The 144,179-nt window shown below is 45.4% G+C and overlaps 1 protein-coding gene across 1 annotated transcript; it reads left to right on the forward strand.

The window, feature by feature from the left end:
• The first annotated feature begins 35,253 nt into the window (after nt 1–35,253).
• Nucleotides 35,254–107,808, forward strand: LOC147125122 (putative E3 ubiquitin-protein ligase MID2). The gene is made up of 8 exons (XM_085997685.1): nt 35,254–35,475; nt 48,333–48,440; nt 53,436–53,584; nt 55,802–55,929; nt 75,557–75,700; nt 90,731–90,892; nt 101,301–101,508; nt 106,638–107,808. The coding sequence occupies exons 1-8, from the start codon at nt 35,269–35,271 to the stop codon at nt 107,041–107,043; spliced, it is 1,512 nt and encodes a 503-aa protein (XP_085853811.1). The 5' UTR covers nt 35,254–35,268; the 3' UTR covers nt 107,044–107,808.
• The last annotated feature ends 36,371 nt before the right edge of the window (nt 107,809–144,179 follow it).

The raw sequence follows: 144,179 nt of genomic DNA on the forward strand, positions 1-144,179 counted from the left end.
CCCAGCTATCCTGTCACAACACTTATATACTGGTGTGGTCACTGTCGGTATTACAGTATACAGAAGCCAAACAAGTAGTGCCACACTTAAAGTAGTTCCCTTAAAGGTGAACGGTTACATACAATAATTTCCTTAAAGATAGACGGGTACATACACTACAGTAGGTGCCTAAAGTGCTGATGCAAACCAGCTCCCTGTGTTATAGTGCAGAGGCCTGAGGCTTGCAATGTACCCGATGTGCATAGCATGCCATAATGAGATCCTGAGTGCTTGGAGCCAGTGCACTGACAGTGCTCAAGGATCACGGCAATCTACAATTTTGGATCAATGAGCAGTCCTCCCCCTCATGTGATTGGGCAGCATGAATAGGCCCAATAAGCTGAACGTCTGTATTAAAAAGGAGCTGCTGAGGAAGCTTGTTCCCTTCCGTTGGGTCCTTGATATTAAAGATACATTGCTATAGGCATAGATCCATAATTACAGATTCTGGAGGAGAAAGATCAGAGGAAGCATAACAGAATCAGTCATGCTTTCTCTGATCCTGGAAACCACATAATTTGTGTAGGTTACTTTTTTAATGGTTATAGTCTGTTATGATTTTTATTTCTAGTAGACGAAAATAAACCTTTTTGACAGGTTCAAAAGAACAACCTAGGCTAGGAATTGCTGTTGGCTATAACAACGGACAAATGGATTTGGCATTTCACTATCTGTTGTTTTAATGCATGTTGTTAACCCATTTGTTTTGACTTATTGAAGTCTGGACAATTTTTTAATATTTAAAATATCTCTAACATTTTTCGGAGAAATTAGTTTTGGCTTGAAAAGCAGAATTACAGTAAACTCAGATGCCGAAGAGCAGCTTCCAGATACCCCTAGAAAATAAATCTTCAGCACTCATGTCAATCTAAAGGAGACTTAGGGGGAAAAATTCAATATCGCCCCGTTTGGGGCGCCATTATCGGCCATGTGCAAAATTTAGCGCCTGGCGCTAATTATCGCCTCCGACAGCAAACTTGGCTTTTATCGCCCCTGGCGGTGATTGGAGCGCTAAATCAGGCGCTTCACACCTGTCTTAAGGCGCAAAGGCCGAGGAGTGAGGCGCTACCTCAGAGCGCTGGTGGAGCAAGGAAGGGCAAATCAAAATAAACCTGCAAAGTGCTGCTCAGTACTCAAAACTCCTTCACACAGCGTTGAATCTCTCCAGAAGTCTCTCTCTCTCTCCGAATGCGTGGTGCAAAAATGTCACCGACAAAAAAAGGCAGGAAGCGGTCGCCTTTAAATAGGGCTCCCCTAGTCCCTTTCTGACAGCATAACGCTCCCCTGAACCTGTCGTTGCTAACGGCAGGCGGTAAGGGAGGGGGCGCCACTCAATATCCGGTCCGGGGCGCTAACGGGGTGATGTGCGCTCGACTGATGTCACGATCTGCCGGCGCAGGAGATCGTGGCGGTAGTGTTTAGTGCCGGCGCAAAATGTCTAGTTAATTTCGCGAGCAGTGCAAACATCGCCGCGCCCGGGCGCTAGTTGCTTTGCGCCCCAATTGGCGCCCTCTTAAGGCGCTAACAACTGAATTTTTCCCCTTTAGTGCTGTAAGTTGGAGATTTATGTTTCCAGTCAGAGCATTTGGGAAAGAAGCTAAGCCTGACTTTGGTCAATGAATGCTCCACAGCAGAGTGCTGTGGCGTGGCCATATTCTCACTACAGCTTGGTGGTATGGTCATGCAGCAGCACTACAGGAAACTTTCGATTTACCGGCACCTAAATAACCGGAAATCTCGGTTAACCGGCAAAATTCAGGAGTAGGTTCAGGTAAGTTTTACTTCATATTGTACTTGCCTTCCTCGATCTGTTGCTGTGCAAGGGTGTGGCTGCAGCTGTTGCTAAACTACAGAGATGCTTGGAACTTGTGGCCATTGTTCTGAACCTGTTGCTAAGCAACAGGGTTTGTTGCTTTATACAGAGCTCTCATCTCTCCGTATCTTTTACTATAGCTTTCGGTTATCCAGAATTTTTGATGAACTGGCACCACGTCGGTCCCGTCGGTGCCGGATAAAAGAAAGTTTCCTGTACACAGATGTGGGTCGTGTACATCTCCATGAATGCCCCCAAACTGTACAGGCCACATGGCACAGACTTCAATGACTCCATGAAATGCTGATGTCGAACTACTAAATAACATTTGTACAGAGGTCCTGTGAAATCCAAGCCTGTGAGCACAGCACCTCGTGGACCCTACAGCAGGTTGCACCTCCTGCAATTCCACTTGCACTTTCTCATCCTTATTTGTGCTCAATGCTTCAACATGTGCTCCCTCCTGCAACCCGCTAACAAAAGTCCCCCTCCCTTGCCTCCCCGTGTAGATAGGTCTGTGATGGTGCTTGCCACTATAGCACTGGGTGATTCTAGGTCCTATGAATTGTTAGGTTGAGGCTGTCCAGTTGGCTCAGCCACCTCTTCATGGGCATCTGGAGGAGCAGACAACAAACAAACAAAGCTTGCAGTAAAAAAAACCTTGAAACATTGCCTTTGTGGCAACAAGTTGCAAGGTATTGGACTATAATGCTTCAGTATGCGCCTGTGTGAGGGAATAAATGATTCTTTGTCTACTTATTTACTCAATGAAAATCAAAGAAGTCTAGACATGAACTTCCAAATTCACCCACCCCCCACTTCATCTTTGTTATGTACTGCCTTCTTCTGCAAGTAGATATGAAAGAAGCACATGAAAGAAAGAGGATTGTGAGAGAAAATGTGTTCTAACAAAGTGCCCAGGACAATAGCTGCTTTTTTGTAATTGTGTGAACATGCAAGAACTGTAAGAAACTTTGTGCTGTCACAGTACTTGGCACTTGATAGTAAACCCATTCAATGGCCCACAAGGGCAGCACTGTGATAGGGTAACATGAGCACAGTAAAATAGAAGAAAATGAGTATGCCTGGAAATTTGCAAAGATCAGTACTTAGCAAAGCTCCGTGCATTCTGGCTCTGTGATGGTTTACCAAGTTTACAGGGAGGAGCGATAAGGACGCTTGTCAAGTTCACCGATTAAAATTATGCCACTTGTTTGCAACTCTGCATAGGCCAAATTATTTCTTCCTAGTCTGCCCCCAGATTCGGACCAGAGGTGAAACTGCAATGACATGGTCTCTCCCCTCCATTCATGCTGCTCTGGCTTTATTGCTTTTTGCTGGGTGACCCCCTCATCTAAGTGGAGCCATCTTCAGTGCAGGATTTCTAAAGCCTAGACCCTGAATGGGGCCATTCTGTCCCTAACCTTTAAGGGCCACCAGGAGTTCTTTATAAGCTGCTGGCACAGGAAACCTGCTCCCTAACCCCTGTACGCTCCCAGCACACAATTTGCTGCACACTGGATTATGATTATGTTAATATACTAGATTATGTTAATAAGTTTATCCTGTACATTATTAGACTATGTTAATAAGTTTATCCTGTATTAGGGACAAAGTCAGGTTCTTGGGGCACAGGCGTAGCTAACATCCTATGCTTTTCTATTCAGAAATAAAAGAAAGACTTGCATTTATATAGCGCCTTTCACGACCACTGGATGTCCCAAAGCACTTTACAGTCAATAAGGTACTTTTGAAGTGTAGTCACTGTTGTACTGTAGGAAATGTGGCATCCAATTTGCGCACAGCAACGTTCCACAAACAGCAATGTGATAATGACCAGATAATCTGTTTTAGTGATGTTGATTGAGGTACAGGTTGAGCGTCCCAAATCCGGAGTTCCGGAATATAGAATGTTCCAGAATCCGGACTCCGGGACGATTGGTGGCAGGGGTCCGGAATCCGTATAATGTTCCAGAATCCAGACACCCTGAGGGAGGCTTACCAAAAACGCAACCTGGGCCCAGGCATTTCCGGTCTCGGCACGTGTTTCTGATGTCCGAAGTCCGGAAATATCGCAACCTGGGCTCGGGCGTTTCCGGACTTCGGACATCAGAAACACGTTCTGAAGTCCGGAAAAACCCGAAAACTGGCTCAGCCTCGGTCCCGAGGTTGCCGGATTCGGGGCGTTCTACCTGTATAAATATTGGCCAGGACAGTGGGGATAACTCCCCTGCTCTTCTTTGAAATAGTGCCATAGGATCTTTTACATCCACCTGAGAGAACAGATGGCGCCTCGGTTTAACGTCACATCCGAAAGACGGCATCTCCAACAGTGCAGCACTCCCTCAGTACTGCACTGGAGTGTCAGCCTAGATTTTTGTGGTCAAGTCTCGAGTGGGACTTGAAGCTACAACCTTCTGACTCAATTAACCTACTTATTGATCTCAGGATGTGCCTAAGGAAAATTGGCCACCAATTAATCTCAGGCTGCCCTTATATTTACATAAATTAGATCTTTTAGTCTTTATACTACAGGCCATGGTTGCATCTTAGCAACAGAATAATACATGGCATTACATGGTATCATGCTTCTGTCCATATATTAAAACAAAAGCAGTTTTATTTACTTGCTCTGTCCCCAACACTATAAATATAGGCTGCTTTTTTTTATTCTGCAATCGCCGGAGGGAGGAGACAAGGATACTTTTGTAACCAAGTGGCAAATGTTTACTTGCCATCTGCTTACTGTAAATGCCAAGGGATGGTAATTAGCAGTGCCCCATTTATGACTGAAATGGAGCAGATATGTAGGAATGCAGGATTGATGTAGGCCAACTCTCAGTGAAGAATGAAAATCGTAGACTGTCTATTCTACATAATGGGAACAGACAAAATACTGCAAGATCACCAGATAGATACGGGTGAGGAATGCTAATCAGCCCATCCTGGCTCATCCATGCATTACGAACTTCCAGATGCCCTATTAAAGCATCTGTTTTTTAAATTATTCCAGAGTTTTTGCCTCCATTATCCTTCCAGAGGTTCATTCCCCATATTGATCACTCTTGTGTGAAGAACAAGGTCCTGGCATCAATCTAACATTTTTCTTTCACCAATTTGAACCCTTGTTTAACTTGGTTATGTTCCATATTTAGCTTTTTTATCCTTCTGTATATTGTAACAACACTTTACTTTGATAGAGTGCTTTTAAAATAGTAAAACATCCAAAAGCACTTTGCAGAGACAAAAATGAATGCTGAACAATAACAGGAGAGTTAGAGAAGATGAGCTAAGGCATGGTGAAAGAGGTAAGTATTGAGGAGGCTTTTGAAGGTTGAGAGAGAGGCAGCAAGACAGAAGGGTTTCGGAGGAGATTTCTGAAGTATAGGGACAAGGTTGGGCATAGGGAGGGGGATGCAGAGGAAGTCGGAAAAGCATAAGGTGTGTGCTGGCAGGTACAGCTGCAGATAGGAAGGGGCAAGGCCATGGAAGGATTTGTAGATAAGGATGCAGATTTTGAATTCAATGCTTTGGGGTACGGGGTGCCAATCGAGGTTGGTGAGAATAGACTGTTAACCAGCCTGCGAATCATTCCACTACTTCACACTGTTCTCCATATTATTCTCCAAGGGAAGAGTGTGAAGATACTAAAACAACTCTTCAGTGTAAAAAAGCTATTCTGAGTTTCTTCAATCTCAATTATAGTGTCCACAACAGTGCTCCTTCTCACTACAGCTGTACACAAGCTGATCGCCCTCAAATTTAGATATTTACTGTCTTAAAAGGCACAAATTAGTATTTTTGCTGATTACAACTGATCTTCAAAATAAATCCATTAGCATCATATTGGCACAGGAGCACTTTTCAACAATAATCAGTGATTGCCGATGCCAGCAAAAAACTAGCCTAAGCTGCTTTTACTTTGCAGCCTGAGTCTCGGGAAAGCAAGCTAACTGAGCCACTCTGCATTTAGTTTTGTGATGTGCAGCCAGTTTTCCTGTAAAGTAGCTGTGCCGTGGGCACCAGCAATCCATGTATCCATTGGCTGGCTGTGATATTTTGGCCCATGCACACGCACGTGGCGTTCTGATGGCACGAACATACTCTAGGTGGAGGACTTCAATGTCCGTCACCGAGTGGCTTGATAGCACCACTACCGACTGAGCTGGCCGAGTCTGGAAGGACATATCTGCCAGACTGGGCCTGCGACAGGTGGTGAGAGAACCAACACAAAGGAAAAACCTACTTGACCTCGTCCTCGCCAATCTACCTGTCACAGATGCATCTGTCCATGACAGTATTGGTAGGAGTGATCACCGCACAGTCCTTGTGGAGACTAAGTCCCGTCTTCATACTGAGGACACCCTCCATCGTGTTGTGTGGTACTACCACCGTGCTAAATGGGATAGATTCAGAACAGATACAGCAGCTCAAAACTGGCATCCATGAAGTGCTGTGGGCCATCAGCAGCAACAGATTTGCATTCCACCACAATCTGTAACCTCATGGCATGGCATATCCCTCACTCTACCATTACCATCAAGCCAGGAGACCAATCCTGGTTCAATCAAGTGTGCAGAAGAGCTAGCCAGAAGCAGCACCAGGCAATGTTCCCTTAAAGCTGCATAGCCCTGCAGCGCTCCAGGGGTCCTGCGCTGCTGGTGAGCCAGCTTTTAAATTGAAAAAAACATGCATGCGTGGACTTTTGAATGGGCCACCCAGCCTAAAAAAAATTACAGGGAACATTGGCACCAGGCATAACTAAAAATGAGGTGCCAACTTGGTGAAGCAACACAGGACTACATACATGCTAAACAGCAGAAGCAGCATGCTATAGACAGAGCTAAGCGATCCCACAATCAACGGATCAGATCAAAGTTCTGCTGTCCTGCCACATCCAGTCGTGAATTTTGGTGGACAATTAAACAACTAACAGGAGGAGGAGGCTCCATGAATATCCCCATCCTCAATGATGGCAGACCCCAGCATGTGAGCGCAAAAGACAAGGCTGAAGTGTTTGCAACCATCTTCAACCAGAAGTGCCGAGTGGATGATGCATCTCGGCCTCCTCCTAAGGTCCTCACTATCACAGAAACCAGTCTTCAGCCAATTTGATTTACTCCACGTGATATCAAGAAACGACCGAGCACACTGGATACAGCAAAGGCTATGGGCCCCGACAACATCCCGGCTATCGTGCTGAAGACTTGTGCTCCAGAACTAGCCGCGCCTCTAGCCAAGCTGTTCCAGTACAGCTACAACATGGGCATCTACCTGACAAAGTGGAAAATTGCCCAGGTATGGCCTGTCCACAAAAAGCAGGACAAATCCAATCTGGCCAATTACCGCCCCATCAGTCTACTCTCAATCATCAGCAAAGTGATGGAAGGTGTTGTCGACAGTGCTATCAAGCGGCACTTACTCACTAATAACCTGCTCACCGATGCTCAGTTTGGGTTCCGCCAAGACCACTCGGCTCCAGACCTCATTACAGCCTTGGTCCAAACATGGACAAAAGAACTGAATTCCAGAGGGGAGGTGAGAGTGACTGCCCTTGACACTGAGTGTGTCATCAAGGAGCCCTAATAAAATTGAAGTCAATGGGAATCAGGAGGAAACCTCTCCACTGGCTGGAGTTATATCTAGTACAAAGGAAGATGGTTGTGGTTGTGGGAGGCCAATCATCTCTGCCCCAGGACATCGCTGCAGAAGTTCCTCAGGGAAGTGTCCTAGGCACAATCAATATCAGCTGCTTCAGCAATGACCTTCCCTCCATCATAAGGTCAGAAGTGGGGGTGTTCGCTGATGATTGCACAGTGTTCAGTTCCATTCGTAACCCCTCCGATAATGAAGATAATGAAGCAGTCTGTCCCTGGATGCAGCAAGACCTGGACAACCTTCAGGCTTGAGCTGATAAGTGGCAAGTAACATTCACACCACACAAGTGCCAGACAATGACTATCTCCAACAAGTGAGAATCTAATTACCTCCCCTTGACATTCAACGGCATTACCATTGCTGAGTCCCCCACCATCAACATCCTGGGGGTCACCATTGACCAGAAACTTAACTGGGCCAGCCACATAAATACTGTGGCTAAAAGAGTAGGTCAAATGCTGGGTATTTTGCAGCAAGTGTCTCACCTCCTGACTCCCCAAAGCCTTTCCACCATCTACAAGGCACAAGTCAAGAGTGTGATGGAATACTCTCCACTTGCCTGGATGAGTGCACTCAAGAAGCTCGACACCATTCAGGACAAAGCAGCCAGCTTGATTGGCACACCATCCACCACCTTAAACATTCACTCCCTCCACCACCGACACACCGTAGCTGCGGTGTGTACCATCTACAAGATATACTGCAGCAACTCGCCAAGGCTTCTATGACAGCACCTCCCAAACTCGTGATCTCTACTGCCTAGAAGGACAAGGGCAGTAAGTGCATGGGAACACCATCACATGCAAGTTTCCCTCCAAGTCAAACACTATCATGACTTGGAAGTATATCGCCGATCCTTCATCGTCGCTGGGTCAAAATCCTGGAACTCCCTCCCTAACAGCACTGTGGGAGTTCTTTCACCACACGGACTGCAGCGCTTCAAGAAGGCGGATCACCACCGCCTTCTCAAGGGCAATTAGGGATGGGAAATAAATGCTGGCCTTGCCCACATCCCATGAATGAATTAACAAAAATGTTGCATCAGGCTGTCACTATGCAGGTAAATATTTTGCGCAAATTGGATTACTTTGAAGAGCAATCACTGTTATATAGGCACCTACCACTGCCACCAATAATTGGTGCATTTGGCACATCAGGCCTAGTGGAATAATGAGTTAATCTCCAGCCTCAACATCTATTCAATGCACTGATGACTCAAAATGTGCCTCGCACTCAAAGTCTAGTCAGTTGCTTAGCTTAATACATGTGTGCAATGAGCATCAGGCTGTTTGCCTGAAGCTGTGTTGTAGATCTGATTGAGTGTTAGGGAGTAGCCTAGAAATTCTGGTGGCATTGTTGCGCTGCTAGAAGTGTGGCAAGGCAGAATTCCTGCCTGCTACTATGCTTTCCATGTGACTCCATCCCAAATAAGGTCATTTAATTAATATGGGTGGGTGCCCATACTGATAGCAGCACAACAGGGGCACCAATGCTCCAGTGGCAGTGTAATTTTGAATGGCACCCGACTGCTTCGGCTTGAAAATCAAAAGATGCACTATTGTTTAATTTCTTTTCCTCTGCAATGTTAGCCCTTTGAGGAGGTCACCAACCTTGTGGATAGAGGCGGATGTTGTCTATATGGACTTTCCAGAAGGCATTTGATAAGGTTCCACACAAGGCAGTATTAGCAAAAAATAAAAGTGCATGGAATTGAAAGTAACTTTGTGACATGGGTTGTCAATTGGTAGGGAGGTAGGAGACAGAGAAAAGGGATAAAGGGAATGTACTCTGATTGGCGGATATGACAAGTGGTATTTTCCAGGCCTTCGCTTTTCACCATATATGACTTGGATGAATGAGTAGAGAGTTGTTTTCCAAGTTTGCAGATGACACCAAATTATGAGGCTCAGTAAGTTATGTCGATGGGAGCAGGAAGTTTATAAGGGGCATAGACAGATTAAGTGAGTTGGCAAAACTGTGGCAGATGGAGTTCAATGTGGAGAAGTGTGAGGTCATCCACTTTGGAACTGAGAAGGACAAATCAGAATAAGTTTCTAGATGGCGAGGGGCTGTCCATGTACACAAATCACTAAAAGCTGTGCATAGATACGAAAAGTAATCAAAAAGGCAAAACGAATGGTGGCCTTTATCTCAAGGGATTTGTAATACAAATGTTATGCTTAAGTTGTACAGACCCTTGGTCAGACCCCATCTGGAATATTGTGTTCAGGTTTGGGTACCTCACCTCAGGAAGATATACTGGCCTTGAAGGGTGTACAACACCAATTCACCAGAATGATACCAGGGCTGAAAGGGTTGCATTATGAGGACAGGTTGCATAAACCTGGCTTGAATTCCCTTGAGCTTAGAAAGTTGAGGGGTGATCAAATTGAGGTGTTTAAAATGATTAAGTGATTCAATACGGTACACACAGAGAAATTCTCTCCTCTGGTGGGAGGATCCAGAACAAGGAGGTACAATCTTAAAATTCAAGCTAGGCCACTTAGAAGTAAAATCAGGAAGCACTTTTTCACACAAAGGAATTTTCAAGACTGAGATCGATAGATTTTTCTTAGGTAAGGGTATCAAGGCCTCATCGAGCCAGCTTTGCTCAGGTTTCCCAGGCATGGATGGGGCCTAGCAAGCAGTTGCCATCGAAAAGTTAGTTTTTAAAAAAAAAAGTTAATTCATGCAGAGCCAGAGGAGCAGGAACATTCCTGACTACCCTAATTGGCCCCCCACCTGCTGTTCTCCCCTCCCTGGGCACTTACAAGAGGGCCGCTGCCAGTGAGGCAAGTAACCCGAAATTCATTTTCTGAAATCGACAAGCTCCCTGTCATGGCAGCTCACTAGACTTATTGAAATGTGGTCCGAGGCCCAGACGAATTTCTACCAAATTCTTCCTCCTCCTTCCCACGCACTGAGATATGGAGGCATTATTCTTCTCTCAGTTCATCACTCACTGCTGCTCCCGACTCCTTCCTGCTGATTTGCCTGGGGATCAAACTCTGCTGCACACTTTGGTCTCATTAAACTATTGCAAGATTAGGGACTTGCAGCCATCTTGTGTATCAGAGTTGAAAAATGGATCCCCAAGAAAAGCAGCAGGAAGAGTCCTGAGTGAGAAAGAGGATGATGGCAGTTTTTGCAGAAGATTTTACTCTCCCTCACACAATACACTGGATATAGGAACATAGGAACAGGTGTAGGCCGTTGAGTCCTCGAGGCTGTTCCGCCATTCAATAAGATCATGGCTGATCTGCAACCTAACTCCATATACCTGCCTTTGGCCATATCCCTTAATACCGTTAATTAACAAAATGCTATCCATCTCCAATTTAAAATTAACAATTGATCTAGCGTCAATTGCCATTTGCGGAAGAGAGTTCTAAACTTCTACCACCCTTTGTGTGTAGAAGTGTTTCCTAATTTCACTCCTGATAGGTCTGGCTCTAATTTTTAGACTATGCCCCTTAGTCCTAGACTCCCCAAACAGCGGAAATAGTTTCTCTCTTATCTACCCTATCTGTTCCCCTTAATATCTTGAAAACTTCGATCAAATCACCCCTTAGCCTTCTAAATTCTAGGGAATACAACCCTAATTTGTGTAATCTCTCCTCGTAACTTAACACTTCAAGTCCAGGTATCATTCTGGTAAACCTATGCTGCACTCCCTCCAAGGCCAATATATTCTTTCTAAGGTGTGGTGCCCAGAACTACTCACAGTACTCCAGGTGTGGTCTAACTAGGGTTTTGTACAGCTGCAGCATAACTTCTACCCCCTGTACTCTAGTCCTCTAGATATAAAGGCCAGCATTCCATTAGCTTTTTTGATTATTTTCTGTATCTGTTCATGACATTTTAATGTCTCTTTGGACCTCCACTGTTTTTAGCTTTTCACTATTTAGAAAGTACCCTGTTCTATCCTTTTTAGTTTCAAAGTGGATGACCTCACAATTGCCTACATTGAAACCCATTTGCCACAGTTTTGCCTATTCACTTAATCTATCGATATCCCTTTGTAATTTTATGCTTTCATCTACACTGCCTACAATGCCACCTAGCTTTCTGTCATCGGCAAATTTGGATATATGACTTTCTATGCCATCAACTAAGTCGTTAATAAATACTGTGAATAGTTGAGGCCCCAACACAGATCCCTGCGGGACACCACTAGTCACCTCCTGCCAATTTGAGTACCTACCCATTATCCCTACTGCCTGTCTCCTGCCGCTCAGCCAATTTCCTAACCAGGTCAATAATTTGCCCTCAATTCCGTGGGCTTCTACCTTAGTTAACGGTCTCTTATGTGGGACTTTATCCAATGCCTTCTGGAAGTCCATATAAACAACATCCATAGACATTCCCCTGTCCACTACTTTAGTCACCTCAAAAAATTCAATTAGGTTTGTCAGGCATGACCTACCTTTCACAAATCCATGCTGGCTCTCTGATCAACTGAAAATGTTCGAGGTGTTCAGTCATCGTATCCTTAATTATAGACTCTAGCAATTTTCTGACAACAGATGTTAGGCTAACTGGTCTATAATTCCCTGTTTTCCCTCTCTCGCCATTCTTAAATACCGGAGTGAAATATGCAATTTTCCAATCTAAAGGAATGGTTCCTGAATCAAGAGAACTTTGGAAGATTATAGTTAGGGCATCTGCAATGTGCTCACCTACTTCCTTTAAAACCCTGGGATGGAAACCATCTGGTCCTGGGGATTTCTCACTCTTTAGTACAATTATTTTCTTCATTACTGTTACTTTACTTATGTTAATTTTGTTGAGTCCCTGTCCTTGATTTAATATTAGTTTCCTTGGGATTTCTGACATGCTATCCTCTTCCTCTACTGTAAATACTGACGCAAAGTAATTATTCAAGATGTCCACCATTTCCTTATTATCATTGACAATATCACCTCTTTCAGTTTTTAAGGGGCCAACATTGCTCCTAACTACCCTCTTTTTCCTAATATTGTACAAATTCTCTGTTGATTTTGATATCCCTTGCAAGTTTCTTTTCATACTCCCTTTTTGTAGCTCTTACTATCTGTTTTGTGACTCTTTGCTGTTCTTTGTATATATCCCATTCGCCAGGGTCTGTGCTATTCTTTGCATTTCTGTATGCTTTTTCTTTTAGTTTTATGCTGTCTTTCATCTCTTTAGTCGTCCATGGCTGCTTTTTTTTGGCATTTAAAGCTCTTGCCCCTCAGGGGTATAAACTGGTTCTGTATCACCTTAAATTATTTTTTGAACATCTTCCACTGTCGTTTTATCCATTAACAGATTTTCCCAGTTTACTGTGGACAGTCCTTGTCTCATTCCATTGAAGTCAGCCTTACCCAAATCTAGAATCTCAGCAGCTGATTTGTGTTTCTCCCCTTCAAACACTAGGGGGGGGGAAATTCAGTTGGTTGTGCCTCCCGTTAGCGTCTTAAGAGGGCGCTAATGGGACGCAACGCAACTAGCGCCCGGGCGCGGCACTGCCCACACCTCCCGCAAAATTCAGTGGGAGGTTAGTGGTGGTGCTAACCGGTAACGCCCTGCGCCGCTGGCGATGACGTCGTTGGCATGTGCAGCGCCCCGCTCACGATCTTCGGGAGCGCCCCCTCACTTACCGCCGGACGCTATGTCCGACGGGGTCAGGGGAACGTACCTGCAGCCGGGGAGGCGCAATTTAAAGGCGAGGTGCGGGGCGGCCATTTTTGTTGCTGGCCGCCTGCCAGCACCTGCCTGCGCTCCCGTCCCAGACCTCCAGAAACGCCCCCCCCCCCCCCCCCCCCGCGGAGTGCTGGCTGCGCTCCAAGAGCCCGGCACTTCACTTGAGTGCCGGGCTCTTTTGCCTGCACTCCCGATCCCCGGGGGCCCAGCTGGGCCCCAGGTCATGCTGCACAAGGCCCCTCCCCTTTAAGAAGGGGAGGAAGGCCTGCAATACCACGGCGCGACGTGCCGCAGCGTGTGGCGCTGCGGCACATAACGCCGCAATATTGACTCACCGCCCCAAGAGGGATGCGGGGCGCTTCCAGTAGCGCCCCGCTTCCCTCTTGGGGCGCAACCACTCAATTTCCGGCGTGGGGACGCTAATTTTTCCAGGGCGCTACTTTTAGCACCCCGGCGAAGTTAGCACCCCAATTGGGGCGCTACTCAATTTTTAGCCCTAGGTTTTTTTTTATTCGCTCATGTAATGTGGGCGCCAGTGGCAAGGCCAGCATTTATTGCCCATCCCTAGTTGCCCTTGAGAAGGTGGTGGTGAGCCGCCTTCTTGAACTGCTGCAGTCCATGTGGTGAAGGTACTCCCACAGTGCTGTTAGGTAGGGAGTTCCAGGATTTTGACCCAGCGACGATGAAGGAACGGTGATATACTTCCAAGTCAGGATGGTGTGTGACTTGGAGGAGAATTTGGAGATGGTGGTGATCCCATGTGCCTGCTGCCCTTGTCCTTCTAGGTGGCAGAGGTCACAGGATTGGGAGGTGCTGTCGAAGAAACCTTAGCGAGTTGCTGCAGTGCATCTTGTAGATGGTACACACTGCAGCCATGGTACACCGGTGGTGGAGGGAGTGAATGTTTAAGGTGCTGGATGGGGTGTCAATCAAGCAGGCTGCTTTGACTTGGATAGTGTCGAGCTTCTTGAGTGTTGTTGCAGCTGCATTCATCAAGGCAAGTGGAGAGTATTCCATCACACTTCTGACTTGTGCCTTGTAGATGGTGGAAAGGCTTTGGGGAGTCAGGAGGTGAGACACGCGCCGCAGAATACCCAGCCTCTGACCTGCTCTTGTTGCCACAGTATTTATGTGGCTGGTCCAGTTAAGTTTCTGGTCAATGGTGACCCCCAGGATATTGATGGTGGGGGATTCGGTGCTGGTAATGCCGTTGAATGTCAAGAGGTGGTGGTTAGACTCTCTTTTGTTGGAGATAGTCATTGCCTGGCACTTGTGTGGTGCAAATGTTACCTGCTACTGCTGCATGCGGGCATGGACTGCTTCATTATCTGAAGAGTTGTGAATGGCGCTGAACACTGCAGTCCTCAACGAACATCCCCACTCCTGACCTTATGATGGAGGGAAGATCATTGATGAAGCAGCTGAAGATGGTTGGGCCTAGGACACTGCCCTGAGGAACTCCTGCCGTGATGTCCTTGGCTGTGATGATTGACCTCCTACTACCACAACCATCTTCCTTTGTGCTAGGTATGATTCCAGCCAGTGGAGAGTTTTCCTCCCCGATTCCCATTGACTTCAATTTTCCTAGGGCTCCTTGATGCCACACTCGGTCAAATGCTGCCTTGATGTCAAGGGCAGTCACTCTCGCCTCAACTCTGGAGTTCAGCTCTTTTGTCCATGTTTGGACCAAGGCTGTAATGAGGTCAGGAGCCGAGTGGTCCTGACGGAACCCAAACTGGGCATCAGTGAGCAGGTTATTGGTGAGTAAGTGCTGCTTGATAGCAATGTCGACGACACCTTCTATCACTTTGCTGATGATTGAGAGTAGACTGTAGGGGCGGTAATTGGCCAGATTGGATTTGTCCTGCTTTTTGTGGACAGGACATACCCAGGCAGTTTTCCACATTACATAGATACATAGAAGATAGGAGCAGGAGTAGGCCATTCGGCCCTTCGTGCCTGCTCCGCCATTTAATGAGATCATGGCTGATCCTTTAATTCAGTATCCCGTCCCCGCCTTCTCTCCGTAACCCTTAACCCCTTTTGCCCGTAGAAATATATCTAATTCCCTCTTAAATATATTTAAGAGGGAATTAGATATATTGTCGGGTAGATGCCAGTGTTATGGCTGTACTGGAACAGCTTGGCTAGAGGCGCGGCTAGTTCTGGAGCACAAGCCTTCAGCACGATAGCCGGGATGTTGTCGGGGCCCATAGCCTTTGCTGTATACAGTGCGCTCAGTCGTTTCTTGATATCACGTGGAATGAATCGAATTGGCTGAAGACTGGCTTCAGTGGTGGTGGGGACCTCAGGAGGAGGCTGATATGGATCTTCCACTCGGCACTTCTGGCTGAAAATGGTTGCAAACACTTCAACTTTTTCTTTTGCACTCACATGCTGGGCTCCACCATCATTGAGGATGGGGATATTCATGGAACATCCTCCTCCCGTTAGTTGTTTAATGGTCCACCACCATTCACGACTGGATGTGGCAGGACTGCAAAGCTTTGATCAGATCCGTTGATTGTGGGATCGCCCTGTCTATAGCATGCTGCTTATAAAATGGAATTTAACCCTGAAAAGTGTGAGGTGATGCATTTTGGGAGGACTAACAAGGCAAGAGAATACACAATGAATGATAGGACCCTAGGAAGGACAGAGGATCAGAGGGACCTTGGTGTGCATGTACATAGATCCCTGAAGGCAGCAGGACAGGTAGATAAGGTGGTTAAAAAGGCATATGGGATACTTGCCATCATTAGCCGAGGCATAGAATATAAGAGCAGGGAGGTTATGATGGAGATGTACAAAACGCTAGTTAGGCCACAGCTGGAATACTGTGTGCAGTTCTGGTCGCCACACTATGGGAAAGATGTGATTGCATTGGCGAGGGTGCAGAGGAGATTCACCAGGATGTTACCTGGGCTGGAGCACTTCAGCTATGAAGAGAGACTGGACAGGCTGGGGTTGTTTTCCTTAGAGCAGAGAAGGCTGAGGGGAGACCTGATTGAGGTGTACAAAATTATGAGGGGCATAGATAGGGTAGATAGAAAGGAACTTTTCCCCTTAGTAGAGGGGTCAATAACCAGGGGGCATAGTTTCAAGGTAAGGGGCAGGAGGTTTAGAGGGGATTTGGGGAAAAACTTTTTCACCCAGAGGGTGGTTGGAATCTGGAACTCACTGCCTGAAAGGGTGGTAGAGGCAGGAACCCTCACAACATTCAAGAAGCATTTAGATGAGCACTTGAAATGCCATAGCATACAAGGCTACGGACCACGTGCTGGAAAATGGGATTAGAATAGATAGGGCTTGATGGCTGGCGCAGACACAATGGACCGAAGGGCCTCTTTCTGTGCTGTATAACTCTACGGCCTAGAAATTCAGTTAGGGGCGCCCAGCTCGCCTGGGCGCTGGAATTACCGCTGCGCGCGGAGCCACTTGCGCCAGCGGGAAATTCACTTTCAGCGCCGCAAGTGGAAGCCGGCCGCTATACAAGGGTTTCTGAAACTGAATATCGGCGTGCAAAGTGCCGCAGCGCCACCCGCTGCGGCACGGCAGCCTGCGGTACTGCAGGCCTTCCTCTCAGTCTTAAGGGGGAGGTGTCTGCAGCAGCGCGATCCCCGCTCGCGAGTGCCGGCAAATGAGCCCGGCACCAAGGAGAAGTGCCGGGCTCTCTGGAAACAGCCGGCAATGCCGCGGGGGGGGGGGTGTAGGAGGCCGGGGAAGGAGGTGCGGGCAGGCGGCCGCTGAAAAAGCGGCCGGCCGCACCTCCACCTTGACTCGCCCCAGTACCGGCACAGGTAGGCCCCGTGTACCGGTCGCTGTTTGTGGCCGGCGCGGGCGAGGCGGCAGCAACCAAATATGGCCAGCGGGGCGATAGCGGGGCGCTGCGCACACCGATGACGTCATCGGTGGCGGCGCAGCGCTAATGGCTAACGCCGCCATTAGCGCCCCGCTAAATATCGCGGTAGGTTTGCACAGTGGCGCAAAAGCCCTCTTTGGGCGCAAACTGGTGGCGCAGGCCACTGAATTTCTAGGCCTATGACTCTATGCTTCTGCTTTTTAGCATGTATGTAGTCCTGTGTTGCAGCTTCCCCAAGTTGGCACCTCATTTTTAGGTATGGCTGGTGCTGCTCCTGGCATGTTCTTCTACACTATTCATTGAACCAGGGTTGGCCCCCTGGCTTGATGGTAATGGTAAAGTGAGGGATATGCCGGGCCATGAGATTACAGATGGATGCCCAATTTTGAGCTGCTAGATCTGTTCTGAATCTATCCCATTTAACACGGTGATAGTCTCACACCATATGATGGAAGGTGTCCTCAGTGTGAAGACGGGATTTCGTCTCCACAATGACTGTGCAGTGGTCACTGCTACCAATGCTGTCATGGACAGATGCATCTGTGACAGGTAGATTGGTGAGGATGAGGTCCCTCACCACCTGTCCCAGGCCCAGACTGGCAGCTATTTCCATCAGGACTCAGCCAGCTCGGTCAGTTGTGGTGCTACCGAGCCACTCTTGATGATGGACATTGAAGTCCCCCACCCAGAGTACATTCTGTGCCCTTGCTACTCTCAGTGCTTCTTCCAAGTGATGTTCAACATGGAGGAGTACTGATTCATCAGCTGAGGGAGGGCGGTAGGTGGTAATCAGCAGGTTTCCTTGCCCATGCTTGACCTGAAGCCATGAAACTTCATGGGGTCCGGAGTCAATGTTGAGGACTCCCAGGACTACTCCTTCCTGACTGTATACCACTGTGCCGCCACCTCTGGTGGGTCTGTCCTGCCGGTGGGACAGGACATACCCAGGAATGGTGATGGAGGAGTTTGTGACAGTGGCTGAAAGGTATGATTCTGTGAGTATGACTATGTCAGGCTATTGCTTGACTAGTCTGTGGGACAGCTCTCCCAATTTGTGTTGGTGAGGAGGACTTTGCAGGGTCGACTGGGCTGGATGTGCCATTGTCATCTCCATAGCCGGTGCCGAGATTGATGGCTGGTGGTCCGTCCGGTTTTATTCTCATTGTTTTTTTCGTAGCAGTTTTTTTTATAACTGAGTGGCCATTTCAGAGGGCAGTTGAGAGTCAACCACATTGCTGTGGGTCTGGAGTCACATATAGGCCAGACCAGGTAAGGACAGCAGATTTCCTTCCCTAAAGGACATCAGTGAACCAGATGGGTTTTTATGACAATCCAATAGTTTCACTGTCACCATTACTGATATTAGCTTTTTATTCCAGATTTATTTAATTAACAATTTTAAATTCTCCAGCTGCTATGGTAGGATTTGAACCCAAGTCTCCAGATCATTAGTCCAGGCCTCTAGATTACTATTGGGTAAATGTTCATGCACAGTTAGGCTGTTAACTAAATCTGGCTCATTACTCATTACTAAATCTAATATGGCGTGCCCCCTTGTTGCCTCTAGAACATGTTGTTGTAGAAAACTATCTCAGACACACTCAAAAAAATCACGAACTTTCTGACAGGTGCTAGTCTGCTTTTCCCAATCTATATGAAAGTTAAAATCCCCCATTAAAACCACACTGCCTTTACTACACGCTTGTCTAATCTTTGCATTTATACAATCTAGCACTTCACAGCTGCTACCAGTGGTCCTATACACAACTCCCACTACAGTCTTAAATCCTTTCCTATTTTTAACCCTACCCATAAAATCTCCACTGCCTGCTTACCTCTCGTTATATCCCCTCTCATCATTGAAGTGATTTCATCCTTAATCACTAAGGCTACTCCTCCCCCTCTGCCACTTTCCATATCTTTCCTGTAGATCTTATAACCTGCTATATTTAGTTCCCAGTCCTGACCGTCTTGCAGCCATGTTTCAGTAATGGCTACCACGTCATACCCTCCAATCTGTTGCTCTACTCTCTTCCCTTTTGTTTGTTTTTGAACAACTATTTGTGCTACAATTTCCACCTGGGAGTGAAATTGGTCTATGTCAGAAGCACGAAATGCACTCATGTTGAATTGGCACCCTGTTTTACACCACGCCCGATCAACTTTTCCACTGAAGTCAATAAAAAAGAAAATCGGGTCCGGTGTAAAAACGGGCTGCCGATTCACTACGAGCCCGTTTCGTGCTACTAACTTCGACCAATTCCACCTGCAATAGCTCCAGTGGTTTTACAGTCGATATGGCTGAGGCAGAGAAGGAAATAATTGGCTGTTTACCATCACTGGCGGTATATCTACACAATAAACAGTGTTAAGAACACAAGATGGTATTCCAATGGACTTCTTTGAAGTGCAGCTAATCAAATTATTGAACAAGCTGTAGGGATTTTATTAGGTTTCAACGAAAAAAATGTACTTTCAAGTTATTTATGCACTACAAACTCTTACAAATTGTAAGCCTATTTTAAGAAAAAAATATGTATATTGTAATTTGCAGTTATTCTTTCATTAATTTACTTATAATTCAACATGACCAGAGTAAATGCATAAGCAGCCAAGTGCTGAGGAAGATCATTTCTGCTTTCCTTTATTTCCTGATTTTACAACTCGGAACTCATATTGGAATGTCACTTGATGATAAGCACAGGAGAATTTCCCATAATCCATCCACAGGAGATTGCTGGTTACTATGGTTAGTGTTGCAGTTTGGGTTTTCTCTCGCATCTCTTCTCGTGCAAAAAAGCTTGATGGTACTTTCTGTAAGTAGACAGTGTCTCTTACAAACTGAAACCTGCGTCTTTTAATCTCTACTGTAATAAATTAGTGTAACACAGGCCTATTTATTAACCCCGATCATATAAATTGCTTACTGGAGAACACCTCAGGAGATGGAAAATATCACAAGACTAGGCCAGTTTGTACAGGCTAAACTATTGTCCAAAGTTATTTACAAATAAAATGATTTACCGAAGCAAAAATATAGGCAAGGTACTATATGGTACATACTACTGTATACGGTACAGTCAGTAATGTTCAATCAGTAATTTACGCTATCTTGACAGTTTATAATGAATTGGTTATTCACCCAGTCCCTTCTGGCAAACTCTTGGAAAAACTGCGTATAGAGCTCAGTGCACTTTCTGTTTGTATAATGGTGGCAACGAACAGAAACTCATAAACACTAGATGATTTCTAGTTTGCGAGGTTATGTTCCCCTTTGGTGTTCTAGCAATTTCTTTGAAAATGTTATCGCCCATCAAGCTTGATTACATGGACCACATCAAAGCAACAATGGGGACTCAAAGATACAAATGGAAATTAGCCAAAAGAAAATTTAGAACCAAGGTAATAGGGGCAAAAAATTAGCATTATTTAAAATACAATCAGATGCCATAATGGGAGAGTTAATGTACTAGAGGGACAAGCTTTGAGAAGCTGACTAGATTTTTCTCAGCCCCATAAGTTTTTATGATCACATCGATTGTCGATTGTGTCTGCTACCACTAATTATTGGTGCTCCTCAGTTCCACTGCAGCACATACACAGCCAATGTGGTGGTGTGCCAATGACCTTTGTGGAGCAAATAGTTCACGAATCTGTTCAAGAACTCTGTAATGAGGTGTCACTGGCCCAGTAATTGAAGTGCTGAAATATTGAGCAATTGTGTACTTTCTTTTAATTTTAATGTACCTTCAGATCCCAAGCACCCAGTCTCCCCATAAACCACGTTCAAAAGAGATTTTGTCACTGGTTTGGGACTATTTACTGTAGTTGTTAGTTATGCAAATCCATCCTGTGTTTTGCGATGGGAGTAATTGGTTCTTTACAATGGACCCAGTAACAGAATCTTCAGTGTTTCTTAAAGTGATAGGTGATTTTCCTACACCATTGTACATAGAGGAGAATGCAATGAGATGATTGACACTGTTGTTGATCATATTTACTCATCTGTGCCAACTCTTTGCTAGAGAAATCGAAATTTAATCCCACTGCTCTGCTCTCTTCCCCATATCCATGCATCATTCTCTGCTTCAAATATTTATCTATTCTTCCCTTAAAAATGCAATGGTCTCTGCTTCAATGATTCCCTGTGGCAAAGCAATCTATGCTGAAAATGGTGGACTTTCCTTCCATCTGACCCACTTATTATTGCTTCCTGGGCCACTATGTGGAAAGTGGTGGTAGGCCCCAGGAAGCAGCAGTAATGGCCCTGGGGACCTATAGAGAGAGGTCCTTGTACTTGCCTCCTTTTATTCCATATAGGCTCCCGCCTACTCTTTGTGGGGTATGGTCTCTGCTGAGGCCTGCAAGGTAGTGGACTTGCTGATCTTCGGGGTGCTTCTGCCCCTTTTACATGCCTGGCTGTAGAATCCTGCAACACTGCTGGGATTTTGTGGCTGGGCCTTGGCAGGCTCTTGGTGGTGGGAATCCCACTGGGAGACCATTGTGCACCCAAGGTGACCTCAACCCAGGGAAATGGGTCAGGGAAGAGGAGAATCCAGACAAGGCAGTCAAGACCAATTCTAGTCTTCAGGTGAAGTGGCGTTCGAGGGCAGGGCATAATTGGACCATTTTAAAGTCATACATTCTTTTCTTATTTTTGTATTCCCATTATAAATTCCTATGTCCGCATTTATAATGAAAACTACCTATGAAAATGTTTCGTGCTGTATTGTCACTGTCATACTGGTGGCATTGCAGTTAATAGGAAGTGCACACGGTCATAGGATTTTTAATACCTTATACATATACCATTCCCCAGACTTTATTTTTTTGATGAGTCTGATACAGTTTCACTGAATAAGTGGAGAAGATTTATATGGCTTTTTTGTCTTGTGTTGTGAACAGTCATCAAACACAGACACAATACCCTCTGCTTAGTTTGCTGATTCTACCACTGACTTATTGGAAACCAACAAAGATTTTGAGTCATTGACATAAGCCCCTTGCCTCAATTATATTCAGCAAATTTAACATCAGCTCTTTCCAGTTCAGCTCTGCCTAGTTGTGTCATGAATTTAGAATAGTACAGGATGTCAGGAGGAAATTGAGGCTGTACTTCGCATCCTCTGGGGCTGTCCAATTTCCTTACAGCCCGAAGACAGCAGTGATGTTTTTCTCAAGCTGATCTCTTTGAAGTTGATACCATTCTCATTCCTGAAACAGACCAAGCTTTTACTTCCTCTGTATAAACTAAGTATATTTCAGCTATTATTTCAAAAAGTCTTCTAGAATCTTGATATTGTATTCCCCTCTGGCTTCAAATTAATTTTCCTGCCTGTGTTTAGCACCCACTCTGGGTCAGTATACCTAGGTCAGGGGTCATTACCCAAGCATGCTGGGCACAGCCCTCCATCACTAGTGCACTGTGGCTCCAGTATGTACAATTTATAAGATGCAATGCAGTAACTCGCCAAGGTTACTTTAATAGTAGTTTGCTTCTCTGCAATCTCTACCACCAAGAAGAACAAGAGCAGTAAAATTGTGGGAACACCATCACCCCTAATACAATAGCAAAATACTGCAGATGCTGGAAATCTGAAATAACAACAGAAAACGCAGGAAAAACTCAGCAGGCCAGGCAACATCTGTGGAGAGAGAAAGAGTTACGTTTCAGGTCGAAGACCCTTCGCCAGAACGGAAAAAAAGCAGGAAATTAAACATATTAAAAAGCAGGTTTTAGGGGCTGGGAAATGGGGGAGGGGATGAAAGAACAAAAGGGAAGATCTGTGATAGGATGGAAGACAGGAGAAGTAAAGAGAGATTAAGAGATATTCGAGACGAGGTGGTAATGGGGCAGCTTAAGAAACAAAAGATGGCTCTAGATGAGGTGTGAATGCGCTGGTAGAATGAAAGACAGCTGCCAAGTGGGAGAGAAAAAGAAGAAAAAGGCACAAATCAAAAGTATGGATAAAAAATATATATAAATATGATTGGGGCCAAAGTTATGATCTGAAATTGTTGAACTCGATATTGAGTCCGGAAGGCTGTAAAGTGCCTAATCGGAAGATGAGGTGCTGTTCCTCGAGCTTACGCTGAGCTTCCGTGGAACAATGCAAGAGCCCGAGGACGGTGAGGCCTGAGTGGGAATGGAGCGGTGAATTGAAATGACAGGCGACCGGAAGCTCGGGGTCCCCCTTACAGACTGAACAGAGGTGTTCCATCGCCTCTAAGTTCCTCTCCAAGTCATACGCCATCCCAACTTGAACATATATTGCCTTTCTTTTATCGCTGCTGGGTTAGAATCCTGGAATCGATACCTAACACCATTGTAGGTGCACTATCGCCACAGGCAGTGCAGCGATTCATGGAGAATGCCCATCAGCACTATCTCAGTGCAATTAGGGATGGGGAATAAATGTGGTCTTGCCCGTGTCGCCTACATCCTAATGTCAAATTAAAAAAAGAGGGAGCCTGTCGGTGTCATTGAGCAACATCAGCCAGTGCTCTGGAGGACCTGCTGCCACAGCACCTGAAGAGGTGGCAAGCGACCTTAGATGGGCAGAGGAGCCTAAAGATGGCAGGAGTTGAGTGGGTAGGTCCAGGGGGGGAAGACTGCAAGGAGAGGAGGCCTCTACTAAGGCTTCTTCCTCCATTTGCAGACATTGGGGCCCCCTATCCTGGGCATACTGCCACATTTTTCTGGGTGGTTCTATGGATTGGCGGTAATGGGCAGAGAGGAAGGAACTGGGATGGGAAGCCAAGATGTGTCCACCCCCAACCCCAGTGGCATTTGCACATAGTGGGCGGGGAAGGGGCAGTCAGTGACAGACCCAGCGGGGTTCGAGGAGCAAGCTTAGAATTGTAATCAAGATGGCATTAATTTAATTGCATAATTAGGACTCATCTTTGCCACCTAGAAATTATACAGTAATTAATTTAATTAGCTGAGGAACAAGTGTAGCAGGTCAGATGTAAAAACATTGCCCTACCAAAGTTCCTTATTTCCACCTCAAAAAATCACTTATTTATATCAGTGAGCCATTTCTAACATCAGCTATTCCTGTGGCTTCAAGCAGTGAAGTTGCCAACTTTGTACCAATTAGTTCTCAGTTTTGGGTAGTTATGTGCTGTGGGTAGAAACTGCCCTAACACATTTCACATAGGATCAGCACGGCAAGGGGTCTTTCATTTCATCAGTGTGAGCTGGAATTGAATCCCAAGACCAAGGGGTAAAAAACAAAGGTTGTAGCTAATTGACTTATCCAGTCCCCCTACAGAGCAGCTCCTTCAAATACTAACCTTCTAAAAATTAGAGATGATAGTTGGCTGGGAAGAGAAGAACATTAGTGTACTGCCTCTACAGCAAAAAAACTAGGTTCTTTTCCTTTCTGTATCCGTCATTCTCTCTACATCTTTTTGTCTCCAGCGCTCACTCACTCACTCTCACTCCCAGAGGTACGTGTATTGCAGATTTAGTCATGTCAATGATGAGAGACCTGTCGATGAATCATTTATAATCATTTGAATTGGCAGAAGATCAAGTACATTCAGTGGAGTTTCATGGAGCAAGCATATAATTTGGTTCAGCTCTTGCTCACACGAACCTAGTGACATTATCACAACTAGAAAAGAAAATGGTAATAGGTAATTGAGGTCACTGTTAACTCAGTAATATATTGATTGGAACAATCTAGCCTTCATTCAGAAAGATGCTAACTTCATCGCTGTACAAGAGAGTGTGGCCTAGAAATTGGGTTGTGGCGCCAAAGTGGCGCAAAAGTCGCCTGAGCGCAGGATTTAGCGCAGCGTTCGAGGCTTTAGCGATCGTCAGATATTCAGTTCCATTGCCCCTAGAGGGAGACGGGGCGAGGCTCGAGGCGCTCCGCGTCCCTCTTAGGGCGCTGAAACTGAATATCGCAGCGCAACGTGCCGCAGCACCACACGCTGCGGTACTGCAGGCCTTCCTCCCATTGTTAAGGGGGAGGGGCCTGCAACAGCGCGATCCCCACTCGCGAGTGCCGGCAAACGAGCCCGGCACCAAGGAGAAGTGACGGGCTCTCTGGAAACAGCCGGCAATGCTGCGGGGGGGGGGGGGGGGGGTCAGGAGGCCAGGGACGGAGGTGCTGGCAGGCGGCCGCCGAAAAAGGCGGCCGCCCCGCACCTCTACCTTAACTTGCGCCGCTGCCGGCACAGTAAGGCCCCGTGAACCGGGCGCGGGTCTACCAAATATTCCGAACGGGGCGCGAATGGGGCGCTGCGCACACCGATGACATCATCGGTGGCAGCGCAGCGCAAATGGCTAACGCCACCATTAGCGCCCCTGCTGAATATTGCGGGAGGCACAGCCAGTGGCGCTACAGCCGCTGACTGCCTCTTTAGGCGCTAACAGGTGGCGTTACTCACCCAATTTTTCTCCCTGTATGTTTAACCAGACCATTGTGGTGTAGCATTAACGAGAGTTTGTGTACCCAGAGAAATGTATAATCTTCAACACCTCAAGGTTTCAGTAATAGTCATTTCTCCAGGCCAATCCCCTGCCCCCTGCCCCTTCCCCCAACCCCCACGGACATCATCGGATCTGTTTAAATAAAATTGTTAATCAAAAGGATGCTAAAGTTATTTATAATTCATTGTAACTGTTTAATTTATGAAAAGGGCCTTATTACCAAGACACTCTCCATAAAAGACAAAACACTTCAAATAATAAGACTAATGTGCAACCAATATTTGACCCGGGATGAATGGAAACATTTTATTTTAAAAGCCTAGTGCTGACATTGCTAAAAAGGCTTCAGAAGCAGTTATATTCTCTCTATGTATGCAGAGTTACAATAAAATGATTAAAAAATTGCACTAGCTACAGCGATGTTATCCTAACTTTTGAGATTTGGAGTTAGTATCAAGCTAACAGTTTACACAGGACTAGGAAAGGAACAGAACTATGCATTCCAACACCTCTGGGCAATTCCTGTCACTTCTAATGTTCTGTTCCTCAACTCTGCCCCACTCTTTGACACCAGGTAGATCCACAATAAGTATTCCTCATTACAGATGTGACATTGAACACAAAGTTGAATGTAATTTTGTGAACAAAACAAAGTACCCAGATTATAAACATGGCATAGAACCCAGGTGTTTTTCCTTTTAAGGTGTGCTCTGCTGAATTGTCATGCGTATCTGTTACACCAACATTATCCATCATACAAAAAATCATTGTCTCAAATTTCCCAGGTAGCATTACTTTCCAAATCGTTTCAGTGGTAATTTTATTTCTCACCTATTCCTTGACTCTGAAATTCCTGGGGCTGGAGAAGCTGTAAATTGAATCTCGTCTGACGGCAAGGGGAGAGGACCAGATCTCAGCTCTTCAGGGTTCTATCCTTTTAAAGGGACCTTAAAATTCTGATTGGGGGTGGGGGCGCGGGGGCTGTGGGCAGATCTTCCGCTCCTCATGTCAAGGGATGTTTCGGGAGGAGTCTTTAGGCTTTCCCAGGAAATTCCTCCCTTTACACCCATGAAAGGCCACAGCAGAGATCATGACAGTTGAGACCCAGTGGGAGTCCCTTCGAGACCACCCAAATGCCCCAAACAGTCAATAGAATAGGGTAATTGATCCCTCTGGGATGTGAGTGCAAAATTAACTGCAGTAATTATATTTTGGATGCTTTCAGGCACATGTGGAGGGTGGGTGGGGGGGCGTGGAAGAAGAGGAAATCTAGGTACGGTAGTGTAGAGACTGTGTTACTGGCATAATAATCCAGAGACCTAGACTAATAAACAACAGCTTGCATTTATATAGCGCCATTAACGTAGTAAAACATCCCAAGGCGCTTCACAGGAGCGGTGTCAAACAAAATTTGACACCGAGCCAGATAAGGAGATATTAGCCTGCTAGTCGTATGTTAATGAGGCCCAGCCCTCAAAACGTACCGGCCTCCTGCTGAGAGTTTGTAGATGGCCTAAATTGAATATTTAGTGTATCTGATCAGCATAACTCTTTACCTTGGTATCACATGAAGTACTAGCTCGAACTGTTTTTGTTGTTTCCCCTGCTTCTTTGCACATTCAGATTCGCTGAGCTTGCAGGTTCAGCCAGGCTGAGGAATAACAACTTGAAATCTTAAGGGTTTAATTAAAATCCAGCTTGGACAGAAAAGTTTGCGCAGGTTATGGGACAAATTCTAAACTCTTGCTAGTCCAAATGGCACCGTCCAATATACATGTGTAAAACGAAGGGGCGATTTTAACCCTACCTGCCTGGTGGTGGGCAGTTAATATCGTCCATGTTGCTTACCTGTCCTCGAACCAGCTCAATCCCGCCGACTGCTATTTTTACGCAGGCCTCTGGACAGGCAGCTAAGCTGCCCACAAAAGCCAATAGGGTCCTTCTTTAAATATGCACATTAGGGTCCAATGATATCATCAGGCCCTGACTGCAATATTAACAGGGCTGAGCAAGAAAGCCACAGTGGCTTTCCCACTAGACAAGAGTCAGGACCTGCCGGGAAGATGAAGAGGCTCAAGCAGGTACGTTCCTTTGTGGGGCTAGGAATGCCCTTCCTTCTCACGAGACCGTCCCAGAACCCCCCCCCCTTTCCCACACTTACTCGAGTGTCGGTTGTCACCCAATTTTTCAGTGGCTGGCAGTCGGTTTCCACCCATTTCTTGCCCGGAATGGGTGGGAAGAGGACCGCTGGTTAACTGTTTCCAAATTGCCTCACCACCCATCTGCTCAGAGTTAAAATCGGGGCCTAAGTTTTCTCACACTGCAGAGTGCATGTATTGCAGGTAGAGTCTTTACTGTGCTTCTCCACTGTGCAAAATGGGGCCCTCCCTATGAATGAGATCCCAGAACTGGTCTACGAATAGGTGCTTTTCAGCAGGGATGATAAAATGGTTATCACGAACAAATATCTTGTAGTTTTTTGCCTTATTTAACCCAGCGATAATCCAATTGTAGCTACACCACCACTACCGCTAAGGTGGGCTATACAGCATAGAACATGAGTATGGCTAAGTTCCACTCCACACATTTACTAATTGAACCCTTGGGAGGACATTTCAGTTAGCTTGTCTTCATTTTAAGGAGCACTAACTGTCCTGGCCACCTCATGTTGCTTTGGAGGCTGGAGGGTGAGATTGTACAGAAAATGTCAAAAAGGGTTGTTCTTTTCCTATTTCTAGTTTTTCACAATTTGTGTTGACTGGTAAATCCTCCCCTCTCTTCCTTCCACCCAACCCCCGCTCCCCTCCAAAAAGCAAAACATAGCATCTATGTAACCATCTCCACAGAAAAGTAAATTTTAATCCTTTCAGGATTCAATAATACCCATATCTTCCTTTGATTTCAGAATCTGACTCCATCCCTCTCCTAATTCACAGCAGCTTTTATGCTGCCATGGGAGGTTGTTGGCATTCGTGGCATTATTTGATGTATCTAGCAGAGAAGCGACTGACAGCAAGATCGTGACAGTTCACTAACTAAGTTGCATTAGCCCATTGGAGGTATAAACTGTGGAGCATAATGCACCATTCTAAATGCCTCATGTTTGATTTATATCATAGGGGAATGGCAATAACACTGGGAAGGAAAAATGCAATGGCTAATTAGATTTTACTTTACACTGTCTCCCCTAGTGTGTTGGCTTCTTGAGTCTCAGAGCCATACATGTTCATGATCAGACTGGCAGATATTGCTACATTGATTGCCCATGTGGAATAAAATCCAGCAGGCACGTAGATACTGCTTGAGGCCCAGCCATGGATAAATCAGCCAGTCCATGAATTTAAAGTGATTTTTAAATATAAATTTATTTTTTAAATTGTTGGGCAGTATTTGTTAAACTTATACATGTCTTGTGGAAATGAGGATCTTTGCACTGGTTTGAGAGGATATAAAGCAGCTTCTACCACTTTAACGGCAGTGAGAACCACTACTGTCAGAGAGGCTGTCTTCAGATGAGACATTAAACCGAGGCACTTTCTACCCTCTCAGTGTACCTAAAAGACCCCATGGCACTATTCAAAGAAGAGCAGGGGAGTTTTCTCACTGTCCTGGACAACATTTCTCTCTCAATCACCATCACTAAAACAGGTTATCTGGTCACTTATCTCATTGCTGCTTGTGAGACAAATTGGTGGCTGTGTTTTTCTACATTACAACAGTGACTGCAATTCAAAAGTACTTCATTGGCTGTGAAGTACATTGGGACGTCCTGAAGTCATGAAAAGCACTATATAAATGATAGTTCTTTCTTTATTAAAATATTCACTTTCTTTCAATTGAGCCATCCAATTATTATTACAGAATGTGTTATGAAGAAGCCAAGATTTACACAGTTTCCATTATAAATATGGACAGACGCATTTATAATAGTAAAACTGACACCCATGTGATGATAAAGGGACAACAGGAAGTAAGATTTTGTTTGCAGGAAGTGTACATAGACGTAGGGTTTTTAATAAGATAAGAGCTAGCTAGATATACTTCCATAAGACTCCTCAGTTTCATCTTTTCAAGGCCAAAGATTCCCAGTGTGTCTAGTCTTTCCTCACGGCTTCTGCCGCCCAACCTTTGGTGGAAATCCTGTTTACACGCATAAACGGGCGTTCCACCAAAGTTATGATGATAGAGAGGTAGAAGGCCCAAAGAAATGCCGGCGTTTGTAGCTGAAACCTTTGACACCCAGGATTCACTTCATGGGTCTTGTCTACAACATTTGTATGGCTTGAATGTTTCCCTTATATCTTGGAATGTAGATATACTGATTTATGAAGCCCCATTTTGAAACATAGGGGTAAATTTGAATCTTCACCACATGGACAGTAATCTGGCGGAGCAGTTCACCTGCCCGTTATTGAACTCATGCGATTTTCATTCCATTGTGATCAGACTGAGTATGCAAGTCTCCTTTCTTTGCTGGTTCTGAGAGTCCTGTGTGAGTTGAGATTGGGGTAGTCTCAACCCAGCTAATAATGGGCACCAGGCCATTCCATGTTACAAGACTGGCTACAATTCACCACTGACTGGACAATTAAGAGTCTTTGAAGTGGCCTGTTTGTGTGGGACTGGAGTTACATAGAAATTAAACTGGGCAAGGCCGGCAGGTTTCTTTCCCTAATGGACATTAGTGAACCAGTTGGGTTTTTATGACAATCTGATAGCTTCATGGTCACTTTTTCACTGATACCAGCTTTTAAAAAAATGTCCTTTTTTGTTTTTAACAGAATTCAAGTTTTTCAAACTGCCATGGAGGGATTTGAACTCATGTTCTCTGGGTTATTAGTACAGGTCTCTACTAGTCCAATAGCATAACTACTACACCACCATACTTCCTCTTTGTCATACACATTTCCTGTTGTCACAATTAGTCACACTTTTTTGCCATTAGGACACTTATCATGCTCCAGTGTAACACTTCTTTCCATTCATTGTAATAGGACTGTCCACTACAATAGTTTTGAGGTGATTTTCAATTCCTGAGGCAGCCTATTGAATCAATTATTTTCGGTCTTTAAGAAAACATCAAAACTATCCCATTAGCATCCTTACTATCTACCATCTTAGATTCGCCCCAACCTTGTTTTTGTAACTTGCATGAATACACTGGCCTAGAAATTCACTTGGGCGCGGGCAGCTCGCTCGCGCCCAAAAGTTAGCGCTGGGCGGGGAGGCATTAGCGCACGCCGTATATTCGTCTTCTGCGCCCCAATTCGGAAGCGGGCGCTATACCAGGGTGTGCCCGCCTCCGTTTGGGGCGCTGCAACTGAATATCGGCGCGCTAGTTGCCGCAGCGCCACCCGATGCGGTGCGGCAGGCTGCGGTACTGCAGGCCTCCTCCTCTTAAGGGGGAGGTGCCTGCAACGGCCGGAGCCCCGATCGCGAGTGCCGGCAAAAGAGCCCGGCACAACGGAGAAGTGCCGGGCTCCACGGAAACCAGCCGGCAATGCCGCGGGGGGGGTGGAGGAGGCCGGGGAAGGAGGTGCGGGCAGGCGGCCGCCGAAAAAGCGTCCGGCCGCACCTTCCGCTTTAAAGCGCCCCACTATGGCAGCAGGACGGCCCCGTTTTCTGTTCGCTGTTTGCGCCCGCTTCGGAGGAGGCGGACGCAAATAAATATGGGGATCGGCGCGGTTTCGGGGCGTTACGGGCCACCGCGCACACCGATAACGTCATCGGTCCCGGCGCAGCGCTAACGCCAACCGCCGCCAATACCGCTGCACTCAATTTCCGCGCTACCACCCCGCCGGCGCAAAAGACCTCTTTAGGCGCTAAGTGGGCGCAAGGCCCACTGAATTTCTAGGCCACTAAGTTTTAAAACACAACTATTAAAGTAACTTTTTTCCAAATCCTTTCTGTGGAAAAATGGTCAAAAGTTTCTGAAAAATATAAAGTATACTGTTAACTAAAATTAAAGATTTAAATAATTTTTCAGTCACTCTAATTCAAGTGCTAATCTCGGGCTCATGTTAAACATATCCTCATAGCTTCAGGTTACAAATGAGATTTCATCGTATTATTCCAACCAACATGCATGAGGAATTTTGACTGCTGTAAGATGAATCTCAACAGGAGTCTCTGCCCTATGGAGCATTCACTGTGCTACTTAGGGATTTATGGGTATTACTTATTTTAAGTAGCTTGTTTTTCAAAAAATTTCCTGGCATAGTTCAGAAATAATCTCACACTCCCAGTGTTGAGCCAGGCTCAAAAGAAGCACATACTGATGAATCAGTGCTATCTCTGACCTGCAGTCCCGTCAAGCACAACTCAATGCAGGGAATGCTGAATTTACTTGATCGTGTGCTGAAGTATTGGCAGGATATATCTTGTATGGTTAACACAGACGACAACAAATATAGCATAGAACACAATCTTTAGTGGGTTACTGACTTGAAGCATATCTATGGACTGAGATGAATCATAAGCATTTCATTTAACTATCCTGTTTAAATGAGGACATCCCAACATCAAAGCAGTGGCATGCAAGACTTCCAAGCTGGCAAAATTAGCTGATTTGCTTGTTCTACAAAAAAAAATGGATGTGTACCTGAAGCACCAACCCAAATTTAACTCTTTCAACACAGTATGGGTTCAGGTACAGCCATGAAAATGGACAGGATCATCTCAACCAAGAGATATGTTGGCCCCAAAAATCTCTGGGCTGCAATCTCAAAGTTTGTGGGGTCAACAGACAGCTGTGTTTAAGGGACTTATCTCCACCTCCCTATACAGCACCTGCCTGCCACCTGGGGTGGGGGGTGTGGGGGCAAGAGTTGCCCAGGTCCCCCTCAAGACTCCACTGTGGTCCCTCTCAGGCTACTGTGCAAGGGAACTGATCCATTTTTTTGTAAAAAGAAACCCTTACCCTTCTGGAAGCCAGTAAGCTTTATTTTTCGCGGTGTGCTGGCCTCTAATGTTACGCCAGTTCCCATCCGAACTGGGGAAGCAGGGACGCCCAGAGTAGAGAGTCTCTGCCCCCCAAGGGCCACACCTGATGACAATGGTCTTGTAAGAGTTCCTGCCACTTATCTGACTGACTAGGAGAACCTGATATTAGTGGGGACCCAGCATAACAGGCTCCCTGCTGTTTTCCAATGGGTTCCACTAGATTCTCACTGGAAGTCCAGCAGAATCTCTGACGTAATTCAGGTATGTTATCCCAACACCACACTGAAGCATGCCACCTATGCTGCAGTTAGTAAACCCCCATAGCATTGTCATTAGAACTTCAGTAAATTTTCATGGGTAGATTTTCCAATTCCTCATTCAAGGCATGCGAGGTACTTCATTGAGTGCGAGGACTTGGAAAATCTACTCTACAATATCTTCTCGAACTTTGGCTGTGTCTGGAGAAAACGTTTTGTGCTATATAACTCTATAGTGGTGGTTGCAGGTCTATCACTGATGGTAGAAGTACTTGTACTAATGAATTAAGAGTATTTTATAAGTGTAACATTTGGCACAGCATTAAAATTGCAAATGCAATTTTCTCTTTAGCGAGCTAGTACTAATCCAGTGACATGACTGGCCTATATAATAATGGCTAAATAGATTTAAAGAAATAGATAGAATAATATTGACTATATATTAGGAACAATGCCAAATGTTATTGAGTTTGAAAGATGAAAACAAACCAGGCATGGGTTGCATCTCAAACTAGTGCTTATTGATTCTTACTAAATCACATTCAATCCAATCATATTCAGTCATATTTTTGCTGAAATGAAGACTGCAGGACACTATATTGCCAGGTCAGCATTCCAGAGGGGCTCTTATGTCAGCTGTTTTATAACTCAATAACTCAAATTGAACAGACTGTCCCTTCACTGTTTCCGACATTCCCGAAACGTGCAAAGTGATGTGATCAATTTGCAGCCACTGTTATTACAGCCTGTAATGTGTGGTCAGCGGCAATACGACAGCAACCACCACTGATATTGAAGAAAGCTGCCCACAGAGATCTTGCGCTCTCTGTGGTGAAAACTTTAGGTTTCTCAACATGTGTAGCACTGTCAATAGGGGATTCCTAGCACAATGCAGCCGTGATGTCATCAAGCTGTCTACGCAGCCAATCACAATGAAGAATTCTCACAGACAGCAAACCAGGCAGTGAAGAGCACTGATTAGCTGCACTTTTTAAAAATGTTAGAGAGAGAAATAAAGATTGAGACACACACATGGAGTTAAGGTAGAAGCTGAAATACCATGAATAAACTTTAAAACAATTTTTTTAAATCTAGTAATTTTTACCATAATGGAGAAATTTGGCATTCCACAAATATAAAAATTAGTTTTTCAGGGCTAGAACGGTTGTTTAGCAGTCTGTTAAATACACTGTTAAAACCCCAGTTACACCTATCCCAACAAGGCTTAACATTTAATGGGGTGTTTGACAGAGATATTAGCATGGAAAAGCTCAAGTTTTCGTCAGTTCCACTGATTGCCGGCTATGGGGGGGGGGTTTCCACAGCACAGCCAGTGTCAGAGCAGTGAATGACTAACCGCAACTTCAGGATTTCAGCATTTAGATGCGCACGCGCTAAATCCTGAAGTTACGGTCAGTTTCAGAGGGGTAATGACGGCGAACGCTGACAGTTTCGCCGTCATTACCCACTGCAGAATCTGGGCCAATGTGTTCTAAATTATGTACATAATGTGTGATTCTGAATTAAAACTTATAATATACACAAAACAAACTGCATTTCTCTCTCCATCTATGCCTTTACTGGTGTGTGGAAATTCATCTCGGTATTGAAGATAGGTAGGAGGTGGAAGTCAGTCTGCATACAATCCTCAGTGTATGAAGAAACTGTATAGATCCTATAAACCAGAAAACCAGCATATAATCTAGGCTGACACTTCAGTGCAATAATCAATGAAGGGGTTCTGCATTGTTGGAGTGAATGAGGGGAGTTTGGCCTAATGAAACTGTGTAGCATGGGAATGCAGTTGACTATATATTGAGCGCTCAGTAGTTGCTCAAAATGTCTTTGTAATTTCTGCATTTGGTTGATATTTCACACCTATGATGCAGATTCCATTGTTCATTAGAATCTCATCACCTGTGTACAGTTGTCAGCTTCCCCTAGACAGCTAGCAAGTAAAATAGTACTCAGACTAGAGGGTAGATGGATGTGCCGCTCACTCATATGGGGACTAAACCAACATGGGATTTCACATACCCCTGTAACTGCCCTCCACTATCCATTATTCTCCGTAAACTATTTGAATAAAAGTGAGATGATGGTCACTAATGCTGTGTAAAAGGTACATTTTCTAAAAGGTCCCTCTACATGGCTAAAAAAATAATAATGGCAGAGCACATTAAGGATTCAACATGCTGCATCCACCTTCTTTGGATTTGATGTTTAAATTAAATCTAAGTCAAAGATGGATTGGGTGGCATAATGGGTTAGGCACTATCCTTTCCACTCTGAAACTTTTGTTGAATCTTGCCCAGATTGATGGGATGAAGGTTTCCTCTCTGTTGTTAGAAGGTCCCTATGTCAAATGGGTTTGGGCCATCTCAACCCAATTGCTGGTGAACATGAGTCCACTGCACACCATGACCCTAATTAACAATACACCATATGGATGTGGAAGCATCCGATTGGTGCAGATAGAGGGATATTCTTCTGAGTTTGGGCTAAGGTACATTAATTGGGGGCAAAGTAGAATTACTTTGCAGATGACTATTTTATTTGATCTGGGATTGCTTAATTGTGATTCAACATGCTTGAAATTGAGACTGTGCTAACACCCTTCACCTTGAGCATAAAAAAGCTAATATGGAAGGACATATCAACACCTGAAAACTCATGGCTAATTCTTGTCTCACCACAGCAAGCGTTGGAGGCTAACCTTACGAATCTCGTGAAGCGGAACACTGAGCTGGAGTCACAGATGGGCAGACTCATTCAGATCTGCCAACAGGTGGAGGTGAGTGAGTTCTTATGCTAGCGAGCTACTCAGCTAATCTCGCTGTGGCACAAACTACGGCAAACAAGTGAGTTGTGGAATTTTACTGCAGTGAGCTAGGCAGCACATAGACCCAACGGCAGTGTTGTAGATTGAAATACTAATCAGCTGGCCACTAATGGATTATTGACTCATGGTTTGTTTCCTCATTAGCTTATAGTTTGTCTGCACTTCTGGTGGGAAATGAAGACTTAACTGGAGGTCCCAGATCTTCCTCAAGAAAGGAGATTTATTGCTAACAAGTTGATAAGGTTTCTAGGAGATTGAATGAACCACTCATGCTTTCATAACAAATGATGATTTGCTGTGTGAATTTATAAAGGGGCCTATGATTGCCAAGTTCAGAGACTGCTTCTTCTTTCAGCTAATGATTGGCGGTTGTTGCTCTGTTTGTGGCAAGTCGGTGATTATTGTGTGGGAAAAAAAAATCTTTAAAATAATTAAGTACCTTAATTAGCAAGTTGTAGAGAAGCATGAATTCTCCAGAAAAGCAATTTTGAAAGGTTTGACCTGCACAATGTACTAAAGTCCAATAACAGGTGACTCACTAAACTGCTCCAAATACACCTACTGTTTGATATAAAATGCCTTGTTTACAACTACCTCGCAGAGAAAGCATAAAAATCCTCCATGTAACACACCCATCACTATAACACACATTGCTTATAGCTCCCTCACCAGTAGAATTCCATATCAACCCCTCTTTCTACAGCATTACCTAATGAATACTAAATGGCTTATATGATGTTCCCTCCTACTCTTTTCAACTTTGTTGGTGTACTGCACTGTGGGTTGTCACCTAAGTTTTTCATTTAAAATACTAACACTGAGGTATTACAACCTCCTAGTACAAAATATATGGCTTGAAATTTCTCTGTGTGGTACTCTTAGGCATGCATGCATTAACCAGTTTGTTAATTCCTGAATGCACCATTTAAAGAAGATGTTAACCTATTACTTGGCACTAAACATAGCACACAGAGGAATTTCATCTCCAACTCTCCTCTGCATAGGTATATTTTAGAGTTTGGAGTTTGTCAGCTTGGCTCAGTTGGTAGCACAGTGACCTCTGAGTTCTAAATCCCACTCCAGGATTTGAGCTCATAATCTAGACAACGGTGCTATACTGATGGTTGCTGAATGAGGTGCTATCCTTTGGATGAGGTGTTATCTGCCTTATCTGCCTGTTCCAGTAGTTCAAGCAAATGCTAAAGATCCCATGGCACTCTTTGGAGATGAACAAGGATTTCTCCTCTTGCACTGGCCAATATCGCTCCCACACCCAAAAACAGATTAACTGTTCATCATTTCATTGTTGTTTGTGGGATCTTGCTGTATGCAAAATGGCAGCCACACTTGCTTATATAGCAGTTCAGTGCACTTCAAAGTAATTTACTGTGTATAAATTGCTTTAGAAATTTGCGATGTGAAGCAGCACTGTATAAATGCAAATTTTTTTCCTTTTCTTTCATTACTTCAGCTGGTCTATGACTCATCAATAAAGAACTCATTATGTTAATTGTAACTCCTTCCTGCTATTCTAGCAGTCTTTGGTATACTATCACTTACAGCATAATTCTCACTTCAAGTGACTTAATCTAACAAAATGGAGGTGAATGCACTTGCTAGTTGTAGGCGTCATTTCCAACTTCTCACTTTAACAGTAACAGTATAATGTGCATTGCTTTTCAGCGGTGAAAGGTCAGTGCCGAATTCATTGTGCCACTTAATCACCCATCCAGAAGACTCAGAGAACACTTGTTCCTGGATCTCTCACCAGCAAACCTGACAACACCCTCTCAAATTTCAAATATAATGGGCATTACTCACTTTTATTTTAAAATACATAAACACTGGGCACAGCACCTTCCATGCCTTCTCTACAAGATACACGCCTCCTCTCGACAAAACACTTGTCCGCTGGTACCCATCAGTCGTCTAATTGCAGAGAGGCTCTGCTGCCTTTCTGAGCTGAATACAAAGCAGTTTCTGATCTAAAGAAAGTAATCCCAATTGGTAATTTGGTGTCTCCAAAAGCATATAGAACACGTACCAACTCAATCCCAAGCTGTAGTGCAGGCTCAGCAAGGCCTAGAATCAATAGTCATGCAATTGCTGACAGCAACTTGGCAGTGGGGGACACAGACTGTAGGATGTATTTGGAGCCGAGGAAGGATGTAGTATAAGTAGTACCTTAGGCACCATTCCATGTAAAATCATCAAGCCATATAGAAATACTTGAGGTGTAACCCTTGATCTCTTTACTTCTGAATGATTGTCCAGGAAATTGTGATACATGCATGTCTGGGATCTTGGATTGAATCCAGTCACAGTAAGGGATGAAAGTGCACTCTTCTTCTGCTGGCTGAGAGTGCTTGATGAACAGTGCAAAGGCTGCTTTACTTTGTAATTAATCCAGGCTACATGGGATCGGAAAATGCTTAAGAATGTCGAGGAAGCTTTACTCTTTATCTGACCCATGCTATGTGTGACCTCAGAATTTTTTTTGTTTAAAAGCACATCATTTAATGATGTAGAAACATAGTAATATACCAGATCAAAATAGAAAATTACAGTCCATCTGGTCAGTCCCAAAGATCATAAATGTCATACCCTGTTCTGTGACTCATACCTCTGAATCATCTCTTGTACTTCTCAATCAATTTCTCCGCCAAAAATCTATCAAATTCCCTCTTCAATTAGCACCATTATATAGAAAATAACAGTGACATTCATCCATGTCACAGGTGTGTAATGACATTGTGAATAAAATGAAGTCTGATGCTTCTCACTCCCAGAACAAAAATAATGCCAAACATTTATTTTTGTGAAGAAAGTGTCCCTTTGGGAAAAAAAACAGAAAGCATTTGACAGACAAACCGAATCTCGGAAAGAATTAGAAAGGCGAGCAGCTCATTGGAGCTTACAGAATGGATAAATGAGACTACTTTTATTTTTCTATATCTGCCATAAATATTTCTGACAGAGCCACTGCATCTGGAAAGAGTTCACAAGATAAATTGGACTGTTGAGGCTCACTCTATAGAAGACTAATAAGTCGTACATTTGTTTTGATCATCACTGAGAACAGCCTGTGCTTTTTTTAATGCTCTTCTATAAGTGTGACTCATCTCCTCAACCAAGTCCTCACCAGTTCCATGATCATCAGTCTTGATAAAGGAGAACATTTGCTTCTCCAGTTTCATTTGTGTGCATACATAGAATTATTTAGCTAGACATTTGAAACATTAAAGTTGTTTTCTGCCAGACCACCCCCAAGGCGCATGACCCCTTACTTGTAGGTTATATTTCTGTTACCTTGCTCCTAAGTGCCTAGGGAGCTGTATCCATCCCCTCCCCCTCTCAAAGATGGCACATCTGGGGTCCAGCTGAGGCCTGTCCATTTGTGTCAGCCTCCTTCAATATTTCTTCTGTCTAACCTCAGCAGGGGCATATGTAGCTGCAACTGAGGCAGTCTTTTAAAAGGGCACAGTCTAAAGAAGAAGGTGGATGACATTTTGTTTTTATCTCTCTACAAACACAAGAAATCATGATGTAATTTCCATGGAAAAACATAATTGTGTCACCTGCATGTGCCATCATTATAACAAAAGGTGCACAAGGGCAGATAGAGAGAAACTTTTTCTGCTTGTGGGGAGGCTTAGGTAAAGGGGACATAAGCTTAATATCACAGCCAGGCCATTCAGGAGAGAAGTTAGGAAACACTTCTTCACACAAAGGGTGGTAGAAGTGTGGAAATCTCTCCCACAAAAAGCAGTAGATGCTAGCTCACTTCATGATTGTAAATCTGAGATTTAATAGATTTTTGCTGGCCAAGCATATTAAGGGATTTGGAGCCAAGGCAGGTGGATGGAGTTAGGATACAGATCAACCATGATCTCATTGAATGGCAGAAAAGGGAATTGGATAAATACTTGAAGGAGAAAAGAATTGCAGGGATATGGGGAAAAAGCGGGGGCGTGGGGTTAACTGGATTGCTCTTCGAAAGAGCCGGCGCAGACTCGATGGGCCAAATGGTCTCCTTCTGTGCTGTACTATTCTATGATACTATAACACTCCCTCGCCAAACAAAAGGATTTTATCAATGACAATAGTGTGCTTTTAAAGACCTTGGCCCGAATTTTGCAGTCAGCAGCAAAGGAATGGCGCTCACTGCTGACCTGAAAAATCTACTCACAAAATCTGAGCAGGCTCTAGAGCATCGATTTCCCCTATTCCGACATGATTTTCAATTTGGCGCCACCTGTAGGGGATCTGTGGCATCCAGCAACAGTGAAGTCATCAAGCAGGCTGATCAGCCAATCAAATTAAAGAATTCTCACAGACAGCAAACCAGGAAGTAAAAAACACCGATTATAATTCATTTTTAATCATTTTACAGAAAGTGAAATAAAGATTGGGACATATACATGAGATTAAGGTAGAAGCTGAAATATCATAAACATTCAAAAAAATTATTATTTTAAAAATCTTATTGTGAGGAAATGACACGCCACACTTTCAGGGCCAGAGAAGTTGTTCAGCAGTAATTATGACTTACTATGCCATTAAAAACTCAGTTATACCTCATTCAACAAGGCTTAACATTTTCAATAGTTCTTACAATGAGAATAGAGTGAAAAATTTTGAAGTTCACGTCAAATCACTGATTCTGTGTTGATTGCATCTGCAAAGACTGCAACAGCGCACCCTGTGGAGGAGCAGGGTATCACTGACAGCAACTTCCGTGTTTAACTGCGCATGTGTGGACGCCAGAAGTTGCTGTCATTTTTACACAGTAATGATGGCAAATGCTGACAGTTTCACTGTCATTACAACTACAAATTCCGGGCCATTTTTTTCAGTTGACTAATAAGGAACATGAGATGCTCTAATCATGGGTTTTGGTTTGAGGAAATGCCACCAAAGTGTGAGAGATGAGACGTCCCAAAACTTCCATAAATACTAACCTTCCTTTTCTCCCCTTATCTCTCTTCTCCTCAAAAGACAAAAACTCAAGCTAGATTAATTTTCCACAGCAGTAATAGTTTCTGCTAACCTAACCCAAGTGATCATTCTTCATGTATTGTACTGAGCAGTGAGTTTTGATGGGACGTTCAGTATGTGGTAGGCATCACAACTGAGTCCAATTCTGACCCAATGGTCACTCAATGCACTTCCAGCAGGGGCCATAAGACAGTTACCAGGACAGAAACTCTGATTTTTTTATCCCTCATCCTTGACCTAATCCAGAGTTGCTGATTACGGCCATGGGTTAGGAGAAAATCTTAAAAATTCAAAAATTTTGCTCCCCACACAGTCTTTAGGGGTCCAGACCCAGACTCCCATCCTAGGCTGGACCCCGAGGTGACCCACTTCTCTGCTTCAGTCATGAATTCCGGTAATGCATTCCACAGCCTCACAACGGTGGCATAGTGGTTAGCACTGTTGCCTCACAGCGCCAGGGACCCGGGTTCAATTCCGGCCTCGGGTGACTGTCTGTGTGGAGTTTGCACATTCTCCCGTGTTTGCGTGGGTTTCCTCCGGGTGCTCTGGTTTCCTCCCACAGTCCAAAGATGTGCGGGTTAGGTTGATTGGCCATGATAAAAAAAAAAAAAAATTTTAAATAAAAAATTGGCCCTTAGTGTTAGGGGGGGATTAAATACGTGGGGTTACAGGGTTACGGGGATAGGGCTTGGGTGGGATGGCTGTTGGTGTAGGGACCGGGTGCTAGGGTTTGGATGATCAGCCATGATCTCGTTGAATGGCGGAGCAGGCTCGAAGGGCTGAATGGCCTACTCCTGCTCCTAGTTTCTATGTTTCTATGTTAACCCTCTGTATAAAACAAAAAGTTTCTTCTGCTCTCTACCCTAAATCTCTTACATCGCTGTCCCCTTGTTCTATACACCTCAACAACTGGAAACAGTTTTTTTTCGATCTACCCTGTCTGATCCTTTCATAATTTTAAACATCTTTATCAAATCATTCCATAATCATCTGTTCTAACGAAAGCATCCCCACTTTTTCAGGTTTTTCTTTGTATTTGTATTTCCTCATAGAAACAGCATCCTAGTAAATCTGCATTGTACCTTCTCTATCATGCAGGTACAGCAAGCAATTATGAAGGCAAATGGTATGTTAGCCTTTATTGCAAGGAGTTTGAAGTATAAGAGTAAGAAAGTCTTGCTGCAATTATATAGGGCGTGGGTGAGACAACAGCTGGAGTACTGTGTACAGTTTTGGTCTCCTTACCTAAGGAAGGATATACTTGCCTTAGAGGGGGTGCAATGAAGGTTCACAAGATTGATTCCTAGGACGAGAAGACTGTCCTATGAGGAGAGATTGCATAGAATGGGCCTATATTTGCTGGAGCTGAGAAGAATGAGAGATGATCTCATTGAAATGTATAAAATTCTTAGAGGGCTTGATAGGGTAGATGCTGAACAGCTGTTTCTCTTGGCTGGAGAGTCTAGAACTAGGAGTCATAGTTTCAGGATAAGAGGTCAGCCATTTAGGACTGAGATGAGGAGAAATGTCTTTATTCAGAGGGTTGTGAATCTTTGGAATTCTCTACCCCAGAGGGCTGTGGATGCTCAGTCGATGAGTATGTTCGAGACTGAGAGGGATAGATTTTTGGGCACTCGGAATCAAGGGATATGGAGATTGGGCGGGAAAGTGGAGTTGATGTAGAAGTTCAGCCATGAACTTATTGAATGGCGGGGCAGGCTCGAGTGGCCGTATGGCCTACTCCTACTCCTAGTTCTTATGTAGGAGCTTCCTTCACCTTGTTTGACCTGAAGGAATAGTTCAATGTTGAGGGCTCACAAGGCCATACCCATCCGACTGACCTCTCATGGGTCTATCCTGCCTTAGGAAAGGGCATATCCAGAGATGGTTAGACTGAGTAGTGATGGCAGGTTCCCTTCCCTGAAGAATGCTGGTGAAGTAGTTGGGTTTTAAGACAATCTAGCCGTCATGGTCATTTATCTAGCGCAAGCCTACAAAAAAAATCAAATTCACTTTCACCATGGTGGAATTTGAACTGATGGCCTTGTGATGAAATATTCCATTCATCACTGCCTGTGACTGTGGTCGGTTTCAGTGTCATTTCCCTTCCCCCAGTCCTCATTGTATTGTTTATTGGAATGTGCTGGAATGTGCTGTGTGTGTAGGGCTCCGCCCATACCTGGCCCCTTTTGTAAGCTAGCTCAGTCTGGCCTCAGTCTCCAGAAGGAATATACCTCTCTCTCTTACGTGTTACTTTCTAAGTTAATAAAAGCCTTGTTTTGTTTCGCTAACATCGAGTCTCGGAATTATTGAGGCACATCAATTTTATTAACTTATTTTTCAACACTATGGATCAACTCCTGAAACCCGAACGTTTGGATTTGGATCAACATGCTCCGGACGCATCACGCTTCGGACACTGGTTTGAGTGTATGGAATTCTTCCTGGACAATTCCGCAGCCGTCAAAGACGCTACGGACGCTGCGAGGATGAGACTCGGAATTCTGCGGAATTGGGTAAGCCACCGGGTTTACCCCCTCATCCAAGACGCCGATACGTACCTGGCCGCCTGCGACATCTTAAAGGCGCATTACCAGCAGCCTACGAATGAGGTGTATGCTAGGCATCTGCTCGCTACTCGCGCACAGCGACCTGGGGAATCGGTGGAGGAGTTCCTAAGCACCCTGAAAATGCTTGGCAAAGACTGCAAGTGCCGAGATGTAAAAGCCGCAGTGTACACTGACGAGCTTGTTCGCGATGCCTTTATCACAGGCCTCAGCTCCACTTACATCCGGCAAAGACTGCTGGAAAAAACGGGGTTGGACCTGAAACAGGCTGCGGACAACGCGCGATCCCTGGATGTGGCCCAGAGAAACTCGGACGCCTACTCTTCAGCCCGCGCCGTCCACGCCGCCACGTGTGCACCGAGGGCGCCGCCATCTTGGAAGGCATCTTCCCCGCCCGGCAGCCCGACACCGGCGAGGCCCCGCTCTCCCCCCAGAAGCCCTACGACAGCCGCGACGCGTCAGGGACCCAACTGCTACTTCTGCGGGCAGCCAAAACACACCAGAAACCTGTGCCCGGCGAAAGGCACCACCTGCTTTAAGTGCGGTAAGAAGGGGCACTTCGGGAAGGTGTGCAGAGGGAACCCCGCCGGAAAACCAACCGCCGGAAAACCCGCCACCGCCGCGTGTGCGCCGTGGGAGCGGCCATCTTGGACGCCATCTTGCCCGACCTCGTGGGGTCCGCCATCTTATGAGCAGACAGCGTGGACGCCATCTTGTATCGATCAGGGCCCTACAGTGGCATCGGTCACAGTGGACCAGACCAGGCCGCACCCGCTATCCAAATCAATGGTGGACATCGAGGTAAACGGGTGCCGGGTTAAATGTTTAATTGACAGTGGAAGCACGGAGAGTTTTATCCACCCTGAACTGGCACAGCAACTCTCCCTAAAGGTGGTCCCTGCTCAGGGTACCATCTCTATGGCTGATAAAACCCAGACATCGACCATTCTGGGTTACTGCACGGTACAATTGGGCGTTAACGGAACTGTATACGATAATTTTAAAGTATTAATCATGAAGAACCTATGTGCGAGCGTGATCTTGGGCCTGGATTTCCAGTGCAACCACCAAAGCATCACGCTCAAGTACGGTGGGTCCCAGCCGCCCCTCACAGTGTGCGGTCTGGCTACCCTGAAGGTAAAGCCGCCTTCGCTATTCGCGAACCTTACCCCTAACTGCCGGCCAATAGCGACCAAAAGCAGGAGGTACAGCTGGGAGGACAGGCGGTTTATCGCGACCGAGGTAGACAGGCTCCTGAAAGAGCGCATTATTGAACGCAGCAACAGCCCGTGGCGCGCCCAAGTGGCAGTGGTAAGGGGTAGCGAGAAGAAACGGATGGTGATCGACTATAGTCAAACGATCAACAGGTACACCCAACTAGACGCCTACCCGCTACCCCGCATATCAGAAATGGTGAACCAAATCGCCCAATACCGGGTGTTCTCCACCATCGACCTCAAGTCAGCGTACCACCAGCTCCCTATCAGACCAGAGGACCGCCCGTACACCGCCTTCGAGGCGAACGGACGCCTCTACCAATTCCTCAGAGTCCCCTTTGGGGTGACGAATGGGGTCTCGGTTTTTCAGAGGGAGATGGACCGCATGGTCGATGACCACCACTTGCAGGCAACCTTCCCCTACCTCGACAACGTCACCATCTGCGGCCACAATCAGCAGGATCATGACTCGAACCTCGAGAGGTTCCTGGAAACCGCACAAAAACTCAACCTCACCTACAACGAGGACAAGTGCATTTTCAACACCACGCGCCTCTGCATACTAGGCAGCGTGGTGGAGAATGGGGAAATCAGACCAGACCCCGACCGATTGCGCCCCCTACGGGAGCTGCCCCTGCCCAACACACCCAAAGCCCTGAAAAGGTGCCTGGGGTTATTTTCTTATTATTCCCAATGGGTCCCCAACTACTCCGACAAAGCCCGCCCCCTCTTGAAAGCATCCTCTTTTCCGCTCTCTGCTGAGGCCCACGCCGCCTTCAAAAGCATTAAGCAGGATATTGAGCGGGCCACGCTACAGGCAGTGGGCGAGAACACTCCATTTCAAGTGGAAAGTGATGCGTCTGACTTTGCCTTGGCGGCCACCCTCAACCAGGCGGGGCGGCCCGTAGCTTTCTTCTCGAGGACCCTCCAAGGGCCCGAGATCAGACACTCCTCCGTGGAAAAGGAGGCCCAAGCCATCGTGGAGGCAGTGCGCCACTGGCGCCACTACCTAGCCGGCAAACGCTTCACCCTACTTACCGACCAGCGGTCGGTAGCGTTTATGTTCAATAATAAACAGAGGGGGAAGATTAAAAATGATAAGATTCTTAGGTGGCGGATCGAGCTCTCCACCTTCGAGTACGACATCATTTACCGGCCAGGGGCCCTTAACGAATCCCCTGACGCCCTCTCACGAGGGATGTGTGCCAGCGCCACCGGGGATCGGCTACAGACCCTCCACAACGACCTCTGCCACCCAGGGGTCACGCGGCTGTTCCACTTCATAAAGTCCCGTAACTTACCCTACTCGATTGAGGAAGTTCGGTCTCTGACCAGGAACTGCCGCACTTGCGCTGAGTGCAAGCCTCGGTTCTACCGCCCAGATAGAGCCCACTTAATCAAAGCTACACGGCCCTTTGAGCGGCTCAGCTTAGATTTCAAGGGCCCCCTCCCGTCCGTCGACCGCAATGTTTACTTCCTGAACATTGTGGACGAATACTCCCGGTTCCCATTCGCCTTCCCCTGCCCAGACATGACCAGCGCCACGGTCATTAAATGCCTCAACAGCCTGTTCTGCCTGTTCGGTATGCCGAGCTACATCCATACGGATAGGGGGGCGTCCTTCATGAGTGAAGAGCTACGCCAGTACATGCTGTCCAAGAGGATCGCCACGAGCCGTACCACCAGCTACAACCCCCGGGGTAACGGCCAAGTGGAGCGAGAGAACGGGACAGTATGGAAAGCAGTCACTCTAGCTCTAAGGACCAAGGGCCTCCCTATCTCCCGCTGGCAGGAAGTCCTCTCGGATGTGCTCCATTCGATACGGTCGCTATTGTGTACGGCCACTAATGCCACGCCTCATGAACGAATGTTTGTCTTTCCCCGGAAATCCACCTCAGGCGTATCCATGCCGTCATGGCTCTCCACCCCAGGTCCGGTACTCGTGCGAAGGCATGTGAGGGGCCACAAGACGGACCCTCTCGTGGAGCCAGTACACCTACTCCACGCCAACCCCCAATACGCATATGTCCGGCACGCCGACGGAAGGGAGGACACCGTGTCCATAAAAGACGTCGCCCCAGCCAGCATCGACAACAACCACGGCAATAGCAGCAACAACGATCACAGCAACTCTTACCCACCCACTACTCTTTCATCACCCCCGGAAGAACATCGACCAACGGCACCCCCACCAACTACCCCTTCAACAACCCTGGCGGCACCCCCGGCAGAGACCCAGGAGACTACCGGGGACACCCAGCCGACACCCGCGGCAGCACAACAGCCACGTCGGTCGCAGAGGACTATCAAACCCCCGAACAGACTAAATCTATAGAAGGGGTGAATGTGATGAAATATTCCATTCATCACTGCCTGTGACTGTGGTCGGTTTCAGTGTCATTTCCCTTCCCCCAGTCCTCATTGTATTGTTTATTGGAATGTGCTGGAATGTGCTGTGTGTAGGGCTCCGCCCATACCTGGCCCCTTTTGTAAGCTAGCTCAGTCTGGCCTCAGTCTCCAGAAGGAATATACCTCTCTCTCTTATGTGTTACTTTCTAAGTTAACAAAAGCCTTGTTTTGTTTCGCTAACATCGAGTCTCGGAATTATTGAGGCACATCAGGCCTTTGGGTAACTAATCTAGTACCTTAGCTAATCGACCTTATAACTGTTGCTGTGTCATGTTGCTAAGATTCACCATGACCCACACAATACATGGTTGCTCAGGATTGCTCTCATTGTAACAGTTTCTTTGTAATGTCAGCAATTACTTAACTGTTCAACTTGACATTTTAAAAAAACACAGGCAGAAGTCAGAAGCTATTGCAGGATTGCTGCAGGTAATGGAATTTGGCAATTTAGCAATCTGACCATTTGCTCCATGCAAAACAATAACAAGTCAATTAAAAGTTAGCTTGTGGGATTGTTGCACATGCGTTTCACCTCCACAACTTTGATTTAAATTTATCCTATATTGATGGATAAAAGTCTCCTCTGTCTTCTGCCTGTAAGGATTCTACTTGCAATGGATTTGGGCAGTCCCAATCCTGACCCCAGTACACAACTGGCCCTACTTTTGGTACTAAATTGGCAATCTCACTCGAGAGGTGTGGGAAATTAAAAAGTGTCACACTGATATAAGAGGAGGCGCTTTTCTGAAGATGGGGGTATAGTAGAGTGAGTTTTATACTGCATCTGTGCCATACCTGAACTAACAGTGCTTTGTATTGTACAGTATTCACCAAAGTAAAGCATAGCTTTCAGTGATTTTTCAAGTCAAGGAATTTTCCAACCTGTGCTAAGAGGTGCTTAGTAGGAATGCTACCTAGTCCTAGCTCTCTTAAAAAAAAAAATCATTCTTGAGATCTGGGCGTCACTGGCATTTATTGCTCATCCCTAGTTGCCCTTGAGAAAGTGGTGATGAGCTTTCTTCTTGAATTGTTGAAGTCCATGTGTGAAGGTGCTCCCACAATGCTGTTAGGTAGGGAATGCCAGGATTTCGATGTTGATGGAACGGCGATGTATATCCAAGTCAGGATGGTGTGTGACTTGGAGGATTACTTGAAGGTGATGGTGTTCCCATGCACCTGTTGCCCTTGTCCTTCTAGGTGGTGGAGATCACGAGTTTGGGACATGGTGTCAAAGAAGCCATGGTAAGTTGCTGCAATGCATCCTGTATGTACATAGTACACATTGCAACCACGGCATGCCGATGGTGGAGGGAGTGGATGTTTAAGTCAGCGGATAGGGTGCCGATCAAGTGGACTGATTTGTCTTGGATAGTGTTGAGCTCCTTAAATGTTATTGGAGCAGAATCTCATCCAGGGAAGTGGGGAGTATTCCATCACACTCAAGAAGAGATAACACATCCAACTCTATGCAAAGAATAACATCAATAGTGAGTAATAGCCAAAACAAAGAGGTTATCGATCTACTTCTATGCTTGTACCAAGACTGAGAATACTAGAGTGAGAGTCAATGATTTCTGGAAGAATGGGAGATAACAGTTTTATTGATATTTGCTGACAGGTAAACACTGCAATACAAGAGAGCAAACTGAAAGAGGAATGTGACGAGCTGATGGACATCATCAGGCAAAGGAAGCAGATCATTGCTGTGAAAATCAAAGAGGGAAAGGTAGGTGCTTCTCTGTGTAAATTGTTCATTTAAATGCAGTCAAACAAAGACCAGGCTTTTAGTAGTCAACCTCCTTCCTTCTATGATTCATAACAACATGCTTTGAGTAAGCACAAGACACTTTGTAGTGTAGTATATGGAACAGACTTTATTAATGACTAGTTTGAATGATCAGTTCAACCAGACAAAAGAGAATGGCTTTCAGCTTCAAGTTCTATCTATTAAGCCCTCCGAAGAACTGTTGAAAACCATGCTCCTTTACACCATATTTTGCCTACATCAAAAGGTACGCGTCATAAATAAGACCTCATGACGTATCTATTCCCAAATCCTTTGAAGACCGGCTATTCATGTTTCCTACATTACAAAAGTGACTGCACTTCAAAAGTACTTCATTGGCTGTAAAGCACTTTGGAACATCCTGAGGTCATGAAAGGCGCTATATAAATGTAAGTGTTTCTTTAGACAGTTGCAGTTGTTTAAAGCTACTTCCCTTAAACAAGACTTCATGACCTAACTGTTCCCAATCTCTTTGAAGAACCGGCTTTCACAACCATTATCTTTCTCTACTATAGCTAATTAATCATCTTCCTATGTTTATTACACAAGCCCCTAAAGTTAGACCTTAATCACTCAAGGCTGACGTCATTACTGTCATGCCTTTCTGTGATAATGTGGTCTTGGCAAAATCACATCTTTGCTGCCGGTTGATTTTTCTTTGAATTTTAGTTTTAAAGTGATGAGAATTTGTTGTTATGCTTTGATTTCTGAGAAGGGATGGTGAAACTCTCTCTTTAAAAGGTGTACTGATGGTAAGAGTCTTATTTTGGAAGAGCTCCCGATGGCAAGGCTCCTCATTTAAATGGTATCTTGATGATGAGGTTTCATTTTTAATCAGTGATGGTGAAGCTTTTGCTTTAAAAAGGATCCCATTATTGAGCTTGCTCTTCAAAAAGGATCCTGATGCAGAAGCTCTCCCATCTTTTTTTCTTGTTTTCTATCTTAAAAGACTGCCTTTTAAGCATATCAGTTTTGCCCAATCCCCTTTCCCAACAGTTCATTACAGGCCGTATTTATATTCAAGAATGCCAATTGTGGCTACAGTGATGTTACAAAGGAAAGGCTGGTTGCAATCTATCCAAACATTAATGCATGTTTGCAACTAATCATAATTTAAAATTAAAAGAGTCTTCCCCCCGCCACACTTTCCCCCTGCTGTTCAATGTAATGAGCTTCGGATATGTTTCAGATGGAGTGTGTGGAGGTTGCTCTGATAGATGGGCATAATCAGAGATGAGCTGGGCAGAACAAATGTGATTATGTAAGCAGTGCTTATAGCCTGCTTCGGTACACACCCATATAAAGATACTTAGAGATGAAAGCTGAAAAGTAGTAATTAGAAATTCCTGTCACATTGGAGAATATTGCGCCAACTGTTTCAGTCTTTGAAAGAAAATAAGGCCTTTGATCCTGAACTTTTCTATTAGGGTTACCCTGAGATTTACTCGGCAGGACGCGTATAAAGAAATGTAAAATGCTGAGAAATGTGACACGGTTTTCGTGAGTTGAACGGAAACAGATCACAGGTCGTGCGGCATTTGCGTTCAATACATATAAGGGGGCTTTAGAATTTATGCAATTTTTGTACTTCACCCTAACAGCTGAATTGTGATCATAGAAATTCTGGGCCCACCAGTGAAAATATGACAGGTTCCTAATTGTGACTTGTAGTTAGCACAGGATATTTAGGAAAACTGCTTAAATCCTATAATAACTCTGTGGGGTAGATTTTGACTGCGGTCGGGTTTTGGTTGGCTAGCTGGTGGAGCAAGTTGGCCAATAGTCCAAAACAGGAGGTCCGGTCCATTTTGAGGGCTGGGCTTCATTAGCTTAGGGCTGGTGGGCTGCAGGTGGAAAATGAGCGGCCCGGGGCAACCCACCGCCGCAGTATCAGGCGGCCTACAGGCCGGAAGAAGGTAGCTGGGAGTGCTCCTGCTCCTGCTCCTCCTGGCCACACTTACCTACTGGGCTCCTCTTTGGCTACACTGCCAGCGGATACTGGACGGAGTGTGCGCAGTGCATGCTTTGCCCAGTACCATCCTAAAATGGCAATCCGGGTCATAGGGGCTTGATTTGTATATTAAAAAGGCCTAGCACCTGACGGAGGTGGGCGCTCCGAACCTCCAGTGATTGGCCCTTCTGAAGTTGGCGTCAGCCGGATCAGGACCAGGAACGTGGTGGTAAGCTTTATGCCACCATTTTAGGGGCACTTAGCAACACCGGTAAAAAATCTACCCTGTGTCTTTCTCTGCAGATTTCTGAAAATATTAGTAATATTTTCAATGCCTATTTACCCAGTGAGCTAATTGTCAGGGTTATCCCAGTTTTTAATATCAATTTATTATGTATATGAGCCTGTCCTGGAATCTAAGAGGATCAAATCCGTGTTATCTCACTTTCAGCAGGCTTGACGATTATGCAAAATTTTTCCACAGTTTTCAATGAAATTGAATTGGCAAAGTCAGAGCTATTCCCCGGGTATGATGTTGTCACTGGAGGTTTGTGCCATAATCCTGAGGTTGTTTAGGACAGAGTTAACCATACAATGTCTTTGATCTCATAATTTAATCTACAATAAATTACTGTAAAATGAGTTAATTCTGTAGTAAATACATTTGTTATATTTACATCTCACTTGAGTCCCGCAAAATATTTATCGTTAACATTATTTGCCGATTAGGCCGACATAAAGTACTCCAAAAATAAAATGCAAGACAAGCAACTAAAATCAAATTTCTAGAAATAAACAGGAGCTAGGTTAGTGTCCGGAAAGAGAAGCGATGGGTAAACATTTTGGGTATAGATCCATTGGCCTAGAAATTCACTATGGCCCCGCCAGCTGGCTAGTGCCCAAAAGTTAGTGCTGGGCGCGGAGCCATTTGCAACCGTCAGATATTCACTTTTTGCGCCCCAAGTCAGAACCGGGCGCTATTCCAGGGTGTGCCCGCCCCCGCTTGGGGCGCTGAAACTGAATTTCAGTGCTCTAGGCGCCACTGCGCCACCCGCTGCGGAGCGGCAGGCTGCGGTACTGCAGGCCTCCTCCTTCTCTTAAGGTGGAGGTGCCTGCAACGGGGAGATCGCCGCTGGATAGTGCCGGCAAATGAGCCCGGCACCACGGAGAAGTGCCGGGTTCGCGGAAAGCAGCTGGCAATGCCGCGGGGGGGGGGGGGGGTGGAGGAGGCCGGGGAAGGAGGTGCGGGCAGGCAGCCGCCAAAAAAGCGGCCGGCCGCACCTCCACCTTAAAGCGCCCCACTAAGGCTACAGTACGGCCCCGTTTTCTGGTCGCTGTTTGCGGCCGCTGCGGAAGAGGCGGCCGCAACTAAATATGGGGATCGGGCCGGTATCGGGGCGGAACCGGGGCACTGCGCACACCGATGACGTCATCGGTGCCGGCGCAGCGCTAACGGCTACCGCCGCCATTACCGCTGCGCTGAATATCAGCGCAAACTCCTGTATTGGCGCAGAAGCCCTCTTTAGGCGGTAACTGGGCACAAAGCTGGCAGCGCCTTGCTGAATTTCTAGGCCTTTATCTTTTCCCATGTCGGGTGAGATCTGTTAACTCAGCACAGGTCAAGGATCAAATTGGTCACCTTGGCATATTACCACACTTGAGGGGTGAATTTTCCACCTTCCCATCTGGTAGAAATGGGGTGGTATCACCCCAAAAATAGCGGGCAATGACCGAACATCGCCACCGTCGTGGCCATGGCAATGTTTCCTCGGGCCTACTGCTGGGCAGCCGGAGTGGCCTCAAGTCAGGCAGTAGGTCCATTTAAAATGCTCCTCGTCGTACATAGGACCCCAATTGGTATTTTTGGACTGAACCAGTTTGAGTGTACTTTCCTAGAACTCCCAACAGGATTTTGACATTCTGCAAGGGAATTTAAAAAAAATGATAATCCATATTAAAATAAGTATCCTGTAGGACCAGTTGTAAAAAGGTTGTTCAATGCAATAATGAAACTGTTACTTCAATATTACTGTAAAAATTATCTTTGACTTGCTGAAGCATCCCCCAGAGAGAAAGGATCAATTACTGGAGCACATTAAACAATGCTTATGTAGCCCTTAAGGGCAGTAATTTTTTTGAAAGAACTACTGCATTTGAAGACAGTCACTGAAGTGAACACAGACAATTAAGCAGAATGTATTTTCTTGAGTTATGTCTATTCGTGTTGCTTTCTCTGCAGCTGGGGTGTGCAGATTAATTGGTTTTTTTTATGGCAATTCCGTACAATCAAACCCTCCAAATTTTTAACCTCTTCTCCTAAAAAGGTGCTCACTGATGCTGGCACTAGCAAAGCTCCTTTGTTTTCATGCCGAGTCTAGAGAGAATGTCAACAGACTGTTCGACTGAAGTTGGGGGCGGGAATCAGAGTTGAGCCTGGACTTTCAGTCACCTGACATCCACACATTAACTTAATCAGGAATGTCAATTCTGACCAATTTCTTTTTCTCCTGTTCCAAGTCTAGGGACATTGAGGCTAATTGTAGTGACCTTTAAATAACACCTTTTTTGAGAAGTTAATTCAGCACAGACCTCTTCCAGGTCTAAATTTCTCAATTCCACGTTGGGAATTGCATTTATTATCTAAGCCATCGAGGGATTGGTGATTTTTTTTTCAAGTTCCCAGTCAAAACCATGGAGGTAGAAATTTCAAATTCTGCACTTGCTGGCCCATGATTTCCCACCCATTCATTTTAATGGATGGAAACCATGCATGCACTGAATTGGAATTTCTGCCCCTATGATTTTATACCAAACCCTCTTTCTTCTTTGAGTTTTTTTAATAAACACTTCAACAATCAAAATATGTATAAGGTAAGGTACTGTTTCTTCAAAAGCAGGTTCAACATCTTGATTAATGAGCCTGCCTCCTCAAATTCTAAGCCTCGTTTATTTATTTTCTTTCTTTCTATCTGTTCCTCTTCAAGGTTATGAAGTTGAGAAAACTAGCACAGCAGATAGCAAACTGCCGGCAGTGCTTGGAGCGGTCAGGGTCTCTCATCAGTCAAGCGGAACACAGCCTGAAGGAGAATGATCATGCACGTTTTCTGCAAACAGCCAAAAATGTAACAGAAAGGTGGGCCAGACTTTGCTGGGAATGTTAGTTATTCTCTGTATCAACAGGCCAACTGTATCTAAGTATTAAGCAATAAAGCACATGAATCTGTGAGGATGTCGCATCTTCACCAGCCTTGATCTTATTGAATGGCGGAGCAGGCTCGAGGGGCCGTACATCCTACTCCTGCTCCTATTTCTTATGTTATGTTGATAACCTTTTATGGGCTTTAAGTGATCAATTGGTGGAATTTTTCATAAGGGACCAATGGTTGATGGAGATTATATAATTTTAAAAAATGCATTTCACAAACAAGAGTTCATTAATAAACACAAAGCAAAGTTTAATTCTTCTATGACAAAAGAAGCAAACAGGCAATATTGTGTTGCTGATTGAGTCTACCCCTACAAGTTTATTACTTGTACCTTGATTTTCCTCTCCATTTTGGTTCCTTCTCACCAAAGCTACTGAATCAAGTTGGAATACTGTTCCACAAGTTCCAGCTGCCTTCAGTACCATACTCAAGTGATCATTCTCATTTGTAATCTGAGATGGTGAGTGTTGACGTGCTATTCTACCATACAAGTCAATATTTCTGAGCTTGGTACTGCCGTCTCCGCAATTTTTATCAGGAGTCATGAGATAGATTTCAGGAGCTGTAGTGCCCCTAACATTGTCCTAGGTGAGATAAACTAACTCAGCTCAGACTTTAAGGCCCAGTTCTACAATGGTGGCATATTTCCCCATTGAGCCACCAAGAGCACTCATCTTAAATTGAAATAAAAATTGTGATGGAAATTTAGCACATTACAAAGACACACTCTGCAGCAGATCTACTGCAGTATCAATATGCTACATTGTCCAATATGGCTGCAACAAAGGACTTTTTGGAGTGGACTGTTTCAGGAATTGAACATGTCTTTAAATAAAACTCCACATTGAGATGCCCCTTTTAAGAATTTGAATCTTTGGTTTCGTGACTACTTCCTGTGAAACTTCTGTGGCTCCTAGTTCTGCTGGCAGTGGTCTGTGACTGCAAAGTTAATGCAGGAGGACAGCAGCTCAATAACTCAGGGACTGTGCTGCGGCAATAGTAATGCCTTACAGCACCAAGTATCACAGAACAGAAAGCAATCCAGACTTTGCGACTGTTTATGTGTCTCTAAGCAGCCCCACGAGATCAACCTCAAAGATCTCTGAACACTCCTGTGTTTCTCAGTACGCAGCAGTGCTAATTAAATTTATCATTAAAGGGAATTATAGCCATAGTCTGTGATTATACGTCATATGAAATTTAAAAAACTAAGAACATAAAAGTCAAGTGTGAGAAAAGGCCCTTAGGCCCGTCAGCCAATTGAAGTTCATCTCTCCACTACCCCAAATGCTCCCATTTCGGCATCCATTTGAACATTATTAATTTTTTTTTGTCTCTCTGCCTGTGAGCTTATTGCAAACGTTTCACACTTGAGTAAAGAAGCTTTTCTGAATACCACTTTTAAATTTACATTTTACTCATTTTGATTTATACCTTCTACTTCTAATTCCTGGCTTAGTATGAAGTAATACTGGGGTTACTTTATCTATGGAATTTAGTATTTTATATACCTCTGTAAGGTTCCCAATAACCATTTTTTTCTAAACTGTAGAGCTTAGTTTCTGTAATATTCGTTATAGTTCTTCCCTATGCACTTAGAATCAGTCCTGTTGCTTTTCTTTGCATTACGTCCAATGCATGAATGTTTTTTTGTGACAAGGTCACCAGAATCGAGCTTTATACTGAAGCAGTCTGACTAGCCTTAGCATAATCTCTGAAAACTTATACTCTACTGTTCTACCTGTACATTCCAGCATTCTATTAACTCTTAATTGCTCCATCACATTTTCTAGACATTGAAAATTATTATGTGTAGGTTTCTCACATTGTCTTGCTGTGCTAATTCAATGCCATTCCATATATGATTTTAGTGTGGTATAATACCCATGTTACTATCCCCCAAAACAAGTCTGTGACTTCGAGAGATGGGGCGAAAGTGAAAAAACAAAAATGTTGCCTGTTCAAAATAATAAACATATTAATTCTGGTTCGTTTTAATAGCATAAAAAGAACACTAATGACAAAACAGTGAGGCCCAAACCTTTGTCACGTTTCTTTTTAAAAACTTGCTTTATACGCAAGTTACTTTTAATATTTCCTGATTCTTGTTAATGATCCATTTCTGTCCCTGGTTGTTCTGGCAGGGTCGCTATGGCAACAGCATCTTCTCAAGTCCTGATACCAGACATCAATTTGAATGAGGCTTTTGAAAATTTTACTTTGGATTTTTCGAGAGAGAAGAAATTACTCGAAAGCCTGGACTATCTTACAGGTAATCACGTTAGAAGAATTTCTCTGTGGTATATTACCCCCACCCCACCCCCAGAACTGGCTCCACCCTCCACAGACTCCAACTTACTGAGAACTACACAGTGTCATCCTCTCTCAAACAAAGTTCCACACACCCATTACAGTTGTCCTTGCTATGATCCACTGGCTCCCTATACCCCAGCAAATAAAGTTCAGTATCCTCGCCATCTTTTTCAAATGTCTGCATGGTCTCATTCCATCATATCCAAGCGACCTTGGTCAGCTGCACATCCCATAAGTACCCACGCCTCCTCCGATGCAGGATAACTGCTTATTCTCCACTTCCTTCGTACTATGCCCCTTCGCTCTGAAATTCACTCCCAAAGTCGCATTGCCTCCTCACCTTCAAAACTCTCCTAAAAATGCTCAGCTTTGATGCCTTTGCCACCTCCAAATTCTTTTTCCTCTTTAGTTCCAACTTTATTCCATCTTGTAAAGCAGTTCGAGGTGTTTTCCATTACAGAAATACAAGTTGTTACTGTTTAAAGGCTCATTTCATCTACCACTTTTGTACAGAGTGACTTCTCTGAAGAGTGTGTCATTATCACAGTCCCTTAGTTATACAAGTCAAACTAATACAACAAACAGACCATTAACAGCCTTTCATTGTTTCTGCTGACTCTTTTTTAATATTATTATTTAAATGACAGAGAAAGGGGTTGGGAAGGACCTTAGTTAGAGGTTGACAGTGTCAGAGAGCTGAATCAATATGCACACAATTGGAATAATACTTCATCAATGACCTTCCCTCCATCATAAGGTCAGAAGTGGGGATGTTCGCTGATGACTGCACAGTATTCAGTTCCATTCGCAACTGCCTAGCTAATGAAGCAGTCCATGCCCGCATGCAGTAAAACCTGGACAAAATTCAGGCTTGAGCTAATACATGGCAAGTAACATTCGCGCCACACAAGTGAAAGGCAATGACTATCTCCAACAAAAGAGAGTCTAACCACCGCACCTTGACATTCAACGGCACTACCATCGCCGAATCCCCCACCATCAACATCCTGGGGGGTCACCATTGACCAGAAACTTAACTGGACCAGCCACATAAATACTTTGGTTACAAGAGCAGGTCAGAGACTGGGTATTCTGTGACGAGTGTCTCACCTCCTGACTCCCCAAACCCTTTCCATCAAGGCACAAGTCAGAAGTGTGATGGATACTCTCCACTTGCCTGGATGAGTGCAGCTCCAACAACATCCAGGACAAAGCAGCCCACTTGATTGGCACCCCATCTACCATCTTAAACATTCACTCCCTCCACCACCGGCGCACCGTGGCTGCAGTATGTACCATCTACAAGATGCACTGCAGCAACTCGCCAAGGCTTCTTCGACAGCACCTCCCAATTCCGCAACTTCTACCACCTAGAAGGACAAGGGCAGCAGACGCATGGGAACACCATCACCTGCAAGTTCCCCTTCAAGAACCAAAGGTGTCGTAAGAAAAAACTTTTTTACGCAGCGAGTGGTTAAGATCTGGAATGCACTGCCTGAAAGGGTGGTGGAGGCAGACTCAATCTTATCTTTCAAAAGGGAGTTGAATAAGTATCTGAAGGAAAAAATTGCAGGGCTATGGGGAAAGGGAAGGGGGTGGGACTAGCTGAGAGTCGGCACGGGCTCGACTGGCCGAATGGTCGCCTTTTGTGCTGTAACCATTCTATGAAGGCTATGGACCAAGAGCTGCAAAGTGAGATTAGGCTGGATAGCTCTTTTTCAGCCGGCACAGACATGATGGGCCGAATGACCTCCTTCTGTGCCGTAAATTTGTGTGATTCTACTGCTACTTGTGTGCCTTCACACTATCAGGGGAGGGGGAGCAGGAGGAGTGAGTGTTAGGATCGGAGGGTGGGAGTAGGAGAGGAAAGAATAATGGTGAAGTAGATGGGAAGGATGAAGAGAGAAAGACAAAGGGTTAGGGTTTAACTTTTTGTATATGAGGACATGGAACTTTTGTGCATAAGAGGTTTTGCTTTTTGTGTGAATGGACTTGGGTAAGTGGGAGAGACCCTACAGGAGTATGTGCACGCCACATTGAGGAAGCAGAAACTCTACCTCTGTGGATTTGCTGGCACTTTGGTTTGGAGGATCTTCAGCATGGTAAATCTCCACCTGCTTCAGACACCTGGCTGACCAAAAATACAAATGTCCCTCAGCCGGCATCCTATGTTCATGGTTGTGTCTCGACCAATGTTAATCCAGTTCACAGACACTGAATTAACTCCTCCCAAGGAGTACACTTGTGCTATGAACTGTTTTGCTACTGATGTAATCCAGTTCACACACTGCTGGGCTCAGTAACTTCTCCCAATGAGCACCCTCTGTTACTAACTTCATCTTAATCCAGGGTGTGCACATCATCAAGTTCAGTAACTACTTCCCACCAACATCTTGAGGAGAATTTTAACCTTAAAAAAACAGGTGGGTTTGGAGCGTGGGGGTAGTTAAATAGTTAAAAATGGGATTCCCGACCCGCCCACTTCCGGTTTTAACGGAGTGGGGGACGGACGACCAACCCGCTCCCAGGGGGTTGGAAAGTCAATTTAAATATTATAATCTCTTTTTGCCCCCCACGATCCTCCAGTGGCTGGCCACGATCTTCCCTTCACCCCCACCCCGATCCATCCATTTAACAGCCCAGCCCCAACGCGAACCATCCCTCCCTCCTCTGTACGGCCGCAGGCCTACCTGCCTGCAGCCAGCCAGCCTCTCAACCCTGGCTGGCTGCGGGTGGGAAACCGAGGCCTCGCATGTAAATAAGGCCCTGCCATTAAAGTTGGCCTCCCGGGTTTCCCAACCGCCTCTGAGCCCCCCACCCCCACCCCCACCCCCACCCCCACCCCGCCTTCCTCCTTAAAGTTCCGGCCCTTGTGTTAAACCTCTGCCCATGCTAATCCAGGTCTCTCAACCTGTTGGGTGTCAGAGAACTGGATTAACTCCTCTGTCAGTAAAGACTTATGACATTCTCAACATTCAAGTTTGTAAAGAATATATTTAATTTTGATAAGAGGACAGTAGGCTTATATCCAGAGTGAAATCTGTAAAGTGACTCTTGCAGTCACAACATAGCCAGCACGGGCATCGATCTGGCAAGAAGTAATATAGCAATCAGTGTGGAGACGGTCTGAGGGGCTCAGTCTGGAGTCTCTGTTTCAATGAGCTTTGATGGTATATGATAATACAGCTGCTAACAAGGTGATACCAGATGGGCATGACATCACCCTGCTGGCATCTATCCACCACTGCACTATTAAAATTCTCCCTCTCCCTCAGGCCTCCAGGTAAACCCTGATGTACACTGTTTATCATCTGTGAAGGACCCAGAGCAAGCTTAACCGGAGTCCCCCTTTGGATACTAAACATAGTTAAACCTGCTGCAATTCAACTTCACAGGAGAGACCGTCCCTTTTTATACTATGGACCTAAGCCAAGATGTTCATGAGTTTGAATCTGATCCTTCATCTTCTAAATTCTCACAAATGCTCATTGAGCAAGTTTAAATGTTTCTCCATCAGGCTGACCTTATGTCTGATAGATGTAGAATTGCACTGGTGGTGTCAAAAGTGCATTTCCCTGCCCTTGCCTATCCCTAACTCTCAGACTGAAAGAGAAAAGTATGGCAAGGGGCTTAGTCACATTTGGGGGGTGGGGGCAAGGGCACAATAAATTTGGAAATAACTGATTTAATGTAAGAAATTAAGCAGCACAAATGCAAGGGATTGAAAATAGATCTGCATAAATTTACACAGTGACATTCTTCTTTTAAGAGGAGTCAAATATCTGCATTGCCCAGTAAGTCACATGCAACCCAGCATTCATTCAAATCAAAGATAAATTGTACACCAGAGTCACCAGACTCCGTAAAGGAGGAGAGGAAATTGGGGTCAAATTCTCTTGCTGTTACCATCGGTATGTTATTGGCTAAAATTGAGATATTAGCCCACTGAGAGCACAGAGCGTGGCACATTGGGAATGCAGATTGGAGGTCAGACAAAACTGCGCAGGAATAATGTCCATTTGTTTGCTCCCTCTTGTTGGACTGATCTTTCACATTCTTGATATTCATCCAAAAGCCTTTTCCTACTGTAAGCTCTTTGACATGCTGCCTTAGTCCTAACCACTTAGGCCTGAAAAGGCCTGCTGCAGTTCTGAGCTTAATCTTTGTTGACTCTCACCACAATACCCCTTATCCAGGGTTTTAAATTATATTCTAACATTATAGTAAATTGGCTTAATTTTACCTCAAATAACAACAGAAAATGCTGGAAATACTCAGCAGGCCAGGCAGCATCCGTGGAGAGAGAAACAGGGTTAACGTTTCAGGTCTGGGCTATTATATTAATTTTACCTCAGATGCTTGATTGTTACAAACTTGTACTTGCTGGCTATTGTTACAATATTGCCATTTGCCACATATAGTAAATAATACTAACTGTTAGATCCGTGATTCTGAGAGTATGATGTTTTTCAATAACCACACGGATGCTGTAACTTAACAATCAACAGGTATTTACTGGAGTAGGGTAGTTTCAAGACTGGGGTACAGAGGCATGCTCAAGGCTTATATACAGGTGTGGTCACTGCCGGTACTACAGTATACAGCAGCTGTAAAAGTAGTTCTCTCTTAAAGGTACATACACTACAATTTCTTCCCTTTTAGATTAGTAGTACCCATAATATTCAAATAACAATTAACACTTTAACATGTACATTAAACAACAATAGTCCATTTATAGATTCAGTCTTTGGGGCGGCTTCCTGATCCTTTCGGGATAGCGCCTTTCCTGAGGTTCTTGTTCTTGGTGCGGAGGCGATTCTGGCCCCTTTTCATCGGTTAGTTCATCGGGTTCCACTGCTACTGGTTCGGAGGTAGATGTCGGGTTCATCCCCAGGTACACAAGACATGGGGTTGACTTGTTCCTGTGATGCTAAGATCTGATCAACGTGGCGTCTCACAATGTTCTCCCCGACATCCACTGTGTACATTAATGGCCCCTGCCGTGTGCATATCGTTCCGGGTTGCCATTTCTCTGTTCGGTAGTCACGGGCCAAGACTGGTTGTCCTACATTGAAGCTCCTTGTCGGCTTCTCATTGATGTGCTGGAATTGTTTATCCTCAACATTTCTTCGCACATTTGGTCTAAGCAAGTCCATACGAGATCGCAACCTTCGGTTAAAGAACATCATGGCCAGGGTCTGGTTGGTAACTGCATGTGTCGCGTTTCGGTAGGCTAATAAGAAATTGTCCACCTTATGCTGTAGTGGAATTTCATCGTCGCACATGGCCTTTATCGCCTTCTTAAAGGTTTGTACGAACCTCACAGCCAATCCATTTGTGGCTGGATGATACGGGGCGGATGTGTAATGCCTTACCCCATTCCTTCTCATAAATTTTCAAAAGTCTTCGGACACAAACTGTGGTCCATTATCAGAGCAAATCTGCTCTGGCAAGCCGTTTCTGGCAAATATGGTCTGTAGGACTGCAATCGTTTTCTCTGTAGTGGTTGAGGACATTTTTATCACCTCAGGCCACTTCGAATGAGCATCCACTGCTATTAAGAACATTGAGTCCATGAATGGTCCAGCAAAATCAATATGCACCCGTTGCCATGGAGAGGAGGGCCACTCCCATGGGTGTACAGGGGCATGTGGTGGTGCATTTTGGACCTTCTGGCATCCTGAGCAGCTCTTGGTTAGGTCTTCGATTTGTTGATTGATTCCTGGCCACCACACAAGCCCTAGCAAGGCTTTTCATTTTTACTCCCCCCAGATGACCTTCATGTAGCTCATTTAGCACTCTCTCCCTTAACTTGGGTGGAATCACCACTCTGGATCCACACATCACTGTCCACTGGCATACTGACAGCTGTTCTCTTCTGGATGAGAATGCTGGCAACAGTGAGTCGCCATGTGTTGGCCATCCCCTCACCATCAAATCATATACCCGAGACAGCGTCGGATCATTGCGCGTCTCCTTCTCTATATCCGCGTTCGTTACTGGCAATCGTTCAATTATTGACGAATAAAATATCTCGATAGGGTCCACTGCTGGTCCTTCCTCCACAGTAGGCAGTGGCAGGCGCGATAGCCCATCAGCGTTTCCATGCTGTTTCGTGCCTTTATATTCTATTTCATATTGATTCGCCCCTAGAAACAAGGACCATCTTTGTAACTGTTGTGCCGTCATCACTGGAACGCCCTTCTTAGGACTAAAGATGGAGACAAGTGGTTGGTGGTCAGTCAGCAAGGTGAACTTCTGCCCATGCAGATAGTGGTTGAATTTTTTTACTCCCCATACTAGGCTGAGGGCCTCCCTGTCAATCTGGGCGTAGTTGCGCTCGGCTGAGGTTAGTGACCGAGATGCAAAGGCTACTGGCCTCTCCAACCCGTCTGGGAATTTGTGCGACAGCACCGCTCCAATACCATAGGGTGATGCATCACATGCCAAACGAATTGGTAGTGCTGGGTTGAAATGGGCCAACACCTCTTTTGATGTGATCAATTCTTTACACTTCTGGAAAGCTCGTCTACGTTCGTCATTCCACTTCCACGGTACCCCTGTTTGCAGTAGGGTGTTCAGTGGGTGTAATACCGTGGACAAATTTGGTAAGAACTTATGGTAGTAGTTTACCAGCCCGAGGAACGACCTCAGTTGTGACACATTTTCCGGTGCTGGAGCCTTGACTACTGCCTCAATCTTTTCAGGGGACTTATGTAACCCCTCTTCATCGATGACGTGGCCACAATACGAGATCTGCTTCTGGAAAAACTCGCACTTGTGGCGATTAGCTCGTAGCCCATATTCCTTTAATCTGGTGAGCACCTTCTCCAAGTTGGCGAGGTGATCACTGTCATTTTCGCCCGTGACCAGGATGTCGTCCAAATAACACTGGGTCCCTGGAATCCCTTGCAGGACTTGATCCATCGCCCTTTGCCAAATAGCCGGAGCCGATGCTACCCCTGTTAAGTCTGTGTGTTATAATGAGAATTACTACACAGACCACAAGAGTAACTTTTAACAGGTCTTTACTATTCGAAGGTCAGGGCGGAACTGCCCAATAAATCATTACACAGCACTTATATACCGGTGTGGTCACCGTCGGTATTACAGTATACAGCAGCCAAGATAAAGTAGTGCAACTCTTAAAATAGTTCTCTTAAAGGTGGAACGGTTACATACACTACAATCCTCCCTTTTTAGCTTAACAGTATATATGTTCCCCATTAAACATAACATCATAACATATATACACAACTTCATGTAAAAACAGTTCACAGATTCAGTCTCTGCGGCGACGCCTCCTGCGCTTCCTGACTCGGTCCGGATAACGCCTCGGTGGTGTAGTAGTTCTCGGTGGTGTAGTAGTTTTCGGTGGTGTAGTAGGTTCTTTTGGCAAGGTCGATTCGGCTTGAATGCCAGTGTCGAGTTCATCTGGTTGCAGTATCACCGGATCGGAGGTAGATACTATGGGTATCTCTGCTTCATCATTAGGCGTATAAAGTGGTGGTGTAGATTGTCCCTTTTCGGATGACTATGATCTGGTCAGCATGGCGCCTTTCAGGGGTCTCTGGTTCTCGTTGCTGGGGTGACTCATCTAATGGTCCTTCACTGGACTTAACAGCTTGAACTTTCGTAACTTCAGAACCAGCATTGTTGACTTCTAAAGGCTCGAGTACCTTGGGAAGTTTTTCTGCTTCCAGACTGATTTGGCTCAGTTCGGAGGGACCACCTGCGTGACCTGGTAGGGGTGATAACAGTTCAGATGAGTCATCATCTTCTGCTTCCTCTCTATTGTCTTCTATTTCCTCCATCACTTCAGCTTTTGCCTCTGCCACCAATTCCCTGAGTGGCTTATTACTGCTGACACTGCTCACAAAAGGGTGCTCTTTCTTCTTAGCTTTCAACTGATCGATGAATTTGACATATTCCCTTTCTTGCTCAGCTTTGATTCATTTGGCCTCATCGTGCAGACGGTTTGTGTGTTCCTGTTCCATTTCCTCAATCAGCTGCTTCTGCTGTCTTTCCAGATTCTCCCACTCTGTGTCAAAGAACTTTTTCTTTGCATTCATCTCTTGCTCAAAACGGCAAATCATTTGTTCTAATTGCTGTTGTAGTTTGAGATTGAATTGAGTTCGAGCCCGGTGTTCCTCAGAAATGTGCATGTCTGTAGACTGGACAGACTCAGAATTCTCTGTCAAACTATGTTGTTGTTGTTCAGTGGAATTCTGTTCAGATACTTTGTTCTCTTCTGAAGCATTTATGCACTCCTTCGTTTTTCCGTCATTAGTCTGCAAGTCCATTTTAGACTTGTCTTTTGCACATGGGCTGATCTTACCATCATCAGTTCCAGAGTCTGAGCTGATCCTGGGTAGGCGGCAATCTTCCTCGCCGTCAAAGAAACTGCACGGCTCGAGTCTTCCCTCGCGATCGGACGTGATGACAGTTCTGGTGAAATTGTAGTAGTATTCCATATCCTCATCAGAAGACGTGCTTGGATCATCGGCTCCGTCTACCTGCCCTTGAGTTGACTGCTCTCCTCTTTTCTTCCCCGAAGGATCTCGGTAGAATGGAAAATCCTCTTCACCATATGACTTGCCACCATAAAAGGGAGTCAACCCGAAAAATATAGTTGAGCGGGCCCGGGCACTGCGTCGGGGGTACCTCCTTTTGTTTGAATCATTATCCTGGGCTTTGTACCCGTCACCATCCTCCTGTGAAGTCTGGTTCCCGCACTGCAGCACGTGCTTCTGAAACAGGTTTTTCACCCTTTGTTTGTAGACTTTGTTGCACGTTGGACACCTCAGTACTTCCCGCTCATTTTCTGGACTTTCCGTCATTGCTTTTAGGGGGTGCCAATCCCTATTTATTTTCCTGATCCACTCCCGTCCCAGAAGTGGTGGACCTCCCTCAGGTAGTACATATAAGTCCATTCCTTGGTGCTCTTTGCCCTTGTGTCTCACCTTGACTTTTATCTTTCCGATGGGGTATACTCTTTGCCCCGTGTATGTCTGCAATACTATCTCCGTATCCCGTAGGGGAATATGTGTGAATAACTTTTTGTAATCTTGCTTATTCATGACCGTCAACGCCGATCCGGTGTCCAAATCCATCTTCACGTGGACTCCTGCTATCTGCAGTGTGACCCAGATAGTTTGTCGGTCAGCTTCCTTACTCACGTTGTGAATTCTCAGACTACCCAGTTCCTTGCTGTTGGAGTCCGAATCCGAATTCTGTTCATCCGAACTCTTCTCAGCCACCTTATGTACCTTCCTGCACTTTTCCTGCGGTGATTTTTTGTTGCTGGTCTTCTTTCCTGCCCGGCATACTTTAGCTATGTGACCAAGCTTGCCACATTTTCTACATTCCTGGTTTTTAAACCAGCATTGGTTCTGATCGTGTGTTGTCTTTCCACAACGATAACATTTCGTTGTACCCAAAGCCATTTGATCTACGCTGAGTACCGCTGCCTTCAGCTGGTGCCTCTCGCTGCGGCTTCGTGCGATGCTGCAATAGTGACAGCCTTATCAAGTGTAAGATCATTCTCTTCGAGCAGCCGCTTTTGTGTTCCTTCTTTCGACAATCTGCACACGAATTTGTCTCTCAGTGCCTCTGTCAGGTTTTCCCCAAACTGACAGTATTTCGCTAACTTACGCAGTTCAATTAAGTACTCCGCGTTGCTTTCCTCTTTCAGTTGCGTTCTCGCATAAAATTTAAATCGTTCCGCTAACATCAGCGGTGTGGAGTTCAAATGATTCTTCAGGACAGCAACAATATTAGCGAAAGTCTGATCCGCCGGTTTAGCTGGTGATAGAAGATGCTTCAATAGCCCGTATGTCTTCGCACCCATTGAGTTTAGTAAGGTTAGTGCTTTATCTTCATTTGATACTTTATTTGCCTTACAATATATCTCTATGCGTTCTACATACGTGGCCCAATCTTCAACATCGGGATCGAAATCGTTGATGTTACCACGCTTAGGCATTCTCGCAATCTTCTTGAGAGACAAAAAGAAATTTTTCTTTTATTTTTTTTTCAAAATGGCGGTTTCCCGCGCTCGTCTTCTTCCCCCACCTACGAAAATGGCGGCTTCCCACGTTTGCCTTTCTCCCCCGCTGGCTGTAATGGCGATTGCCGAATTGCTGCGTTCGCCCTCCCCAGCGGTTTTCGAATCGTGCCTCCCAGCCCCTCTTGCGGTCTGGTCCTTTCCCCCCCCGGCTGCGGCTGAGTTCTCCGCGGTTTTTCTATTTTCTCCCGCGCCTTACGATCGTGCCTCCCAGCCCCTCTTGCAGTCCGGTCCTTTCCCCCCCGGCTGCGGCTGAGTTCTCCGCGGTTTTTTTATTTTCTCCCGCGCCTTACGCTGTCCTGGTCGCTGCGCCTCGCGGCCTCAGTAGCTGCCCGGCCTTTTTCACCGGTCGCGGTCGAGCTCTCTCTCAACGCTGTTGCGTCTCCCAGCCCGCTTGCAGCCTGGTCTCTCACACCGGCTGCGTTTGCATTCACCGCGGCTTCCGTGCCTTACGCTGCCCCAGTCTCAGCGCCTCTGGCCCCGACTTCTGTCTGGCTCTTTTCCCCGGCCGTGGTCGAGTTCTCCGCCCTTATATCCTCCTTTTTTTTTATTTTCTCCCCTACTCACAGTCAACGTGGCCGACTTGCTGCTCGTCGCTGATCGGCTTACCCACCACCGTGATAGAAGGGATGATCACTGCCTGTTGCTGATGGAAGGCTTCGTGTCAGAATTCTTCCTTTGCTCTGCAGACCCGAGTCTTTTCTTAGCAGAATGATGAGGGCGGATGCCTCTTCTCGACGCCCGTCAAACTGTCTTGGATGTCTCTCTGCTGCAGGGTAAGATCGTACTCGTCGCCACTGTTAAGTCTGTGTGTTATAATGAGAATTACTACACAGACCACAAGAGTAACTTTTAACAGGTCTTTACTATTCGAAGGTCAGGGCGGAACTGCCCAATAAATCATTACACAGCACTTATATACCGGTGTGGTCACCGTCGGTATTACAGTATACAGCAGCCAAGATAAAGTAGTGCAACTCTTAAAATAGTTCTCTTAAAGGTGGAACGGTTACATACACTACAACCCCGAACACCAGCCGATTGTATTGATAGGGACCTTTATGAGTGTTGATCGAAAGGTATTGTTTCGAGGCTTCTTCTACCTCCATTTGCAAGTACGCCTGGGCTAGATTAATTTTGGTGAAGCGTTTACCTCCAGATAGCGAGGCGAAAATATCCTCAATTCGTGGAAGCGGATATTGTACCGTGTGAAGGACTGGGTTCACTGTCACCTTAAAATCCCCACAGATGCGGACCTTCTTTGGTTCCCCAGGCGTATTACTCAACGACCTCTTCATTACAGGAACGATGGGTGTAGCCCACTCACTCCAGTCTACTTTGGACAGTACTCCTGAACGTTCCAACCCTTCCAGCTCTGCTTCGACAGCTGGTCTGATCGCATAAGGCACTGGTCTGGCCTTAAGAAACTTTGGGCTTGCATTTTCCTCTATTTTAATCGTTGCTGTTATGCCTTTTAGTGTTCCGAGTCCCTCCTGGAACACTTCTTTTGCGTCAGTTAGCATTTTTGACAGTTATCCAGGTGTGACGTCGTCATCCTTTTTGGCCTCAACCTTCAGTGCCTGTATGGAATGCCAATCTAATTGTATCTTCCGGATCCATTCACGTCCTAGCAGTGGTGGTCCTCCATCTGGCAATACATATATATCCATTTTAGGTATTTCCTGGCCTTTATATATCACTTTCACCCTTATTTTTCCTTTGGGGTAGACTTTTTGCCCCGTGTACGTCTTCAAGACAATCTCTGTAGCTTTCAAGGGTATATGTGAAAATAGCCGCTTGTAGTCCCTTTGGTTTATGACTGTTAGGGCTGATCCTGTGTCCGATTCCATTTTCACTTGGACTCCGTCTATCTTGCGTGTAACCCAGATAGTCTGGTGATCCTCCATTTTGGTTACCTTATGTAGTTTCAGACAACCCAGCTCCTTGCTTCCGGCGTCTGTGTCACTTTTCTGTTCGTCTGAACTACTGTCCATCACCTGGTGTACCTTTTTGTACTTCTCCTGTGGAGATTTCTTACTGTTGGTTTTCTTCCCAGACCTGCAGACTCTTGCTATGTGTCCTGCTTTTCCACACTGTCTGCACACTTGGTCCTTGAACCAACAATCCTTCTGGTCATGTGTTGTTCTGCCGCAGTGATAGCACTTCCCTGTTCCATAGGACATTTCATTGGTGCCATATTCTTGCAGTCTCCGTTGTATCTCTGCAGCGCCCCTTGCGGCTGCTTCGTGTGATACTGCCATACTGAAAGCCTTGTCCAGCGTATGATCCTTTTCTGATAGAAGCCGTTTCTGGGTTCCTTCACTTTGCAGCCTACACACAAAGTTGTCCCTTAACATATCTGCTAGTCCCGCTCCAAACTGGCAGTGTTTCGATAGCTTGCGCAGTTCCGTTAGGTACTCAGCATCGCTTTCATCTTTGTGTTGGTTCCTTTTATGGAACTTAAATCGTTCTGCTATCAGCAGCGGTGTGGGGTTTAAGTGGTCCTGTAGGATTTCTACTATGCTTTTGAAATTCTTGTTCACAGGCTTCTCTGGGGTTATTAGGTTTCGCAGTAACCCATAAGTTTTTGCACCCATGGAATTTAACAAAACCAGTGCTTTCCTAGCATCTGGCACTTCATTCGCCCTGCAGTACACCTCAATACGTTCCACATATGTCGCCCAATCTTTGACTTCATTGTCGAACGTAGAGATACTGCCACTCTTCGGCATCCCTGGGTGTGATTTAACTGTCAAAAATGGCGTCTCCCGCGCTTCCCCTTCTTCTCCGCTGGCACAAAATGGCGTCTCCCGCGCTTTTCTTCCTTCCCGCGCTCGCCCTTCTTCTCCGCTGCGGCTTCTAAAAATGGCGTCTCCCGCACTCTTCCTTCTTCTCTGCGGCTCAATGGCGTCTCCCGCGCTCTCCCTTCTTCTCCCCGCGGACACTGTTCAGCCCTTGAGCCCTGGCTGTGCTCTGCGCGGTTTTTTTTTGTGCACCTTTCCCGTTTCCGCTGCTCGGTCCTGAACCCGGCTGTTGCTTTACCCTCTCTCTCTCTCCATTTTGTTTTTCCTAGACGCCGCTCGGTTTTCAACCCCTGGCTGCGCCCTGTGCGCTTCACCCTCTGTCTTACCCCGTCGACGCTGCTCGGCTTTCTCTCCGCCGTCGGTCGGCTCCAGCCGCCACTGTCCGGGAAGGGTCTGCGCTGTACCTGTCGTCAGTCTATTGCTGATCGTCGTGGCTGGGGAACCAAGCCTGGCTCTCCACAGCCTCCCCTGCGATGTTCACTCTCTGCCGGACGACTGGGCGGTTGCTCGTGGTCGACGCCTGTGTTTCTGGCCTCGACTTTCTTCCAACGCCCTCCCGGAGCGAATCCTTGAAGGGAAATGCAGAGTTGCAGGTAGATTCGAATCGACACTCGTCGCCACTGTTAGATCCGTGATTCTGAGAGTATGATGTTTTTCAATAACTGCACGGATGCTGCAACTTAACAATCAACAGGTATTTACTGGAGTAGGGTAGTCTCAAGACTGGGGTACATAGGCATGCTCAAGGCTTATATACAGGTGTGGTCACTGCCGGTACTACAGTATACAGCAGCTGTAAAAGTAGTTCTCTCTTAAAGGTACATACACTACACTAACCTTTTTAAAAAACCTTCCTATCCTTATTTGTACTTTTGGTTTTTCCCCTCACGTGTACCAATGCTATGTAATTCAAAAATTCCAAAAAGTGAAAGTGTATTAAAAAATACAAATATTGGAAATGCACAACAGGTTGTTTAGCTTTTAGATGCTAATGTTTCAAGTGGGACCCTTCTTCATAAGACCTGAAACATCAGCCTGTAGGAATGTCTAGTTCCTATCCAAAGACTGAGGTCCACTCAGGCGATCAAACAAAACAAAGTTTAATGGAAACTAACAGGTTTAAACAAGTAACTACAGGAGAACATCGAGTGTAGGTCTGCTCAGTTCGGAGGCTCCACGAGGACTGCTCAGGCGGTCCTGTAGTTGACGTCATGACGTCATCACATTCTTCCCGCCAGTGGGGGATCACGTGATGAACGGCGTGACGTCATCGCGTTTACCCGCGCTGTTAAAGTAATCACGCTCTGTACAAGTAAACAGTGTAAATAAAGATACAGACTCAGGCTGTAGCTAACATGTTGTTAAAGGGAATTATATACAAACGATCTGAGTCCTTTAGTGGCTCCGCCACATGCGCCCCCCCCCCCAGAATTGTCTTTAACAGCAAAAGTGAGACGGCGAGGAGGCCTGACAAGCCTGTCTGAGCGACTTCTGTAACCCTGAAGTGGAAGCTGATGGGCGGTGGTCGAGCTGGCAGGCGGTTGTGGTGGATCTGACACGGCGACTGTGGGCGGTCAACCGAAATGTGGTCCGGTTTACCTCTGATATCGACCGAAAAGGTTTTGTCTCCCGGCTCTATGACGCGGAAGGGACCAGTGTAAGGGGGCTTGAGCGGATCCCGGTGGGCGTCGTGGCGGATAAACACGTACTCGGCGCTCTTCAGCTCAGCTGGGACATGGGACCTCTAAGCCGTGATGCAACGTAGGCACTGGAACGAAACATCTGGCTGCCTCCTGGTGGCTGACGAGTTGCTGGGATGTGGACCATGGCTCTGTTGGAGACGGGATGAAATCCCCTGGTACTCGGACTGGCTGGCCATATACGAGTTCCGCCGAAGACGATTGCAAATCTTCTTTGGGCGCCGTACGAAGACCTAAAAGGACCCATGGAAGTCTGTCCACCCATCCCGCACCTTGAAGACTGGCCCGCAGAGCGGCTTTGAGCAACCTGTGGAATCGTTCACACAGGCCGTTCGCCTGTGGATGATAGGCGGTGGTGCGATGTAGTTTGGTGCCGAGCCCCTGAGCCACAGCGTTCCAGAGCTCAGAGGAAAACTGCGCTCCATGATCGGAAGAGATGTCCGCCGGTACCCCGAAACGAGCAACCCAAGAGGAGATGAAAGCTCTGGCTACGTCTGCCGAAGTGGTGGAAACCAAAGGAACTGCCTCTGGCCATCTAGTGGTGCGGTCTACCATTGTGAGGATGTGTGTAAAACCTTGAGAAGGTGGAAGCGGCCCCACGAGGTCCACATTCACATGGTCGAACCGACGCTCCGGAACAACGAAAGTGGCCAATGGAGCTTTTACATGACGCTGTACCTTGGCCTTTTGGCAGACCACGCAGGTGTTGGCCCAGTCGCGGACATCCATGTGCATACACCTCCAGACGAATTTTGACGACATTAGCCTTTGCGAGGCCTTCATGCCAGGGTGTGACAACCCGTGTATGGCGTCGAACACTTTTCGGCGCCAGGCGACTGGTATGATAGGGCGGGGAGCTCCCATGGAGACATCGCAAAGTAGCGTGGTGCCTGCGGCATGGAATTTGACGTCGGCCGCTTGGAAGCTAGAGGGGCTGGTTCTGTATGATTGGACCTCTGGGTCCGAGGCTTGATCCGCAGCCATTAGGGCATAGTCGATTCCGAGTTGGACTGCGTGAACAGTCGCGCGGGAGAGGTAATCCGCCACCAGGTTGTCCTTACCGGACAAATGCTGAATGTCCGTGGTGAATTCTGAAATGAACGTCAGGTGACGTTGTTGCCGAGCTGACCACGGTTCGGTGGTCTTGGCCATAGCGACTGTTAGTGGCTTGTGGTCTACAAAAGCCGTGAACGGACGTCCCTCCAGTAAGAACCGGAAATGGCGGATGGCTAGAAAAAGGGCCAGCAACTCCCGGTCGAAAGTGCTGTACTTTCTTTCGTTTCGCCGTAGTTGACAGCTGAAAAATGCCAGCGGTTGCCACGTCCCATTCACCCACTGTTCCTACACTGCGAAGTCCGACGCGTCGGTGGTAAGGGCGATGGTGGCACCTGGAAGTGGGTGCGCCAGCATGGTTGCGTTGGCCAAGGCGCCTTTGGTGTCGATGAACGCCCGGTCCATCTCGGCCGTCCAGCTGATCGGATCCTTACTGGACTTGGCCTTGAGGGCCTCGTACAAGGGCTGCATAAGCAGGGCTGCCTTAGGGTGATAAAAATTGACCATCCCAAGGAACTCTTGTAGGGCCTTGACAGTCTGCGGGTGTGGGAAAGATGTAACCGTCTCGACCTTCGTCTGTAAGGGAATTGAGCCGTCTGATGTGATGCAGTGGCCCAAGAAATCAATCCGCTGCAGGCCGAACTGGCACTTGGCCGGGTTGATAATCAAACCGTGTTGACTGAGGCATGTAAAGAGGGTGCGCAAATGGCAGAAGTGCTCCTCTTTGCTAGGGCTGGCGATGAGGATGTCGTTGAGGTAGACGAAGAGGAATTTTAGGTCCCGAAGCACGGAGTCCATCAAGCGCTGGAAAGCCTGTGCAGCGTTCTTCAAGCCAAACGGCATCCGCAGAAATTCAAATAGGCCAAATGGGGTGATGACTGCAGTCTTCGGGACGTCTTGCGGGTGCACGGGGACCTGGTGGTAACCACGGATGAGGTCGACTTTTGGAAAAAAAAAAGTATTTCCCGCCAAATGGGCCGAGAAATCTTGAATATGCGGGATCGGGTACCGTTCAGGAGTAGTGGCGTCATTCAGGCGTCGGTAGTCGCCGCATGGCCGCCAGCCCCCGCCGGGTTTCGGAACAATGTGGAGAGGCGAAGACCAGGGACTATTCGACCGGCGAATAATCCCCAACCGCTCCATCATGTCGAACTCCGCTTTCGCAGCTGCGAGCTTGCCGGGTTCGAGTCGTCGGGCCCTTGCGTAAACCGGGGGGCCAGTAGTGGTGATGTGATGTTCTACACCATGTTTCGTGGCCGAAGAGGAGAAATTGGGCCTAGTCAGATCTGGGAACTCTCCGAGGAGGCGAGTGAAGTCATCTGGAGGTAGGAACGCACAGGAGACAGTGCGTGGCACGGCGTTACCGCAGTGGCACGGGATGGAGTGGAACGTGGCCACATTGATCAACCGGCGGTGCCTGACATCGACCAGGAGGCCGTTGGCGCACAAAAAATCCGCACCGAGGATGGCCTGCGAGACGTTGGCCATGATGAATTCCCAGTGGAAGCACTGGCCGCCGAAACACACCTGAGCCCGCCGCCTTCCGAAGGTCCGAATGTCCGCGCCATTAGCCGCCACGAGGGAGGGGCCGTGGCCCCCAGCTTGTATATCGAGATTTGACGCAGGTAGGATGCTACACTGCGCCCCGGTGTCGCAAAGATAGGGAGTCGGTGATGAAGAGAAGCTTTCCTGAATCTCCGATGGCCATCGCAGCCACGGGGCGCTCGTTAGACCCGCTCCTCTTTCGCCAGGGTTGCTGTAGATGTTTTTTTTTTTTTTTTTGAGCGAAAAGCTGCAGGGAGTGGGGCAGCATCTTGCTTTCGCACCAAAACGGGCGTGGTAGAAGCACAACCCTGCTGATTGAGGAGCTGGAACAGCGTCTGTGGGGGATGGGCGCCTCGCCACAGCGCAGTGCTGCTGTGTCTCCGCGAAAATCTTGTCCGCTTCGGCAGCAAGCTCCGCGCAGTCTGTGACTTCGGACCTGGTTAGGGCATCCTGAACTTGCTCCGGTAGTTGGCCTGAACTTGCTCCGGTAGTTGGCTGAGGAATAGCTCCCTGAAGAGGAAGCATTCCGGTTCGGAACCGAGGAGCGTGAGCATTTGGCTCATGAGCTCAGACGGCTTGGAATCCCCGAGGCCGGGCATAGCGAGCAGTCGGCAGGCGTGCTCCGACTTCGTGAGCCCAAAGACCTGTAGCAACCGCGCCTTTAACGTGTCATATTTGCGATCAGTAGGCGGACTACCAAGTAGGCTGACGATCCGCGAGGCTGTGGCGCTGTCGAGGGCGGAGACCACGTAATAATAACGGGTCTGATCCACAACGATATCCCTGATGGCGAACTGGGCTTCAGCCTGGATGAACCACGCGGCTGGTTGCTGCTCCCAGAACTGCGGTAGCTTCAAGGTAACAGCATTCGTTTCCATGTTGAGTATCTTCTGCGAAAACCGTTCGCAAAAGTCAGGGTCATCAATGTAGGAATGTCTACTTCCTATCCAAAGACTGAGGTCCACTCAGGCGATCAAACAAAACAAAGTTTAATGGAAACTAACAGGTTTAAACAAGTAACTACAGGAGAACATCGAGTGCAGGTCTGCTCAGTTCGGAGGCTCCACGAGGACTGCTCGGGCGGTCCCGTGGTTGACGTCATGACGTCATCACATTCTTCCCGCCAGTGGGGGATCACGTGATGAACGGCGTGACGTCATCGCATTTACCCGCGCTGTTAAAGTAATCACGCCCTGTACAAGTAAACAGTATAAATAAAGATAAAGACTCAGGCTGTAGCTAACATGTGGTTAAAGGGAATTATATACAAACGATCTGAGTCCTTTAGTGGCTCCACCACAAGCCCACCTTTTCCTTTTCGGATTCAGACTGGCCTGCTGTGTATTTGCAGCAGGTCCTGCTTTTATTTCAGATTTTCATGTTTGTGGTTTTTCTTTGTCTCTACTAATAGAATTTCTATTTCTGCAGTTGCTAGAAGTAATAAAGGTAGATGTTTCTTGCATCCTGATCTGTGCAATGGCATCCCTAGATCCAGCCCATCTACCCTCAATAACGTTTCTCATACATCCAAGCTATGCACAGTGACATAACCTTTCTGATGATCTATGTTCTGCAGTCTGCCTTTTCACACTGGAGAACATTTTTAGTTCACAATGAGCTCCCAGCCCTTCCCCTGATGATCTGGCAAAGACTGATAGAGTTGGCTGCTCTGCAAAAGCTTTAGGTTTGGGTTGCAAAGCTCTGCTGGATGATGGAGAGGACCGGGTTGCAAAGTTCTGCTGGATGATGGAGAGGACCAAGTCTGTTAGTAGACACTAATGTAGCCGAGGAGGAGGAGAGTGAACGATGATGTCGCACACAATTATCTTTTCACTTGTACCAAGATAAAATTAATTTTAACCGAAGGAATCAAATCCAAAAGGAATAAGATATACTGTAGTTGTTTATAAAGATGAAGAGCTATCGAGTGGGGTAGAGAGTAGCTGCAATACAGGAACAAAACATAAAAGATCAGGTATACCAGGAAAGCAGAGAAAGAAACGATGTAAATTCAGATACAAAAGCAAAATATTGCGGATGCTGGAAATCTGAAATAAAAACAGAAAATGCTGGAAATACTCAGCAGGTCAGGCAGCATCTGTGGAGAGAGAAACAGAGTTAACGTTTCCGGTCGATGACCCTTCATAATGTGACTGATGACACAATGTAAATTCAGAGATAGTTCATTGTTCAGTTCAGCCTCATTCCTCTCACGGCAATGAGACAACCCTGGGTAAAGTCACCAACATCCTATATGACCGAGACAGTGGTTCCCTTTCCCTTTCCTTTTTTGTCCTACTCAACTTCTCAGCATTTTCCTCTACCATTACACAGTACAATGAGGATGTACGCCAGTTTGGTGAAAATGTTTGCACAGAGCCATCTATTGAAACTATCTCTCCCACATTTTCTCTGCAGCCCCAAATTCTCCAAGCATTCGAGAAGAGCTCTGCACAGCGTCTCATGACACCATTACTGTTCATTGGACCTCGGAAGATGAATTCAGCGTCGTTTCCTATGAGCTGCAGTATACTATCCTCACAGGACAAGCAAACTTTATCAGTAAGTTTAAAAAAATATTGCAAATGTACAGTAAGTGGAAAACATTTTTAAAAGGATAGGATGTGTAGACTATTGCCAATATTGCTGTTGGTCAACCACCAAAGTCCACTAGTGAAGATTCTCTCTCTGACTTTTCAACTCACCCCTTGCTCTCCCAGGAATGGCTGGCTCCAGCACGGTTCAGTGATGAACCTGGGACTTATCATGGTCTGCCTGTCTTTGTGCTCATAAGCTAGTGAAGTGTCATCCCTTCTGAAGTCCCAGCTGTCTCTTTCAACTGTTCAGATAAATATTAAAGATCTTACACTATTCAAAGCGTAGGGAATTCTACTGGTGTCCTGGTCAGCATTCCTCTCTCAATCAATACCACCAGAAAACCAGATTCATAGAAACATAGAAGATAGGAGCAGGAGTAGGCCATTCGGCTCCTCGAGCCTGCTCTGCCATTCAATGCAATCATGGCTGATCATCCAATTTCAGGACCCGGTCCCTGCTTTCTCCCCATACCCCTGGATCCCTTTAGCCTTAAAAATATATATCCAACTCCTTCTTGAATATATTTAATGAATTGGCTTTTACTGCCTTCTGTGGTAGAGAGTTCCACAGGTTCACCACTCTCTGGGTGAAGAAATTCCTCCTCATACCTGTCCTAAATGGCCTACCCCTTATCCTTAGACTGTGATCCCTGGTTCTGGATTCCCCGACCATCGGGAACATCCTTCCTGCATCTGGTCTGTCTAGTCCTGTCAGAATTTTATAAGTTTCAATCAGATCCCCTCTCATTCTTCTAAACTCCAGCGAGTACAAGCCCAATCGTCCCAATCTCTCCTCATACATCATTCCTGCCATCCCAGGTATCAGCCTGGTGAATCTTCGCTGAACTCCTTCCATGGCAAGAACATCCTTCCTCAGATAAGGCGACCAAAACTGCACACAATACTCAAGATGTGGTCTCAACAAGGCCCTGTACAACTGCAGCAAGACATCCTTGTTCCTGTACTCAAACCCTCTCGCTACGAAGGCCAACATACCATTTGCCTTCTTAACCGCCTGCTGCACCTGCATGCTTACCTTCAGCGACTGGTGCACAAGGACACCCAGGTCTCGTTGCACTTCTCCTTTTCCCAATCTATTGCCATTCAGATAATAATCTGCCTTCCTGTTTTTGCCACCAAAGTGGATTACCATGTGTGGACATTGTGAATATAAAATGGCTGCCTAATTGGCCTACACAATAACAATTATTGCACCTCAAAATTCAGAGTGTTAAGAGCTGTAAAACACTTTGACATGATAGGACACTATATTGGAAAGAAAACAAATGTTCCCTCCCTTTACCAGCTGTGCTGTCAGAGAAGCCATCCCATGCATTTTCACACAACAGATGCCAATATAAAATTGCAGATTGGTAAAATATGAATTTGCACTCTCGGTACCGTCGACACAGCAAGTTCCAAGTCTCATCAGTGCCAGAGAGGGAAGGAATGTGGGAGAGTGACTTCTCAACCCACTTGTATTAGCCTGCAATGTCCTTTTACCATTGCTGGCCTTTATGAACCTTTCCCCGACATCAGTGAAGGTCCTGGCCAGATTGCCAAACTTGGCACTAACTCTGCTTGTGCAAGATCTGTAAATGGTCAGTTGCTTTTGCAACATAGAGTCCTAACAGCACGGAAGGAGGCCATTCGGCCCATTGAGTCCGTGCCAGCTCTCTGCAGAGCAATCAAGTCAGTCCCATTCCCCTGGGAACTACACATGCAAACCTGCACATTGACCTTACCATATCACAAGGCCTCTCTACTCCCATCATCTTGACCACAGTCAAGACCATTCTGATCACTTCCTTGTATTCCTCATCATTCACATCATCCTATCTTCTTCCAACCTCACTTCCTTCTGCATCTGCTGCTGTAAAAAAAACTCTCCCCTATCAATTACAACTGTACTTTTAAATTCCCAACTGTCTAGCCTTTGACCCTCCATTTGTCCAGTTACATCTGCAGCTGTCGTTCTGCTCAATCACTCTCACCTTGCCTTTGATACCCTTGTCTTGAGTAAAACCTTTATTCTCTCCCACCCTGGTCATTCCCCAGTATGGCCCCCAATGTTGCCTCCTCAAGTCCAAGAGGCACAGACTTGAATGGATCTGATGCACTACAGGTTTAGACATTCATTGCCAGACCTGGCTGGACCACATCAAGCACTATTGGTCCAGGATCATGCTGGAGAGCAAAGATAACCTGCAGTTTCTTTTCTCCATTACCAACCATCTCCTTAAACCCCTCTCCCCAGCCCTCTCCATCCTCACATCCAACAACAAATGCGAGGAGCTCATGAACTTCTTTCCATTAAGATCAAGGCCATCTGCTCTGCTGCCTCTACCGCATCCCCACCAAGGCGGGATGCGGTAGAGGCAACCCACATTTTTGTTTAGTTTCTCTCCTATCTCCCCTCATGCCCTCTCCCAAGATAATCCTGTCAGAGACCCACCACCTGCTTTTCTGACCCCATTCCCGCTAATCTGCTGACCACACAACTCCCCTCCCTGGCCTTCATGCCAGTTGACATTATAAAAGGTTCCCTCTCCTCAGGTACCATTCTCCTCACTTTAAAAACTCACCTCCCTCTTTAAAAGACCCACCCTCGATCCCTCTGTTCTTGCAAACTACCATCCCATCCCCAACCTCCCTTTCCTCTCCAATGTCACTGAACTCGGCCCTAATCAAAGTCACAAATGACTTCCTCGGTGACTGTGACTATGGTGCACTATCCCTCCTCATCCTTTTCTACCTCTCTGAAGTCTTTGACACAGTCGCCACACTATTCACCTCCAAATCCACTCCCCTGTTCTCCAGCTGGTTCCACACTTACCTAGTGAGACGTAGCTAGTGAATCTGCTGCAATGGCTTCTCTTCCCGCCATATACAGTTACCATGGATTCCATCCCCCTTGACTCTTATTCCATTCCCCTTGCCTCTTAGTCCATCCTCTCTCCAGCCACTGTATCATGTTGAATCTGACTGTTCGCAACCTCTTTCTCCTAATTGAACCTAAGCTAAGTGTCCGACCCCATATTCTCTCCATCACAAAAACCACCTACTTCCACTTCTATAACATCGTTCGTCTCCCTCCTCAAACCTCAGCGCATCTTCTGCTGAAACCCTCATCCATTGTTGCCTCCCAAATCCGTGTCCATCTTTCCCGCAATTCCATGTTTGAATCTCCCCAATCAGATTTACGCCCTTGCCACAGTACCGAAACAGCTCTCAAAGTCACAAATGTCAAGGTAAACTATCCCTCCTCGTCCTGTTTGACTAGTGTGCAGCCTCTGACATGGTTGACCACTCCATCCTTCTCTAATGCCTCTCCACCGTCGTCCAGCTGGGTAGAACTGTACTCGTCTGGTTCCATTCTTACTTATCTAATCGTAGCCAGAGAATCACCTGCAATGGCTTCTCTTCTTGTTCCCGCATCATTACTTCTGGTGTCCCTCAAGGATCTATCCTTGGTCCCCTCCTATTTCTCATCTACATGTTGCCCCATGACGACCTCATCCGAAAACACAGCGTCAGTTTCCACATGTACGCTGACGACATCCAGCTCTACCTCACCACCACTTCTCTCGACCCCTCTACGGTTTCTAAATTGTCAGACTGCTTGTCCGACATCCAGTTCTGGATGAGCAGAAATGTTCTCCAATTAAATATTGGGAAGACCGAAGCCATTGTTTTAGATCCCCGCCACAAACTCCGTTCCCTAGCCACTGACTCCATCCCTCTCCCTAACATCTGTCTGAGGCTGAACCACACTATTCGCAACCTTGGTGTCATATTTGACCCTGAAATGAGCTTCCGACCACATATCCGCAGCATAATTAAGACCGCCAATTTCCACCCCCGTAACATCGCCCGTCTCTGCCCTTGCCTCAGCTCATTCACTGCTGAAACCCTCATCCATGCCTTTGTTACCTCTAGACTTGACTATTCCAAAGCACTCCTGGCTGGCCTCCCACATTCTACCCTACATCAACTTGAGGTCATCCAAAACTCGGCTGCCCATGTCCTAACTCGCACCAAGTCCTGTTTGCCCATCGCCCCTGTGCTCACTGACCTGCATTGGCTCCCAGTTAAGCAAGGCCTTGATTTCAAAATTCTCATCCTTGTTTTCAAATCCCTCCATGGCCTCGACCCTTCCTATCTCTGTAATCTCCTTCAGCCCCACAGACCCCCACCCCACTCCAAGATATCTGCGCTCCTCTAATTCTGCCTTCTTGAGCATCTGATTATAATCGCTCAACCATTGGTGGCCGTGCCTTCTGTTGCCTCGGCCCTAAGCTCTGGAATTCCCTGCCTAAACCTCTCCGCCTCGCTACCTCTCTTTCTTCCTTTAACAACCTACCTCTTTGACCAAGCTTTTGGTCATCTGCCCTAATTTCTCCTTATGTGGCTCGGTGTCAAATTTTTTGTCTTTTAATATTCCAGTGAAGCACCTTGGGATGTTTTACTACGTTAAAGGTGCTATATAAATACAAGTTGTTGTTGTTGTTGTTTGTTAACTACAGACTCAACTATTCCAATCTTCTCCAAGCAGGCCTCTCATCCTCCATAAATTTCAGTTCATTCAAAACTCTGCTACACATATCCTAACCCCTCACCATGTCCCACCCCTGTGCTCACTGACCTACGTTGACTCATGAGCCCCCAACATCTTCAATTTAAAATTTTCATCCTCATGTTCAAATCCTTTCATGGCCTCACCCCTCCCTATCTCTTTAACCTCCTCCAGCCCTACAACCACCCCCTCTCCTCCTCCCACCCCCCCTCCCCACACCATCCGTTCCTCTGACTATGTTCTCTTGGGTATCCCCCACTCCCTTCATATCAGTATTGGTGGCCATGATTTAGCCGTCCAGGCCCTAAGCTCAGGAAATCCATCCCTAAACCTCCCTCTCTCTTTTTCTCTCTCTCTCTCTCTCTCTCTCTCTCTCTCTCTTCCTTCCTTTAAGACTGATCTCTTACCAAGCTTGTACTCATCCCTCCTAATAACTCCTTCCTTGACTCAGTGTCAAGTTTTGTTTGATTATGCTTCTGTGAAAAGTCTTGGGGCATTTTTCTACATTTGAGGTGCTTTATAGGTGCTTTATCATTAATTATAGTACTTCAATATAAATGAGATGGAATTCCTAGACCAGCTTAAAGGGCACAAATAAATAAATCCCCAGGATAGGTGATATTTATCCCAGAGTGCTAAGAGCGACAGGGAGGAGATTTGTGAGACACTGGGCATTATGAGTGAGTGTACTAATGCTAACCCACTGCATCATCCAGTTCTCTATCTCACTCTTGTTATGAGCAATGAGTGTTCTCTGCACTAACAAAATACGAGCGGAAGGCATTACCTTTTTATAGTGCCATTAGTTGTATGTTAAAAATGTTTTATACTTTTCAAATTAACCATTTTGATTGCAAAATATCAAGTCACTTAATGACCAGTAAGATGAGTTTCTCTTTACAATGAGACCTCTTCCCTATATAAGAATGCATGTGTCAGCCTGTTTTAAGACATCAACTATCATTGTTAAAACTTGAGTTTATATACATTTATTTTAGTAATTTTATGAAATTAGCATTGTTCTAATCGGTGTCTCTGGAGAGCTCTTGCTTACGTAGAATGTTGCATTAGGATTTAAGAGCTCTTAAGAGGCAACATCAGGGAAAAAATTACACCGTGTTATTTTCATCTCCACCCTATTTCCAACAACAGTTCCTGATCCTACTCACAAACCATGTGCAGTACACTTAGAGAGGCTGCCATTTCTAGCAATATTTAGAGCAATCCTTAGCTGCTGTCAGGAGACACATTGAAACCGTCCAAGTAGCAAAAAACTGCAAAGTGCTTGTAATGAGTGAAGAATGTTGTGAACTCTTAGAGGCTTCTGGCAATCTACATTTTTCCTCAAGAGTGCTTCTGGCAATTTCACTCTGGTAAGAGAATGAGGAGGAGGAAGGAGCAAACAGAACCACAGCTACAAAGTGCTGGAATCCTTATCCTCCCAAGAGTATATTAGCCCAGGAACATACCTGCACTTCTCTGAGAAGCAGTGCAAAACCGTTTCTCTAGGGAGTCTGTCAGAGTTGTGTTGCCTCCTACATCAAGATCTGCAACCCACTGCCACTGCTAGCACAGCATTGTCTATTGCAGTCAAAGTCACTGCAGCCTTGAACTTCTTTGCCTCCGGCTCCTTCCTGGCAGTCTCAGGAGATGTCAGTAACATCAGTCAGTCTGCAGTTCATGCTTGCATTAAACAGGTGACTGATGCTATGTTTGCTAAATCAAACACTTTCATTACCTTCCCCATGGACAAGCAGAAGCAGTAGGATAGGGACCTGCGGTTCGCACAGATTGTAGGATTCCCGCAAGTCCAAGGGGTCATTGACTGCATCCCGTCACCCTACTGGCTCCTTCACATGAGCCCACTGCCTTCATGAATTACAAAGGCTTCCACTGCATTTATATGTAACTGGTGTCTGATCATCAGCAGCACACCATGCAAATCTGTGCCTGCTTTCCTGGCAGCTGCCATGATGGCTTTTATTTTGCACCTAATCTGTGCCTCGCCATGCCCTGCCCACTGATTTATGCCACAAATGAAAATCGCCCCCAATTTGCACTTTTGATTGTGCCAAAATGGCTCATTTTCTTGTACTGGGAATAAAAATCACTATACATGAATCATTTAAAAAGAAAAGTACATGAAAGCATGGTTTGCAGGAACAACTGTGGGGAGCTGAATATTGGACTGTCAGATGTATCCAATTGCTTGCCACCACTCTGGGGTTTATGTTATATTCATATTGATTATCAAAGGCTCACTTTCCTGCCCATGCTCCAGTGCTGGAAAAGAGCAGCATATCCAAGCATCATAACATAAGACGTAGGAGCAGGAGTAGGTCATTTGGCCCCTCGAGCCTGCTCCGCCATTCAATAACATCATGGCTGATCTGATCTTGGCCTCAACTCCACTTCCCTGCCCGCTCCCCATAACCCTTGACTCCCTTATCGTTCAAAAATCTGTATCTCCACCTTAAATATATTCAATGACACAGCCTTTGGGAAAGAGAATTCCAAAGATTCACGACCCTCAGAGAACAAATTCCTCCTTATTTCCGATTTAAAAGGGTGCCCCTTATTCTGAAATTATGCTCCCTAGTTCTAGATTCCCCCACGAGGGGAAACATCCTCTCTGCATCTACCCTGACAAGCCCCTTCAGAATCTTATGTTTCAATAAGATCCCCTCTCATTCTTCTAAACTCCAATGAGTATAGGCCCAACCTGCTCAACCTTTCTTCATAAGACAACCCCTTCATCTCCGGAATCAACCTCGTGAACCTTCTCTGAACTGCCTCCAATACAAGTATATCCTTCTTTAAATAAGGAGACCAAAACTGTACGCAGTATTCCAGGGGCGTAATCTTACCAGCCCTGGGGAGGCGGGACTGCCGGGAAAATGGCAGAATTTGGGGACGGGTGCCCAACCCGCCCCCAACCTGCCTCCGTGCCACCTTGACAGGAGGTGGGTAGCTGACCCGCACCAGGTCCTGTCTCCTTGGAGGCGGGAAGAGGATTAGTGCCACTTAACTGCCTGTTAACAGGTAGTTAACAGGCAGATAATAGGATTATCCCCATTTTGCCCACACAAGTGTGGGTTTCCCGAAGGCTGCAAACCCCGCCATGGTCACCGAGGCGAGTAGTGGGTCTGCGGGGGTCGGAGGGGTGCAAAAGTGCACTGTGAAGGTAAGTGAAGGGTGCAAGTGTGGAAAGGTGAGTATGTGAGGTAAGTGGAAAGTGTTAGAAAAAGTTTACTTACCCAACTCTTGAAGCCTGCAGGAAGGAAGAAAGGTATGTGGAGAGTCTCGCACCTCTGCGGCAGAGATGACAGATGGCCGTTGCATTCTCCAATACAACAACCATCTAATTTCTGCAAAAGAAAGAGGTTTGATGAGGTCTTGAATTCAAGAACTCATCAAACTACAGAGAATGTCAGTGTTTGACAGCTTCACAGAGCTGTCAAACGATGACAATTCATCTGTCAAGATGAAATGTCATATGTTGACATACTCTGTACCCGACTTTCCCTTAATTGGCCTGCTAAGCCCGCTGGGCGGGCTTAACAAGGTCAATCAAGGAAAAATAGTGTGGGTTGGCCAGAAGTTGATGGAGGCGGGACTGAAACCCAACAAGTGGGAGACCCGCCTCCAAAAGCTCCCCATTGACAAAATCCAGCCCCAGGTGTGGTCTCACCAACGCCCTGTACAGTTTTAACAGGACTTCCCTACTTTTATACTCCATTCCCTTTGCAATAAAAGGCCAACACTCCATTTGCCTTTCTAAGTACTTGCTGTACCTGCATGCTAACTTTTTGTGATTCATGTACAAGGACCCCCAGATCCCACTGTACCTCAGCATTTTGTAATCTCCATTTAAATAATAAATTTGCTTTTTTATTTTTCCTACCAAAGTGGATAACCTCACATTTTCCCACATTAAACTCCATCTGCCAGATTTTTGCCCACTCACTTAGCCTATCTATATCCCTTTGGAGATTCTTTGCATCCTCCACACAATTTGCATTCCCCCAATGTGCCTCCGAGCGAGGCCACCACGGTCAGGGCTTTCTGGCTGCTGATGGAGATCAGTGGTTAGAAAACCCAAATTATTTCTAAATTATCTGGGGGCATGGCATTCAAGGTTTAAAAATTATAATTTTCTCCACTGTCTTCAGCCCGTCAGGGGCCCAGGGCAGGTTTAGCAGAATTTTTCACTGGGCATGCCTGCACCGGCACATCCAGTAAACATTCCTCCAAGAAAATGAGGCTGGAGGTCGGGAATGAGCCCATTGGACATCCTTTGCAGGTGCAAACCCAACTCTAACCTCGCAGAGAAGCCCCAGGGCTACGTCAAGGGGGCAGTGACCCGGCAAAACGAGTCTCCACCCATCTTTCCTGATCTTTCTCCCAGGGAAATGGGTGTTCCCCAAATGCAAGGGTCAGGAAGATTGGCCCTTAATGAAACACTTTACATTTCCCTGTTAACGTTAATTGCTCTACTACAGACAGTATGGGCTGTCTTCCTGATGACTGCAGGGTAAAAAGGGAGCCTCATCAAGAGACCATAAACAAACTGAAAACAGTTGTCAAAGTTACAGAACATAGCCTGGCTGTTCAACTCAACTGCTAACAGGCCAATATGATGGCTGTAAAATGTAGAAAAACTGTAAATATGAGAATGTGTATGTTTTGTTTTTAAAATTAGGTATAACCCAACACATAGAAACATAGAAGATAGGAGCAGGAGTAGGCCATTCGGCCCCTCGAGCCCGCTCCGCCATTTAATGAGATCATGGCTGATCATCCAAATTCAGTACCCTGTCCCTGCTTTCTCCCCATATCCCTTGATCCCTTTAGCCTTAAGAAATATATCCAACTCCTTGAATATATTTAATGCATTAGCCTCAACTGCCCTGTGTGGTAGAGAATTCCACAGGTTCACCACTCTCATGAGGAGGAATTTCTTCACCCACTCAGTCCTAAATGGCTTACCCCTTATCCTTAGACTGTGACCCCTGGTTCTGGACTCCCCCGCCATCGGGAACATCCTTCCTGCATCTGGTCTGTCTAGTCCTGTTAGAATTTTATAAGTTTCATTGAGATCCCCTCTCATTCTTCTAAACTCTAGCGAATATAAGCCTAATCGACCCAATCTCTCCTCATACGTCATTCCTGCCATCCCAGGTATCAGTCTGGTAAATCTTCGCTGCACTCTCTCCATGGCAAGAACATCCTTCCTCAGATAAGGCAACCAAAACTGCACACAATACTCAAGGTGTTGTCTCACCAAGGTCCTGTACAACTGCAGCAAGACATCCTTGCTCCTGTACGCGAATCCTCTCGCTATGAAGGCCAACATACCATTTGCCTTCTTAACCGCCTGCTGCACCTGCATGCTTACCTTCAGTGACTGGTGAACAAGGACACCCAGGTCTCGTTGCACTTCCCCTTTTCCCAATCTATTGCCGTTCAGATAATAATCTGTCTTCCTCTTTTTGCCACTGAAGTGGATAACCTCGCATTTATCCACATTATTCTGCATTTGCCATGCATCTGCCCAATCACCCAACCTGTCCAAATCGTACTGGAGTTTCTCTGCATCCTCCTCACAGCACACATGCCCACCCAGCTTTGTGTCGTCTGCAAACTTGGCAATATTACATCTAGTTCCCTCGTCTAGATCATTTATATATATATTGTTAATAGCTGGGGTCCTAGCACCGATCCCTGCGGTACCCCACTTAGTCACTGCCTGCCACTCGGAAAAAGACCCATTTATTCCAACTCTTTGCTTCCTGTCTGCCAACCAGTTCTCTGTCCAAGACAGTACCTTACCCCCAATCCCATGTGCTTTAACTTTACACGCTAATCTCTTATGCGGGAACTTATCGAAAGTCTTCTGAAAGTCCAAATACACCACATCCACTGGTTCTCCCTTATCTATTCTACCAGTTACATCCTCAAAACATTCCAGTAGATTAGTCAAACACAACTCCTATCAGACTCCTTTTGTTTCCAAATCCTAGTAATTTCACAAGTGCAGTGGCAAGAATGATCAAATAAAGCCAGTTAATTGCATTTGCATCAGGAACTTCCTGCTTATCTCAAAAAAAGCCATTGAAACCAGTCTTGAAGAAAATAAACCTTTGCGTTAGACAGCACATGGCCATGCTGGGGAACATTTCTTTGAGGAAAAATAAAAGTTTTTTAAAAAGCTGTATTTTAGCAACTGATTTGTTCTATATAATTTCTTTCAATAACAGCAACAGCTTGCATTATATTGCACCTCTAATGTAGAAAAACATTCCAGGTGTAGTCAGACAAAAATGGGCATAGAAACAAAGAAGGAGATATTAGGAGGGGTAACTAATGCTTGGTCAAAAAGGTGGGTTTTAAAGAAGGCCTTAAAAGGAGGAGAGAGAGGTGACTAGGCAAAGGGGTTTAGGGAGGGAATTCCACAATGTGAAGCCTAGATGTCTGAAGGCAGAGTTGTCAGTGGTGGATGAAGTTGGGTGGGGGGGAGATGCTCGAGAGGACAGAGTAAGAGGAATAGAGATCTTGGGGGGTGCAGTGGGGGGAGCGGTTGTAGGGCTGGAGGAAGTTCTAGAGATAGGAAGAGGCAAGGTCATAAAGTGGTGTAAAGACAAAGATGAGAATTTTGAATTGAAGGTGTTGGGAGTCAATGAAGTTCAGCAAGTACAGGCTTGCTGGATTAGCATGTCTTGGTATGGAATAGGATACAGGCAGCATTGTTTTTGGATGAGCTGAAGCTTATGAAGGGTGAAGACTGGGAGTCCAAGCAGGAGAGGATTGGAATAATGGAGTCTGGAGGTGACCAAGATATGGTTGAGGCAGGGGTGGAGGTGGATGATGTTATAGAGCTTGAAGTAGGCGGTCATTGTGATGGAGAGTATATGGGGTTGGAAGCTTTGCTCAGGGTTGAATAGTATCCCACGATTGGGAACAGTCTGGTTCAGCCTGAGACAGTGGCTGGGGAGGGGGATTGAATAGCTGGTGAGGCAACGGAGTTGGTCATGAGGGGCTTCAATCATCCCAGTGTTTAACTGGAGGAAATAGCAGCTTATCCAAGACTGGCTTTCAGACAAGCAATCTGAAAACACAGAGGCAGTGAAGGTACGGAGAGAGGTGGAGGAGAGGTGGATCTGGGTGTTGTCAGCGCACATGTGGAAGCTGACCCCACGTCTGTAGATAATGTCGCCAGGGGGCAGCATAGAGATTGAGAAGGGGGCCAAGGATAGATCTTTGTGGGATTCCAGAGGTAATGGATAAACACTAAGTAAACACATCTGTAACAGCAACTCTCAGACATCATCAGCTCATTTAAAAACTCTTCTGCCTCAAGTTTGTGTATAACTAATAGTGGAAGGAAGTAACCTCTGATGGATTGGTTCTGACAGGTTCCTGTTCTGTCCTCCAACTGACCTGATTGATAGATAGTGACAACTTCCACTTCCAGTGAAAAAGGACTAATTTCTTGTGAAACAGTTACAAGCTGTCCCATGGGTTGAAACGCTGTCAGCTTAAAACAATCCCTCTTTTGTTACTGTGCACATACTGGGTATCGACACCTTATCTCAGGATGCCAGCCGCTGCTTAGTGAATGTCTTTCATTTCATCATCTTACTTCAGGCATCCTATTATATAAGGCTAACTGGTCTGAATAATTAAAGCTGCTGACTGCCAATGAAAAAATACCAACTATTCACTGAATCTTCGAGGACGAGAAAGTAAAACCTAAGGAATAAGGAACTAAGGAATCTGTAAAAGAAAAACACGCCATCTTTAAAAAAAAAAAATAAACCAGGTCTCTTGCCTATTAAGAAATACCTACATTTTTGCATTAGGTCTTCCATCTTGTGGAGGTCCATGTTCTTTGCCAGCCTCCCAAGCTCCTCGGATATTGTAGGTTTGGGGTTGCCCATGTACCTCTTAATCACCTTTACTGATTTCAATGGGAATCCTTGTTTTGGTCCTGGGTACTAATGCAGAGTGAACCTTTGAATAGGTGAATTGGATAGTTTTTGATGAAATAAGTGATTGCGGGGTAGAAGACATTGATTATATTATTGTGCTTTTGGATCTTTGGGACCAGCCAGCTGAACCACAATGACCTCTTCTGACCCTGTATATTCCTAAGTTCCTACGTCCCTGACCCCAGGAAAACCACTATTGGCGGAGAATGCAGCAGCAGTCTGATTATAGGGACTCTGGAATCTTTCTCAGGTGGATTCAAAGCTCCATCTTCTAATTAAAATATTGGAGCCTTTCTAGAAGGCACACAACCTGCGACACTGGAGCCGCTCAGGAGGGTAACAAAGACCCAAAATAGTGCGCTTACGCAAGAAAGCAACTCAGTACAAAAATGAAGCTATCGCCTAACAATTACAGATAGAAAGATTTGCACTGAAGGTATTTTCTTGGCCTTTCTTTCACTTTCATAAATATTGACTATTTGGCAAATAAATACTGAATTGAAATAAATAGCTTAATCTAAATGTAATAGACAGATGACTGGCTGACTCTTCTTGTTGGCAATTGCCAATTTAAAGTTCAGCACGTGCCCCCTTTTTAAAGGGGCACAACCAATAAAGACTGTAAATTAACAAAAAAAGGTTTAAAGGAAACTTTAAATCAAATTAAAATTTTATTCCTGGGGGTGATGATGCATTCCAGTCCCTCCCCACCGGTCACGGAAGGTCTCGAGCTTGCCAGTGGACACCACGTGCTCCATCCAGATTACTGGCTGGCTCTTAATAGTTATTGAATTAATTGAAAGCAAGAAATCACTAAATTACTTCAATAAAGTGATTCATTTTTCATAATTTCTGAATTATTTTAATAATAGATTTTGATTAACCAAACTGATCAACAAACCTATCAAGGACTGACTGACTGACTGCTCATGCAGCTGGAGTTGATAAACAAATTTAAGCCCCCCCCCCCCCCCACCCACAGTCCCCAACAGACTCGATCGATCGTGCAGTCATTTACTGATTGATCCAACAGAATAATAAGACGATTAATCACTGCCTGTGTGAGCTGAACAAAGTAATTACTTGCTGATTGAACTGAATGACTAAAGCCTCTTGCCAGGAGTCCCCCGATGGCCTAGTGGGTGAAAGCATACCTAGTGTACAACTAAACCACGCAGACCACAAGGTTCCAGGTTTGATTTGCATACTGTGCTGAATTAGTTGATGTTATCTAGGGCAGCAATTGGGATGCTGCAATTGGCCTCCGTACACCTGGGTTGGGGGAAATCTGCCAGGCTTCCCGCTCCTGTTCACTTATCTAGTGAGTCCCTTACTAGAAACTGCATAACTGCGGGTGTTGAATTAGGACAGGAATACCCCCAACTTTGATGGCTTCATTGGTTGAATAGCAAACCAGCACTCACTGTTTAGGTTTATGCAAGAATAATGGACACTTGGGGCAGGGCTGGTAGTGTCCATGGGACTGCAGCCTAGCTAGAGTCAACGCTTTTACTAGAAGAGGGGAAAAAAACGAAAAAAAAAGTTTCATTTGATTGGTGCTTCGAACATTGCAGTACTCCCTCGGCATGGCACCAAAATGTCTGCCTAAATTAGCTGAAGTACATAATGAGGTTACAACTCTCATTATCATAATATAATAAAATGGTACATCTAGCATGCATTTTCTGTCTGTCACGCTTGTCCATTTTTTCAAATGTCAAGCTCAAATTTCTGTGTGACACTTTTACAAAAAGAATATCCAGGAACAGAGAATATCAGTCAGAATATCTAAAGTCAGAATTAACTTTACCAATTCACACTTTAAAAACAACAGTCAGGGTTCAGATCTGCAGCCTGAATATCAATTAAACTTCAAATTCACTCAACTTTATTTAACAACAATTTGACTTGGTGCCTTAAAAAGGACACCGCTTCAACTATCTGCAGAATAATTAATTGTGCATTACACGGCATAACACGCAGGTCCTTATAAAATGGCAAATCATCCAACTTATCGTGAGCAACCCCACATAAAATCTGTTCGTTCGCATAATAATCTTGGCCACAAAATTCCAGTGGGAGGACAAGAGTTGGGTGGTTCGTCCACAGGGGAAATTATAATTTGGGGAGGAACCTAGATCTCCCGGGTTTCTGTCTCGTGCACCAATGGTCCAAGTTGTTGTTCGGGGTGCAGCCGAGTCTTCTGTCGTCCCTCCCCAAGTCCACTGGTGTGATTCTAACAGCGGCATGTCATTGCATATATGTTTCAATGCCTTCTTTGTCCAGAGTCATTGTTTACCGGTAACAGGTAAATGCAAATCCACTTAGTCTCTATGAAGATTTTTTTTTATTTTTAAAAAGCTCAATGTTCTAATAATTTCTATTTTGTGCTCCTCACCTTACTCCGCCATAACTCTTCCCATTACAGGTTTGTACAACTCCGTTGATAGTTGGATGATTGTTCCCAACATCAAGCAAAACCATTACACAGTGCACGGACTGCAGACTGGAACCAGATATATTTTCATCGTGAAGGCAATCAACCAGGCTGGCAGTCGCATCAGTGAACCGGCCAGACTGAAGACCAATAGTAAGTACTCCCTTATGATTTCTGGCCATGCTGTTAACACCAGATCACAATCATTGGCTGGCATCATCCTTTTCATTAACAAATGGGTAAATCTTACTCTGATCTCAAACTCTTAGTTAGCAATGGGACATGCTTGGGTTGATGTCATCCTCTTAGTTAACATAAGCAATAGTTGGGTTTTGTTAAGAACAATAAAGACACCACTAAACTGAAGCATTTACACTTTGTTCTCAGTTAGCTAATCTCAGCTAGACTGGTAGTAGGAGTGCTAAAATTGGCCTAAGAGCCCCTTAGTTAGAGAGGGGAGAAATACTTATGGTTTCTCCTCCTGTTAGCTATTCAGTGATCTCTGCTAGAAAGTTTCTGTGTGGATGATAATTGAGCTAGGATTGGGCTGTGAATCAGCCTCCAGAGCCTTGCAAAAGCCACTTTGTAAGGCTTACTTGTTATCGCTCTGTACCATGTATACTCTGAATGGAATGTATAATGATGTGTTGTGGCATTATAATAAAAAAAAGATTTAATTTCCTCTGGTAGTGCACTAGTTACCATGTCTGAGTTATATTCCTTTGTGTGCTGTTTAAATGTAATTATCAAATTTATTTTGAATAGATTAATGATTGTATTACAATTGCTCACAAAGGAATGATATGTTAATGCACTAACCCATATGCAACTGAAGAGAGTTCTAAATAAATGTGTTCTAAAGAACTTTTATTAGTTTTTAATGTCTATTTCTGTTAAAAGTCTCCTTCACACTAACTCCAATGTATTCATTGAAGGCTTGACGTTTATATTCTGGAGCTGTTGTATTAGTGTCAGAATATATATTGTGTCAAATTTCAGAGGATAGAATGATAGAATAGTACAGCACAGAAGGAGGCTATTTGGCCCATCGAGTCTGCACCAGCTCTTTCAGAGAGCAATAGGGGAACAACAATGCATTTACAAGCTTTCACATGTACAGTAGCTTTCAAGTTGCAGTTGTGACTTTAAGGTTCTGGTCCTGGACCTTCTGCAATGAGAGAGTGGATTTACAGGCCAACAATACATAAAACATAATGGAGAAGTAGCTGAGCCCAGCAGTGCGAGGGATATGGATTCATACGCTCAGTTGAAATGGCACATCACTTGAAGCACTTCTGAACCATCTCTACTGACATTGGTTCATCTTCCCTGTAGTTTAAAGCAAAAATACTCAAAAATAGAAATGGAGTGAAATTTCTACTTTCTCCTTCCTCTCTTTTCTTGAAGTCAGCTCTCACAGAGGGACAATTCCACAGATTAGCAGTCACTGGTAACTTGTCCTATTCTTTATGTGCGAGTATTCGCCAGCTGTTCGACCTTGAGGCGTCCTAGTCAAAACTAATTCTGTAATCACCTGATGTCCACATATCACACATTCCTGAGAGAGTCACTTGATAAAGATCAAGAGCAGGAATCAAGGCTGATTTTACTCCTCAGCCAGGGCTATGGAGGCCAATTGCAGCATCCTAACTGTTGCCACAACGGAGATGAAATAATACAGCTCTAAATGAGGATCAAACCTTTTGATCTGTATGGCTAAGTGTTACACTGGACAGTGCTTTGAACTCCTTGGCTGTCCAAGAAGCCCAACAGCCTGTTTAAACATTCATTCAGCAACTCCATCTAAAATAAAACCCAATATTTTGGTTTTAAGTCCAGGAAGGTGACAGGTTCAATCCTTGGTCTGTGCTGAGTTGAATGATCTCAGTCAGGACAGTGCAGTGTCTACTCAGTTAGAGAGAGTAAAAATCAGGCTGGATTCCTACTTCTGACCAATCTCCAACTTGCGTGGACTTTGAGTTAAGTGAAACTGTTTCAGCTGTGATGCTCTTCATATTCAAATAAGCTGGTGACACTCAATGTGTGGGGTAACAAATGAAAGGCTGCTTGGACTGGAAGGCACTCCGTGCTACTGAGCCAAGGCAGACACCGATGGTTCCACAAGTGTTCAGTGCAATACTGAGGGACTGTGACACTGTCAGCAGTGCCATTTTTCAGATAAGTCAACAAACCGAGACCCTGTCTACCCTTACAGTGGATGTAAAAGATCATTGGCAGTATTTGCAGAAGAGCAGGGAAGTTCCACTGATGTCCTGACAAAAACTTAGCACTGAACTGGCAACACTAAAACCGATTATCTGGTCGTGTATCTTGTAGTGTATGTACCTTTAAGAGAGAACTACTTTTACAGCTCCTGTATACTGTAGTACCGGCAGAACAACACACGACCAGAAGGATTGTTGGTTCAAGGACCAAGTGTGCAGACAGTGTGGAAAAGCAGGACACATAGCAAGAGTCTGCAGGTCAGGGAAGAAAACCAACAGCAAGAAATCTCCACAGGAGAAGTACAAAAAGGTACATAAGGTGATGGACAGTAGTTCAGACGAACAGAAAAGTGACACAGACTCCGGAAGCAAGGAGCTGGGTTGTCTGAAACTACATAAGGTCACCAAAATGGAGGATCATCAGACTATCTGGGTCACACTCAAGATAGACGGAGTCCAAGTGAAAATGGAATTGGACACAGGATCAGCCCTAACAGTCATAAACCAAAGAGACTACAAGCGGCTATTTTCACACATACCCTTGAAAGCTACAGAGATTCTCTTGAAGATGTACACGGGGCAAAAAGTCTACCCCAAAGGAAAAATAAGGGTGAAAGTGATATACAAAGGCCAGGAAATACCTAAAATGGACCTATATGTATTGCCAGATGGAGTACCACCACTACTAGGACGTGAATGGATCCGGAAGATACAATTAGATTGGCACTCCATACAGGCACTGAAGGTTGAAGCCAAAAGGATGACGACGTCACACCTGGACGACTGTCAAAAATGCTAACTGACGCAAAAGAAGTGTTCCAGGAGGGACTCGGAACACTAAAAGGCATAACAGCAATGATTAAAATAGAGGAAAATGCAAGCCCAAAGTTTCTTAAGGCCAGACCAGTGCCTTATGCGATCTGACCAGCCGTCGAAGCAGACTGGAGCGAGTGGGCTACACCCATCGTTCCTGTAATGAAGAGGTTGTTGAGTAATACGCCTGGGGAACCAAAGAAGGTCCACATCTGTGGGGATTTTAAGGTGACAGTGAACCCAGTCCTTCACACGGTACAATATCCGCTTCCACGAATTGAGGGTTTTTTCGCCTCGCTATCTGGAGGTAAACGCTTCACCAAAATTGATCTAGCCCAGGCATACTTGCAAATGGAGGTAGAAGAAGCCTCGAAACAATACCTCACGATCAACACTCATAAAGGTCTCTACCAATACAACCGGCTGGTGTTCGGGGTAGCATCGGCTCCGGCTATTTGGCAAAGGGCGATGGATCAAGTCCTGCAAGGGATTCCAGGGACCCAGTGTTATTTGGACGACATCCTGGTCACGGGCGAAAATGACAGTGATCACCTCGCCAACCTGGAGAAGGTGCTCACTAGATTAAAGGAATATGGGCTACGAGCTAATCACCACAAGTGCGAGTTTTTCCAGAAGTAGATCTCGTATTGTGGCCACGTTATTGATGAAGAGGGGTTACATAAGTCCCCTGAAAAGATTGAGGCAGTAGTCAAGGCTCCAGCACCGGAAAATGTGTCACAATTGAGGTCGTTCCTCGGGCTGGTGAACTACTATCATAAGTTCTTACCAAATTTGTCTACAGTACTACACCCACTGAACACCCTACTGCAAATGGGGGTACCATGGAAGTGGAATGACGAACGTAAATGAGCTTTCCAGAAGTGCAAAGAATTGATCACATCAAAAGAGGTGTTGGCCCATTTCAACCCAGCACTACCAATTCATTTGGCATGTGATGCATCACCCTATGGTATTGGAGCGGTGCTGTCGCACAAATTCCCAGACGGGTTGGAGAGGCCAGTAGCCTTTGCGTCTCGGCCACTAACCTCAGCCGAGCGCAACTATGCCCAGATTGACAGGGAGGCCCTCAGCCTAGTATAGGGAGTAAAAAAATTCAACTACTATCTGCATGGCTAGAAGTTCACCTGGCTGACTGACTGACCAACCACTTGTCTCCATCTTTAATCCAAAGAAGGGCGTTCCGGTGATGACTGCACAACGGTTACAAAGATGGTCCCTTTTTCTAGGGGCGAAGCAATACGAAATAGAATATAAAGGCACGAAACAGCATGGAAACGCTGATGGGCTATCACGCCTGCCTACTGTGGAGGAAGCACCAGCAGTGGACCCTATCGAGATATTTTATTCGTCAATAATTGAACGATTGCCAGTAACTAACGCGGATATAGAGAAGGAGACCCGCAATGATCCGACACTGTCTCGGGTATATGATTTGACGGTGAGGGGGTGGCCAACACATGGCGACTCACTGTTGCCAGCATTCTCATCCAGAAGAGAACAGCTGTCAGTATGCCAGGGGACAGTGATGTGTGGATCCCGAGTGGTGATTCCACCCAAGTTAAGGGAGAGAGTGCTAAATGAGCTTCATGAAGGTCATCTGGGAGGGGCGAAAATGAAAAGCCTTGCTAGGGCTTATGTGTGGTGGCCGGGGATCGATCAACAAATCGAGGACCTAACCAAGAGCTGCTCAGGATGCCAGAAGGTCCAAAATGCACCACCACATGCCCCTCTACACCCATGGGAGTGGCCCTCCTCTCCATGGTAACGGGTGCATATTGATTTTGCTGGTCCATTCATGGACTCAATGTTCTTAATAGCAGTGGATGCTCACTCAAAATGGCCTGAGGTGATAAAAATGTCCTCAACCACTACAGAGAAAACGATTGCAGTCCTACGGACCATATTTGCCAGGAACGGCTTGCCAGAGCAGATTTGCTCTGATAATGGACCACAGTTTGTGTCCGAAGAGTTTCGGAAATTTATGAGAAGGAATGGGGTAAGGCATTACACATCCGCCCCGTATCATCCAGCCACAAATGGATTGGCTGAGAGGTTCGTACAAACCTTTAAAAAGGCGATAAAGGCCATGTGCGATGATGAAATTCCACTACAGCATAAGGTGGACAATTTCCTGTTAGCCTACAAAAATGCGACACATGCAGTTACCAACCAGACCCCGGCCATGATGTTCTTTAACCGAAGGTTGAGATCTCGTCTGGATTTGCTCAGACCAAATGTGCGAAGAAATGTTGAGGATAAACAATTCCAGCACATCAATGAGAAGCCAACAAGGAGCTTCAATGTAGGACAACCAGTCTTGGCCCGTGACTACCGAATAGAGAAATGGCAACCCGGAACGATATGCACAATGCAGGGGCCATTAATGTACACAGTGGATGTCGGGGAGAACATTGTGAGACGCCACGTCGATCAGATCTTATCGTCACAGGAACGAGTCAACCCCATGTCTCGCGTACCTGGGGATGAACCCAACATACCGGTAGCATCTACTTCAGAAACAGTAGCAGTGGAAACTGATGAACCAACCGACGAAAAGGGGCCAGAATCGCCTCCGCACCAAGAACAAGAACCTCAGGAAAGGCGCTATCCAGAAAGGATCAGGAAGCCGCCCCAAAGACTGAATCTATAAATGGACTATTGTTGTTTAATGTGCATGTTAAAGGGTTAATTGTTATTTGAATATTATGGGTACTGCTAATCTAAAAGGGGAGGAATTGTAGTGTATGTACCTTTCAGAGAGAACTACTTTTACAGCTACTGTATGTAGTACCGGCAGTGACCACACCTGTATATAAGCCTTGAGCATGCCTCTGTACTCCCAGTCTTGAGACTACCCTACTCCAGTAAACACCTGTTGATTGTTAAGTTACAGCATCCGTGTAGTTATTGAAAAACATCATACTCTCAGAATCATGGATCTAACATATCTCATTGCTCTTTGTGAGACCTTGCTGTGTGCATATTAGCTACAGGTGTTTTCCTGCATTACAACAGTGATTACATTTCAAAATCCGCTTCATTGCCTGCAAGGTGCTTTGGGATGTCCTGAGGTTGTGAAAGATGCTCTATAAGTATCAGTTCTGTCTTCACCCCAAAAAATTGGGGAGGGAAATATTTATATATAATGCAAGGAGCACAGCTTTTCTAAAATTATTTCCCCTGTCCCAGCATAATGTATAAGTCAGGAATTCAGTAAAATGAGAGTAAATGGGATTTGGTCCATTGAAATGGTATGCCTGAATCAGAATTCTGATTTGAATCAAGAACACGTCTATCTGGAGCTGACGGAGTAACAAAATATCAAGCCAGACATCAAATGATCAGATATCTTGGCAGGTTAATCTCATGAAGAATACCAATGATCAAGGTAGTTGACAAGAGCTTTGCTGTGTAGCTGAGGCATCATAGGCTGAATGATTAGAGTCACTGAATCCCTTCCAATATTGATGTATTATGTTAAAGAATCTCACTTCTTAATATTGTTAAAGCATGCTCATATTGAGGAACTGTTGCTATGGATTGAATGCCAAAAATGTGGAGGCTGCCTGTATTCTGTCTTGTTTATATCACAAGATGGATTTGACAGCAGCTTTCTCAAAAGAGAGCCAACTGCAGTCAAAATTGCACATATGCAACTGTTTAAAATTGCAATCATGACTTCAACTTGCTGGCTGCTGTTTTTTTTCCAATATTGGGTATAGTCTCTATCTACCAGCAATGTAAATGCAACATTGTTGGGGGTTTGTGCAGGTGGGTTGAGAGCTATACTCACCATGATTTGAAAAAGTGGCATCCAACAGCCACCATTCTATGTTGTGAGTGTTGCTTTTGAAACCAGTATGACAGAGAAAAACCATCTGCTGAATTGTGTCTCTGTGCTTGTGGGAACAGTAGCTTCATTTATATTTTCCCACTAGCGCTGGAGTCTGGGTTTCTGCTGGTGTCAACACTATTAAAAATGCAGCAATAGGCACGACTCTGGGTCAACTACAAGACAGCCTACAGTCTGGCATTAACAGCATATGGTGTGCCACATGGCATAATAAATGAACCGTTATTGACAGTTCGTTGATGTTACATATGGTATACCCCATAGTCTGGCATCCCTAAAGGCCTTTGCCACTTTCAACAGTAATCCTGTGTCTTTGATCTACCACATTGTGTACTCCATAGCCTGGCATTGGTAGCAAGTTTAGAACATGTCATACCCATTGACAGTTGTTTGTATCACATTACATACCTTATCCCTATTTTCATGAGAATCTTTTCCATCAGCTCCACTTACTTTACTTTGTAAAAGCTGTCCTTGTGCTAACATGCAAAAAAGAAAGGAGGAATCTGGACACAGGATTACTGTTGAAAGTGGCAAAGGCCTTTAGGGATGTCATTTAGGAGGAGAGAGAGAGATCAATGCTGGTACTGCTTCTGAGACTGAATTGTGCAGTGTGTGTTCATTCAAGGATTGATTCTACCCAGACTGATTAAGAAAGAAAGTGGGAATGTAGCAGGACTCAACAATAAGCTAACTTTACTCACACAGGAAGGAAAGCTGTAACTCAAGAGACACAAGTTAATAGTATGACCAAGAAAAACCATCTATTGAAGTGTGCGTCTGTGCTGGTGGGGGCGCTAGCCTCCCGCTGGAGTCTGGGTTGTTACTCGTGCCAACACTATATTAAAAATCCAGCAATAGGTACAGCTGCTGGGTCAACACCAGTTGATTTTATAGTGTTCAGCTCCATTCACAACTCCTCAGATAATAAACGCAGCCCATGCTGGCCTACAGCAGGACCTGGACAATATTCAGGCTTGGGCTGACAAGTGGCTGGTAATATTTGCACCACATAAATGCCAGGCAATGACCATCTTCAACAAGAAAAGGCCCAACAACCTCCTCCTGACTGGCAACAGCACCACCATCACAGAGTCCGTCATCTACATCCTGGGTAGGGGTTACTAGTAAAGAGAAGCTTAACTGAACCAGCCACATCAACACCATAGCTAGACGAGCAGGACAGAGGCTGGGTAATCTTGGATGAATGGCTCATCTCTTGACCCCTCAGAGCTTCTCTCCCATCTACAAGGCTCAAGTCAGAAGTGCGATGGAATACTCACCACTTTCCTGGATGTGTGCAGCCATAACAACACTCTAAGCTCAACAACATCTGAGAGAAAGCAGCCCGCTTTGCCGGTTGAACTTAATATTCACCACTCCACCATCATGAGAACAATCACCACAAAGACTGCAGCAGTTCAAGGAAAGGGCCCACCACCTTCTTGGAGCAGCCAGAGATGGACAATAAATGTTGCCTTGTCAGTATCATTCACACCCCGAGAACAAATAACACAAACAAAAGGGTATCATTAATCAACTGATTTTACCTATAGAGAGAATGTCACTCAGGATATTAATTAATAGATTAACTTTATCACCAAAGTCAGGAAGTAATAGGTTGGGTTAACTTAGAGACATTGGGGTGAGTTTTATCCCCAAAAGCGTGTGTGTCGGGGTCGGGTCAGATGTTAAAAATGTTAAAATCTGAAACCTGACCACAACCTCGGGTTTATCAGAGGTGTGACAAGGGGTGGGGAGCCAACCCGCTCCCAGGATGCAGTTGGAAAATTAACTATTTTAATGAGGCTGGCAACCTCTGATTTAACCTGCTTTGCAAGATTAACAGTGGCTGGCTGAGTTTTCCAGGCCTTGGGAAACCCAACAACTGAAGGGAGGCAAGGAGAGCTTTGGGGAGAAGGCAAGTGCCTTTACAGCACTGCTTGTGGGCCAGGAGGAGCAGAAGTGCTCCCCGCTCCCCCCCCCCCCCCCCCACAGTCCCCCAAGCTACACCCCCATACAAAGACCCCTGGGGTCAGGGATCAGATCTACCTGGTCCTACCATCTGCTCTGGAGTCCACTCCACCCGACTGGAAGTCAAGCCTGTCAATCAGGCTGACTTCGGGGCAGAGAACCTGGCAAGTACAAAAGATCCAAGCTACGGAGTTAAAACTTCACAGCATGCTGCGTAACCCAGACTTGTGGGTTTCACGTCTGAAACTCTGCCCCTCATACCTACGTAACCTGCCCCTGTTAGTACCCAGGCCATTGGATTAGCTGGTTAAAAGTTGACTGACCTGCCCAGCTCATTTAAATTGAAGTTGATGGCATGCTTCCTTATGTTGCTTATTGCACCAGACTCAACATTGTAAGAAAAGTTCATCATGAGATACTTAACCATAAAATTGGATAAGACAGCTGTAGATTCATCCCAGTTTATCTTTTAATTTGATTAAATCAAATCAAACCAAATCCAACTTCAAGAGCAAAGTGGCTTATCTCAGAGTAAATTAACTGTAAAATCTGGTGATTTATGAAAGGAATTCTTAAAGACCTTGGGCCGGATTTTCCGACCCCCACAGGTGCATACGAGGTGCTTACGCACCCGTAGGGGCCGCGCAAGTGCTGGTTTCAGGCATGTGAAACCCAGCACTTGCGCTCTGTCAACAATTATCGACAGATCATCCGCCTACCCAAGAAAAGTACCTCTGCGGGTGGAGAGTTGCGCTTTTTGCACAACTTCCGCCCGCTGAAAGCCTGTCAAATTCTTACGCCTGGTAAAAACAGGCATAAGGCTTGCTTTTACCAGCATAAGAGTTTTAAAAAATAGAAAAATGAAATTTGATAATCATTTATAAATTTAAAATACTCTTCAAAAAGGTAAGTTTATTTTTAGCCCCATAAAAAAAAATTTCAAAACATTAAATTTTTGTTTAAAATATTTAATTAAATGGCATTTTAATTCATTTTAAATATGTAATGTTTTTTAAAAATGTATTTAATGTGTTGGTGTGTTTTTTTAGGTGATTCCATTCATACTTTTGACAGTTCTGTATGTACGGACCTGTCAAAAATATGAATGGAGACTTCCCTTCCATTGGTTGGGCCGGCCGTAGGCGCCCCTGGGATACATGGGGCTCTGCCCGCGCGTACCTGGAGAGACCCAGGAGTGTAAGCCACCATTCTTCCCGGGCCACCAGGTAAATTCGTAGGCATTTTGCAGGTCGGAGACGTCCGCCCGCGGGAAGCCTCCGATCGCAAATGTTGGCCCCTTGTGTACATTCCTTTGGTGTACACAGAAAGACTGGCCCACCCCTGCATTCCATCAGCAATTCTTTAAGGGGTGGGAGTTAAAGATAAAAATTAAATAAGAAAGGAATAACATGAAGGAAATCAATCCCTTTCTGTAGAACTACTTAAATGTAATCATTTGGAAAATCTAGCTGCTATTGTGCCTGAAGGTAGGGTTGCCAATCAGTCATCCTACTGTCTGCTTCACAGTTATATCACTTCAAGAAATATCATTAGCGCAGACCTTTAATTGATACCAAAGAACAGTCAAGCTCAAAATAATGTTAGTTGAAAGGGAACACAGTGTAAATGACAACCGTTTAATTTTACTTTTTTGTTCTCTCTGTGTGTTATCCAGGTCAACCATTCAAACTGGACCCCAAAACTGCTCACAAGAAGTTGAAGCTGTCCAACGATGGCCTGGCTATGGAACGGGATGAAAATTCCATGAAGAAAAGCCACACCCCCGAACGGTTTAGCAGCCAAGGGAGCTACGGGGCAATGGGGAACGTATTCATCGACAGTGGCTGCCATTACTGGGAGGTTCTACTGGGAGGATGCACGTGGTACGGAGTTTTGAATGATTAACAGCAAACATCACCACCTGTACTTCTTTTATTAATCAAAGAGTTAAAATGAATGCTGATTTTAAATTTTTGATGTACTCTGCTCCCACCTCAGATCCCTTGTCAGTTTTCTTCTCAAGGTAGCAACCCGTACTGCAGTATGGTTTTGTGGATGTTAAGCAGCCCTCCAGTACCTTAACCAAATGCCAATTCTTCACATCAACCTGAACAGAGAATGTCACGGATGCATCACAACAAATAATTACCCTGTCCTCACCCATGTACTTTTATCGAAAGGTTTTCCACGAGCAATCACAAGCTAGCCCAACGTGGCCGAGGCCAGTTTCAATGTCCCTGCAAGCTGGATGAGATTAACTAACTCAGCCCACTCTCGGACACCTCCTCCTACCTCCGCCTGGACCATGACCCCACTACCGAACATCAAGCCATCATTTCCAAGACTGTCACTGACCTCATCTCCTCTGGAGATCTTCCCTCCACGGCTGCCAACCTCATAGTTCCCCAATCCCGCACAGGCTGCTTCTACCTCCTTCCCAAGATCCACAAATAGGACTGCCCTGGTAGACCCATCATTTCAGCCTGTTCTTGCCCAACGGAATTTATCTCTTCCTATCTTGTCTCTATTTTTTCTCCCCTTGTCTAGTCTTTTCCCACCTACATCCGCAACTCTTCCGACGTCCTCCGCCACTTTAACAGTTTCCAGTTTCCTGGCCCCAACCGTCTCCTTTTCACTATGGATGTCCAATCCTTCTACACCTCCATCCCCCACCAGGACGGCCTGAGGACGCTCCACTTCTTCCTTGAACAGAGGCCCAACCAGTCCCCATCCACCACCACCCTCCTCCGCCTGGCTAAACTTGTTCTCACATTGAACAACTTCTCCTTTGACTCCACTCATTTCCTCCAAAATAAAGGTGTTGCTATGGAAACCTGCATGGGTCCTAGCTATGCCTACCTTTTCGTGGGATATGTGGAACATTCTTTGTTCCAGTCCTACTCATGTCTCCCCCCTCACCTCTTTTTCCGGTATATTTATGACTGTATCGGTGCCGTTTCCTGCTCTCACCCTGAACTAGAAAATTTCATTCACTTTCCTTCCAATTTTCACCCTTCCCCCACCTTCTTTGGTCCATCTCTGACTCTTCCCTTCCCTTCCTTGACTTCTGTCTCCATCTCTGAGGATAGGCTATTGACAAACATTCACTATAAGCCCACTGACTCCCACAGCTACCTGGACGACACTTCCTCCCAATCCGCTTCCTGGAAGGACTCTATTCCATTCTCCCAGTTTCTCCGTCTCCGCCGCATCTGCTCGGATGATGCCACCTTCCATACTAGTGCTTCCGACATGTCTTCCTTTTTCCTTAACCGAGGATTCCCCTCTACCATGGTTGACATGGCCCTTGACCGTGTCCATTCTATTTCCCGCACTTCTGCTCTCACCCCTTCCCCTCCCTCCCAGAACCACGATACGGTTCCCCTTGTCCTCACCTTTCACCCCACCAGCCTCCACATTCAACGGATCATCCTCCGCCATTTCCGCCACCTCCAACGTGATCCCACCACCAAACACATCTTCCCCTCACCTCCCCTTTCAGCATTCCGAAGGGACCGCTCCCTCCACGACACCCTGGTCCACTCCTCTATCACCCCCAACACCCCTTCCCCTTCGCCCGGCACCTTCACGTGCAAGCGCAGGAGATGCAACACATGCCCTTTTACCTCCTCCCTTCCCACTGTCCAGGGCCCCAAACAGTCCTTCCAGGTGAAACAGCTATTTATTTGTACTTCTTGCAATTTAGTATACTGTATTCGCTGCTCACGATGCGGTCTCCTCTACACTGGGGAGACCAAACGCCGATTGGGTGACCACTTTGCAGAACACCTCCATTCAGTCGATAAGGGTGACCCCGAGCTTCCGGTCGCCTGTCACTTTAATTCTCCGCTCCACTCCCACTCTGACCTCTCTGTCCTCGGCCTCTTACACTGTTCCAATGAAGCTCAATGAAAGCTCGAGGAACAGCACCTCATCTTTCGATTAGGCATTTTACAGCCTTCTGGACTCAACATCAAGTTCAACAATTTCAGACCATAACTTCTGCCCCTAGCTTTTTTTTCATTTTTTTTCTCTCTCACATGGCAGCTGTCGACCATTCTGCCATTGCCATTTACACTTCACCTAGAGTCATCTTTCATTTCTTAACTTGTCCCATTACCATCTCCTTTTGCCTTGCACCATCATCCCTTTTGTCTCTTAATCTTTCCTGCCTTCCATCCTATCACAGACTTTCCCTTTTGTTCTTTCCTCCCCTCCCCCCTCTCCCTGGCCTACACTTGCTTAAAAACCTGTTCCACCTCCAACTTTTTCCAGTTCTGACGAAGGGTCATCGACCTGAAACGTTAACTGTTTCTCTCTCCACAGATGCTGCCTGACCGGCTGAGTATTTCCAGCATTTTCTGTTTTTATTACATTAAATTCCTGACCTGTGTGGCTCTATCACATTATACAATGCACTTATCCACAGAGCCATTAAGGGAGCTTCTTTTGATTAATATTCTTTTTTCCTTCTGTCAATCTAAATAAAACTGTTTAAACAGGGAAAGTTGAGGACATCACCAAGACGGAGGAATTAACCATCTACCATCGTTAATGGAGCTATAGTTATAGATCTAGGGATAATTGAACATCACCCGTCTATGTCGATCACAGTCAGACACAGTAGTCTAGATTTTGCGACTGGTATTTTTTTGAAAACACTAGTGCTAAACTTTTTTAAAATAATTGGTGAATGCTTGCATTAACACACTGGTCAGAAAATCTATTTCAATAACTCTTCCAAGCTAGCACTCCTGTAAAATGAGCAGCACTATCTAAAGAATATTCAAAAGGAAAACATTGACAAAATAAGACAAAGCAATAGAAAACCTCATTGTATTTTTTGATTTTTGAAAGCGGTCTTGACATTGATACTTTAAAATAATATCCATTTCTCCTGATTTTCTGATTCATGGTAAAAGGGCACTTTCAATATCTTGTGGGTTGTAGGGAGGATCAACAGAGGTGAGGTTTTTTGTCCCCACTTGTGCAAACTTAATGCATTTGGGTTTTGAAAAGCACATGCTTCAGGTGCTGCACATTGGAGCTTGAGACTGGGAGGAGTACATAATAGTTATTCAATATAAACCAGGAAACCCACCAAAGCACATACTATAATTTTAAACAAGTACCAATAATACTAAAATGCTTTCTTAAAATGAATGCTCTAAACTGCAAACAACTGCTCTAAACTTCAAACAACAAGAGGTGAGTACTCCCAAAGAGACAGCAGGTAACAGGCCTATCCTTCACAGCGACAGATAGTGTTTGAGTTTACAGTCCGGTGAGGCAAGCTACAAATCCACTAACTAATTTGATCGAGTCTGACAGGTTTCATTCGGATTCTGATTCGTGATTCATGCAGGAAACTAACGTGACTATTTTATGATGGGCACCTCCTTCCAACTGAACATTACAGGAGGATAGATTAGCACACTTGGGGCATGGTAGTGTAGTGGTTATAGTGGATTAGCAATTCGACCAGGCAAGTTGTGGATTTGAATTCATTAAATCTGGTCATTTGTGAAATAGCATAAGACAATGACTATGAAAGCTGCCAGATTGTCATGAAAACCCAACTGGTTCAAAAATGTTCTTCAGGGAAGGAAACCTGCCACCCTTACCTGGTTTGACCTACCTATGACTCCAGTCCCACACTATGTGGTTGACTCTTAATGCCTTCTGAAGTGGATTAGCAAGCCACTCCGTTGTAACACAATTGGTTCAAGAAGACAGCCCATCTTCACCTTCTCAGGGCAACTAGATATGGGTAATAAGTACTGCATTGACTTCAACAGAAAGGTAAATCAGGCAGGGTGTACAGCAGGCACCGTTTGCTACTGCCCCATTTTATGCCCCCAAAGTTAAAAGTTCTGCCCATTGTTGCACGAAAGTTCCATGATTTTCCTCAGGGCTGCTCCCACTCTGCTGCCGTAATTTCACGGGAAGTGCAGCAGAAACCCCATTTCAGTACATAAACAGGGTTTCTACCACACTTCTTGCAAAATTATGGTGACGGAGGAGGAGCAGGTCTGAGGAAATTCCCAGCCAAATTGTCTACACTTTCAATCAACCTATCACATGCCAAATCAATGTAACGCAAGACAAGTCAAGGACAAAGGACTCATTCCTCTATCACTCCAACTCTATTTTAACATCCACCTGCATCTTAAGTATCCTTAATGTATTTGCTTTTATGTGTCTACCAACCCAGATACCTCTAACCAAAAGTTTCAAAATACAAAACACAATAACAGGGGCTGACCTTTCAGCCTCCTAAAGATCCAATACATAGGACAATGTGTAGAACATGACCAGATGTGAAATAAAACAGCCACAATTTTTTTGTTGCAGGGGCTCATTGCAAAATTATGACAAAAGGAGGAATTGGCTGCGTGATTTTTTTTTGAAGTTCACAACTGATCAGGGGTAACTCAAACTGCCATTTGAAAAAAAATAGCTGATAGAGAATAGTGGCACATGCATTAGCAATATGTAGGAGAAAGACAAGAAAAAACCCATTAGGAAAATAGGGAGCTCGAGAACTAATGGTAACGACACCAGTAAGTGTACCAATATCTTCCCTTACAACGTTCAGGGGTTGAATCACATTGCAAAATTTTGATAATGAATAATTTAACTTGTGTGGAAATTCCCATGTCTGCCATTAAAATAAGCAGTCAATGCCTCTAACCAAAAGTTTCAAAATACAAAACACAATAACAGGGGCTGACCTTTCAGCCTCCTAAAGATCCAATACATAGGACAACTTGGTGAGAGGAATTTCATACAAAGCAATAACCTGTCTGTTACTAATATCACACAGAGTGATTTCAACGTACTAAAGGTTCTATGCAATTCCTTTGATGTTCCACTATAAGATGGCCTCATTCAAGTTTCTAACCAATTCTTTTACACCTTCTCTGTGCAGAAAGATGAAACTATTGCAAATTGAAGTCTAATTGTTTAAAAAAAGGCTACATGATTTTTCATTCTGTTTCTTTACCTCCAGGTATTCCATTGGCATTTCCTATAAATCAGTCCCAAAGAATGAGTGGAATGGAAAGAATTCATCTTCTTGGGTATTCTCCCGCTGCAATAACAACTTTGCTGTCAGGCACAGTGGCAAAGAGATGTCAGTGGATGCTAGCCATCAGCTGCGGAGACTTGGTGTCCTCCTCGACTATGATGGTAACACACTATCATTCTACGATGCCATGAACACGCATCACCTGCACACATTTGACATTTCTTTTGTTCTGCCTGTGTGCCCCACATTCACAATCTGGAACAAATCGTTAATGATCCTGTCAGGGCTGCCTGTCCCGGACCCATTAGATTGCTTGGAGCAGCAGCAGGAGTGCATTTGTAGACCCCAGGAATCTCCCTATACGTCAGGGATAAAAGTCAGTCAATAAAGGCTAGACTGAAATGGAGCCCTGACCCATCCACTATTCCCCTACCCCCAAAAATTACATTATTCCAGGCAGGGCTGGACTATGCATTGTGCCCTTTCAAGATAGCACAAGAGCCGCCTTACACAGAATGACTACTATTGTATTGAATTTATAAATTATTTATGATAAATATGTTCACAGATTATCATTGGAGAGTTATTGTATTCCAAATGCACTTTCAAAACATGCTTTTAGATTATGGAAAGCTGTTTTTAATATGTCAAAGCTGGAAGAAGATATATTAAGTAGATCTGAAGACGAGGCTTCCTCAATTTCTAGAAACTCATATTGTACACTAGACACACCTAGCTTCGAGAGCCTGAAGCAAATTGTTGCTGTTCTTGTTTGCTGAAAGAATCATCTACACCACAGAGAAGAGAGCTCCTCACAGTGAAAGGAGAATGACTCCCATCTTTCATGTGTCACTTGGCAGTAGAGCAGTCACTATGAAGGGATAATCAGGAGCGGCTGCAAGATGACAGACAAGGTGCACAGAGAACAGAGACGGCAAATGTGTGTAGACAGTGCCTAGAAACAGAACCTAATCCTATCAAGAAATTCATCCTGATGTACTTCATAGATTCATTATATTGTTGTCTTTGTTGGTATTGTTTTGTGAATGAAGAGAATCCTATTCAAGGATGTGTACAAGAACCACACTGATGATATATAGAACTTTAACTGGTGTGTGTAATGTTAAAAATGTTATAAATATTTAATGACAAACTGGTTGGTTGTTTTTCACCTAATTTGAAAAGAGGGATCATTTTCCGAGCTGTTCTTGATATTTTTGAAAATGGAAGAAATTCCACTGCAACAGAGATATAATTATAGTTTAAAATGGAGAAGAATGTATTGAAGGGTGGAGCTGGTAAAATTTGGGTACTTGTGAAGGTGAAGTCAACTGATCACAATCCCACAGCCTGGCATCCAGACCTCCAGGTTACACAGACATCTCTCCTACTTAGCCAACTCTTCTCCCTCCCTCCACATTCACAAAACAAGGGAATACGTGTGGATATCCACCTCCACATCATCAGGGATCCAAACACAGGCACTCACACCCTGTAGATTTATAACCTAACACAACTACGAAAAACGAGATGCATTCTCCAAGTTAGATTGTTAGGAATGCCAAATACATACTGCACTGCTAAACCACCAGGGATTGCACCATAAATACATACTGCACAAACATAGAGTCGAACAGTGATCAGTGCTCCCCACCCCAATACACAAGGAATGAAACCATCTTAACATAAAATTTATGTTAGCGACAAGTGCAGAGACACAGATGCTCCTATGCATAGGCCATGCCATAGAATCAAGACGTGAAAACGTTGGCTTAAATGCATGGAAATGATTTGTTCTTCTGGTCATGATGTTCTTAATTAAAAGGGTCCATCCAGTTCCAAAGTAACCTCAATTGGGGGTAAAATTGTGGCTTGGTCATATTTGATACAAAAGCTGAATATAATGGAACACGGTAAGAATTTATAAAAGAAATGAGGTTGAGTGACATACTGGATTAGACAACAGGCTTACACCTCAGGGACCTGGATTTAAATCCAGCCTATACTCATAGGATGAAAGGCTCCCCTGTCTGTTAGTGAACATATTTCTGTGTGTGGAATAGGTTTAGATAATCTTAGACAAAATTCATCAAAAAGAGAGAGAATACAGTGTGGAGGTCTGATTTTCACAAAACTCACTGTACTCCATAGCACAATCTTGTTTATAGGTTACACTGATCTTCTTCCAACTCAATGTTATGGTTTTACAACTTTCTAACATAATTCATCCTTTACTGCCAAGCACTCTAAGGTTGCCACAAAATTAAGCTTTGTCCACCTGCACACTTCTGAGTTTCGCACCCCATCGTGCATCACGGTTCTAACTCATTGCCGTTGACCTACATTTGTTCAAACACTGACAACACGATATTCAAAAATAATTGGGGAACTAAAGTGTTTGGTAAAGGAGGCTATTTTAATCTGGAAGGTAATGTGTGATTACTGCAACACAAGCTTTTTGGTTTGGGTGTTTGAGGTGGAAAGTGTACTAATTGATGAAAGAACATATTTTGTTTTATATTTGTGTTTTATATTTATTCTTGGGAAGTGCATTTATTGCCCATCTCTAGTTGCTGTGAGAAGGTGGCAGTGGGCCTTCCCCTTGACTCACTATAGTCCTTGTGCTCATGGTACTTCTACAATGATATTAGGTGGGGAATTCCAGGATTTAGATCCAACAATTAATGTAGTGGCACTTCTTAGTTTCCAAACAGGCAGGCCACTGGGCTGTGGGGCTTTTAACATCGAGTAGACGCGTGTCGAAATAAAACGTTCCCAAACGTAGCTTTGTCTTTTAAATGGTTTACTATAACACTTAACAAACAGAATTACAAAGCAAACACGTATAAACGAACACGGTCAAAAACTGTACTGCTCCAAACCTCACAGCTTCTGCCTCTTTCACCACGTGCAGTTTAAAACTGTAAGATGGCTGCACCCATGTGTGGCTTAGGGACTGTTCCATTGTGGCAAGAATGAAGGGGGTGTCGGACTATACTACTGGAGCAAGAAAATAGGGGGTTTCTTAATACAATAAGTCGTTCAGGTAAATTAACTGTATTATGCCATTTAGCCACTATTTTAAAGTATTTTCTTAAGCTTTTATGGCTCTTACATTCCGGCCCCTAATTGACTAGGCACATGAAGCATATCAATTACTCAAACATTAAGAGTCATAAACTAATGAGTTCAACATATTTACAATACAAGTGTCCACTTTTTTCTTTCGTTCAGGAGCTTTTCACGCTGCTTCTTGTAGCAGGCAGAGCTTTGTGATCGGTCTCTCCAGGGTACTGGTCTTGGTTTGCAAACAGACGCGATGAACGACGCCTCTGGAGTCTGGCATGGTCTTAATTATTTTTCCCATCAACCAAGAATTTCTAGAGGCTGAATCATCCACAATTAAGACAATGTCTCCGACGATGAAGTTCCTCTTTATTTTGGACCATTTTTGACGCTCCTGTAGCAGAGGTAAGTATTCTCTTGTCCATCTGGTCCAGAAGAGGTCTGACATATACTGAACTTGCCTCCACTTCCGACGGGCATACAGATCTTCCTTTTTGAAGACTCCCGGGGGCATGGCTGGCTGTGTTTTCAACAACAACAGGTGGTTCGGAGTCAGGGCTTCGAGGTCATTGGGATCATCTGATGTCTTAGTTATCGGTCGGTCATTAATGATGGCTTCGACCTCGCACAGAACGGTTTGGAGTCCCTCGTCGTCCAGCGCTTGCTGCTTCAGTACAGAACTGAGTAGTTTTCTTACGGTGCGTATCTGTCTTTCCCAGACACCTCCGTGGTGGGATGCAGCCGGAGGATTGAAGATCCACTTAATTCCTGTTTGCATCATGGCTTCCTGTATTTTAAGCTGATTCCAACCTTCAATAGCTTCCCGTAGTTCTCTCTCCGCTCCGATGAAATTAGTGCCATTATCAGAACGCATAATGGACACCTGTCCTCTTCTACAGACAAAGCGCCGCAAGGCGTTAATACAGGAATCAGTGTCAAGCGTGTGTGCCACCTCAATATGAACTGCTCTGATGGTCAAACAAGTGAAAAGCACACCATATCTCTTGACAAGGCTCCGTCCTCGCTTTACCTCGAAAGGCCCGAAATAGTCCACCCCTACGTTTGTAAATGGGGGCTTGTCTGGTAACAAACGGTCTTCAGGCAGGTCTGCCATTTTCTGCTCCCCAGCTCTAGCGTGTAACCGTCTGCAAACAATACATTCGGAGAGTATTTTTCTTATTACGGAATTAGCTCCTGGAATCCAGTATCTTTGTCTTAGCTTCGCAAGCACGTGATTCCTCCCACTGTGTCCAATACTCTGGTGTATATGCTGAAGAATGAGAGTAGCAACCCGGAGGTCCTTAGAAAAGATAGCAGGATGCTTGGCCTCCTCTGGCATAGCAGATTTGTTTAGTCTCCCTACCACCCTCAGTACTCCATCTTGCAGTGTAGGGTCCAGCTTGTAGATATGACTACCTTTCTTGATTGGAGTATTTTGCTGTAGAGCTTCGGTTTCTTCTGGGTATCTTTGTCTTTGACTGAAGCAAACTATCTCCTTCTCAGCCTTGGCCAAATCCTCCACGGTCAATGAATTCTTGCTCAATGTGGTCTTGTGCTGATGCATATACTGCTGTAGAAGCATTCTCTGCTTATCAGGGTTAATTTCAGACTGACTGATAGTGGCTCGGTACTCTTTTCTCTTACCGCTCAGGTGTAGCAGCAACTCTTTCAACCTTAGAAACCATGCAACTGCTTTCCTCAACTGGTGCCATCCTGAGAAATGGTTAACAAGCTTGTTCACTGTGTCAAAGTTCTCTTTCGTAGTTATGAAATTTACTGTGACTGATCTCTTGACTTCGACGTCGTCTTCAGTAATCTGACTTGGCATATCTGGTCTTTCTGGCCATGATCTCTCTGTTTCCAGCAGATAACTTGGGCCTTGTATCCAAGTTTCACTCCTCATGAAGTTTTCAGCCTTCAATCCCCGTGAGGCTTGATCTGCTGGGTTTAATGAGGTGTTTACATACCTCCATTGAGATGGTTGTGTAGCTTCTCTAATGGATGAGATTCTGTTTGCTACGAAGGTCTTGAAGCGTATCTTCTCATTCTCTATATACTTCAGCACCGTCGTGCTATCCGTCCAGAAGACAGATTCTTCTAATGGGAGCTGTAACTCTTTACGCATCACCTGGTCAACTTTAACTGCAACAACCGCTGCCGTCAATTCCAGTCTCGGGATGGTGACCTGCTTCAGCGGAGCCACCCTGGATTTTCCCATGAGGAAGGCACAATGTTTCTGGCCCTGTTGATTTGTCAGCAAGAGGTAGGTAGCCGTGCCATAGCCGTCCTCACTGGCGTCCGAGAAATGATGTAGTTGAGCCGTCTTTGTAACTCCAAAACTCGCGGGCTTGATGCATCTACTGACGTTGAAGCTAGAAAGTTGTTGCAAATCTGTCAGCCATCTGTGCCATCTCTGAGCTTGACCTTCTGGGATATCTTCATCCCATCCTCTCTTGTCTCTACACAGCTCTCGTAGCATCAGCTTCACCGGCAGAATGAGTGGTGCCAGGAATCCGAGAGGGTCGTAGATGGAACTGACCACGGAGAGAGTCCCTCGTCTTGTGGATGGTCTTTCGTTCACCATTATCCTGAAGTTGAACGTGTCTGACTCGATGCACCATTGTACACCAAGAGCTCTCTCGATAGGAAGGACATCGTGGCTCAGGTCCAGATCTTTGACTTCAGTGGCTCTTTCCTTTTCTGGGATAGAAGCTAGAACTGCTCTGCTGTTGCTTATCCACTTAGTCAGATGGAATCCTCCATTCGAACACAGAGTTCTAAGGTCTCTTGACAGTGCGATGGCATCGTCTTCTGTTGACACAGACTTCAGACAGTCATCGACATAAAAGTTTCTGAAGATTGTCTCCACAGCCTCGGATGGTGCTTTGCCCTTGCCATCTTCTGCAGTTTTTCTGAGAGCGTAGCTTGCACAGCTGGGAGATGATGTGGCTCCAAACAGGTGTACGGCCATTCTACATTCCACCATCGCTTCACTAACGTCGCCATCTGGCCACCAAAGGAAACGCAGAAGATCAGCATCTTCGTCAGGGATTCTGACTTGGTAGAACATTGATTCTATGTCTGCCATCATGGCAACGAGCTCTTGTCTAAACCTAGTCAAGACGCCAATGAGGGTATTAGTAAGATCAGGACCTTGAAGCAGCTGGTCATTCAATGAAGTTCCTCTGAATGAGGCGGCGCAGTCAAACACTACACGGATCTTTTTCTTCTTTGGGTGATACACCCCATGATGAGGAATGTACCAGACCCTTCCATCGTCTCTGTTCAACTGTTCTTCGGGCACTTTTACAGCATAGCCTTTCGCTATGATGTTTCTCATGAAGTCTTTGTAGTCTTCGTGAAAGTCGGGGTTCTTGTTCAGCTTTCTCTTTAGACTGATGGCGCGTTGCTCTGCTATGCAGCGATTGTTCGGCATCTTCGCGGTCTGTCTTCTCAGTGGCAAACCAATGTGATAGTGGCCATCAATGAACTGTGTAGACCTTGTCATCAAACCCATGAACTGCTGGTCTTCTTGTGACATCTCTGTCTTTTCCTCACAGCTGCGTTCTGAGAAGTCTGCGTTGAACTGCTGTATCAACAGCTCTTCAATGCTTGCGATAGAGATGCGATTAACTGTGACGTTTTGTCGTTCCTCCTTGTTCGACTTGTGGCCATCATCTCTCCTTACCGGTCCATTGATTACCCATCCAAGGGCTGTCCTGACGGCGTAGGGTCCGTCATCCTTGCTGTTTATCACCTGCCATGGCTCCATAGTTTTGTAGGCATTGGTTCCAATTAATAGGCCAATTTCTGCTTCAATGTATGGGAGACGCACCTTTTCTAGGTAGGGCCATCTATCCACATCCTTCTGCAGGGCTAGGTTCCCTATTCTAACAGGAATCTCCCTCTGTGTGAAAACATTAGGCAGGTCTATGAAGTCCTTCTCTTCAAGTCCACACACTTCTAGGTCTGACAGGATATAACTTTGCATTGACTTCTCATGACCCATGGTGCGTAATAGGATTTCTGTTCTGCCTCTAACGTTCAGCTGTCGCATGAGTGATTCTGTGCAGAACGTTGCTGAACTACCTGGATCCATGAAGGCGTAAGTCTCCACAACCTTCTCACTCCTCTTAGACTTGATCCTTACTGGTACGATGGCAAGAATACAGTCACTGTCACCGGCCCCAGTGAGTCCACAAGTCTCTGGTTCTAGCGACACCAGAGCACTTGAAACAACCTTCTCGTCGGTATTGTTTTCTTCACTCTTCTTAGAGACTTGTTCTTCTTTATGGATATGCAGCAGACTGGGATGTTTCCGAGTGCACTCTCTGCATGTTGTTCTTTGCTTACAGTTTCTACTCAGGTGCCCCTGAGAGAGACATCCAAAACATAGGCCGTTGAACTTCAGGAATTCGATTCTGTCCTTATGTGGCTGTGCTTTGATGTCGCTGCAGAAATCCAATGTATGATTCTTCTGGCAGAATAAGCATGGCTTCTGAAAGGCATTAGCAGGCGTCACTGTGCTGCTCTTTTTGGGAGATGAGTTCTGGGGCCTTTCTTCCTCGGCCTGAGTGACGATAGTTGCAAAGCTGCTTCCCCTGGAACCACCTTTCCTGAGAGTCTTTGATTCAGCAGGCTTGGCTTTCACTCTTCCATCGGTGGTCGGGCTGACATCCTGGATGTTTCCAAACAATGGGTCCCTAGCAATTTTAGCCTGTTTGTCTATGAAATTCACTAAGTCTGCAAACCTGGCTCTACTTTTCCGTCTCTCCGTTATCTCAAAGGCTGTTCTTCTCCATTGTTCTCTCATCCTGTAAGGAAGCTTAGAGATGACGATTCTCATAGTCGTAGGATTGTCCATCTCTTCCATGAATTCAACATCCTCCATGGTGTTGCGACATCCTATGAGGAAGAGAACATATGCGTTCAATGCCTCTCCGTCTTCCGATCTGATCTGTGGCCACTTGGTAGCCTTTTCGATATATGCAGTGGCTATCTTCAGCTCGTTACCATAGTGCTCCTGCAGCAACTTCCTGGCTTCTATGTATCCCCGGTCCGGTCTCATGTGTTCACAGCTTCTGACCAGGTCTTGTGGTTTACCACTGGTGTACTGTCCCAGGTAGTACAACTTATCACTGCTGCTCTCTGTCTTGGAGTCAATGGCTTGTTCAAAGGATCTGATGAAGGGCTTATACTTGAGTGGGTCGCCTTGGAACACTGGTATGTCTCTTTGAGGGAGTCGAAACAGATTCTGTTGTTTTACAAGCATCTCTGTAATTTCGTTCTGACGTTGCATCACTCGGTATAGGCTTCTCCCTGTGTCTTCAGGCCTCTGGTGGTCATCAGCAGGGTCTAGTCTAGACCGTCTGACGTCTGGGGTAGCATCACGTGCTCCTGTTAGTGGAGAGGCCACTCTTCCACGCTGTAATGCCGGGGAATTGCTTTCGGGCTCTGTTGTAATTCTTGAAGGTGCCCTGGATCCAACTCTATGTGGCAACGTTGACTGGCAGTGGCTCCCGCCGTCCCGTGAGCCTTCATAATCTTCGTACGCACTCAACCTGGCATCTGAGACCTCGATAGCTGTTTTCATCTCCAGCCGTTCTTTCTTTGCCTGCACCTGGGCCCGCTGGGCCTGCACTTGGGCCTGTTGGGCCTGCAGTTGGGCCTCTTGGACCTGCAGTTGGGCCTCTTCCCGTTCAAGAGCTTGCTTCTCATCTAAAGATGCTGCGCGCGCCATCAACGCCGCCCGTTCAGCCTCCGCTCTCATGCGTCGCGCCGAGCTTGTGGTAGAAGCGACTGACCTGCGTCCAGAAACAGAGCTACCTTCTTTTCGATTTTTGCTCGGTCTGGCGGAAGTCTCTGAAATGCTATCGTCTGGTCCGACTTCATCGTCAACCTTATCTTTCTCTGCTGTATCAGCATCTTGACGAATTTTTAACATCCACTGCTCCGTGGCCTTGATATAGTCCTTAATGCTGGTTGATTTAAGATCAAACCAGTCGTGCTGATCAGTGTTTCCCTCTTCTTCAGACAGAAGTGCTAATACATCTTCATTGAGTATATTAAATTCTTCATGCAGCTTGAAGAAATCGTAATACATCATGTCTTCAGCTTTCTTAATATTAGCATTATCTTCCATGAGACGATCAATTATCTTCATTTTTCCAGTTATCTGAACTAATTTAGCCTTCCTTGCACCTATGCTTCTATGTAACTTCTCTTCCCTTGCCTTTGGGGTGAGCTTTATTTCCCTCTTTTGGCCAGCAATCCTTCTGGCTGGGGGAAGCTCCTGGCTCCGTAAGGCCTCGGCCATTTTACCCACAGCTCTTATTTAGCTTCTCAACAGAATGAACAAAGCAAGTAACAGTCACTGTACCTTCGCTTTCTTAAATTGTCGTCTGGCTCCGTGACCATTCATGTATACGTTCGCCGACGATTCCGTCCCTTCCTTCTTAGGGAGCTAGTTTTTGACTAATGTAGTGGCGCTTCTTAGTTTCCAAACAGGCAGGCCACTGGGCTGTGGGGCTTTTAACATCGAGTAGACGCGTGTCGAAATAAAACGTTCCCAAACGTAGCTTTGTCTTTTAAATGGTTTACTATAACACTTAACAAACAGAATTACAAAGCAAACACGTATAAACGAACACGGTCAAAAACTGTACTGCTCCAAACCTCACAGCTTCTGCCTCTTTCACCACGTGCAGTTTAAAACTGTAAGATGGCTGCACCCATGTGTGGCTTAGGGACTGTTCCATTGTGGCAAGAATGAAGGGGGTGTCGGACTATACTACTGGAGCAAGAAAATAGGGGGTTTCTTAATACAATAAGTCGTTCAGGTAAATTAACTGTATTATGCCATTTAGCCACTATTTTAAAGTATTTTCTTAAGCTTTTATGGCTCTTACAATGAAGAAACAGTGGTACATGTCCAAGTCAGGATGATATTTGACTTGGAGGGGAACTTGGAGATGGTGTTCCAATGATCGTGCTGCTCTTACTCTTCTCGGTGGTGGAGCTTGAAGGGCTGGGAGACACTACTGGAGTAAGCTTGGTGAGTTGCTGCAGTCCATGCTGTAGATAGGAAATACTGCATGGTTGGATTATATGGGAGTTACATTTCAAAAAGACCTTGAAGCCCTCATGAAGTTTACATCTATCACACAAAAATATAAAATGAGAAATTTGTTGGGTGGTAGAAATGAACAGTAAGCCATTCAGTGAGCAAGTGTTATCAAGAGGATATTTAATCAGCTGTATATTACCCCAAATAATAAGATTTTGCAATGCATTAGCTGAGATGAGATTTCTCTCAACTGGGTGGTAATCGCCAAGAATTGGACATGAAGCATAAATCTAGGCAATAAAATACTCATCACAAATTAGATGTTCCTGTAAACATGAGGTCACCATACAATAATCAGTTTTAATACAAGTGTTTCAACCGAAGTATCAGCATCTTATAAAAAAAAATCAGCTTTTCTGAGTGGGATTGAAGATTCTCTATTTTCTAATCACATCAGTTGCAAGGTAGGCTGGAGGCTGTTCAAATCAATTAGATCAATTTGAAGGTGGGACTGGAGACTATCAAAGCCAATCAGATCAGTTGGAGGATAGGACTAGAACCTGTCCGAACCAATCAGATTGATTGGAAAATTGTCTGTAGGTCGTCAGAAGCAATTTGATTAGCTGAAGGACAATCAACTGGAGCCTGTCAGAACCTCCTTGACTGGCTCAAAAAACCCACAGACCCACTAATCAGATTAACTGGAGGCAGGACTGAAGCACATCAGAACCAATCAGACATAACTTTCTCCCGTTCTTAGTCTAAATTGAGGGAGAAAGTTGTAAAATGGTTTCTCACAGTTACAAATGTGTTTACTTAGTGTTTGTCTCTGAAGAAGTTATATGTAACAGATCAACTGCTAAACTACAGCCTTTTCAATTTTCCTCAAAGGAATGTTATCTATGTGAAGGTTTATTTTCTTCCTGACTAGTTTTAATTACTTGTTCAAGATAAAGAGGCTGTTACTGCTGCAAATGCATTGCTGTCATTGGCTTTATGTGAACATTGCTGTTGCTGAACTTGTAAAATTATCAGGGTTAGGAAATAATATCGGTCTAGAGGTATTGGAGTAGTGATGGACTTACCTTAAATTTGAAAAATTACAAATTTCCATCCTTCGGATTTTACTGTAGTGTACTACTGTGAGGTCGACCTATTGTGGGTGAGTTGTGGCACCTGGTTATGGTCTATAACTTTGAAAGCTTGTTTATGCTCTCATGAAGATATCTTTGTGAACACCCAGTAACTGGGAAGAGAGCCTATTTTGTTCATATTAAAGAGTGAGCAACATTAACAGGGAAAGGTGAGGGGTGGTATTAATAATCAATAATACAACAGATTGCAAACTCCAGACTGGAGGCCCTCAATTGGGTTCACTCGACTGCAGAAAATCTAGATCACCATGCTTGTCCTGCAAACTGCATTTTCATACACTTTAAGATTTAAAAGGCAAAATCTTTGAAATGCGCAGTAAGTTAATCAGCATCTAAAAGACAAAAATACAAGTTAATGTTTGGCCATGACACTCCACAAAGCTCAGAAAGATGTGTGTAGGTGAGGGAAGCCAAATGGTCCATCTACTTCATTGTTAATAAAAACCTACAATCCTCCTCTCCCCATCACAGCATCCAACTACATGGAATGTGAGTTTTTGCCTCCACTACCTTAGCCAGGAGACCATTTCAGGTATTGAAAGGAGTGCTTCATGACATCAGTGCTGAACTTGGCTTTACCAATTTGCAACTATATCCCTTTGTTCTTCAGTTGTGGTTGAACTTGAAAGGTGCTCAAGAGTAACCTTTTCTATTTTCCTTGGTGTCATATATATACACCTCAAAATGATCCCCTCCCATACACCTCCCTTCAAGGGTGAAGAGTGTTAGTCTTTCTAACCTTCTTCATAACTCAGTCTTCTGACATGAAGAATCAGCCTTTCCAACCATTCTTTGCATAGCTTCCAGGAGTTGAAATCTCCCTTGTCACCTGAACTGAATGCTGTATTCAATGTAGGGCCTGATCAAAGCTTCAGTATGACGGCCTCAGACTTAAACTTTACTGCTTCGGCAATCCAGAAATTGCTTTGAAAGGTTTTCAGTGATAGTCAGAACATTATTCCTTATTACTGGTGATTCTCCATCTACTTCTGGACTGCTATGGGATCCATAACGGCGACAGATGTGGCAAGTAACCAGATTTGATTTGTTCTGGCTGGGATTACTATAGGTGTGTGCTGTAATGGTTTTAGTTCACAAATTAACATGATAGATCTAGGGCTAGATGCCCAGTGAAAGGAACTGGATCCTATAAAGTGGGATTGAAGTCCCTACGACTATTTATATTTTCATATTTAAAATACGTGTAACTTTTGCAGAAGAAATGATGTTTGGTTTGAAAGCTAGAATTACAACAGGCTGCAAAATGTTGGAAAATTCACCCGTGTTAAAAATCTAAATTTGCTTAAGTGGGAATGGGCCCAGGCCCCCTTAGAAAATAAACCTCATCATTCAGCCTTCACATCTCCCTTCAGTAATTTCTACTGCAGAAAACCCTTGTGCATGCTTTTGTCTTTTTCCTTCCCCATGTAGTAAAAGTTATGGAATATTGGGTATACCTTGGCTTAAGTTATGACAAGCCTGTATTTCACTGCACTTTAAATCTAACTCCTCATCTCCACATATCACAAGGCTTCTATTCAGAGGTATTTTTGAGCCATCAGATTTTTTTGAAACAGTTAGTCAGCTTTTGCTAGTCTTCAAAGTTGGAATGTGTGGATCACCTAATCATGAGGTATCATATTGAACAGTAGAGGATTGCAATAAATCACATGCTTGATTGCAATGTTGGCGGGGGGGGGGGGGTGGTTGTTACATATTATGTTCTTCAAAATTCTTAACACCTGTCTCCGATCTTCAGAAATATTACAGAATCTCATGAAAAATACATGGTCTGAGCATACAGAATCACATGGTAACATCTGTGGCCGTAGGGATTGTCTAAATGTCAACTGGTGTGGGATGGAATAGCAATTTCTGACTTCACATACCCAGAGAATATTATGAAATTTTGCAATTAGCTGATATTTTCATATCAGATTCTATTTTATACCAAAAAGTCTCCCACGGGTCATAAACAATTTATCATGTTGCATTGTTTTGAACCTTTGAAACCCTCATGCTCTTTCAGACCTCACTAGAATTTAGTTGTACTTTTGACATTGCGTTAACATGGCTTTGACAAGAATTATCAACAAATCTTGAAATAATTAGTCCTGGATTAAACTAATGTCTGCCAGAAACTAAATGTGACAATTAGATTAGCACCGAGTTTCCACGAGTGTTGATACATTAAAAACACAAAGCATCATTTTCTAGCACTCTGGTTTGTTGAAGACTTTCAGACTCATCTTGAATTCTTCGGTTTTGCTGAATAAATGGCTGCTATACCACCCTGTCATATTATTGCTCTGTGCTGTAGGCATTAAAAGAAAAAGCTATAATTGTCCTTATGCCTCTGTTAGAAAATGAACCACCAGGTTAGCATTATTGAGTATGCTAGACCAGGTAATTCCCACATTCAGTTCCTGGCCAGTACAAGGTTAGCTGATTAATAATGAGGATACTAAAACAGGCCTCAATGTCCCTGAGCTAGAGAGGAGGGGGAAAAATCATTTAAATATCAACCAAGATTTCTAGTCCAGACCATTATTCAATGATCACTTCTTGGTAGTGCATATCTGTGCAGATACAGTGAAGATTGGGTGAATCTTTGAAGCCCCCCCATGATCAAATAGTCTGCTGACACTCATTGTTCAGACTCCCATATGAAGAATGATTACTTTGGTGAGGTACCAGAGGACAGTTGCATCCATGTAACCATATATCTTCAGGAGAACATTAAAAAAAAATAGGAAAACTAATTGATTGAAAATTTGACACTGCACAATTACATGATGTGTAATAGAATTGTCAACATCAGGGAAATGTTAGGAGTGATCAACAAGGCAACAAATTACCCAAATTGCAAACCTGACTAAATCTGTGAGGCTGTGCTTGGAAATGACAAAGTAGGTTCTATTTTTTAAACAAATGTGTGATTTTCTCCATTAGTGAGTGGCAATTGGTGTCAAGCGTGGCTCAGTGGGCAACACTTCTGCCTCTGAGTCAGAAGGTTATGGGTTCAAGTCCCACTCCAGACACTTGAGCACAAAAATCTAGGCTGACACTCCAGTGCAGTACTGAGGTGCGTCTTTCGGATAAGATGTTAAACTGCTCTCTCAGGTGGACGTAAAAGATCCCATGGCACTTTTTCGAAGAGCAGGGGAGTTATCCCTGGTGTCCTGGCCAATCAACATCACTAAAAAACAGATGATCCGGTCATTATCACATGGCTGTTTGTTGGAGCTTGCTGTGCGCAAATTGGCTGCCGCATTTCCTACATTACAACAGTGAGTACACTTCAAAAGTATTTCATTGGCTGTAAAGTGCTTTGGGATGTCCAGTGGTCTTGAAAGGTGCTATATAAATGCAAGGCTTTCTTTTTTCAATGACTACAGTCTGTATTTTGGTGCAGCAAAAGATTCCACAAATTTCTACATTATATGCTGCATATAGTGTGACGCAAGTACCACAATTTTATATAATAAGTCTTTGAGAAAATGAAAATACTGGATTCTGAGCAGTAATAAATCAATTTACTATGGTATGCTTGGGTAATGAGGTGCAATGAGGCCTTCATGTACACAGGCCCAGCAGATTGAGCACTCCTAAAGTAGCCTCTGGAAAAAAGATAGGGTATGATTCCAGTTTATCTTCTTCAAAACACTACAAAAGGCTGAGTTGATTCACCAAAACAGGTCTCTTTTTCAGACAACCGGTATTTTGTGTAATTTGTAAATGTGGTACAGAAACTGCAATCCTCAAAGTCTTAAGGTGAACTAAAATCAGGAAAATTAGAACGACAGATCCATTAGTAATAAAACCAGCGGTTTACTCAATCTTCAGATTATACAATACTACTTGTATAATAGTTCCGTAATGTAGTCAGTTAAGAGCATTGTATATGTGAAAACTGTCACCCTTCTCATTGTACAATTGAATTGCAAGAACATTTCTTTGAAGATTAGACCCTGTTAAAAGATAGAATATTTCTATGATGTACGCATTTGAAATCTTTAACTCTTGTAATCTATTCTAATATAAATAATTTGTAATGAAAGCACTTTCTGTAGATTCATGGTGGAGAGGAGGCAGCAGGAGTACAAATGATGCCCTGTAAGGAGACATCAGGACAACAATTTGCTGCAAAACATTAATCTCAAAAGATAACACAGGAACCAATCCTAACATTTCTAACAAAGCCTTTCTTTGACTTTCTTAATGCACCTCACCAACAATCCACTTACAGTCCAATCATAATATCAGAATGACGGATCATCATTAACCGCTTTGTTGTGTCTCCTGGCAGCCATAAGACAAGGAAAGCACCTAGCTTTTCGCACTGCCAAATTATTTCCCATTACTGAGCTAGCAAACAATGAAATAACATTCAGGATGCAATATTTACTTTAAAACCTACTACATGACTAAGCACTGCCAGTGATCAATGTAATAGAGCAGCTCTATCTATCTGTAGACATTTCCATGCAGTTAGGAGCATGCACTTTATAATTCTGGCTAGAATATACATGAACAGAATATCCTTATTGTGTTGAATGTTTTTCAGGCATTATTCACCTAGCAATTGGGCTGCTAGTGCTTCTCCTTATACATCACAGATAATAGCATGAGCATAACTCAAGTTTTTTTGCCATCTGCAGAAATTCCATCAACTCACAAAATGGATGAGGATTACCTACTAGCAAGGGAAGAGAAATCTTTCCCAAAGCGTTCAGGGTTATTACTAGGATTTCATGGAACCAGTACCTGGCATATGAACCACTTACTTTCCATTTTACTTTCTCATTTTTCTTCCTTTATTTATCTTTTTCTGACTACTGACACAGAATTAGAGAGTTATTACTAATGAAGACACAGTTTAACCATAGCTCATGGCGAGAGTGAATCCACTGCATAATGAGTGCAGGTTTAAACAGCAGCTTCATTCACTCAGAACAGTTTGGGTATATTCTGCCTACTTAGATATGAAATCTAATCAGTAACAGGACACACACACACATGATAATGTAATGCACAAGATCTGAAACTGGACGAATGGAACAAGAAGGTCCAATTTTTAATCTTTTTTTATCTTAGGAATATCTGCCCAGCTCTAACACGAGGGCCAGTTTCCCCAAGTTATTGTTACTGATTGGGAAGCTGCACATATCAGAATATCACAGATGCAATGACAATTATTTTCTCTCCATTAAAATGAATGGATGGAAAACTGCGCAGCTGTTGATGATTTGCTTATTCACATGGCCGACGGCAGAGCAAACTCAGAATTTTAAAAGTTCATTTTCCTACTTCTGGGTCTCATAACGTGATGATATTAGTTATTAATCTTTTCACTGAATTTTCATCAGGAGGAATGCAAAGATCAGAACCCAAATCAGAAGCAGCCAGAACTCCACTCCCTACCCCACCCCTACTCTGTCCTCTGTCCAATTTTGGACTTGGCAAAAGGTGGCAACCCAGTAAATGAAACACTGGAAAAGCATAGCCACAACTATATTGTGTCCTCGAGGCCATCTGTAGGACTTGCAATTAGACAGACAACAGATTGCGCAAGCTGACAGTGACTGAATTGTCCCGTTCTGTCGTGTTTTATCAGCATGAATGCAGTTTGTAATTGCAATAACATTTCTAATTGACAATGTAATTAAAGGCTCCCAGCTGTTTATAATGTGTACCATACAGAGCCTGGAAATTGCAGTACAAATCTTAATTAAATGGATGTTTAAAAAATAAATTAACTTTGGCTTAACCACTGCGTTTTGACTGGTAATGGTTAAAGAACAAGCAACTGAATTATATAATTTAAAAGAATTACATTGAACAAGTGGAGTACGTATTTATTAGAGCTAGTTAGTGTTGCACACCAATTAATGCTGCACCACTTCAGTCTACTGTGATAGAAAAATTGTAGGCTTTAGAATTACCTCAAAGATGCTAACAAGTAGACTCTTAAAACATATCTGAAATTCTTCTCTCTGCTACTTTATCAGAGACATTAATGGATTTATTTTAAATCAGTTAATGTCTTTACTTACACAATGGGCCAGATATTCCGATCCTTACGGGTATGTACGCACTGTTTACACACCCGTAGGGACATCGGAAATGCCGGTTTCAGGCATGCGAAGCGCAGGCGCTGAAAACCAGCATTTCCGATTTGTCAAGAATGCTTTTGACAGATCGGACGCCTGCCCGAGAGAAGGGCCTCTGCGGGGGGAGTGTTCCACTTTCTGGAGCACCTCCGCCCGCAGAAAACCCTTAGAAATCTTACGCCTGGTATAAAAGTCGAAAAAAGTTAAAGCATTTCGAGTTGGAAAGGCCCAGGAGTGGAAGTGTCCGGCCCTCTGGTAAGTCCGTAGATTTTTTTCCAGATCGGAGGCCTCCGCACGCAGGAAACCTCTGATCGGAAAATACAGCCCAGAATAAAAGAGACATGTTAGAGGAGCACGTTACGTATCCATCCACTAGTATCCCATGGCATAATTTCTGAGTCCTATAGCTTATTCTTGAATCCATGACAGTGCTTTTAAATACTGTCACAGATTTGCTATTGTTTCGAGAATGAAACCTCCAGTCATCATCGGCATAAGAAAATGCTTAGAAACAGATGGCATTTAAATAGATTGCACCATTAAGCGGGATGCAGCATGGTTAAGCCATAGAGTTGTTGAAAATAGGTTTCTACCCAACGTTTCCCACATGATTTCTCCCATTCAATTAAAAGAAGAGTATGTGGAGGTCTTGGAGCAGGTCGTCTGCTGATCATTTTGGCTGTAGGTGTTGTGCAACTCAGATGACACCAAGATTGAAATGCTTGATCCTTCTGGTGCACTACCACAGCAACTCACTGGACCAAAATATGCCAGGTTACAAACTTGGCCCAGAGATTCCATTTTGTTTTGTGGGGGGTGAAGCCTCTGACTACCCCAGAACAAGGCCAATGACACAGAAGTAGGCAGACACTCTATATTGGAAGTTTCCATGTTCCCAGCCTCAGAAGGCTGGCAGCTCTAGAGCAAGTAGTACACTTGGTGAAACCAGGCATGCTAGGCCAGAGTAGCAGATTTGGGGCCTACCTTGGTGGTCCAGGCCTGGGACACGGGCTGGATCCCAAAGATTCTGCTAGCAGATGAAGAGTTCTCAGCACCCTTGCTGGTGGGAGCATTCTTTAAATGTTTCTGTTAGCTAATTGACACTTGTCCATATACAGCAACGTAAAATAATTGGCAATCATTGTATAAAATAATTAAGTTCTTTATTGCTTATCTCATCACTTTTCTTCTCTCCCTAAGTTTCTTTACTTCTCTCCCTTTAAGACGCGCCTCTTTGGCCAAGAATACCTCCTAATGTGGCTCGGTGTCAAATCTTGTTTGATAACGCTCCTGTGAAGCACCTTGGGACATTTTACTATGTTAAAGGCGCTATATAAAAATGCAAGTTGTTCTAATTGAACACATTCTTCCACACATTCTTGCAAGCTATACATGTCAATAGCATGTTGGCCTCCCATGTGCTTGCCTCTCATGCCTGTTGAACCCTCTGTTTTGTCATATGGCTGTCTGGCACCTGCAAAGGCTGATGGCACTGACTCCCTTTAAGAGGGCCCAGCTGCAGCATCACTGGAGGTGATCACACTTTCAAAGGTAAACTGCAGAGTGCTGATATCATGCAAACGACACCACACAGGCTGAAAGCAGATTCCTCTATACTTCTCAGCCAGGGTGTTGAAACTTCTTGGCAGGCTTTCCAATGCCTGATATAACTGGCTGTGCGAAGCAAGCAGTTTCCTTCTCATATCTGGGCTCCTGAAGTCCTCATCTCTGTCTTCCACAGCAGAGCTGGAAGAGGACCTTGCCCTTTGGTAGGCTATCTCCTGGGCGATCCCTGCCACCAGCTGTTCACTAAAGTGATTTACATCAGAATACTGAGTTCCTCATTTAAACTCCAGTCTTCCAAAGATTACATATTGCTGCGCAAAGACAATACATTTTCTCAATCGTGCTTTTTGAAATTGTCATAATTTTGCCATGAGCATTCAAACATCAGCTTTAGGATACTGGGGCTTTGATTTAAGCTAATGAAACAAGGATGGACAGAAATGAATCAAGCAATTACAGTAACAATGTACATGAAATTAGACATCCGGTGCCTAGCCTTAGAGCTAAAATATCATTGTAATTAGCTGATCCTTTTCAGTGCAATGTATATGCACTATATAATTAGACAGTCTTTAAATAGTGGGGTTGTGCTTTTTTTAAAAATAGGGTCAAGATTGTATACATAATTGTACCAAATTGCTGCTTTTGTTTTTAAGATGAGAACCAAATGCCGGTGTTAGGAAAAGGACCAGGCAATTACTGACAACATTCTGCAGTGTCTAACTAAGCCTGTGCCTCTTTAGATAGGAAAGAACTAGTTATATATAGAAGCTTAATGGGTGATTACAATAACAGGACATCTATAATTAGAGCCTGTACCTTATATACAGCAGAATAATGCTGAATGAAAAAGATCAAGTAATCAGAACAAGGGGCTGTCTACAAATTTCCACATTTTTATGCGCCAGTATGTGTGAGTATGATCAGCAAGGGGAGACTGTCTGGATTAACAACAGAAAATGCTGGAAAAACTCAGCGGGCCAGGCAACATCCGTGGAGAGAGAAATAGAGTCAACGTTTCAGGTCAAAACCCTTTGTCAAGATTGTCTGGATAATGTGTTTTGAGTGGTTGAAGAAATTTAAAGAATTGCGATGGAGGAAGAATTTTGTTAAAATGAAGTTTTTCTACCCTCTCACTGCAACCATCTATGCTCCTATTCAGAAGGCATCAACTAATCCCAGGAACCGCCCCATGGATCTCATCACCCTCTGTTACCTCACCCAAGTGACAAATCTTCATATGTGAATTTGTGGACAGCAAGTAAATGTGGACTATTTGAACACAGTGGATCATCACAGACAAAACACAGCCTATACAACACCTTCCCCCAATATTCCAGGGTCCCATCACCACTCGTAAGAGTGAGGTGGAATGAGACTCCTGCATGCTGACAGCAAAGGATGCAGGCCTCATCCCAAATCCCAGGAATGGGGTCATTGACACAGGCAAGCTCACCCCATTCTAATACTGGAAGCTGGAACTGCACACAGCCACTTCAGCAGGGAGGACCCAGAGGCCCCATGAAGGGCCAAAGATAAAGCACGATTATTTTTCTTCAGCTCCCATGGATAGCCTGAGAACTTCACCATCACGCTTGGGGAGGAGTGGGGGTGGTAGGGGGGAAAGGAGTAGGCAGAAGTCTTTCCCACTCCCTTCTAACCAGGCACCTAGCAGATCCAGGTTCCATTCCAAATTCTGGCCCTGTTCAGCTCGACATCCAACCAGGGACCTCATCAGAACTTCAGGGTCACCAGGGTCCAATGGATAGCAATCAGGAACAGGAATACTTGATTTTTCTTCCTCATCTGAGCTTGAGTCATGACAAACAATTGTTGTGCATCTATTTCTGACCTGTCCAAGATCAGAAAATTCAGTACAGACTGGGAAGTGAAACTTGGACCTTTGTGGTTTATATGATCAGTACCATTCTTGGAAGTGCATTTAACCATTAAGCCAACCAGAGAGCCTATGAATTGCAAGTTTTTCCCAATCAAAGATGGTGGGGTGGCGGAGGGGAGGTGGGGGAGAGATTTATATGGCGCACTCCACCAATAGCTGATGCCGTATTATAAAATAGCTTACTGTTGAAATTCAAGAAAAAAGGAGAGAAAAAAAGGTAACACGGAACCAAAAATAAGATGGAAGAATAGAGCCCATGAATAGGAAGGGAAATAAATAGTGACAAGAGTATAACTCTCATCTCCAAAGGTTTTGTGGCCGAGGCAGTTGGGGGGGGGGGGTCAGAAATCTGCAGATGGTGAAGTATTTAGGGCAGAATCATTTCTATCAGATTTCTGCCACTTTCTGGTTGAAAATCACATTCTGATAGAGGAGGCAGCAGGTGCCTCCTCCAGCCCCCAGCCCCAATTGTGATGTTACCTGGGGCTGGCCAGTTTTAGAGTTTCCCTGGAGAAATCACACCAGTTCCACTCCCTGTACAGCACTGGTACATGGATCCAATTGTACCGTATCCAAATAGCAATTGATCTTAGAGAGATCAGTTGCCATTTGAACATTGAACTAGCAAAGGAGCAATTTTGAAGCAAATTTGAGTGTTTTAAAACTTCAACTAGTCCACCCTGCATTCATTCCCTGACAGAGTGACTAGATGCTGCTCCCTAATCCCACTGGTTCTACACCAATATTTAAATAGCCCTGTCTCCAGGATTCAGGACATGGTGCAGGCACAGTCAAACATAGACGGAGACCCAAGCTCACTTCATTTGCTGGTCTCAGCACAGTTTATTGCAAAAGTGGCAGCATGACTGTGGTTACAATCTGCCTGTAAAATGCACAAAAGCCAAGTGGTTCAAGACCCCATTACGTAATCTGTCAGCACGGTGTGAAGCCAGATTTAGAAAGAACGTGTGCGAGCCTTTGGACCTCCTGGTCACTTTAAACTTACTAGAGTCTCTTTACTGATATTAGAAAGCAAATGATGCTCTCCCCAAACACAAAAAAATAACCACTGCAGGGCTGGGGCTTTACAGATGCAGCTAAGCATGCATTGTTAGAGTTCCCTCCTGGTAAGGAGAATGTGGTTCACAGTCAGAGGCAGCCCACAATCTCAGGTATTGGTGACTGCACTTTGCTCTCTGCAGTGGCAGACCTCAGGCACATGGTGCAGTTTAAGAGAGAGAGAGAGAAAGCACAAGAGCTAATTTTCCAATTACACATTGCTAGTGCAGAACCTCACCCGGTAGTAGTGCTAAGTGAAAATTTGGGTATGTACTGTGCATGATTTTGCAGCCATTAGTTTGAAATGATCATTTCTGATACACGTTCCCACATAAAGCAAAATCAGAAAATGACTTCCCTGATGCAAGCATGATGGGAAGCGAGGGTTTGTTCTTGTTGATAGAGAACCCCTAACAATGTATTTATAATTAGACCATGAGTGACTTACAAAAATAAAGTAGACAACCCCAATAACAATGCATCTATAATTAGAGCTCCTGTACTCTTTTGTTTATTGGACTGGTGTTTCCTGTTGTGGTTTCCCCCCTCCCGCCCCCCCCCCCCCCCCGCTGTTTCAGCAGTTAAGTCACGCTGACCTACATTGGCTCCCAGTCCAGGATGTCGATTTTAAAATTCTCATCCTTGTTTTCAAATCTCTCCATGGCCTCACCCCTTCCTACCTCCTCCAGCCCTATAACCCTCCGTGATCTCTGCGTTCCTCTAATTCTGGCATCTTGCGCATCCCCGATTTTAATCGCTGTACCATTGGTGGCTGTGCATTCAGCTGCCTAGGTCCTAAGCTTCGGAATTCCCTCTCCATCTCACTCCTTCTTTAAGACATTTCGTAAAGCCTACCTTTTTGACCAAGCTTTTGGTCAACTGTCCTAATACCTTCTTATGTGGCTCGGTGTCAAATTTTGTTGATAACGCTCCTGTGAAGTGCCTTGCGACGTTTTACTATGTTAAAGGCGCTATATAAATGCAAGTTGTTGATGGATAATAGCAGAAGTGTCCATTGGGGAGCAGATTAGACATGTTGGGCTGGATTTTCATTGAGGAGGCGGGTAGGAGGCGGGACTACAACTTTCGGGATTGTAGTCCCACCTCCATCGAGTTCTAGCCAACCCATGTGATTTAGACTTGATTGATCTTGTTGAGCCCACCCAGCGGGCTCAGCAGGCCAATTAAGGGTCACCTGGCAACAGGTGACGTCACAGATTGAAATTTCATCTGTCAAGACCTTTTGACAGATGAAATATCAGCGTTTCACAGCTGTTTGAAGCTGTCAAACACTGACAATCTGTACTCCAAGTTAATTCCTTCCTCTCAGGATGATTTAGAGATCTCCCCGGAACAGAAAGCAGAGGCTGCAGATTTTGACAGCTGGTAGCCATTCGGCTTTCTGTGCCGGTGAGATGAGGGACTCCCGAGACCCGAAGGAAGGAAGGCTGTAAAGGTAAGTAAAGGTTAGTAGAACTTCTTTAAACACTTTACACAGACCAAACACACTTACCTCGGCACTCAAGAACCCATCACTCACCTGAACACCGGACATCTCGACCCCTCCAAGCCCTTCACCCCGACGGCCCACCTCGCTAACTTGGCGTGGTTTGGAGCCGTCGGGAATCCCACATTTCAACAATGAAAATAGGGATTAAGCTAAAAACTGCCTGTTAACAGGCAGTTAATTGGCACTAATCCCCTTCCCGCCTCAGGGAGGCAGCTCCCAGCGCGGGGCGGGCACCTACCTCCTTTGAAACTGGCATGGAAGCAGGTTGGGGGCGGGATGGGGTTGGGACCCCCTGATTTCGGGATTTTGAACCCCCACATGCCTCCAATCCCGACTCCATGGCCCAATGAAAATCCAGACCGTCATATTTGTAGCTGGGTACTGTTGTCCTCCAAACCAAAGAAAGAGGAGTTTAGAGGTGGAACACCACAGAAAAAGCAACTCTCCAAAAGAACAAGAGGCAGTTATTGTCTAACCCCAACTCATACATTAAAAGTGCCTGACAGCCCCTCTACTTGCACCAAAGGCCAATCTTTCAGATACTATACACATACCTGCTGAAATTCTAACCCAAATCACCACATCTCCCATCAATAGGCTCCAATTTGCACACAGCAAGCTCCCACACACAGCAATGTGATAATGACCAGATAATCTGTTTTAGTGTTGTTGATTGAGGGATAAATATTGGCCAAGACAAGGATAAATATTGGCAAGAGCCCTGCCACAAACTCCATTCCCTAGCCACTGACTCCATCCCTCTCCCTAGCATCAGACTGTTCGCAAACGTGGTGTCATATTTGACCCTGAAATAAGCTTCCGACCACATATCCATGGCTTAACTAAGGCCGCCTATTTCCACCTCCATAACATTGCCCATCTCCGCCCCTGCATCAGCTCATCTGCTGCTGAAACCCTCATCCATGCCTTTGTTAGCTCTTGACTTGACTATTCCAACGCACTCCTGGCTGGCTTCCCACATTCTACCCTACATAAACTTGAGATCATCCAAAACTTGGCTGCCCATGTCCTAACTCAGACCAAGTCCTGTTCATCCATCACCCCTGTGCTTGCTGACCTGCATTGGCTCCCAGTTAAGCAATGCCTCGATTTCAAAATTCTCAGCCTTGTTTTCAAGCCCTTCCCTATCTCTGTAATCTCCTTCAGCCCCACAACCCCCCTGAGATATCTGCGCTCCTCCAATTCTGCCCTCTTGAGCATCCCTGATCATAATCGCTCAACCATCGGTAGCCGTGCCTTCTGTTGCCTAGGCCCTAAGCTCTAGAATTCCCTAACTAAATCTCTCCACCTCGCTACTTCTCTTTCCTCCTTTAAGATGCTCCTTAAAACCTACCTCTTTGACCAAGCTTTTCGTCATCTTCCCTAATTTCTTATGTGGCTCGGTGTCAATTTCTTGTCTTATAACACGCCTGTGAAGCGCCTTGGGATGGTTTACTACGTTAAAGGCGCTATATAAATACAAGTTGTTGTTGTTGTAATCAATTACCATTGCTCATTGGCCCATTTGTTCTCTCAACAGACTACAGAAATATTTTATACCATTTTCTTTGGCCCTATTCAGGCCTTTGCCCCCCCTCTCCAAGTATCCATAGGCAATGTAGATGAGTGCTCCTGTTGTGCCACTCCTGGCGTGGGCACCCTCCTCTATGATTTAAATGGCCCCACCTTGAAGATTTGGTATGGAGTCAGCAACAGGCAAAAGCTGCTCCACTGACCTTCCAGCAGTACAACGGCAACACAGAACTTTTAGGTTTACATTTACTGCAGTTGAGCATAACTGCCAAAACCCTAATGAGCAGAGATGAATTTAACCCACATAAAGAGCTAATCCAAATCAAAACACCAAAAAAATTAATTAATTGCAGGACACACAAGGAGAAACAGGTACTTATCATGCATCAGGTTTCCTAAACACTTAATAGATGCATCTTTTTAAAAGAAAAACACCTCTTGTAGGTCATAACGGGGTGAAATTCCTCTCGTGTAATTAATGATTTGCTAATGTGAACTTGTTGCTTTGAAATGAGCAATTTCTGTGAATTGTACCTACCCCCACCCCCCCAAATTTGTTCCCAATAAATAAGATTTTGTTATTTTTAATTAAATAAAACTGCATGGGACCACAGAGGCATTTTTGTCTTTAATCTATTTCTACAGATGTAGTCTCACACTCTTCTGTTTACAGCAACAAAAAAACAATTTTTGATAAGCAGATCCATACGTCACATCAACTGAAACTTGCAACATTGTGCATGGCATTAAAGGGAGAGTGTGTCACCGGGCTAACAATTACCCTTTAACCATGGTATTTTGCACAGGAGATATCATGAGCTGCCTATAAAGTTCCACTTCAAGAGAGTGTCAAATATCAGACCATATGACTGAGGCTGAAACTAATCGTCAAATTTATTTACAAATGAGATAATTACACAGAAAAGATTATACCACAAGTAATTTGTAATACAATACCTGACAGTAGTAGACAATACTTAAACTGTTCTAAAAAGTAATATAGTCTAAAGTTTTTGTAGTTCTTTCCATAATCTCATATCTGAATCTGATGAAATGTTAAGTAGGTAATGGCTTCCCATGGAATCCCTCTAAGTCATCTTAATGTGGAAATAATCAGCCAAAAACAGGAAATTGAAGCCCTCAGGGAAAACCCTCATTTCTTGCACAACTTTGAAATCTCCAAAAATAGATTTTAACACCAAGATCAAAGACAAGTCCTTGCAAGGCATAGGCACAACTAGCCTGTCATGTTTCTTTGCAGTCTCACATCTGTCAAGATCTGAAACAATGCACAGTAGAATTTTGACTAGAGTAAAACATCTTTGATGGTTCAGCTGTTAGATTTTAATAAAATAAAATTGGGGCTACAGTTGTCCATAGTGCAGGATTACTTGTGCTGGGAGTGAGGAAATCTGGCCTAAGCAAATTTTTCAAGGCTTTGGAATTCTTTGCCCCAGAGGGCTGTGAATGCTGAGTCTTTGAGTATATTCAAGGATGAGATAGATAGATTTTTGGACTCTAGGGAAATCAAGGGATGTGGAGATCGGGTGGGGAAGTGTAGTTGAGGTTGATCATCAGTCATGATCTTATTGCATGGCGGAGCAGGCTCGAGGGGCTGTATGGCCTACTCCTGCTCCTATTTCTTATGTTCTTATTCCCTCCATGGCATAGGATAAATAGACTAAAGGAAGCCTGGATAACAGCACCATTGGCTGGAAGAGCAAGAAATTCAGCTATATAGCAGCAGCTCTTAAAGGGCTGCTGCTTGGCATTAATAAGAGGAGTTTATGCTGTACCAAAATTGCTGTTTGTTCACAGAAAAGTTGGTGATTGTTGTGCAAACATTTGACTGATCAAATGTATGGAATAAGGCCTGAGGTGCTGTTGTGTCGGTACCTTTTTACCGAGACACAATTAGAACTCAGAGCTCAGAGATTCAAACATGAAGTGCTTTATTCGAAGGGAAAAGGGAAGTTCTGGAGAGTTCCGAACAAAGAGAGCTAAACTTAACCAAGAGAACACCCAACCATTTATCTGCTGTGACAGCGCCACCACAGGTGGGAGGAGAACACAATACATAACATGTTCCTCCCCTCTTAAATGGAAGGTCCACATTATTCCTCAACAGGTAAGTTACTTTCAATGCACTCAACTAACCTAGGGTAGAGGTAGACTGCCTCAACCCCTGACTTTACCCTGGGGTTTATTCTGCCCCAGTCTTGTGGGTAAGTCACTAAGCCTACAGATCCAAGCGTCTTGGAGGCCGCCGCTCTCTGACAGGATACTGGCGGTCATCGCTGGCTTCCACAGCAGTAGGTATTGACACAGGCCTAGATGGAGAAGGTGCCTGTGTCAGCCGAAAGTCAGGAGTTTGCACAGGTGGAACAGTCTCTTTGACTTCCTGCGTTGGAGAAGAGCACTGTGACAAAGGATGCTGGTTTGCGGTATCATCCGGAAACAGTTCAGGCCAACCAGCCGTTGGAGCCTCTGTGGCTGCCTCTGCTCCTAGCAACAGTTGATCTGTGTGTCTTCTCCAGACAACGTCCTCAGCAGTCTCAGCCGTGTAAGACACAGGGCCCGTCTGCACGATCACCGTAGCAGGAACCCATTTCAGTCCAGTGTTGTAGTTTCGAGCTAGGACGTGCTCTCCCGGATGAAACCGTCTCTCCTTGGCTCTTTTCTCTCTCTTTTCAACTTGAGCTTGTTGTTGATGATGGACAACCTGCTCTGCCCTTGGAGGTTTGAGTAAGTCAAAACTTGTCCGCAACTGCCTCTTCATCATGAGTGAAGCGGGGGAAGTTTTGGTTGTGGCATGTGGCTCATTCCTGTAGGACAACAGGAAGCTGTTCAGACGTTGGTGGATTGAGCCCTAACCTTGCGATGCCTTCAAGGCGTGCTTCAAAGTTTGCACGAACCTTTCTGCCTGGCCGTTAGTAGAGGGATGATAGGGCACAGACCTGATGTGTTGGACACCATTCACATGCAGGAAGGTTGCAAACTCCTGTGATACAAATTGTGGACCGTTGTCACTTACGAGTTGTTCCGGTGAGCCATAACGGCTGAACATCTCACCAAATTTCTCAATTGTTTTCTTTGCCGTGGTAGTGTGGTAAACCACTTTTATTGTTCACTATCGTTACACTATGGTTATCACTGTTTATATCGTTACACTATGGTTATCACTGTTTACACTGTTGTATCACTACACAAGGTCACCTCTTGTCACGCTGTTATACCTGGGCTGACCACAGCTGACTCCGCCCATGACTCCGCCTGCTTGCCCAGGTATAAAGGTGGTCGACTGGCTGGTATTCCTCCTTGTTGGACCCGATCACCCACGAGGGTGGGCTCTGTTATTTAGCCAATAAAAACCTATAGTTACTATCTTAACTCGTCGCTTTTCATTGGATGAATTGATAGGTATATCAATTTTATTGGCTAAATAACGGGTACCTCATCACAGCGACCTCCGGCCACTTGCTACGAGCATCCACAACCACCATAAACATCTTCTCTTCGAAAGGACCGACGAAGTCCACATGTACTCGCTGCCACACTTCTGCAGGCCAATCCCAGGGGTGTAGGGTTGCCAGCTGTGGAACATTCTGGACCCTTTGACATGGGGAACATGTTTTGGCTTTCTCCTCAATATTCCCATCGAGACCTGGCCACCAGAAGTAGCTTCTTGCCATTTCCTTCATCCGAACCATCCCACTGTGGCCTGTATGAAGTTGTTGCAGTATAGGTTCCCTCAGAGGTGGCGGAATGATGACACGGCATCCCCAAAGAAGACAACCTGCCTGGACGGAGAGCTCATTTCTTTTTGAAACGTAAGGCTTCAAACTAGGAGAATCTCCTATAGCTCTCCCTCGAATGACATCGTCCATTACCTCAGACAGGACTGGATCGTTGCGGGTGTACCTTCGCACCTGAACTGCAGTGACAGGTGCTCCCTCCACTTGTCTAAAGTAGAAGATGTCTATCTGACGAGGCTCTGGGGGAGTAACAGGCAAGGGTAGCCTTGAGAGACCGTCTGCGTTGCCGTGCAAGTTTGATTTGCGATATTTGATGTCGTATGTGTGTCCTGACAACAGTAAAGCCCACCTTTGCATCCTGCTTGCAGCGAGAGACGGAATTCCGGTGTGGGGCCCGAAGATTGAAGTCAATGGATGGTGGTCCGTCAGGAGTGTGAACCTTCTCCCAAACAGGTACTGATGAAATTTTCGAATTCCAAAAATTATTCCCAAGGCCTCGCACTCGATCTGCGCATAGTTACTCTCGGCCTTGTTCAAGGTGCGTGAAGCGAAGGCGATAGGTTTCTCTTCACCCGAAGGCATGATGTGGGATATGACTGCTCCCACACCATATGGTGATGCATCACATGCTAGCTGCATGGGTAGCTTTGGGTCGAAGTGTGTCAGGACCTCCGATTTCAGCAATGCTTTCTTTGCTTGGGCGAAAGCTTCGTTGCACAGTTCAGTCCATTTCCATGTTTTGCCTTGACATAGCAACTGATGTAACGGCTTCAGCAATGTTGCTAAGTCTGGAATAAACTTCCCATAGTAGTTAAGTAGCCCCAGAAATGAACGTAACTGGCTCACATTCTGGGGTGCTGGGGCCTCCACGATCGCCTTGACCTTTGACGGCGCCTTATGCAGGCCAGTAGCGTCAATCACATGCCCCAGGTACTCAAGTGAAGACTGAAAGAATTCACATTTGTCTTTACGAACTCTGAGTCCGTACTCTTTCAGTCGTTGTAGTGTCGCATCCAAGTTCAGAAGATGATCCTCCTCATTTGTCCCAGTGACAAGGATGTCGTCCAGGTAGCACTGGACTCCTGGCAGTCCACTCAAAATCTGATCCATTGCCCTTTGGAATAGAGCAGGGGCCGACGTAATTCCAAACGGAAGGCGGCAGTACCTGTATAACCCCTTGTGTGTCACAATTGTCAGCAGCTCCTTTGATTTGCCATCGACATGCATTTGTAGATAAGCCTGGCATAAGTCTATTTTGCTGAACTTTTTCCCTCCGGCCAGGCCCGTAAAAAGATCATCAATGAGGGGAAGAGGGTTCTGTTCCGCAGACAGCACCGGGTTAATAGTCACTTTAAAATCCCCGCAGATTCGAACAGATCCATCCTTTTTCAGGACAGGAACAATGGGTGTGGCCCATTTGCTCACGCTCACAGGCTCCAGGACTCCATTCTCGACTAAGGCCACCAAGTTAGTCTCAACTTTTGGCCTAATTGCATAGGGTACAGGTCGAGCTTTGTGAAACTTCGGCTTGCTGTCAGGTTTAATGTCCAGTCTCACGCTGATCTTTTTCATGCTCCCAAGTTCCCCATTGAAGAGTTCTGCATGTTTGTTTAACACTGCAGTCAGACCTGACTCCCCTTTTGACATCATGCGGACTGCAGGCCAGTCCAGCGTGATTTTCTCTAGCCACGCACGTCCCAGTAGCGATGGGTAATTTCCCTTTACCACATATAGTGGCAGTTTCGCAGTCTGTCCGTTCAATTTAACTGTCACCTCAATGGCGCCTCTCATGGCCACAGGTTCGCCGGTATACATCTTTAGCACAATGTTTGTTGGCTGAAGGGTAAGATGCTTTAGAATTTTGTTGTAGACAGTGTCTGAAACAAGGGACACAGCTGCGCCTGTGTCCACCTCCATCCGCACTGATTGTCCCTCCACCAGTGGTGACACCCAGTAGCCATTTGAACCACCTGCAATCATCAGTATGTGCACCTCTTCCTCCTCAGAGGTGTCGCTCCCCTCTGTTTTGCTTGTTCCATCATACTGCACTGAATGAACACTCTTTTTCCTCTCTTGTCCAAATACAGACATTTTGCTTTCATGCTTCCCAGCTCTGTCTGTTCTTTTTTTACCTCTACAGGCGCGTTCAATGTGACCCTTTTTGCCACAATTTTGGTATTCCAGCTCCGTACACCAGCAGTCATTAGCGTGATGGCCCGTTTTCCCACAATGGTAATATGTGCCGTTCCGCACACCTTTAGGCTCAGACGACACCTTGTGAACTCTCCCTGTTGAACTCAACTGGTGAGCCTCCTTTTCCGCCATCTCCATGGAGACACTAACTTCAATGGCCTTTTCAAGAGTAAGGTTGTCCTCAGTAAGAAGGTGATATACCTATCAATTCGTCCAATAAAAAGCGACGAGTTAGGAACGTAACTAAAGGTTTTTATTGACTAAATAACAGAGCCCACCCTCGTGGGTGATCGGGTCCAACAAGGAGGAATACCAGCCAGTCGACTACCTTTATACCTGGGCAGGTAGGTGGAGCCATGGGCGGAGTCGGAGGTGGTCAGCCCAGGTATAACAGCGCGACAAGAGGCGACCTCGTATAGTGATACAACAGTGAGAACAGTGAGAACAATACAACAGTGATAACTATAGTGTAACGATAGTGAACGATAAAAGTGGTTTACCACATTCACCCCTTGTTTAGATTTGAGTCCGGCGGGGTGAAGTGTACTACCAGTTCTGGTATGTCAGTCTGTCCGGAGGCCTCGTAAGCCTCTCCGATCGTCGCAGCGGCAGTGCTGCATTATCCGGTGTTAATGCTGGTGTCTGCGTGGTCGGCGAAGGCTCGTGGGGTTCCGGCATGCCGTCTACCTGGGCTGGAATTGGGGGGGGTGGTGGGGGGTGGTAAAGGTGGTGTCTCCAGAGTGCCCGAGGGTGCGAGGTCTCGTAAGGAGACAGTGTCCTCCCGCCCGTCTGGGTAAGCCACGTAGGCGTACTGGGGGTTGGCGTGCAGGAGGTTCACCCTCTCAACCAGGGGGTCCGTTTTATGGGCCCTCACGTGCTTTCGCAGCAAGACGGGCCCCGGAGAGGTCAGCCAGGTTGGTAGAGTGGTTCCCGTAGTCGACTTCCTGGGGAAAACAAACATTCGTTCATGGGGGGTGGCGTTAACGGCAGTGCAAAGTAGTGACCGGATGGAGTGCAGCGCTGTCGGGAGGACTTCCTGCCAGCGGGAGGTTGGGAGGCCCTTAGACTTTAAGGCTAAGAGGACGGCCTTCCATACCGTCGCGTTCTCTCTTTCCACCTGGCCGTTCCCTCGGGGGTTGTAGCTGGTGGTCCTACTTGCTGCAATACCTCTCGCTAGTAGGAACTGACGGAGTTCCTCGCTCATGAAGGAGGAGCCCCGGTCACTATGTATATAGTTCGGGAACCCGAACAAGGCGAAGAGGTCGTTCAGGCACTTGATGACCGTGGTACTGGTCATGTCTGGGCAGGGGAAGGCAAAAGGGAAACGGGAGTACTCATCAACGATGTTGAGGCAGTACACATTGCGGTCAGATGACGGTAGAGGCCCCTTAAAGTCGATGCTCAGGCGCTCGAAGGGGCGGGTGGCCTTGATCAGGCTTGCTCTGTCCGGCCTATAGAAGTGCGGTTTGCACTCGGCGCAGGTCTGGCAGTTCCTGGTCATGGTCCTGACCTCCTCGATGGAGTAGGTCAGGTTGCGGGCCTTAATGAAATGGTAAAGTCTGGTGACCCCGGGGTGGCAGAGGTCGTTGTGGAGGGTCTGAACTCTATCAATATGCGCGCTGGCGCATGTAATTCGTGAAAGAGCATCAGGGGGTTCGTTCAGCTTACCTGGCCGGTACAAGATATCATAATCGTAGGTGGATAGCTCGATTCTCCACCTCAAGATCTTGTCATTCTTGATTTTGCCCCTCAGCTTGTTATTAAACATGAAAGCAACCGAACGTTGGTCGGTGAGGAGGGTAAATCGTTTGCCTGCCAGGTAATGCCTCCAGCGCCGTACCGCCTCCACAATTGCCTGGGCTTCCTTCTCGCCCGACGAGTGTCGGATCTCGGGGCCCTGTAGTGTCCTTGAGAAGAAGGCCACCGGCCTCCCCTCCTGGTTAAGGGTAGCGGCTAGGGCGAAGTCGGATGCATCGCTCTCCACTTGGAAGGGGATGGACTCATCCACTGCGTGCATTGTGGCCTTGGCTATGTCTCCCTTGATGAGGGAGAAGGCCGCGCACGCTTCCTCCGTGAGGGGGAAGGATGTGGACTTCATGAGGGGTCTGGCTTTGTCCGCATAATTGGGCACCCATTGGGCATAGTAGGCGAAGAGCCCCAGGGTTCTCTTAAGTGCCTTAGGGCAGTGGGGGAGGGGTAGCTCCATGAGGGGGCGCATTCTTTCGGGGTCGGGGCCGATGAGTCTGTTCTCTACTACACAGCCAAGGATGGCAAGGCGCGAGGTGTTAAACACACATTTCTCCTTATTGTAGGTGAGGTTCAGCCGTTGGGCCGTACGGAGGAATTTCTCCAGATTCACGCCATGGTCCTGCCGGTCGCGGCCGCAGATGGTGACGTTATCTAGATAGGGGAATGTGGCCTGCAGTCCGTTCTGGTCAACCATCCGGTCCATCTCCCTTTGGAAGACCGAGACCCCGTTGGTGACACCGAAGGGGACCCTAAGGAAGTGGTATAGGCGCCCATTCGCCTCGAAGGCGGTGTACTGGCGGTCCTCGGGGTGGATAGGGAGTTGGTGGTAGGCCGACTTAAGGTCGATGGTCGAGAATACGCGGTATTGTGCAATCTGATTGACCATGTCAGATATGCGGGGAAGGGGGTATGCGTCCAGCTGGGTGTATCTGTTTATGGTCTGGCTGTAGTCGATGACCAGGCGATTTTTATCGCCGGTCTTAACGACCACGACCTGGGCACGCCAGGGGCTGTTGCTCCCCTCGATAATGCCCTCTTTCAGGAGGCGCCGCACCTCAGAGCTAATGAAGGCTCTGTCCCCAGCGCTGTACCGCCTGCTCTTGGTAGCGACGGGTTTGCAGTCGGGGGTGAGGTTAGCGAACAGGGAAGGTGGCGGCACCTTGAGGGTGGATAGGCTGCAGGTGTTACGCGGTGGGCGGTTTAACATTCGCTGGTTGTCGACTGTGAGTGGGGGGAGGGGTCCACCGTATGCTAGGGTTACACTTTGGAGGTGGGATTGGAAGTCCAGCCCTAGTAGGACGGCAGCGCAGAGCTGGGGGAGGACGAGGAGTTAAAATTTTTTATACTCCGTACCCTTAACCGACAAGGTCACAACACAGTAGCCGCTAATGTCCGTGGCGTGGGACCTCGATGCCATCGAGATTCGGTTGCGCATTGGCAGGACAGGGAGGGAGTAGTGGCTCACCGTGTCTGGGTGGATGAAGCTCTCCGTGCTTCCGCTGTCGAACAGGCAGGTCGTGGCGTGGCCGTTTACTTTGAAGTCCATCATCGACTTGGACAGGTGGTGTGGGCGGGCTTGATCCAGAGTGACGGAGGCTAGTGTGTAGGTAAGCGAGTCGTTGTCGTCTGCGGGCGAGGCGGTCGTCGGGTCCGGGGGCCCAGTGGCTGTCGGGCGTGGTGGGTAAAATGGCGTCTCCCACGAGGTAGGACAAAATGGCGGAGAAGATGGCTGCCCCCATAACTCACATGAGGCACTATTGGGGTCGGTTGCCTTGATCAAAGATGGCCGCCCCCATGACTCACGTGTGGGGATGCTGGCCTCAGTTGCCTTGAAAGAAGATGGCCGCCCCCACAGTTCGCATGAGGCACTGCTGGCCTCTGAAGATCCGCTCCTGCAGGCCTTAGAGAAGTGGCCTTTCTTCCTGCAGGTTGAGCAGGTAGAGTTCCTGGCTGGGCAGCGCGACCTTGGGTGCTTCTCCTGGCCGCAAAAGAAGCAGCCGGCGGCCCGATCGCGGGTGCCCGATGTCGGAGCCGGTACCGGGGGTGGCGGTCCCGGTCGGGTCCGGGACGCCGACGCTGAGGTAGGTCCCGGGGGCGGCGCTGCGAAGGGTATTGCGGTAGGGGTCGGGCCCGAGTCCCAGGGTCGCGAGCAGTACCTGGAAAACGCCTCCTGGTCCTGATGGGCCACCTCTAGGGAGAGAGCGAGGGCTTCAGCTTTGTCCAGGTCGAGGTCTTTAGCTTCAAGCAGTCTTTGCCGTGAGTAGTCGGACCGTAGGCCTTTCACAAAGGCATCGCGGATATTATCTTCCGTATTTTCAACAGCCGTCACCGCTTTAAAGTCACAGTTCCTGCCGAGTGCTCTTAGCGCCCGTAAAAATTCAGCTACAGACTCTCCTGGCTGTTGCGGGCGGGATCTCAGGAGGTGCCTGGTGTACATGTAATTTACCGGGCTCCGGTACTGCTGTTTCAGTAGGTTGATAGCGGCCTCGTATGTAGTCGTGTCCTGGATGAGTGCGTATACTCTTGGGCTCGCTTGGGCGTTCAGAACTCTTAGTTTGGATCTCTGAGGGACGCCGGATTCTTCCAGGTAGGATTCGAAGCAGTCCAGCCAGTGTTTGAAGTTGAGGGCTGAGTTTGCTGCCTGTGGGTTTAGATCCAGGTACGGTGGTTTGAGGGCTTGCAGCCAAGCCGGCTGGTGTGGCTGGTGTAGCCCGGTGTCTGAAAGCTGCTGTGGCTGTGCTTCTGGGAGGGCTTCTGGCTGGCCAGTAGTAGACATCTTTAAAATTTAGTCAATAAAATTGATATACCTATCAATTCGTCCAATAAAAAGCGACGAGTTAGGAACGTAACTAAAGGTTTTTATTGACTAAATAACAGAGCCCACCCTCATGGGTGATCGGGTCCAACAAGGAGGAATACCAGCCAGTCGACTACCTTTATACCTGGGCAGGTAGGTGGAGCCATGGGCGGAGTCGGAGGTGGTCAGCCCAGGTATAACAGCGCGACAAGAGGCGACCTCGTATAGTGATACAACAGTGAGAACAGTGATAACAATACAACAGTGATAACTATAGTGTAACGATAGTGAACGATAAAAGTGGTTTACCACAGAAGGCGCTTCTGTGTGGCTGCATTTTGCAGACCACACACAAGTCTGTCTCTAATGGTGTCATTCAGCACCTCCTTGAATTGGCAGTGTTCCGACAACCTTTTTAAAGCAGCAATAAACATCGTCACTGATTCCCCATCCTCTTGATTCCGTTTGTGAAATCTAAATCTCTCAGCAATAACCAGAGGTTTTGGTGAAAAATGTGCTCCAAGAATTTCCACTAGTTGCTTATATGTTTTAGTTCCTGGCTTATCTGGCTGCACAAGGCTGCGAAGTAAATTGAATGTCTTCGGCCCCATTACACTCAAAAAGGTAGGCATGACCTTTTCGTTTGCCACCGCATTCGCCAAGACAAAATAGTCAAAACGTTCCGTATAAGCGCTCCATTGCTCCACATTTTCATCAAAATCACCGATGTTTCCTAATATAGTAGCCATCTCGCGTTTCAAATTTAAATTTCTGTTTACTCACTGCACCCGTAATGTACGCAGATTCATCCACTCCTCGTCGCCACTTTGTTGTGTCGGTTCCTTTTTACCTAGACACAATTAGATCTCAGAACTCAGAGATTCAAACATGAAGTGCTTTATTCGAAGGGAAAAGGGAAGTTCTGGAGAGTTCCGAACAAAGAGAGCTAAACTTAACCAAGAGAACACCCAACCATTTATCTGCTGTGACAGCGCCACCACAGGTGGGAGGAGAACACACAATACATAACAGGTGCAAACATCTTAAATACAGTAGACACCTTGGAGGGCCTACTGCAGGAGGTGCAACAAAGAAGTGTAATCCTCTTTGGAGCAGAAGCCCCCCATCTTTTGAAAGCTGAGGTGCAAGCTGCATGGATGGAGGTAGCCCATTGATAAAATGCAGTCACCCCAGTCTCAGGTGGAGTGTCAAAAAATATCTCCATATTTACATATGTACTACCAATGAGGCAAAGAAGGGATGGCATAAATGTATATGGCGAGCTGTTGCAATCTCAGGAATGTTGCATGCAAAACATAAGGATAAACTGCCCCTTTATTTAAGCGCTCTTCTATTGCACAAAAAGTGAAGGCATACAGATAGCTTACACTGAAACATGTGTTCAAAATGATGGTCTGTTTCCTGCTCTCACCCCAAATTTCTAAGATGTGGTATTCTTAATCTTATTAATGAGTTTGTGTATCTATACTGGTTTGTACATTTTAAAATCAATTAAACAAAGCATTTATTATGAAAAAGCAGTTCAGGAGAAGGACCATACTTTAATTTCTTCAAATGGGGAAGAGCCAGCCTATGGAATTTACCTATTAGTGATGAATTCAACATTCATCTTTAGGAGCCCACATAAAATATATTTTCCATGAAATTGGCTCCTCATCATTAAGCAAACTATGAAGGGTCAGAGTTTAAATTATCGAAAGTTAGTTTACACATTATACAATTCAGGTATAAGCTGTCCCTTTGTTATTTATCCGAGTTCACAGCCACTTGTGTTTCAAGGTATCAATAAATGTTAATTGAGCAGATTTACTTTGCTACTACCATCAGCATCTTACCAGATTAGCCTCATAAAATCCAACCACATATTATTTATCCTCAGCCCTTGTAAGTTTCAAATTTAGCTTAGATCCAAATAATGCTCAAGTTACTGTATAAATCTTTAATAAGCAGTCAGAAACGTTCTTATCACAATCTGCCATTGAGGGACAGAAGCTGACAGTCACAGAATGCTGCAGGGACCAGGACTGATTTACAGCTGCAAC

The sequence above is a fragment of the Somniosus microcephalus genome, chromosome 1 (genome assembly GCF_052327205.1).
Source record: "Somniosus microcephalus isolate GS21.2 chromosome 1, FLI_Smic_1.0, whole genome shotgun sequence".
In the NCBI taxonomy this organism is placed as follows: Eukaryota; Metazoa; Chordata; class Chondrichthyes; order Squaliformes; family Somniosidae; genus Somniosus; species Somniosus microcephalus.

Excerpts from the sequence above, each read along its gene's own strand:
- LOC147125122 (XM_085997685.1), top strand. The coding sequence starts at position 35,269 with ATGCTTGAAATTGAGACTGTGCTAACACCCTTCACCTTGAGCATAAAA. Across the intron at positions 53,585-55,801 it reads GCCAAAAATGTAACAGAAAG|GGTCGCTATGGCAACAGCAT; the intron begins GTGGGCCAGACT and ends TTGTTCTGGCAG. Across the intron at positions 75,701-90,730 it reads AGGACAAGCAAACTTTATCA|GTTTGTACAACTCCGTTGAT; the intron begins GTAAGTTTAAAA and ends TTCCCATTACAG.